General features: G+C 59.6%; 8 protein-coding genes and 1 long non-coding RNA gene across 20 annotated transcripts in view; 4 read left to right on the forward strand and 5 right to left on the reverse strand.

Annotated features, from left to right (window-relative positions):
• SRRM2 (serine/arginine repetitive matrix 2) overlaps positions 1–10175 on the reverse strand; it is a 14268-nt gene extending 4093 nt beyond the window's left edge. Inside the window, 12 exon segments of the mRNA XM_074998369.1 lie at positions 1–3292; positions 3294–3931; positions 4187–4358; positions 4832–4921; positions 5285–5335; positions 5782–5814; positions 5970–6032; positions 7158–7235; positions 7515–7685; positions 8259–8369; positions 8837–9112; positions 10104–10175. The exon segment at positions 1–3292 is cut by the window's left edge and continues 1790 nt beyond it. Of these exon segments, the coding sequence (XP_074854470.1) occupies positions 1–3292; positions 3294–3931; positions 4187–4358; positions 4832–4921; positions 5285–5335; positions 5782–5814; positions 5970–6032; positions 7158–7235; positions 7515–7685; positions 8259–8369; positions 8837–9075 (4938 nt within the window). The 5' untranslated portion in view covers positions 9076–9112; positions 10104–10175.
• Positions 10176–31236: 21061 nt separating this feature from the next.
• On the reverse strand, positions 31237–33324 carry LOC142015070 (uncharacterized). The gene is made up of 5 exons (XR_012646090.1): positions 33061–33324; positions 32467–32575; positions 32208–32368; positions 31759–31819; positions 31237–31336 (listed from the first exon to the last, which is right to left on the reverse strand). It is a non-coding gene; the product is annotated as an uncharacterized LOC142015070 (long non-coding RNA).
• A 1838-nt stretch (positions 33325–35162) lies between these two features.
• Positions 35163–37665, forward strand: LOC142015057 (claudin-6-like). Its single transcript, XM_074998451.1, has 2 exons — positions 35163–35234; positions 36494–37665. Exon 2 carries the CDS (start codon positions 36512–36514, stop codon positions 37151–37153), a length of 642 nt encoding a protein of 213 aa, XP_074854552.1. The 5' UTR covers positions 35163–35234; positions 36494–36511; the 3' UTR covers positions 37154–37665.
• Positions 35212–60803, forward strand: GREP1 (glycine rich extracellular protein 1). Of its 9 annotated transcripts, none has more exons than XM_074998429.1 (16): positions 41048–41165; positions 43277–44024; positions 54008–54067; positions 54352–54405; positions 54523–54625; positions 55214–55243; positions 56266–56304; positions 56549–56578; positions 57834–57893; positions 57973–58025; positions 58457–58540; positions 59047–59103; positions 59229–59291; positions 59413–59478; positions 59657–59710; positions 60097–60803. In XM_074998429.1, the coding sequence occupies exons 2-16, from the start codon at positions 43871–43873 to the stop codon at positions 60120–60122; spliced, it is 933 nt and encodes a 310-aa protein (XP_074854530.1). In that variant the 5' UTR covers positions 41048–41165; positions 43277–43870; the 3' UTR covers positions 60123–60803. The 9 variants fall into 9 exon arrangements, 6 of the variants coding, with proteins under 6 accessions (XP_074854534.1, XP_074854530.1, XP_074854528.1 ...); XM_074998427.1 differs by lacking the exon at positions 57973–58025 and adding an exon at positions 54887–54943 and having other exon boundaries at positions 54523–54624; XM_074998433.1 differs by lacking the exons at positions 41048–41165; positions 43277–44024; positions 57973–58025 and adding exons at positions 35212–35238; positions 54887–54943.
• On the reverse strand, positions 39148–41098 carry LOC142015055 (claudin-9-like). Its single transcript, XM_074998449.1, has one exon. It carries the CDS (start codon positions 40491–40493, stop codon positions 39843–39845), a length of 651 nt encoding a protein of 216 aa, XP_074854550.1. The 5' UTR covers positions 40494–41098; the 3' UTR covers positions 39148–39842.
• An 883-nt stretch (positions 60804–61686) lies between the features above and the next one.
• PKMYT1 (protein kinase, membrane associated tyrosine/threonine 1) lies at positions 61687–67955 on the forward strand. Its single transcript, XM_074998401.1, has 8 exons — positions 61687–61779; positions 62224–62622; positions 62875–63365; positions 63766–63872; positions 65593–65765; positions 65889–66142; positions 66763–66861; positions 67159–67955. Exons 2-8 carry the CDS (start codon positions 62248–62250, stop codon positions 67379–67381), a joined length of 1722 nt encoding a protein of 573 aa, XP_074854502.1. The 5' UTR covers positions 61687–61779; positions 62224–62247; the 3' UTR covers positions 67382–67955.
• A 1237-nt stretch (positions 67956–69192) lies between these two features.
• PAQR4 (progestin and adipoQ receptor family member 4) lies at positions 69193–78562 on the reverse strand. Of its 2 annotated transcripts, XM_074998437.1 has the most exons (4): positions 77795–78562; positions 75836–75925; positions 72814–73032; positions 69193–72535 (listed from the first exon to the last, which is right to left on the reverse strand). In XM_074998437.1, the coding sequence occupies exons 1-4, from the start codon at positions 77958–77960 to the stop codon at positions 72102–72104; spliced, it is 909 nt and encodes a 302-aa protein (XP_074854538.1). In that variant the 5' UTR covers positions 77961–78562; the 3' UTR covers positions 69193–72101. The 2 variants fall into 2 exon arrangements, with proteins under 2 accessions (XP_074854538.1, XP_074854539.1); XM_074998438.1 differs by lacking the exon at positions 75836–75925 and having other exon boundaries at positions 77795–78560.
• Positions 78563–87134: 8572 nt separating this feature from the next.
• KREMEN2 (kringle containing transmembrane protein 2) lies at positions 87135–102532 on the reverse strand. The gene is made up of 8 exons (XM_074998408.1): positions 101958–102532; positions 98209–98475; positions 97998–98122; positions 97722–97875; positions 97014–97346; positions 94788–94925; positions 88525–88597; positions 87135–88214 (listed from the first exon to the last, which is right to left on the reverse strand). The coding sequence occupies exons 1-8, from the start codon at positions 102019–102021 to the stop codon at positions 87935–87937; spliced, it is 1434 nt and encodes a 477-aa protein (XP_074854509.1). The 5' UTR covers positions 102022–102532; the 3' UTR covers positions 87135–87934.
• Positions 102533–114313: 11781 nt separating this feature from the next.
• Positions 114314–120567, forward strand: LOC142015027 (uncharacterized). 3 transcript variants are annotated; one of them, XM_074998384.1, is made up of 4 exons: positions 114314–114379; positions 115982–117880; positions 118529–118700; positions 119106–120567. In XM_074998384.1, the coding sequence occupies exons 2-4, from the start codon at positions 116189–116191 to the stop codon at positions 119720–119722; spliced, it is 2481 nt and encodes an 826-aa protein (XP_074854485.1). In that variant the 5' UTR covers positions 114314–114379; positions 115982–116188; the 3' UTR covers positions 119723–120567. The 3 variants fall into 3 exon arrangements, with proteins under 3 accessions (XP_074854485.1, XP_074854486.1, XP_074854487.1); XM_074998385.1 differs by having other exon boundaries at positions 119109–120567; XM_074998386.1 differs by lacking the exon at positions 118529–118700 and having other exon boundaries at positions 119109–120567.
• The last annotated feature ends 8900 nt before the right edge of the window (positions 120568–129467 follow it).

The following is a 129467-nucleotide window of genomic DNA, read 5'->3' on the forward strand; positions in this document are numbered from 1 at the left end:
AGATTTGTCTTTTGCTTCAGGAGAGATCGGTTTGGCCTGCGGTGCTGAAACCCTCACTGGCTCTTTAGCTTCTGGGGAAGCTCCAGGCCTGCTGTGTTTTGAAACTGCTCCAAGTTTGCTTCCCGACCCTGGAGATGACCCCGATCGTCTGCGTCTTTGGGGGGAACTGGGTTTGCCTTTCAGCATCATCGCTGGCACAGATCCGCTCAGCAAGGGAGGGGATGCAGATTTTGCCTGCTCTGCAGAGGGACTGCTCATGGGTGGTGATGGGGATTTCTTTGTCACTTCTGGAAAAGATCCAGATCGGCTCTGCCGTGGCTGGGGAGATCTGGATTTTTCTTTCATTCCTGGAGAAGCAGCAGGCTTAGCACATCTCGGAGGTGATCTGGATTTCTTTTTTGGCTCTGAAGGGGATCCGGATTGGCTTTGTTGAGGGAACAGTGAACTAGATTTGTCATTTAGTTCTGAAGAGGATCCAGACCTGACCATCATGGTCGGAGATTGGGACTTCTTTGTTTTTTCTGGAGAGGATCCAGACCTGACCGTAGTGGGTGGAGACCTGGACTTCTTTGCCGTTTCTGGAGAGGATCCAGACCTGACCATCGTGGTCGGAGATTGGGACTTCTTTGTTTTTTCTGGAGAGGATCCAGACCTGACCATCGTGGGTGGAGACCTGGGTTTCTTTGCCGTTTCTGGAGAGGATCCAGACCTGACCGTTGTGGGTGGAGACCTGGACTTCTTTGCCATTTCTGGAGAGGATCCAGACCTGACCGTTGTGGGTGGAGACCCGGACTTCTTTGCCGTTTCTGGAGAGGATCCAGACCTGACCATCGTGGGTGGAGACCCGGACTTCTTTGCCGTTTCTGGAGAGGATCCAGACCTGACCGTCGTGGGTGGAGACCTGGACTTCTTGCTCTTTTCTGGAGAAGATCCAGATCTGGTCATCGTAGGTGGAGATCTAGATTTCTTCATTGGTTCTGGAGAGGATTCAGACTGGCTGCATTTCAGCAGCAAACTTGATTTCTCTTCCACCACTGGAAAAGGCCCAGCACCACTGAGTCTCGGGGATGTCTTAGACAAGTTCTTCAGTTCTGGAAAAGTTTCAGATCTGTTTCTTCCTGGAGAAGATCTAGATTTTTCTTCCACTGCTGGTGAAATTCCAGACCTACCTTGCCTTGCAGGAGAACTGGATTTTTTTTTCAGTTCAGGAGATGATGTTGATTTCTTTTTCAGTTCAGGAGAGAAAACAGACCTGCCTCTGGCAGGAGGAGATACTGATTTCTTTTTCAGTTCAGGAGAGGAACTAGACCCACCTCTGGCAGGAGGAGATACCGATTTATTTTTCAAAAGTTTTGGAGAGGATCGAGATCTGCTTCGTCTTGGGGGTGATTTAGATTTCTCTCTCACTGCTGGAGATAATCCAGATCTGCTTCGTTTTGGGGGCGATCTAGATTTTGCTCTCACTGATAGAGATGATCCAGATCTACTTCGTCTTGGGGGGGACCTCGATTTCACTCTCTCTGCTGGAGATGAACCAGATCTACTTCGTCTTGGGGGTGACCTAGATTTCTCTCTCATTGCTGGAGATAATCCAGATTTACTTCGTCTTCGGGGTGATATAGATTTTTCTCTCACCACTGGAAATAATCCAGACTTACTTCGTCTTGGGGGTGATCTAGATTTCTCTCTCACCGCTGGAGATAATCCAGACCTACTTCGTCTTGGGGGTGATCTAGATTTTGCTCTCACCGCTGGAGATGATCCAGATCTACGTCGTCTTGGGGGTGATTTAGATTTCCCTCTCACCACTGGAGACAATCCTGATCTACTTCGTCTTGGGGGTGATCTAGATTTCTCTCTCACCACAGATGACGATCCAGATCTGCTTCGCCTCACTGGTGACCTAGATTTCTCTTTCACCACTGGAGATGATCCAGATCGGCTTCGTCTCAGGGGTGACACAGATTTCTCTCTTGCTGCTGTAGAATATCCAGATTGACCTCTCATGGGTGGTGATCTGGATTTCTTCTTCACCACTATAGAGGACCTAGACCTGCTTCGTCTCAGAGGCGATCTAGTTTTCTTTTTCACCACTGTAGAAGACCTAGACCTGCTGCGTCTCAGAGGCGATCTAGTTTTCTTTTTCACCACTGTAGAGGACCTCGACCTGCTGCGTCTCAGAGACGATCTGGATTTTTTCTTCAAAGCTGGTGAAGATCCAGACCTGCTTCGTCTCAGGGGTGATCTAGATTTCTTCTTCAATGTTTGCAAGGACCGAGACCTGCTTCGTCTCCGTGGTGATCTGGATTTTTTTCTCACCAGCGGAGAAGATCCAGATCTTCTTCGTCTTGGTGGTGATCTGGATTTCTTCTTCACTTCTGGAGATGATCCAGACTGGCTTCTTCTAGTCAGTGATCTAGATTTCTTTTTGGAGGCTGGAGACAGTCCAGATCTCCTCCTCCTCCTCCGGGGTGGTGATCTGGATTTCTTTTTTAGCACTGGTGATGACCCTGATCGGCTCCTCCGAGCAGATGATCTGGATTTCCTTTTTGGACGAGGGGATGAACCAGAGCGGCTCCTCCTGGGTGACGATCTGGATTTCTTCTGTGCCCGCGGGGATGATGTGGAGCGGCTGCGTCTCGACACTTTCCTGGATTTCTGCTTCACTTCTGGGGATGAGTCTGATCGGCTCCTCCTCAAGAGCAACCTGGATTTCCTCCTTTGCTCAACAGATGACCCAGAACGGCTTCTCCTGGCTGAGATCAGAGATTTTTCCCGCCTGGGAGAGGACCCTGACCTGCCTCGCCGAGGTGGGGTTCTGGACCGGGATCTGCCTCGCCGGGGCGGGGTTCTGGACCGGGATCTGCCTCGCCGGGGCGGGGTTCTGGACCGGGACCTGCCTCGCCGGGGCGGGGTTCTGGACCGGGACCTGCCTCGCCGGGGCGGGGTTCTGGACCGGGACCTGCCTCGCCGGGGCGGGGTTCTGGACCGGGACCTGCCTCGCCGGGGCGGGGTTCTAGATCGACCCCTCCTTGTGTTCCTGCTCCTAGACCAGGCAGGCCTTTGGGGCGTCCTAGAGCGGGACCACCCTCTTCGCTGAGGGCTGCGTGACCTCCCTCTCCTCTGAGGCGTGCGGGATTTACCCCACCTCGGTGGAGTACGGGACCGGGACCGTCCCCATCTCTGGGGGCTTCGTGACCTGCCTCTCCATTGTGGGCTGCGGGATCGAGACCGGCCCCGTCTCTGAGGTGTGCGTGAGCGGGCCCCTCGGCGAGGCGGGGTGCGGGAGCGCCCTCCCCGGCGGGGTGGGGGTGCGGGAGCGCTCCCTGCGAGAAGGGGGTGTCCGGGAGCGTGACTTGGCATCTCTTTTGGAGAGGGAACGGGTTTTGGTACTCTTGGCCGGGGTGCTGGATCGTTCACGCCGGGATGAGGGCTTTGCAGCAGCCTTGGCAGGGTGGGATGACTCTGGGGAAGAACTGGAGCGGTTCCGGCGATGGGAGGCTCTTGATTTCTCCTGCCTGCTTGGGGCCGGCTTATCGCGCTCAGGAGATGAGGAGGAAGAGTCTTCATCGCTCTCAGAGGCTGAGCGGGACAGCCGAGAGGAGGGGACTTTCCGGGATGTTCCCAGAGCAGAAGAGGCAGCCACTAGGGACGGGCTCTTGGTGCGATCAGATGCTGTTTTCTTGGAAGGCGGGGAGGAGGAATGAGGGGATTTGGTCTCCTTGGAGGGTGGCCGCTTGTGGCCGGATGAGGTCCTCTCTCGAGCTGGCTCAGGGGATGGGGAGCGGCGTTGGGGGCGGGGCTCACGCTCCAAGGTGGGACTGGATTTGCGCTCTGCGTGCCGGGAGCGATCCTTGTCCTTCTGCTTCCCCTCAGAGACAGGAGATGGGGAAGAGGAACGCTGGCGGGGGGAGCGCCGAGATGACGGTTTCTACAGGAGGGGGAGAGAGCTGCTATTGCTTGGACTCCAACCGCCACTCCACACCAACCCCCTTCTCTTCCTTGCCCCAAGCAGAGACAGAACCAGGAGTCCTGGCTCCCACTGCCCCCACTTCAACTCCCTGAGCTAGAGATATAACACGGGAGTCCTGGCTCCCAGTGCCCCCACTCTAACCCACCAGACCCCCCTCTCCTCCCTAGTTGGGACAGAACACAGAGGTCCTGACTCCTAGCTGCCACCGCTCACCTCTCGCTTATCTCGACTCTCCCGGGGGCTGCGGTTGAGCTCAGGGGAAGCTGAACGATCTCTCTTGGGGGCCTCCTTCGGGGCGCCCTCGGGCTCAGCCCTGCTTCGCGGCAAAGCTGCGGGGGTCACACTGCGCCGCGATGTCCGTTTCTGGGCAGCAATACTCCGGGACCTGGGATGCAGCACAAGAGGAAAATCAAAGATGAGAACTAGCACCACCACCCTCTGCTCCAGGGCTCCCACCCTATATACCCCTTTCCAGTTGTCTTTTGTCTTGTCTAGCCCCGGTTTCCACCTCCCTTACAAACGACTGGCTTACCAAATCCAACCTACCGCCACAGGTATCCCCGCCAGCATCCCCAGCGGCCAATCCTCTCATCTGAGCCACGCAATCGCACAGTAATACCACAAAAATATAAACATTGCGCGTTTATCTCAACACAACACCCACAGTTGTACAAGCCCCTCAGGATCTGTACAAACGGGCTTGGCTGGTGGTTTTCCCATCACCCCCGTTTCAGTTAGTTATCTAGCAGAGCTGACGTACCCATGGGGACACCCCGCATGCCCCCAGAGGTTCACTTCCCCCCTGCCATTTGAGAACCGCTGCTCGAGATGTTACGCCCCACGCCGGTCACAGCATACCTGCTCCGCGAGCTGTCTGAGGAGGAAGAAGAGTCCGGAGAGGAGGAGCGACCTCTGCGGCCCTTGTGAGATGCCGATTCACTGGTGGACCTGACAGTAGGCAGTTGGTTAAAGGCAATACCACTGCACTAGGGGATGTGCAAGATGGGACACACAGGCAACGGAGTGGGCCAGAAGTGGGGATCAGAGGGACCGTGACTGGTGCAGGCAGCAGAGCCGCATAGAGCACTGCCCGGGGAACATCAGGAAGGAATCCCAGCAGCGCAGATGAGCCTAAGGGGAGAAGAGGGGCCTCCCCAGTGTGGGCTGGGGGGCACAGGTTGCGGGGGACTGGCCCCAGAGGCACAGGGAAGGGGACTGGCAGGGGCTGGGATAGCAGGAAGGAGGGGGCTGGCCGTGGTGCGCTCAGGTTGGCATGCAGGCCTCACTGTAAGCCGCACGCTGGACTCTCACCTTTTCCGTTTCTTCTCCTTGGCTTTGTGTTTGCTCTTGGGACTGGGAGACCTGACGTGAGTAACAGGAACCGTTGGGCAACGAGACACACCCACAGCCAGTACCCCCGCTTCCCTCCCCTGAGGGCAGGCCAGGGCTGGCATAGCTGGGAAACCCCCGCCTCTGCAGTGGTCCCCCACGGGGAGAGGCTGGGGCTGGAGGAGCTGGGAGCAGCCCCGCCCCCCGATGTACCCCCCGCTGGGATTTGCCAGGGCTAGAGTAGCTGAGCCAGGAGAGGCTGCGAGTCCCGCCCCGCCCCGCCCCCACCCCCCCACACCTCCCTCCCTCACAGAGACAGTGTGGGGCTAGAGTAGCTGGGAGTCGGTCTCCCCAGCCCAGCAGCATCCCCTGCTGGCACAGGCTGGGGCAGGAGTAACTGCCCCCCGCCCTCCCTGCACAGCAGCTAAGACAAGACGGGGCTGCCAGTTTCTATAAGAAAAGCCAATGCAGATGCTCACCTGTGTTTCCTCTTTTTAGAGTCTGATTCTGACCTGGGCAAAGAACACAGAATCGGGGATCACCACAGCCCTTGGGCACCACTCGCTCCCAGCTAACAGACCCAGGGGGCTGTGCCCCCACCCAGCAGGATTGCAGCTAGCACCCCAGAGAGAAAAGCCCCATCTCCCGCAGCCAGTCCATCGCGCACCTGTGCTTTTTCTTCTTGGAGCTCTTCTTCCTCTCCCGTCGAGAGGGGGATCTGCTCTCTGACCTGCAGGGGAGCACAGCTGGAGTCCAACCCAGTTGGAAACCCCGAAAGATGTCCAGAAGTCCTGGCTCCCCACTTACTCCCACTGCCCTCCCCGAGCCAAGCAGAGCACCCAGGAGTCCTGGCTCCCAAGCCGCGCTCCTGCTCTAACCACTAGAGCGCTTACACAGACACAGCATCTCCGCAGAGGCATCACACGTTGCCTGAGTGCCAGCAGGAGTCACACAATTCACACTGCGCGTGGCCCATGTGTGGTGGAGGGGCTCGAGGGACTCAGGGTATGGGCGGAGGACACACAGCTGGGGTAGAGGTTTGGATGCAGAGCAGGTGAGGGCTCCAGTTGACAGAGTGGGCTTTGGGGTAGAGCTGAGGTTAGCAGTGCTCAGGGCTGGGGCAGGGAGGGTTGAGACAGGGGGAGGAGGCTGCACTGGGGACTGGGTGCCTGTCCCCCGCCACAGCAGGTCTGAGCGGAACCAGGATGCCACAGCCAGGTCAGGGGAGGGTCACAATGACAGGTCTGAGTCAGGTCTGCGCAGGCACCTGCACAGCACTCAATAGGCAGCTGGGCAGTTGCAGAGCTCAGCAAGAATGGAGTGCCAGCCCCCCGCTGCCCTCCTGGAGCCAGGCAGAGTATCCCAGAGTCCTGGCTCCAGCCCACCCCACCCCCCCGGCTCGAACCACCAGCCCCCGCTGCCCTCCCTGAGCTGGGCAGAGAACCCAGGAGTCCTGGCTCCAGCCCCTGCCCCCGCCCCTAACCGCCAGCCCCCGCTGCCCTCCCAGAGCCAGGCAGAGAACCCCGGGGTCCTGGCTCCAGCCCCACCCGGCTCTAACCACCAGCCCCTGCTGCCCTCCTGGAGCCAGGCAGAGTATCCCGGAGTCCTGGCTCCAGCCCACGCCCCCCCGGCCCCAGCTCTAACCACCAGCCCCGCTGCTCTCCCGGAGCAAGGCAGAGAACCCCAGAGTCCTGGCTCCAGCCCCCCGCCCCTGGCTCTAACTGCCAGCCCCCACTGCCCTCCAGGAGCCAGGCAGAGAACCCCGGAGTCCTTGCTCCAGCCCCCCTAGCTCTAACCACCAGCCCCCATTGCCCTCCAGGAGCCAGGCAGAGAACCCAAGAGTCCTGGTATTTACCTGCCTCTGTCTTTCTTCTTTTTCTTTTTTTTCTGCTTGGGGGATGGAGAGCGGGAACTACTGGATTCCCGGAGCAGGCTGGGAACACACAGCACACACGTGAAAGGGGCCGTCTTGCCAGGTCCTGTCCCCTCCACTCCCCCAAGTCCTGGGGCCACCAACAGAGAACAGGGCCACAGACCAGGCCAGACAGAAGAGCATCCACCCTCCCTCCAGCAAGGAGCAGTGTTGCACCTACACACAGCATCCCTCCACCTCCAGCGAGGGGAGGCCCCCCTCCACACACACACACAGCCCACCCCCAGCGAGGGGGCACCTCCCTCTCAAACCCCCCCACCCCCCGCACAGAGGCAGCACCTGTACTGCTTCTGCTCCTGCTGCTTGGCAGCCGCGGCCGCAGCCTCCTTCGCCCTGCGGTTGGGGTCGAACGAGCTCCCATCTACGTAATTCTCGCTGATGCCGAAAGCCGCCCGCAGCCGCTCGTTCTTCTTCTCGTTGGCCTCGGCCAGCTGGTGTGTCTCTGTGACGCTGGGCAGTGGAAGGGGGGCAGTGAGGGTGAGCACGACCTGGCACCCAGGGTGAACTAGCAGGGGCTGTGGGTTGGGGGCAACACAGGCCTGTGGCACAGGGACAAAATCGGGGGCCGGTCAGGACACCCCTCAGGCCCGTGGCACAGGAAGGGCCAGGATTGGGGGGCGGGGGGGCAGTCAGGACACCCCTCAGGCCCGTGGCACAGGAAGGGCCAGGATTGGGGGGGCAGTCAGGACACCCCTCAGGCCTGTGGCACAGGAAGGGCCGGGATTTGGGGGCGGGAGCAGTCAGGAGAACCCTCAGGCCCGTGGCACAGGAAGGGCCAGGATTGGGGCCAGAGGCAGTCAGGACACCCCTCAGGCCCATGGCACAGGAAGGGCTGAGATCGGGGGGCCGGTCAGGACACCCCTCAGGCCCGTGGCACAGGAAGGGCCAGGATCGGGGGGCCGGTCAGGACACCCCTCAGGCCCGTGGCACAGGAAGGGCCAGGATCGGGGGGCCAGTCTGGCTGGCTGTGCCAGTGGAGGCAGATGGGGGCATCCTCCCACAGGGCATTCATAGGGAACTTACGCTGGCTTCTGCTCCGCCTGCTGCTCCCCCTCCTTTCCCAGCGCCACGTCCTTCTCCAGCAGCATAAGCCGGAAGGTGGCCACCTTTTCCTGGATCTCGCCCTCGGCGTAGCTGGAGAGAGCAGCAGCTGAGTCGGGGCGCTGGGGGCACTTGGGCTAGGCTGGCCGGTGCCAGCTCTCCCGTTCTCCAGTCGCTCCCCGGAAACCAGGGCTGCAGCATTCCCCACCAGCCCCGTGCCTCCGAGGGAGGGAAAGGGCCCTGGCAGCCTCCCCACTGCCACTGCCTCACCACCCCAGCCCAGGGGTGGACCCGTAGCCAGGGCCAGGCAACACCCTTCCTCCAGCCCCCTGTAGGCCCCCAACTAGTCCTGCCTCCCATCCCAGCCCCAATGTGTGCCCCCAAAGATCCTGCTTCCCCTCCCCATGCCCAATGTGCCCCACAACTCCCATGACACCCCCACCCTGCAGTATGCCCCCATACAACCACCTTCCTTCCCCACCTCCTTGCATCCCATCACACCCCACCCCACCCCTACGCCGCCAGCCCGAGGCGTCACACAAGCACCCCCAGACACATACCCCTGTTCCTCCATGAGCTCGGCCAGCTCTAGGCATTTCAGCTCCACCTTGCGCTTCCGCTCATGGTCCAGGATCTCCTGGTTGGGCTTCTTGACCAGAGACGACTCCAGTTTCCTGAGCTCCTCCTCCGACTTGTAGTCGGTTCGCTCCTTCTTGTGCCGCACGGCTGAGAGGTTGCGCTGCACGTAGCCGTTGGTGCCGCTGCCCCGGGGAGTGGGAAGCCCTATCCCATTGTACATGGCGCCGCCAGGCTAGCACCGCCGGTGCCTCCGAGCCCTGTGGGGAGAAAGGAGATGTCAGAAGACTAGAAGCAAGGCTGTGATTTGCCCCACACATTACACTCAAGACTGGGCACTGCTCCCCTTTCAGAGAGTCCAGATGTCCTACGCTCCAGGGCCCAAGCAAGGTACCTGCGGGCACCAAACAAAAACCCTGGCTACTAATGCTCTTACTTTCAAGAGAACGAGATACAGCTAGAACCAAGTTAGCAAAGAGACGAGAGTGGGGCTCTGAGGAACTGGGGCAGTCAGTGTTGGGGAGGTGCAGAGAGGAAGTGAGGCTAACAAAGACAGGAATGTTGGGAAAAAATGTGGCCTAAGGATCCGCTACGGTGAGGGGCTTACAGAACTCAACACAACGTTTCAGGGCAACAACCCCAGGAAAAGGATCTGTGCCTCAGCGTCACCTCCACATTGGAGGCTGGAGTTTCTGCGCTGCCCCCGTGTCAGACCCACACCTCCTTCTGCACCGCACCCACCAGCCCCCACCTCCACCCCCCAAGCTCTTCCTCCCCTGCTCTGACCCCAGCCCCTCTTCTGCCCCACCCCGCCCCGCCCCACCCCCTCCTATGCCCCTCCCCCTCCTCCAACCCACACCTCTACCCCCCACCCGAGCCCCTCCTACATCCTGCACCGGCCCCACACTTCCAACCTGCCAGACCCCGCCCCATCGCCCTCCCACCCCCATCGCCAGCCCCCGCCCCATCCCCCCACTTTGCCCCCCCCACCTCGCCAGCCCGCGCCCCATCCCCCCACCTTGCCGCCCCCTCACCCCATCCCCCTCCCGCCTCATCCCTCCACCCAGCAGGCCCCGCCGACCCCCCTCCCGCCCCACACCTCCACCTCGCCAGCCCCCTCCCCACACCTGCCTCCCCGTTCTCCTACCCTGCCCCCACGATCCCCCGCCTGCCCCCACCCCTCCCCCACGCACCCCGCCTCAGCCCCCCCGGCCCCTCCCCCCCGGCCGCGCGCGGCGCTGCGCCACTCACGGAGCCAGGCCGCTCGCTCGCGCCGCGCCGCCGCCTCGGCCTGGGCCTGACTCCGAGCCAGAAGCGCCCCCGCCCCCGCCAGCACCGCCCGCCGCGGGGCACCACGGGAAACGCAGTCCACAGGGCCGCCCTGCGCTGCGCAAGGCCACGGGAGCGCCGGCCCGGGGGACTACGACGCCCAGCATGCACAGCGCGCGCCACGTCACCAGCCGCCATTTTATAAGCCAGGCCGTTAGGCCGCGAGGCACGATGGGAGTAGTAGTCCTGATAGGCGGATAGGCCGCAACAACCACGTCGGCTACGGGACGGACGGAACAACAACGCCCATGGGGCACCGCGGCAAGCGCACGGCGGGCTGGGACTTGCAATACGCATTACAGGGCAAAGGGCGCGAGGGCCTAGCGGGACTATGGTTCCCATGAGGCGCAGCGGCAGACGCATAGCCCTCTGGGATAGGAAGGGGGGAAAAAAGGAGGGAGCACCACGACCCGCTTGCCCCGCGCCCACAGAACGCCGCCATTTTGTACACTCGACGGCAGGGGGCTCCGCGCATACTGGGCGATGTAGTCCGGCCAGCCACGACCGGGGCTGCCGAGACGGCCGCTCCCATGAGCCCACGCGGGGGCGCAAGGCCTGCTGGGACACCCCGCGCCCCGAGCAACAGAGAGCTCACGGTGCGGTGAAGACTACAATTCCCGGCGCGCACTGCGCCGCCGCCGACGCCATTTTGAAGGCGGAGGGGGCGGGACTTCGACCCGCAGGGCTTGCCGGGAAATGAAGAGTGGGGAGGGGGGCCGAGCCGCGGGGACTACAACTCCCATGAAGCACCGGGGCTGCAGCTCCCTTAGGCTGAGGCCGCAGGCTGTTCTGCCCTGGGCTCGGTTATTGTAGGGTCGCCTATAACGCCTGTGATGGCAGGGCGGGTGTTGTTCTGTTAGGGTGTCTCTCTCTCTCTCTCTCACACACACACACACACACACACACAATATTTCCTTCCAGCTGTCCCTGCCCGGTGCAGCGGCTCCGTTCCCGCAGACGAGCTCCGCACCAATCTACTACGTCTTCCGCCCAGTCGCTGGGGGCTCGGCCTCTCCTCTTCCACCCGTCCGTTGTGCCCAACACCAGGGTCTTGATTTTTCGTTCGTCGGCCATTCTGCAAATATGCCCAAAGAGTTGTAGCTTCCGTTGTATAACCTTCCGCAGCAGGTTCTCTTCCGGCTGGGTCTTCCTGTAGAATTCCTCACTGGTGACCTTCTGCCTCCATCCTGTTCTCAGGATCTTTCCATAACAACTCCTTTCAAACGCCAATATTCATCTCTTCGAATCTTTCCTTACCACCCATGTGTCACATCCCGACAACATGCTCCTGAAGACGAAGTTTTCAAGACACTCAGCTTGGTTCTTCAGCTAATTGCTTTGATTTTCCAGATCTTACCCATCGCCTTCAAACTCGCTCTTGCTTTCACTATTCTAGTCGCTATTTCATTCTTACAGTCTAGATCATAGGTTATGTTGCTCCCCAGATATGTGAACTTCTCTACGGTTTCTAGTTCGATACCATCCACACTGATCTTCCTTCCTACTTCCTTATCTCCAGAGATCATTGTTTGTGTTTTGTCGATGTTCATAATCAGCCCGTACCGCTTCCCTTCTTCGTTTAACACCTGCACCGTTTTCGCAGCTTCTCCTCATCTTCCTCAATGATAACTGGATCATCCGCGAACCTCAAGTTGTTCATTTTTTTCCCGTGCACAGATACCCCTTTTACCTCTTCCTTGATCTTGTCCATCGCTCTCTCCAGATGTGCAATGAAGATACTTGGTGATATTGGAGCACCTTGTCTCCTACCTTTACTTGTTTTAAACCAACTTCCCAACTCCCCGCATGTTCGCACCGTTGCCTCCACATTGTCACTGATATCCTTCAACAACTGTATCAGTCTGTTATCTACTCCATATGACTCCAACACTGCCCAAGTCACTTTCTGAGCTACACTGTCAAATGCCTTTTGAAAATCAGTGAAGCAAGTGTGTACGTTCTTGTTCTTTTGTCAGGCTTTTTCCACCATCAGTCTTAGTGCCAATATCTGCTGTATGGTACTTCTACCTTTTCTGAACCCCACTTGCTCGTCTGCTATATGTTCTTCTATCTGCAATCTTAGTCTCTCCGTCAGTATCAGCAGCAGCACCTTGTCTAGATGACTCGTTAGGGCAATCGTTCTGTAGTTCTTGCGCTCCAGTGTATTTCCTTTCTTGGGTATTGTCACTAGCACAGATCTTGTCCATTCCTTAGGCACCTTTCCTTCTTTCCATGCTATATTACATAGTCGGTGTATTTCCTGAATCCTGCTTTCTCCGCTATATTTGATCATCTCTCCCGTGATCTTATCATTTCCAGGGCTCTTGTTGTTGTTTGTTATCATAGGGTCTGACACACACACACCGCTCCATTATCGCAGGGCTGTCGGCGGGCGTTATCATCGTAGGTCTGACGCACGCACACACACCTCCGTTATCGCAGGGCTGTCGGCGGGCGTTATCATCGTAGGGTCTGACGCGCACACACACACGGCTCCGTTATCGCAGGGCTGTCGGCGGGCATTGTTATCGTAGGTCTGACGCACACACACACGGCTCCGTTATCGCAGGGCTGTCGGCAGGCATTGTTATCGTAGGTCTGTCACACACACACACGGCTCCGTTATCGCAGGGCTGTCGGCGGGCGTTGTTATCGTAGGTCTGACGCACACAGCTCCATTATCACAGGGCTGTCGGCGGGCGTTGTTATCGTAGGTCTGACGCACACACACATGGCTCCATTATCACAGGGCTGTCGGCGGGCGTTGTTACCGTAGGTCTGACACACGCACATGGCTCCGTTATCACAGGGCTGTTGGTGGGCGTCGTTATCGTAGGGTCTGTCATACACACACACGACTCCGTTATCACAGGGCTGTCGGCGGGCGTTGTTATCGTAGGTCTGACGCATGCACACACGGCTCCGTTATCACAGGGCTGTCGGTGGGCGTTGTTATCGTAGGGTCTGTCACACACACACACGGCTCCGTTATTGCAGGGGTGTCGGCGGGCGTTATCGTAGGTCTGATGCACGCACACGGCTAAGTTATCACAGGGCTGTCGGCGGGCGTTGTTATCGTAGGTCTGACGTGCGCACACACGGCTCCGTTATCACAGGGCTGTCGGCGGGCGTTGTTATCGTAGGTCTGACGCACACAGCTCCATTATCGTAGGGCTGTCGGCGGGCGTTGTTATCGTAGGTCTGATGCACACACACACGGCTCCGTTATCACAGGGCTGTCGGTGGGCGTTGTTATCGTAGGGTCTGTCACACACACACACGGCTCCGTTATCGCAGGGCTGTCGGCGGGCGTTATCGTAGGTCTGATGCACGCACACGGCTCTGTTATCACAGGGCTGTCGGCGGGCGTTGTTATCGTAGGTCTGACGTGCGCACACACGGCTCCGTTATCACAGGGCTGTCGGCGGGCGTTGTTATCGTCGGTCTGACGCACTCAGCTCCGTTATCGTAGGGCTGTCGGCGGGCGTTGTTATCGTAGGTCTGATGCACACACACACGGCTCCGTTATCACAAGGCTGTCGGCGGGCGTTGTTATTGTAGGTCTGTCACACATGCACACGGCTCCATTATCACAGGGCTGTCGGCGGGCGTTGTTATCATAGGTCTGACACGCGCACACACGGCTCCGTTATCGTAGGGCTGTCGGCGGGCGTTGTTATCGTAGGTCTGTCGCACACACACACAGCTCCGTTATCACAGGGCTGTCGGCGGGCGTTGTTATCGTAGGGTCTGTCACACATGCACACGGCTCCGTTATCACAGGGCTGTGGGCGGGTGTCATTATCGTAGGGTCTGTCACACACCGCTCCCATGTTTTAGGGCTGTCAGCGCAGCATTGTTGTCGTAGGGTCTCGCAGGCACTTGCTGCTGTCATAGTTCCTCACGTGCTGTTCTGTTACGATGTGGTTATGTGCCCTGTATTGTTACGGTCGGGTCACTTCTGCTGAATCTGGCCTTTCCTGGTTGCTGGCTGTTCAAACTACCTCCCAGGCCTGGGTGTCTCAGCATTCCCTTGAAAGGCTTTCCCGCCTGCCCTCAGGTAGGCCCCCTTGCAGAGGAGTGGTGGGGGCTGTAGCTCACGCACCCCCGGCACCCTTTGGAAATAAATCATTGCATTAGGGGAACTACATTTCCCAGTGTGCCCTGGGCCAGAACATGCTGTGTTGTGGGAGTTGTGATTGTTGTGGCACCTGAGTTGTCGTCTCTGGAGCTGGAAGCCACGTAAGCTAGTTCCTCACCCCCAGGTTCACCATTTCCATAACCTGAGAGAGGTCAGCCCAAGGTGGCTGATGGGGGTTAGGTTACCAGTGGAAGGGAACCCCTGGTGCACGCATGCAGAAACCACACGGTTCTCTTTTGGCCTTAGCTATGTTCATCAACCAGCCAGGCCCCCGACTCACACTGCAGCCTGAGCTTGTGGGAACAATACAGGTGCACTAGGGTTTTTCCCATGAGGAGAAAACCAAAATGTCAGCATCCTCTCCCTTGTCCGCCTCACTCTCCGTCCTTGCCTGTGACCCTCATCCTGGTGCCCTCCCAGGCATGGAGGCTGGGACTCCATTTATCAGGTGTTATGCGGCTGTGTGCTACGATTCTAGCATATTGAGGAATGTTTGCACCCTGGTGGCTTCTCAACATCCAGCCGCCCACAACTTGAGGGTCGCCTGGTTTGCTAGAGGCAAACTTCTTGGTTCCCCTTAACACATGAACGCTGACCTTGCCTTGCCAGCAGAGGAACTGGCAGTTACCCAGCCTGACATTTCACTCCAGCTACCAGCTGTTGTCATATGGGGTCCCCTTGGGTCTCATAGACGTTATCATCCAAAGTCAGCTGTTCTTCTCACACCCTCAGCCGACCCTGCAGACAGACACAAGCTCAGCAGGTTTATTATATCATTACAGCCATGCTAACCTAGCTTTAGATTCTAGCAAGGGTTAGCAAACGTTTTGCCTGTCACCCCATTTGGAGACTTATTGTGACCCCAAACAGCAACAAAGCAATTTAGCGACCAGGGAATACACATAACAAACATTATTTAATGCACTTTAAGGTGACACATGGGCTCGTGTGTTCTAACATTTGCTTCTCAAAGTCTTACTCTGATGTGACATCCACGGTGGATCGACACACAAAACATGAAACCAGCTTCAGACAAACACCTGGGCATGTATGGCCCAATCGTTTTCAAGGCAGTTGTTTTGAGAGCATGAGGTTCGTTCTTGAGTGTGAACCACACCTCCAGGACAGAAAGCTGAGCACATGCTCTTTGCAAGAATCAACTGCAGGAAGTTTCAATTAGCTGTTTGATTTCAGCTGCCAGCAAACCCAGGGGATAAGGCTTGCTCTGAAGGGAATTCCTCAAGGAATCTATTTTCAAGCACTTGGAAGAAGGGAACGTGATCAAGAGTAGTCAACATAGGTTCACCAAGGGCAAGTCCTGGCTGTCCCATCTGATTAGCTTCTCTGATGAGGTAACTGGCTCTGTGAACAGGGGAAAGTCAATGGATGTGATATACCTTGACTTTAGCGAAGCTTTTGATACTGTCTCCCACAATATTCTTACACATAAGTTAAGGCAGTATGGATTGGATACATGGACTGTAAAATGGATAGAAAGCTGGCTAGGTGGTTGGGCCCAATGAGTAGTGATCAATGGCTCAACGTCTGATTGGTGGTTGATTTCTAGTGAAGTGCCCCAAGGCTCAGTTCTAGGGCCAGTATTGTTCAACATCTTTATTAATGACCTGGATGAGGGGGTAGATTGTACCCTCAGCACATTTGCGGATACCGCTAAACTGGGGGTCAGGTAGATACATTGCAGGGTCAGGACAGGGTCCAGAGAGACTTAGACATGTTGGAGGATTGGGCCAAAAGAAATCTGATGAGGTTCCACAAGGAAATGCAGAGTCCTGCACTTGGGACAGAAGAATCCCAAGTTCTGTTAGGGGCTGGGACTGACGGGCAGAGTAGAAGTACAGCAGAAAAGGATCTGGGGATTATAGTGGATAAGAGGCTGGATATGAGTCAACAGTGAGCTCTTGTAGCCAAGAAGGCTAACAGCATATTGGGTGCATTAAGAGAAGCATTTCTGGGCCCCCCAGTTTAGAAAGGAAGTGGACACATTGGAGATGGTCCTGTGGAGGGCAAGAAGATGATTAGAAGGCTGAAGCACGTGACCTATGAGGAGAGGCTGAGGGATCTGGGGTTATTTAATTTGTGGATGAGAAGAGTGAGGGGAGATAAATAAATATAACTATGACATCGTTGGCATCACAGAAACTTGGTGGGATAATACACATGATTGGAATGTTGGTATGGAAGGGTACAGCCTGGTTAGGAAGGATAGACAGGGAAGAAAGCGGGGAGGTGTTGCCTTATATATTAAAAAATGTACACACTTGGACTGAGATGGAAATGGACATAGGAGATGGACGTGTTGAGAGTCTCTGGGTTAGACTAAGAGGGGTAAAAAACAAAGGTGAAGTCCTGATAGGCATCTACTACAGGCCGCCTAGCCAGGTGGAAGAGGTGGATGAGACTTTTTTTAAACAGCTAACAAAGTCAAGCAGGGCCCCAGATTTGGTGGTGATGGGGGACTTCAACTATCCAGATATATGTTGGGAAACTAATACAGCAGGGCACAGACTACCCAGTAAGTTCTTGGATTGTATTGGAGACAATATTTTATTCCAAAAGGTTGAAAAAGCTACCGGGGGGAAGCTGTTTTAGATTTGATTTTAACAAATAGGGAGGAATTGGTAGAGAACTTGAAGGTGAAAGGCAGCTTGGGTGAAAGTGATCACAAAATCGCAGAGTTCACAATCCTAAGGAAGGGTACAACAGAAAACAGCAAAATAGAGATAGTGGATTTCAGGAGGGCAGATTTGGGTAAACTCAGAGAGCTGGTAGGTAAGGTCCCATGGGAAGCAAAGCTGAGGGGAAAAACAGCTGAGGAGAGTTGGCAGTTTTTCAAAGGGACATTATTAAGGGCCCAAAAGCAAGCTATCCTGCTGTGTAGGAAAGATAGAAAACATGGAAAAAGACCGCCTTGGCTTAACCAGGAGATCTTGAACAATCTCAAAATAAAAAAGGAATTGTATAAAAAATGGAAACAAGGAAAAATTACAAAGGATGAATATAGGCAAACAACACAAGAATGCAGGAGAAAGATTAGAAAGGCTAAGGCACAAAATGAGCTCAAACTAGCTACAGGCATAAAGGGAAACACGAAGGCTTTTAATAAATATATTAGAAACAAGAGGAAGACCAGGGACAGGGTAGGGCCATTGCTCAGTGAGGAGGGAGAAACGGTAACAGGGAACTTGGAAATGGCAGAGATGCTTAATGACTTCTTTGTTTCGGTCTTCACTGAGAAGTCTGACGAAGGAATGCCCAACATAGTGAATGCTGGTGGGAAAGGGGTAGGGTTAGAAGTTGAAATAAAAAAAGAACAAGTTAAAAATCACTTAGGAAAATTAGATGTCTGCAAGTCACCAGGGCCTGATGAAATGCACCCGAGAATACTCAAGGAGCTGATACAGGAGGTATCTGAGCCTTTATCTATCATCTTTGGAAAATCATGGGAGACATGATTTCCAGAAGACTGGAAAAGGGCAAATATAGTGCCCATCTATAAAAAAGGGAATAAGAATAACCCAGGAAACTACAGGCCAGTCAGCTGAACTTCAGTGCCAGGAAAGATAATGGAGCAGGTAATTAAAGAAATCATCTGCAAGCACTTGGAAGGTGGTAAGGTGATAGGAAACAGCCAGCATGGGTTTGTAAAGAATAAATCTTGTCAAACTAATCTGATAGCTATCTTTGATAGGATAACGAGCCTTGTGGATGGGGAGAAGCAGTAGATGTGGTCTACCTAGACTTTAGTGAAGCATTTGGTATGGTCTCTCATGATATTCTTATCAAAAAACTAGGCAAATACCATTTAGATAAGGCTACTATAAGGTGGGTGCATAACTGGTTGGATAACCGTACCCAGAGAGTAGTTCTTAATGGTTCTCAATCCTGCTGGAAAAGTGTAACAAGTGGGGTTCCGCAGGGGTCTGTGTTGGGACTGGTTCTGTTCAATGTCTTCATCAATTATTTAGATATTGGCATAGACAGTACGCTTATTAAGTTTGCAGATGATACCAAGTTGGGAGGGGTTGTGACTACTTTGGAGGATAGGGTTATAATTTAAAATGATCTGGATAAATTGGAGAAATGGTCTGAGGTAAACAGGATGAAGTTTAATAAGGACAAATGCAAACTGCTCCACTTAGGAAGGAACAATCAGCTTCACACATACAGAATGGGGAGAGACTGTCTAGGGATGACTACAGCAGAAAGGGATCTCGGGATTACAGTGGACCACAAGCTAAATATGAGTCAACAGTGTGATGCTGTTGCAAAAAAAAGAAAACATGATTCTGGGATGCATTAACAGGTGTGTTGTGAACAAGACATGAGAAGTCATTCTTCCGCTCTACTCTGCACTGGTTAGGCCTCAGCTGGAGTATTGTGTCCAGTTCTGGGCACCGCAGTTCAAAAAAGATGTGGAGAAACTAGAGAGGGTCCAGAGAAGAGCGACAGGAATGATTAAAGGTCTAGAGAATGTGACCTATGAAAAAAGGTTGAAAGAATTGGGCTTGTTTAGTTTGGAAAAGAGAAGATTGAGGGAAGACATGATAGCGGTTTTCAGGTATCTAAAAGGGAGTCATAAGGAGGAAGGAGAAAACTTGTTCTTCTTGGCCTCTGAGGATAGAACAAGAGGCAACGGGCTTAAACTGCAGCAAGGGAGGTTTAGGTTGGACATTAGGAAAAAGTTCCTAACTGTCAGGGTGGTCAAACAGTGGAATAAATTGCCAGGGGAGGTTGTGGAATCTCCATCGCTGGAGATATTTAAGAATGGGTTAGATAGATGTCAGTCAGGGATGGTTTAGATAGGACTTGGTCCTGCCATTGGGGCAGGGGGCTGGACTCGATGGCCTCTCGAGGTCCCTTCCAGTCCTAGTGTTCTTTGATTCTATGATTTGATAGCAGCCTTTAGCTTCCTGAAAGGAGGCTCCAAAGAGGATGTAGAGAGGCTGCTCTCAGTGGTATCAGATGGTAGAGAAAGGAGCAATGGTCTGAAGTTACTGAGGAAGAGGTCTAGGTTGGATATTAGGAAAAACTCCTTCCCCAGGAGGGTGGTGAAGCACTGGAATGCGTTACCGAGATTGGTGGTGGATTCTCCATCCCTAGAGGTTTTTAAGTCCTGGCTGGGATGACTTAGTGGGGGTTGATCCTGCCTGAAGCAGGGGGCCGGACTCAATGACCTCCTGAGGTCCCTTCCAGCCCTGGGATTCTGGGATTCTGTGATTCTAAGGGGGTTTCGCACCCACTCATGCTTTGTCTTAAAATTGTTAGTCTTTAAGGTGCTCCAGGGCTGCTTGCTAGATGCCAGTCCAGTACTCAGAGTGGCAAAGAAGAAGAGGTGGGCCCTGCTTTAAGGAGCTGCAGATTCCTTTCTCTCCAAAGGCCAGCACAGGCTCCTGCTGGCTGCCGTAAAGAAGGTCTGTTGAGCACAACGCTGCATACAGATAAGGATCTTCAGGAGTCGCCTCCCTCCACCAGGTGTTCGAAAAGCCGGATGGTGCCAATGGCCAAACAAGTGTCTGCACAGCCAGTGCCATGCAGCCAGCGTGTCTGGACCTGCTCCGCGGAGTGCGGGACTCCACACAGCGTGACCACACACACGCCAGACTGGAGGAGTGGTTGTGGAACAGGTCTGGGCATGTTCAGGAGCAGACGGGCTTGTCCCCGCTGGTGGAGCTGGCCCGTTGGATACAAAACGCTGTCTGCTGATGGTTCCCACCGCGTTGGAGTCACGTCCTGTGGGCAAGGAGCTGCTATCCAGAGGTCTGAGTTGGCTGAGTTAAATATCTTACAGGCTCAGGCCTGCAAGCCCCATGTTACAACATGAATTATTACTTCAATTTCTTGACTATGGCCTAAGGAGACCCGATGGATTTTGTCCTTGGCTACGGTCTGCACCGCACGAATTTCCAGCCCGTCCATGGGGGAGCGCGGGCTGGGGCTACGTTTCCCAGCACGGGTGGGGTGGGATCCTGTTGCACTGTGGGAGTTGTAGTGGTGTGTTAAACCGTTACACCATTCAGACGCTAGGTGGGGCTTGTGTAAAAGTGCCTTGTGCAAGCATCCTCCAAGTGCTGAAGGATCTGCTGAGGAACAGGTGGTGGGTTGGGTGCAAGTAGAATCCTGTGTGGATATAAAGCAGAGCTGCAGGGCCTTAATGGCAGCAAGACAGACCAACGGGGCCACAGCCAGTGACCACGACAGGATCCACGTCGGCCAACACAGCTGGATGCCAGGCCACCACCAGGAGAACCAGCCCAGCGGGGCAGCTCCAGGCTCGGCAGTCGCCGTCCATGGATGGGATTCGTGCCTAGGAGAGTGCACGCTGTTTGTGCACACACAGCCGTGACCAGAGAGAGCTGCTGGTGAGCCCGGTGCCCGCGTACGTCCCCAGACATTCCCCCGCGCGGATGTAAATCGTGTATTGGCAGGGCTGTACGTACGAGGAACCTCGGCGGCTAGTCCGGATCAGCTGCAGAACGTGCCGCGGGGTCAGGCGGAAACAGGGACAGAGCGCCAAAGATGACAGGATCTTCTCACCACGCCACTCCTCAGTGCACCGGAGAACTTCAGCTCTGGCAGGCCGGCATGGCAGACAGCCAGGGAAGGCCAGAAAGAAACGGGAAATCTCCAGGGCTCGCCTGCAAGCCGTGCTGCAGGGAAGCGGGACAAGCAGCCAGTCACAAAGAAGTCTCTGGCGGGGCCCTGCCGGTGCCTGACGCACACTTCAGCCTCAGAGAAGTGCGCTTCCACCAGAGAATTCGAGAACCGGGGAAATGTTCTGTACGGGCTTTGCCAGCATTGGCTAAAAACCGGGATTTCAGGAATGCAGCCCATGACGGTCTCCGAGACAGGCTGGTGATTAGGGAAACAGACAAAAGCCTTCCACGGCAGCGACAACAGGAGAGAGATTTATCCCTAGTCAGATAGCCAAAGCTTGCTGGCTAACGCACGCGGGGCAAGAAGGACACTGGCGATACATGTGTTTTAAACATCCCAGGGTACCTGTTAAGCATGAGCAGACCAGCTGTATGGACCAGATGGCCTGCCCCTTTTCCCTATTCCTGACCACTTATGCTAAGTATCCCATAACACCTTGCATCAGCTGAAGGAAACCTTGACTTGAACGGGGAGGGAACCACCAGTATCAGCCCAGAGGATTATTTCTTAAGAACCTAAGAATGGCCAGACTGAGTCAGACCAAGGTCCATCTAGCCTGACAGCAGCCAATGCCAGATGCCCCAGAGGGAGTGAACAGAATGGGGAATCATCAAGTGATCCCTCCTGTTGTCGTTTCCAGCTACTGACAAAGAGAGCAACGAAGGGCCCTGTGGCACCTTATAGACTAACAGAAAAGTTTCGAGCGTGAGCTCTCGTGAGCACAGACTCACTTCATCAGATGCTCACGGAAGCTCACGCTCGAAACTTTTCTGTTAGTCTATAAGGTGCCACAGGGCCCTTCGTTGCTGTTACAGATCCAGACTAACACGGCCACCCCTCCGATGCTTGACAAAGAGAGGCGAGGGACACCCGCCCCGCCCGGCTAATGGCCGGGGATAGAACAGAGACTCGTACACCACTAGGACTGGAAGGGATCTCGAAAGGCCCTCGAGTCCCATCCCCCACCCTCTCGGGAGGACCAAGCACCGTCTAGAGCAGCAGCCCCCAACCTGTTCCAGACGGGGACCCAGTCTGACAAGGCAGGAAGACTCGGTGACCACCCGGCAATTCGCACGTGGGGTGGGGGTGGGGGGAGCAGAGCTGTAACCAGCTACTTCTGCACCTGAGGCAAGACTATAACATTGTGCCCCCTCGTGTTTGTAGATTCATCATAGTTAGTTCGTGGAAAAGGGGAACTATATTAATAAAATAATAACGCTGCATTCACTGCGGTCAGTCACAGCTGTGGCGGGGGAAAGACACTCATCCACAAACTCTCCCACGCCTTAAGCTCCACAATGAGGGGCTAGGAGTCACTTGAGCTGCAGGGGCCGGGGAGTCAGACTCAGGGGCTAGGAGTCACTCACAGGCTGGAGGGAGCTAGGGGAGGCTGGGCTGTGGAGCTCCCACCGGCAGCACCGGCCACAGGAATCCCAACCAGTATCGGGGGGAGCCCCCTTCCCTGCAGCTGAAAGCCAGCTGGGGCACAGCCCTGGCTGACGGAGCCAGCCGCAGGAACCCCAGCCAGGGCTGGGGGGCACCACCGACCCCTGCAGCTGGAAGCCGGCCTGCGAGAACCCTGCTGGGGTCCGAGGGGACCTCATCTCCTGCAGAGGCTGGAAGCCTGGGAGCTGGTCAGCTCTGCCCTCCTTCCCAGCCTCGGCCTCAGGCCCCCACCTTACCTGAGCTGGGCGCTGCTGCTGAGGTGCGCACTTCTCTGCTGGCAGCTGAAATGGTTCCAATGTCACTGGTTGGCTTAATTGCCTGACGGCTGTTAATCCAATTGAGAAGTTGAGAACCACTTCAGCAGTCCTGTGACACCTCATAGACTCACAGATATTTTGGAGCATGAGCTTTCGTGGGCAAAGACCCGCTTCAAAGCTACAGACTAACACGGCCACCTCTCTGATACTTGTCACTTCGGGAGTGTGAATGGCTTCTTAATAGTCACCTACACCCTATCATTCCGGGTATTGGCACCTTTACCGCTGGACTATCCAGTTACATGGATTCCTTCCTCAAACCCTACGCCACCAACACTCCCAGCTACCTCCGAGATACCACCGACTTCCTGAGGAAATTACAAAACACCAGAAAAGTTCCTGATAACGCCATCCTTGCCACCATGGATGTAGAGGCTCTGCACACTGATATTCCACATGAAGACGGATTACGAGCGATCAGGAACACCATCTCTGATGCCACCACAGCCAATCTGGTGTCTGACCTCTGTTACTTTGTTCTCACCCACAATCATTTCCGATTTGGGGACAATTTATACCTCCAGATTAGTGGAACTGCTATGGGCACCCGCATGGCCCCACAATATGCTAATATATTTATGGCTGACCTGGAACAACAATTCCTCAGCTCTCGTCTGCTATTACCACTCCTCTACTTAGGATACATTGATGACATCTTTATGATTTGGACCCATGGTAAAGAGACTCTCGAAGAATTCCACAGAGACTTTAACAATCTGCACCCCACCGTCAACTTATGCCTCAACTACTCCATGCAAGAGATACATTTCCTGGACACTACAGTACAAATCAAGGATGGCCTAATCGGTACCACACTGTACCGGAAACCCACTGATCCCTATACTTACCTACACACTTCTAGCTTCCATCCTGCACACATTGTTTACGGTCAAGCCCTTAGGCACAATCGCATTTGCTCTGATCCTACTGACAGAGACCAAAAACTACAAGAACTTTACCAAATATTCATAAACCTGAACTACCCACCGGGAGAGAGAAAAAAACAAATTGACAGGGCCAGACGAATACCCAGAGACCAGCTACTCCAAAATAGACCCAAAAAAGCCAAGAACAGAACACCACTGGTCATCACCTACAGCCCCCAACTCAGACCACTGCAACACATTATTAAAGACCTACAACCTATCCTTAACCAGGATGCCACACTCCAGAAGGCCCTAGGTGACAGGCCTGTTCTCTCCTACAGACACCTCCCAACCTCACGAGGATTCTCACCAACAGCCACAGTCTATACCGCAGGAACACCAGTCCTGGAACTTTTCCTTGCAACAAAGCCCGCTGCCAGCTCTGTCCACATATCTATTCTGGAGATACCATCACTGGACCTAACTGGGTTAGTCACAGAATCATGGGCACATTCTCATGTTCCTCGGGTAACATCATATATGTCATCATGTGCCAACAATGCCCAGATGCTTTGTATATTGGACAGACTTCAAACTCTCTCAGACAAAGAGTTAATGGGCACAAAACAGACATAAAAACACTCCTGATCCACAAACGGGTCAGCCGACATTTTAATGGAGTGGGCCATTCTGTAAATGGCTTAAGAGTTTGTGTGTTACTGAAGAAAAATTTTCACACCACGCTTGAAAGAGAGGCAGCCGAGCTGTCTTTTATATTCAAATTCAGCACATTAACACGTGGTTTGAACTGGGATGGGAATTTTCTGAGTCACTATAGGGGCTCGTTTGCATATGTGGCTTAATCTAATTCTTGACCTTCCACCCCGCTTCCACCCCTCCACTCTCTGATTTGCTCACCTTGATCATATTTTTCTGATTTGTCAACTTTGATTACTGTTTTTGGTTCTCTGTGGCTTAAATATTGAGTCTGTTCCGGTCTGGCTCTGGGCTGAAGAAGTGGGTCTGTCCCAGGAAAGCTCATCACCTAATACATTATTTTGTTAGTTTTTAAAGTGCTACTGGATGGCTTTTTTGTTTTAATAGTTGCCTGTGGAGCTGCCCAGCCCAGCAGGTGACCCTTTTGAAATGGTTGGGAAACCCTTATCTAGGTCATTCATGAATTTATCTAGGTCTTTTTTGAACGCTGTTAAAGTCCTGGTCTTCACAAAATCCTCTGGCGAGACGTTAATGGTGCACTGGGTGAAGAAAAACTTCCTTTTGTTAGTTGTAAACCTGCTGCCCATAAATATCATAGAGTGACTTCCAGTTCTTATGTTAGGGGAACACGTAAATAACTTCCTTAGTCACGTTTACCACACCAGTCATGATTTTCTTCATACCACCAGCAAAGGTGATGCCCACGCAGGCAGGAGACACCTACACCCAAAGAGATGTTTTTGCCCCCCTTAGTACCAGGAATGTATACCCTCCAGACAAGGACGAGGGTAGGTGGAGGCCTGGAATGCGTAAACAAGGCAAAACGCTACCTAAATGACGTATTCCCAATGTTTTGCTGGTGAGCAGGTAGGGCCTGAAAGGACGACTTTGGGGCATAGCCTGGGGAACAAAACTTCTGCGCGGGTGTAACATCTCAGCAAGGGACGGGTGTTCCCTAGGAACAAATCTAACTGACCCTGGCTGGTGGGTCCCTGAAGAGTATTTCATACTGAACTGGAGTGGGGTCAGGCAATTAGCTCTCCAAGGTACCCACCAGGTAGAGCAATCTGACAAACCTGAAAAACCTGAAACTAACTTAGAAATGAGGAACAGCCACTTGCCTGCTGAAAGTCAGTCTCATCACCCCGAGGGTGGGGAGCCACCGCCCCGCCAAGAGGGACAAATTCCAGCCCACATGCACAAGGTGTGAAAGGCGTCACATCCCAGGAGGTGAGACAGGTCCAGCCAGCGGCCCACTGTGCGATACATCACAAGAGTGGGACGTTTTGCAGCCGTTTGCTGCACCCCAGATGTCAGCAGCTGACTCACAGCAGGCAGTTAATGCCCTTCTCCCTGCGGGCCGGCTGGGACAGCACAGTCTGCAGGGAGAATGAAACTGAACCTTGTGGCTGTTGACATTACAGTTGACTCAGGAGCTGCCAAGTGTCTGGTCCCTGTCACCTGAGAAGGACTCACCTTCCCTTTCAGCCCTTCCCAGAGGTGATGTCAGCACCCGAGAGTGCTCTGACTCACCCAGGCGCATGGGAGCTCCCTGGGGCACTCAGCACAGAAGCAGCCTGCGCGGACGCGATGTGCCTAGCGGGCCCCGGCGTGAGTCCCGCACTGTCCAGCTGACTGGCAGACACCCCCGGCCGGCAGCGTGTGGTGCACGTCCAACCACGCCTCGGTGCGCGCAACAATATTTATTCTGCCCGTGGATGGGGGAGAATGACGGGAGCCGCCCCTGCAGGGTTCCTCTCCCGTTCCCTCCCCATGCAGAACCCGCGGGAAAGGGGCTGGGACGGACCGGCAGATGCAGCCGGTGAGGGGAGCCACATGCCCCTCCCGGCCCGGGGAAGGGCCAGAACAAGCCCCCAGGCCACGTTCCTGCCTTGCCCTTGCTCTGCCCCCACCGCACCCCTAACCTCAGCTGAGGCAGAGTGCGGGGGGCAGCGCCAGCAGCCAGGGTCCCTGCCCCCACCACACTGGCAGCGGGGGAGGGGTGTGCAGAAAGTGGCCCCCACTTGCACTGCTGCCGGGAGGGCTATTGAGGCCAGAGGGCTGGTGCCAGCGGCAAGAGTCTGCACCGCCTCCGCCAGGCGGCCCAGCAGCACCTTCCCCACCACTGGGCGCAGGGGAGGGGCAGCATGGGCCCAGGCTGCCTTGCTAGAGCCCTGCCGGCTGCTGGCCAGCCCCCCTGCTCTGGGGTGCACTGCCCCCCAGTCGCCCCTGCGGCCTGGCGTCACGGAGAGGACGTCTGCGCCAGCCCTACGACTGGCGCCAGGTGTAAAGCCCAGCAGGCGCCTGCGTGGCTCCCAGGAGAGCGAAGGTGCCACAGGGAGAGACGAACGTGACCGCCCGCCACGGAAGGCCCCCAGCGCGAGAGCCAAGTGGGCTGTGTCACTGCGCCAGCGGCGAGAATCTGCTCTCCGCCGGGACCCTGGGCTCGCCGGCGTGCTGCCTGTGCCGGGGAGGGGGCTGCCCTGGGCACAGCCGCCCAGGAGCTGGAGGTCGCTTGGACGCCTTTGCGACGTTGGGGCCCGTCGAGGGAGGAGTGCAGCCGAACCCCTGCAACGCGCTCGCCCAGGGCAGGTCAGGCCGCCCACCCTGAGGCGAAGGGGGTCTCCCACAGCCCCAGAGGCAGCTTCTGAGGACGCGGTTGGCTCACGCCTGGCGCAGAGGCAGCAAAAGCAACTGCAGAGCTGGGTTCCCCCAGGCAGACGCACGCTGGGGAAGGGGAAACACCTCAGCGAGACCCAGAGGAGTTCACAGCTGGGGAGGAAGCACAGACCTGCGCTAGGGAGGCCAGCTCCGGAAATCCCCTTCAGCACCATCGAAGGAAAGATCTCGGTGCTCCCGATTGCCAAGCACCACGCTGCGCACAACCCCTGTCCCCGTCCCCATCCCCATCCCCACCCCCGTCCCCCGGTCAGTGCGGGTGTGGGGGCTGGGCCCTAGGCGGGGTCCCCCAGGTCAGTGTGGGTATCGGGGGCTGGGCCCAAGGCGGGGTCCCCCCGGTCAGTGCAGGTGTGGGGGCTGGGCCCAAGGCGGGGTCCCCCAGGTCAGTGAGGGTATCGGGGGCTGGGGCCTAGGCGGGGTCCCCCCGGTCAGTGCGGGTGTTGGGGGCTGGGCCCTAGGCGGTCGCCCCCGGTCAGTGCGGGTATTGGGGGCTGGGCCCTAGGCGGGGTCCCCCCGGTCAGTGCGGGTTTCGGGGGCTGGGCCCAAGGTGGGGTCCCCCCAGTCAGTGCGGGTATCGGGGGCTGGGCCCAAGGCGGGGTCCCCCCCGGTCAGTGTGGGTGTCGGGGGCTGGGCCCAAGGTGGGGTCCCCCCGGTCAGTGCAGGTGTAGGGGGCTGGGCCCTAGGTGGGGTCCCCTGGTCAGTGCGGTTGTTGGGGGCTGGGCCCTAGGCGGGGTCCCCCCCAGTCAGTGTGGGTATCGGGGGCTGGGGTCTAGGCAGGGGTCCCCCCGGTCAGTGCGGGTGTCGGGGGCTGGGCCCAAGGCGGGGTCCCCCTGTCAGTGCGGGTGTCGGGGGCTGGGCCCAAGGTGGGGTCCCCCCAGTCAGTGCAGGTGTAGGGGGCTGGGCCCTAGGTGGGGTCCCCCGGTCAGTGCAGGTGTAGGGGGCTGGGGCCTAGGCGGGGTCCCCCCAGTCAGTGCAGGTGTCGGGGCTGGGCCCCAGACCCCTCCCCCAGTAACAATACGGTAAAAGGCTGGTTCCCGCTGCCCTGTGAGTGACTCCGCCGTGGTGGTACCCAGCTCCTGGAGCCAGCGTGACGGGAGAGGACAGCGGGTTTGCGGAGCGTCCCCAAAGGATGCGCGGGGGGCACTGCTCCTGCCCTCTGACAGCGCCCCCAGTCATGTGGGTGGGTGGGCATGGGGAGGGCACAAGGAGAACCAGAGTCTGGGTCTCTGGTTCCTGCCCAGGCCTGTGGCCCAGCCTCCCCTCCCACAGCAATGAACCCTTGCGCAGGGTTCAACCACTGCCCAGCAGACCAGCTCCGCTCCATCCGCCCCCTCCCCATCACCAGACCAGCTTTGGCAAAGCCCTTGCAGCACCCAGGCCAGCTCAGGTCAAACCCAGCTGAAGCTGCTCCCGCGGGCCTGGGTCTTGTTGCATCAACCCAGCTCAGAGTGCAACCCAGCTCGGAGTGCAACCCAGTGGCGGTCGCTCTTGCAGAGTCTCAGCAGCTGGAAAGCCCCATGCACAGATGGGGAAGTGCCTGGCAAGGAGCTGGTCGCATGCAACCGTCTACAGACAGCTGGGTGGGCCAGACGTGTTTATGTCAATAACAGACCACAAACCACTTGGAACCTGCCTGGGCAGATAAGCTCTAGCGCTGCCCAGGTGCCAGCGTCCACTGCTGAGCTTCATGGGATCTCGCCCAATTCCCAAGCACGTTCCTCCAGAAAACCCTGCAGTAACCGAGCGCAGCGGAGCCCAGCCTCACACTCGGCCACCGGGAGCTCAGCGATGACCTGAAGGCGCATGTCAGCAAGGAGACGACGCCCGCTGTGAAACGCCCCCTCTGCTAGCATGGCACTGCGGGAAGCTCTCAGTTACCGGAGGGGCGGCTGGCCCAGCTCTGCCAGAGACTCTCTGGTGGCACATGGCTAACTGAGTCACACGACCCACGGCCAAAGGTGTTGGCTTCATAATTCCAAACAACTTGGGGGGAGAATTCCAAAACCCCATCCGTGAAGGACGTCCAGGATTAACTAAAGGCCTTGACCAAGCCAAGCCGTCAGCCTGCGTGTGAGCTCTGCAGAACTAACACACCAGCACAACACAACAAACCTACAACAGCCCCGGTGCTTCCTGCGCCCAGGCGAGGAGCCGCGCGGTGTGCCCAGAGCACTGAAAGCCAAGCAGTCCTGAAGCACCGGTGCGTGACTTCAAAGGCTCTCAACGCTCCTGCGGCAAGATGGAGGAAGTTCCACTTTCTGCACCCCAGGTGCTCCAGAAGTGGCTGTCTCACCTCAGGCAAAGGCTGCCCCATGCCCACAGTCGCTGCAAGGGGAAACCTCAGGCAACCGACCTGAGAATTACGCACAAAACCCAGAACAGCTCTCGGAGAAGCGTGTCAGCAGCCATCCAGCGCCAGGGACCCCGCAGCTCGCACAACACCCCCACCCCAGGGCACCACAACGTCACCGCGTGATCGAGATGCCCCACCTGAAGCTCAGTTATTGGCACTCTCGAAAAAGGGAGTGAAGTTCTGCCCTGCCCCAGCACCTGACGCCATGCTGCCACGAGGAGCATCCTTCCAGCAACGCCACCTCCAGGAGCTCTTTCACCACCACGGCAGCACAGCCCACAGTAACCACGTCCCCACCAATGGGCATCAGCAAGAAGTAGGATCTGACTGGACACACAGGCACAGTCTTGACCATTATGTTGATTGCTTTCAGAAGACTATTGACTGCGATATCCTTAATAAACAGCACATCCAGCACAATCCCTCCACTGCCAAAAGGGCAGTGATGCAGCGTCTGAAATCCAACCACCACAGCAACAAAACACCGTCGCAAGTCCTCAGTTGTGAGGAGTCCGTCATCAAGGCCAAAGAAGATGTGTCCAGTATTGCTCAAGGAATTCCCCGGGCACAGTTCACCCAGGAATTTAAAGATATTATCAAAACATCCCTGCAAGGGCTCCCAAGAAAAACGGTACAGCCTCATCTAACGCCAGCCCACCCCAGGGACGGCCCTAGATATAACGTACAAACAAGGGAACCCAGGTGGACCCACCATGTCTGGCCACAGCCTTCTTACAAAAGGAATATTGTGAGTCATAGAAACCATCATCAAACTACTCACCATGCAGGGGGTCAGCTTCTTCCCGGACATGACGGACTTCCTCCAGAAACTCCGCAACACTAACAGCATCCCTCCAAATACCGTACTTACCACCACAGATGTGGCTTCTTTGTACACCATCACTCATAATGATGTTATCGCGGCCTGCCTTGAATATCTATACGACCGGGGCCGGCCCTCACACACCCGCCCCAACCACATCACCACCGAACTCATCCACTTCATCCTCACCCCCAACAACTTTACAATCAGCAACAAGCATTTTCTCCAAGCCAGGGGTAAGAGGGGGGCTCCTCACTGGCCACCTTGCAAAAGATTTTGTGCACCACAAAGCCTGAGACACATCAATTACATTATCACACTCCAGACAGAATCAAAGCTCCCCCACCGATTTCCACCGCAACCTGAACAGCCCCCTCCAATTTGCCATCGCAAGTTCTTGCACCAGCATTAACATTGCGGATGCAACCATCAGCTTCAGCAGCGCAAGTCGACAGACGATTATATATAAGAAGCCCACGGATCACACGCCCACGCACCCTTCATAGGTCTGGTGACCATGCCAATGGCACCTAGGCAGCGGCCTGTGCTGAGAAGAACCTCCAGGGCTCACACTCAGAAGTGCCTTTGCTGAAAAAGGAGTCCCCACCAGAAGAGCCGATTGCGTCATGGAGCAGGGCACCCGGCATGGGAGCTGCATAGTGCAAGCAAAGTAAGGCCGTAGACCATGAGTATCAGAGGGGTAGGCGACTTAGTCTGTATCTTCAAAGACAAGAAGAAGTCCTGGGGCACCTTAGAAACTAATGGATATTCTTTGCCCACCAAAGCTCATGCCTCAAAATATCTGTTAGCCTCTAAGGTGCCCCAGGACTTCTCGTTCTCGTAGGACATGAGAACAGCCACACTGGGTCGCACGAGGGCTCCGTCTATGCAGGAGCCTTATTTCAAAGTAAGCTCTTCCAGGAGACGTATTCTGGGGAGCCTGTTCTGAAGTCAGGCTTCCCCTCACCACGCGCATTTCAGACCAGCTGAATGCTCGAGCAGCTCGAAATCCAGGGCCTACCCCCGGGCTCGGCAACCTGCGGCTCTGGAGCGGCATGCAGCTCTTTCAGGAGTCGCAGCTGCCCCAGACCTGGCGTCCTGGGCGGCTCTTGCCCTGCCGTCCTGGGCGGCTCTTGCCCTGCCGCGTGGAGACAACAGAACCGAATTCAGCGAATGCAGGTTGGCGGCGGCCGGGTAAGGCAGGTGGATCCGGGCGCTGAGAGCAGGGGAGGGCAGAATGGGCGCAGGGGGGGCCGAGGGGGAAATGGCGCTGCTGGGTCTGTCACAGGGCACTCCTGTGCAGCTGGCGCTGGCCCCCTGCCTGCCTCTGCCATGGGTGACAAGCGCCCCCCAGGCAAGGCCCAGCTGCAGAGCTTGCAGGAGCATATGGTGGCCTGGGCGTGGCGGGAGCGTGTATGTGAATCGATTGCCTCCAGGTCCTCTCAATGCCTGAGCGCCAACCCGCAGAGCACAGCGAAATTTGGCAGCTGGCCCTTGCAGCTGGGCGGCGCCCACCCTCCCCTCCGTTCCTACCCGTCCCGGCCAACAGCTGTGCTCCACCTGTTCATCGGTCGAAGTCCTGGCCCTTGCAACGCCCCCGGCGAGGGCTTCCATGGGCCGCCTGTGCTGCGTGAAGAAACATTTCCTCCTGCATGTGGCAAACCTGCCACCTGCTCACCTCCCCTGGTGGGCCCCCGTTACCGCGCCCGGGAGCAAGTAGACAACCCCACACCCCTCACTTTCTCAACACCAGCCACAGACCTCCATCATCTCCCCCTTAGTCGCCTCATCTCCCCGCTGAAAAGTCCCCGTCCTCCCTCTCCCTCCTCCTACAGCTGCCGTTCTGAACCCCCAGTCACTTCCGTTGCCCCATCCGAGCCCTTTCCAATGCCAGGGCCTGCCCCGAGACGAGGTGACCGCATCGGCCTGCAGCGCTCAAGTTGCAGGGGCACCTTGGAGCCACACAGTGGTAATGCAATATTCTCTGGCCCTCTCGTAACGAGACTTACGGTTCTGTTCATGTTGGTGGCTGCTGCCGCCGCCCATGGAGGGGATGCCTCCCAGAACTGGCCACGATGACTCCAAGATCTCGCTCCTCGGCAGCAGCAGCTAGTCAGCCCCATCGCCATGAGTCTATTGTCGGGTGATGTTTTCCAGTCTGCTTTACTCTCTGTTTATCAACGTTCGAATTCAGCCGCCCGGCTGCTGCCCAGTCACCCAACATTGCGAGACCCTTTTGAAGCTCTTCACAATTTGCCTTGAACTTACCTATCTCAAGCAGGTTTGTATCATCTGCAAACGTTGCCGCCACCTGGCCCTTTACCCCTTTCTCCAGGTCATTGAGGAGTACGTTGGATAGGACAGGGGAGTACGGACCCTGCACCAAATGGGGAGGAGAAAGAGGGTGAACAACTCCAGCTGTTGTAAAGAAAGATCTTTCAGCGTCCAGCTCCTGGTGACGGAGACCTGCAGACTTAACGGGTTTCCAAGCTGCCCGTAGCCAGGGGCAATAGGAAGCCAGAAGACCCAGGTGTTTGCCCCTGGGACATGGAATTAGCAAACCAGTGTGTTGAGAGACACTGAGCAGGCTACAGAGACTGTGATGGGGTAACCATCATGAATGGGAGGAATGCAGAGAGAAAGGAATGTTAAACCATTGCACAGGTAATGCAGGCAAGGAACCTCCTCCCCCCGGCCTCTCGCATGCCTGGGGAACAACACAGCTACACAACTCTGCACACAGCTGTGTATTTTGCTGGGCAGTTGCTCAGGGTGTGTATAAATGAATCTCAGCCATGGCTGAGCACGCCAAGATCTGCCCCAGAACACAGCTGGGATGTGTAAGTGACTCCTGCGTCTCACCTGCAGGAGCAGGACAGTCGTGGTGGTGCACCTGGCCCGTGAGCTAAGCAGAGAGTCCTGGCGCAGGCGGAGGCGGCTCGTGAGGGAAGAACGTCTCCCTACGTGCTGCACTGTGGGAGCTGTGTTGCCGGAGCCCCTGTGGCTGCACTGCTTGCCTTCTGCAGCCAGGAGCAGCTGTCCCCCAGCCCTGGCAGCCTAGGGACATGAATCCCAGTTGCTGCTGGATTCTTTCTGCTTCTCCCATTTCTGGCAACTCCCATTGGACTCAGGTGCACAGAGAACAGCTGGGAGGAAAACACTCTGGGTGAAAAACTAGACTCTCACCCACCCATCACTCCCTGCCTCCAATCCATATCTCTCCATTCACTGCTCCCCCCGCCCCACACACCCCAAATTTTCTCATGCCGCTGGCTGTGGTGCAGACTGTGCCTTAGGGGCTGAGTTTCCCAGCCAGAGACCTAACTGGGCACTGCACGGTTAGCCGGAAACAGGAAGAGATTACACCAGAGCGCTTGTAATGATCTATCCTATGCGCTGAGGTCTCCGTTGCAGAGGTATTTAGTAACCCTTAAATACCTCTGAGGAACAGGGTGGGAGAGATCACCAAGCTACCAAGAGCCGGAAGACTCAGAGAGGCTTTGCTAGGAGTTTTGAAATAGGAGGAACACAGTTGTTTCTGGTTGGACCCTACATGAAAAATGTTGGTGGATCAAAAAGTCAAAAAAGATTCCTTTGGGGCGAGATGACATGTTTCCTGCTGAGTCTGGGCATTGCAAAACGATTTGAGGTTTTTCCCCAAATACAACAAAAGGAAATCCTGAACCGAAAAGTCCAGCTGGATAAAAAAGTAGAATTAAAAAAAAAAATCCAAATATTTCTTTTTGCTTTCCAACCTCTTAGCTGTGTTCCCGAAGAAACTGGGTCTGGAATAAAACGACAGGGAACTTTGGAAAGTGGGTGCAATAAAAAAAATCCAGTTTCCTCTGCCTTGGGATTCTGCATGTTTCTGAATTGCTTTTGGTAACATGAATTTCCACACGAAAAATGGCTGCAAACATAGCCCAGGGTCTGGTGAGACTGAGGGTCTGAAAATGGGGTTCAATGTTTCTAAAGAAAAGGAGGAAATTGTGACCCAGAAACTCAGTGGGACTCAGACCCTAACGCGCTTCGTTTTGATTCCTGGTGTTTTACCCCCAACCCCACACACACACTCCCAGCTCTCTACCCGTTGGGCTGGTTTTAAGCAAAGCCACAGCTGCAGTGAGACAGAGTTCGGCACCCAAATAACCTGGGGAGTGAGGACGTGCCCCAGACCGGTGTGCGGGACCTGAAGGCAGCAGGACAGCACCTGTGTTAACTCCTTCCTGAACTGGAGCAGGGCGTGCAGGAAAGCAGCCCCCCGGCCCAGGTGTTCAAGGGGGGCAGTGATGCACCCCACACAGCCCTTGGCATCACACAGCAGGCTGGGGAGCTACGGCTGCTGTGTGATGCCCCACGGGAACTCTCCTTCCATTCCCCCTCTGGCCACAGAGGATGCTCGTGCCCTGAGTCTGCCCCAGAACACAGGTGGCTGGTACATCAATGGCCATGGGGTGCAAGGAGGCCCTGGGAGTTCTCTGCCTAGCTGGGGGTGGGGCGGCCTGCAGAGTCAGAGCAGGGGGAGTGAGGAGCCAGGACTCCTGGGTTCTCTGCCCAGCTCTGGGAGGGGAGTGGGGAGTGGGGTCCAGTGGTTAGAAAGGGGGAGGGAAGGAGCCAGGACTCTTGGGCTCTCTGCCCAGTTCGCGGGGTGAGGGGGCGCTGGGGGCGCTGAGAGCCAGAACTCCGGGTTCCCCTCCCGAGGGGCGCCCCGCTCCCACAGCCTCTTCCCCGAGCGCCGGGCGCCTCCGGGCTACGGGAATGCACCTGAAACCGGCCCGGCCGTGACTCAGTGCGGAGAAGGGGAAGTGGCGCCCTCCCGCACTCTCCCTGGAACCCAGGCGTCCGGCTCCCCGCCCCGGGGCTGCAGCCGGTCGGAGCCAGCTGCAGAGGGCAGGGAGGGGCGGGCGCAGCAGGGCTGAGTTTCACCTGGGGTGATGTCACGGGGAGGGGGCGGCGGGGCGGTATTTAACCCCCACGGACGGGCGCCTGTCTACGAGCGCGGTTCGGCGGCGGCCGGGAGGTAGAGCGAGAGACAGGTAGGTGCGTGATGCCCGGACTCCTGGGTTCTCTACCCCGCTCTACGGGGCGTGGGGGCCCGGATTCCTGGGTTCTCTGCTCTGCGCGTTGGCTCAGACCCCGGGCTCCTGGGTTCTCTGCCTCGCTCTGGCGGGGGTGGGGCTGGTGGGTTAGAAGGGGGCTGGGACCCCGGACTCCTGGGTTCTCTGCCTCGCTCTGGCGGGGGTGGGGGCTGGTGGGTTAGAAGGGGGCTGGGACCCCGGACTCCTGGGTTCTCTGCCTCGCTCTGGCAGGGGTGGGGGCCCAGGCCGCTGACCTGTTGCCGACCCATGACAGGAGAAGGGTGCCTGGACTCCCACGTTCTACTCTGACTTGTGTGCCCCTCAAGTACCTGCCCCGTGCCTCAGTTTCCCCTAGCGGCGAGGAGGCCAAATCCCCTCGCGGGCTGGAGCGGCAGGCGGGGGGCCCGGGGACTGGAGCGGCAGTACCCCCCCCCCCCACGTGGGCTGTGGGACAAAGGGCCGATCTGGGCTGGCGCTGTCCCCTCCCCCCTCCTCCGTTTCATCTGAAACCGCCTGCGCGGCGGGGGGGGCGTTCCGCAGCCACCTGCGGACAATGGGCCGGGGGAGGCGGGGGGAGGCCTTTGTCCTGGGGCCGGCGTGGCCAGCACCTGATTGGCTTTTCCCACCTGGCTCAGGGCTGCTCCCTCCCTTCCTCGCCCGGCGGCGCAGTGGGCTGGGGAGACCCCGCCTTGCCCTGGGCGAGAACCTCCCAGCGCCCGCCAGCTCTGCGCCCCAGGGGGGCGGCTCCCGGCTCTGCCCTGCTGGGCGGGGGGGACCCAGGGGGAACTCAAGGGGCCCGGCTCTGCCCAGCTAGCGCCTCACCGAGGCGACGGCCATGGAGAACGGCTGGCGATCCTGGACGAGCGGTAGTGGCAGAGAGATTGCTCAGCCCCGCTGCCACCAGCTCAGCCCCACGCCCTCGGCTGGGCGTCCCTTCCTGGCAGCCGTGTGGGGGGGAACCCCACAAGCAGGATCTGAGCTGTGACGGGAGGGACGTGAGCCCCCCAGGGGGGACGTGGGGAGGGCACCAGAGGAAATCGGCACTTGAGTCTGGTGCTGTTCCTCACTGGTCCCATCGAAGTTCCTTCGCTAACTGCTTCAAGAAGCCTCTGGCCAGCGGCCACCAGCAGTGGGTCTGGCCCCAGCTGCTGGTGGGTGGGGTGGGGGCTTCTGATGGGGCGTCCTTACCATCGCTGCTCCTCCTCCTCTCTCCGCAGGCAGCATCCTAACCACTCATGGCCTCAGCAGGTCTCCAGATCTTGGGCGTGGCACTCTCCGTGGTGGGCTGGCTGGGAGCCATCATCTCCTGCGCCCTGCCCATGTGGAAGGTCACGGCCTTCATCGGCAACAACATTGTGGTGGCGCAGGTCGTGTGGGAGGGGCTGTGGATGAACTGCATTGTGCAGAGCACGGGGCAGATGCAGTGCAAGGTCTATGACTCCATGCTGGCCCTGCCTCAGGACCTCCAGGCTGCCCGGGCCCTCATGGTCATCTCGGTGCTGCTGGCTGTCCTGGCCCTGCTGGTGAGCATCATAGGTGCCAAGTGTACCAACTGCGTGGAGGATGAAGGCGCCAAGGCTCGCATCATGATCGTCTCCGGAGCCGTCTTCGTGGTGTCGGGCATCCTCTGCCTCATCCCAGTCTGCTGGTCGGCGAATACCATCATCCGGGATTTCTACAACCCGCTGGTGTCCGAAGCCCAGAAGCGGGAGCTGGGGGCTTCACTCTACCTAGGCTGGGCTGCTGCAGCCCTGCTGGTCCTGGGCGGGGGCCTCCTCTGCTGTACCTGCCCTGAGAAAAGCACCAATTACAGTGCCCGTTACGCAGCTGCGGTCTCCCAGCCCCGCAGCGACTATCCCAACAAAAACTATGTCTGAGGGGCGGGTGGCCCAGGGGGTCTGGAGTGGCCCCACCTCCCTGCAAGACTTCCTGTTGCAGGGTGCAGTGATAGGACCACTCTTGCGGCATGGCAGGTCTACAGAACTTAAGCTGCTAGACTCGGGCCGCCATTTGCGGCGGCTTCCTCTTAGCTTCTGGGCCCTGCCATGCTGCAAAGCCATTCCCCACAGGGGCTGGAGATCGTCCTGTCCTGGGGAGGAACCACATCCCCACCTCCTGCCTGTTGCCTCAGGGGTGGTCTGTGGCCAAGCCCGGCTCTTCTAGCCCCATCCACCCCACTCTAGGCCACGGGGGAGACTGCACCGATGGCTGAAAGCTAGCGGGCTCTCTTTGGGAGTGTGGACAACCCCCAGTCTAGCATCTGCCAAGAGGGGAGTGGAACTTCGTTCACCTCATTCTAACTTTTGTATGTGTCCGATGTCTCTCATGGACTCCGCTTGTTTTTTATCTGACAAATAAAATGTCTTGGAAGTTTTTATACATAAGGGCCCCTGTGCTCCTTGGGGAGGGACCTCTCTCCATCCTGCTGCCGCAGGCTCCCCAGATGTGCTCCACCCACTTCTGCTTAAGCTTTCATCTTGCTGGGACTGCTCCTTGCCAGCCTGCCCTTGCAGTTGCAGCTGTTACCAGCCTGGCCTGGCCTTGAGCGCCCTGAGAGGGTTGGTGTGTAATGAGGGCAGCCCTGGAAACCGGCACAGACTCTGTAGCCCTCAGGCCATGCCCAGGGCTCATGCTAGTGTGTGCGCAGAGCTGGAGGGTGGGGGGGAATGAAGAATGCCCAGAGCTCCAGGTGGAACATAGGAATTCTGCTTTCCCTGACCTACCCAAACCTAATCCAAGTGGTTGGAGGGGACCAAGAGGCCTGGCTCCCTGCTCTGACCCAACTGGTGGTGGGAGGGGACTGCAGAACAGAACCCAGGAGTTGCAACTCTCCCATCTCCTGCTGGAACGCGGACACCAGGATAATGGTGTGGGCACATGTGCTGGGGCCTGAGGCACAGCATAAGCCTGCCCTAAGGAGGGCAGGGGCTTGGCTGGCTCTGAGCTGGCCAAAGGTGCCTGGGGCTGGGTGGATGGCTGGGGGACGGGAGGGCAGAAGGACTCCCCTAGTGCCATGCTGCTCCCTGTGTGGGGTAGGCATTTGAGTAGGGATGCATGTGCCATGCAGTCCCTGCTGAGGGGCTGCCTCTCCAGAGCAGAGAGCTGAGCAATGGAGTGGGGGGGCTTGGGGAGCTGTTTCCCTGCAAGGCACTCTCCCCACAGCCCAGGCACCCACAACCTGTCTCCCCCAGACTTGGGAACAAGGGGCTTGGTGAACAAGGAGTTTCCAAGGAACGAGGAGGGATTCCTGGGGTGCAGGGCCCCCTCCCTGCCTGTGGTGGAGGGGGCTGTGATTCAGTGCCTGGTGCCAGCCGCCCCTAGCTTGAGGGAAGGTTCAGCTGGCACAGGAATGTGCTGGTGCCCATCCAGCTTGTGGGAGAGAAGCCTAGTGGGCTGGGAGCCAGCAGAGGAGGAGTTCTGCAAACACAAGTGCTGCCCTGCAGGGGTCTGTGCCCCTGGGGGGGGCTGGGCTCCTGTCTCTCTTCCCCCAGCTAGCCCCCTCGCACCCTGCTACTCAAGGAGGCAGTAGAGGGAGGTGAGGGGAACTGGGAATGTGCCAAGCTGTCTGAGGCTCCCTTGTTAAGAGAGGGGAGCCCATATTCGCTGAGAGGTGCTGGGAACAGAGGTGATGCATCCAGGATAGTCTGGGATAGGGGCACATGGCACCTCCCCCAAACCAGACCCTGCACCTGCTCACTCCTGCTGCTTGGAGGGGATGCGGGGGGGGGGGGGAGCTTACTGCAAGCATTTGCTTCCTTCCACTACGCTTGCCTCAGTTTACCCCCTCAACCTTTCCCGTTTGTGGGCGTAAGCCACACCCCCCGTCTCAGGTTCCCCCCTGCCCCCCGAAATGAAAAGCAGGATGCGAAGGTAGTGTGACAGACTGGTTCTTTTATCTCCATAATGTCCCCAAAACATGCTGTGCCCCTGGATTGGGGGGTCCTCCCAGTCCCACTCAGAGAGGACCTGAGAATCTTGGGTGCTGCTGGATCTTTCCTCGGAGGGGGGACCCCGGATTTGGACACACACCCTTAGGCTGGGAGTTCCAGGTGGTGGTTTGGCAGGTCTCAGTCTGTGGAGCTTGGACAATTATTAACCTTTGAGTAAACAAAGCTGGAGTGAGGTCCAGCCTGGCCCTTGGGGTCATGGCTACCTGGCCAAGTCCCTCAATCTGTCCTCCCTTCTCTCAGCTCCACCCCGCTGGGGATCTGCTGCTTCTCCCATCTTTCCTTGGCCTAGGCTGTCTCTCCCGTGCCTCCTTTGTTCACGTCTTCACTGGCTCTGCCTTTCGCAGGGGGCTCCTCTAGGCCTTTGGTGAGGTCCCCGTTCGTTTGCTCTTCCCCATTTATTCAATTCCTTTTTCTCCTTTGCCCCTACCCTCCCTCCTCCCTTTCCTAGATTTCCATTCACTCATCCATCCTCTGCTCCCCATCCAGTCACTCGTCCGCACACTTGTTCATCTGTTTGCATCCTCAGCCACTCCTTCACTCACACATCCACTCTGCCATTGACTCCCTCATTCATTCCCTCACACTGTCCATTCATCCGCCCCCTCCTGCGCTCCCCTCACACGTAGTCCCTCTTGTCCAACCCGCTGCTGACCCCAGACCTCCCAGCTGCCATGTACCCGACCCGGGGCGGGTATCTCTCGGAGCGGGGTGGGCAGGAGCAGCAAAGCAGAGCCCCGCCGAGGAGCAGGAGGGCCGCAGCTGCCCACCCCACATACAGCGCTGGCCCCAGCTCCCGCTTGAGGGGTTCGGACACCAGCGGGTTGTAGAAATCCCGGATGATGGTATTCGCCGACCAGCAGACGGGGATGAGGCAGAGGATGCCCGACACCACGAAGACGGCTCCAGAGACGATCATGATGCGAGCCTTGGCGCCTTCATCCTCCACGCAGTTGGTGCACTTGGCACCTACAATGCTCACCAGCAGGGCCAGCACAGCCAGCAGCACCGAGATGACCATGAGGGCCCGGGCAGCCTGGAGGTCCTGAGGCAGGGCCAGCATGGAGTCATAGACCTTGCACTGCATCTGCCCCGTGCTCTGCACAATGCAGTTCATCCACAGCCCCTCCCAGATGATCTGCGCCACCACAATGCTGTTGCCGATGAAGGCTGTGACCTTCCACATGGGCAGGGTGCAGGAGATGATGGCTCCCAGCCACCCGAAAATACATAGCCCCATGCCCAAAATCTCCAGCCCTGCAGAAGCCATGGCTGGAGGCAGAGGAAGCCAATGGAAGCAAAGCAGGGATCTCAGTGGAGATATGAGGCTGTCTTGGCAGAGGGAGCAGCTCAGGCAGTAATTCTGTGCAGGGATCTGAGGACACACCACGGAAAGGGAGGCTGTAGTGCAGACAGGAGGCCAGAAGATTGTAGGATCAGCTGGGAATGCAAGTTCTGAAAACAGATCCCTATGGGAGCTATAGCCCTTTGAAGGGTATGGCTCTGGGAGAGGGAGCCTGACGGAACCAGCCTGGGAGACGTCTGGAGAGGGATCCTGATGGAACCAGAGAAACGCGTCTGAGAGGCGGATCCCGATGGAACCTCTTGGGAGACGTGTCCAGGAGTTGCACCCCTATGGAACCGGACAGAAAGACATGTCTGAGACACAGATCCAAAAGGAACCAGCTGGGGAGACGCGTCCAGGGGACAGACTCTGGTGGAACCAGCTGGGGAGATGCGTCCAGGGGGACAGACTCTGGTGGAACCAGCTGGGGAGACGCGTCCAGGAGGATTCTGCTGGGATAGGTCCAGCAGCGCCGGCGTCTCTCTCCGCAGCCTCTCCAAGCTGAGAGGTTCTTGTTTATCACCAGGGCTGGCTCTCTCGCTGGACTGATCCTGCAAGCTGGGCCGTTGGGGGCGGGGGTATATGAGGCCTCCACAGGTGAGTGGGCGGGACGGGGGCGGTGTGGGAGGGCAAGAGGCTCTCCATGGCAACCAAGGCAGAGAGGTGCTGGTGAAAGAACAATTATTTCGTTAGCTTGTGCCTTGATGCTGCCTGCTCCCACGCTGGGTGGGGAGGCCTTCAGAAGGGGACAAATCACTGGCCTCTCATTCCTCCAAGCCATGGGAAAGGGAGGTTAGAATAAACACATGCCTGGCTGCAGCAGACTGCCATCCAGAGGCTGCTGCAGAGGGCTGGCGGAGACGGGGCTGGCTCTGGGGTGGGACAGCTGGGGAACAACTGCACAGCACCTCCTAGCCCCACTCTGGGGCCCTGGGGTCAGAGGGAAGGCCAGCTAACGGGATTCCTGTCTCCCTTTAGCAACCGGTCAGGTCCATGCACTGATAAGGGGGAGCTGAGCACACACAGCTCAGACCTGCTGATAAGAAATTAACTATGGCGCAAACAGCCTGACTCCACTCAGGGGCCCCACAGGGAGACTGTCTGGCTCAGAGGGATGGGAAATGGGACACAGGGCCCATCCCCTCAAGTAGGCACCAGCAATCCAGCCTCAGGGCAGGGGGCTGGCTGGCTTGAGGTGGGGAATGGTATATGGGGCCCTTCCCCTCTAGCAGGTGCTGGCTCCACTCCAGCTCTAGGATGGGGACTGGCTGGCTCAGGGGGTAACTTGAAACTGCCATACCCAGGCCTAGGTGGGAAAGGGAAACTGCCAAGGGTGGTTGCTTTTCTAGGTCGTTGCTATGTGTGACCATGGCTCAGGCCGATTCAGTTGGGAGATAGGACCCTGTTGCCAAGGGAACTGTTGGCTGGGAAACCGGGGGCACCTGGGAACAGGGCAGTCACTGAGACGAATCTGGAGCTCTGGGCTCTCACCTGGTATCAGGTGTCCAGCCAGCAGGGATCAGTGGAGCCCAGGGCTGGGCTGGGAGACAGGGAGAACAGAGGTGGCCAACGTGGGGAACTGCATCCAGTGGGGCTCTCAGATATCCTGGCCAGCCTCACTCCACAGCTTGCCCTTGCCTCTCACTGCTAAAAAATAGCTCAGTTCTATCGGGGGCCTGGGACGCCCCAGCCCTGCCAGTGCCCCTCACTCCCGACCCACAGCCCCTGACAGCCCAGCCCTGGGCCCCACCCAGCCCTGCCAGTGCCCCTCACTCCCGACCCACAGCCCCTGACAGCCCAGCCCTGGGCCCCACCCAGCCCTGCCAGTGCCCCTCACTCCCGACCCACAGCCCCTGACAGCCCAGCCCTGGGCCCCACCCAGCCCTGCCAGTGCCCCTCACTCCCGACCCACAGCCCCTGACAGCCCAGCCCTGGGCCCCACCCAGCCCTGCCAGTGCCCCTCACTCCCGACCCACAGCCCCTGACAGCCCAGCCCTGGGCCCCACCCAGCCCTGCCATTGCCCCTCACTCCCGACCCACAGCCCCTGACAGCCCAGCGCTGGGCCCCACCCAGCCCTGCCAGTGCCCCTCACTCCCGACCCACAGCCCCTGACAGCCCAGCCCTGGGCCCCACCCAGCCCTGCCAGTGCCCCTCACTCCCGACCCACAGCCCCTGACAGCCCAGCCCTGGGCCCCACCCAGCCCTGCCAGTGCCCCTCACTCCCGACCCACAGCCCCTGACAGCCCAGCCCTGGGCCCCACCCAGCCCTGCCAGTGCCCCTCACTCCCGACCCACAGCCCCTGACAGCCCAGCCCTGGGCCCCACCCAGCCCTGCCAGTGCCCCTCACTCCCGACCCACAGCCCCTGACAGCCCAGCGCTGGGCCCCACCCAGCCCTGCCAGTGCCCCTCACTCCCGACCCACAGCCCCTGACAGCCCAGCGCTGGGCGCCCCCTGGCATGCCCAGGTCTCTGTGGATTACTGGCACTGTCATATCTCCGATGTTACACCGCAATCCTGAGGCATCCCACCTGCCCAGGAGCAGGGTGGCTGGAGCCACCTGCTAATAGGCCCAAACCTCTCAGAAGGATGGGAGCTGTTGGTTAGGACTGAGGGACATGGGAAGAACACGGGGAGGGGGAGCCCTGGTCTGGGCTTTGTTGGCAGGGGCTGCAGTGCAGGAACAAAGTTCTCTGTGTACCACGCAGTGGTTGTTCCAGTGCTACCGTACGCATGTGAAACCTGGATAACACACAAGCGTCAGTTGAAGACACTTGAACAACATCATCAACGCTGCCTCAGGAGAGCCCTAACTACGCCTTGGGAGGACAGGCACATGAACGCGAGCGTCCTGGGAGAGTCGAACATGACCAGCACTGAAGCCATTACCATTCACCACTGACATCGCTGGCCTGGTCCCGTGGTTCTGACGTCTGAGCAGCGCCTCCCACATCAGATTCTGCTTCCGAGTTGGAGGAAGGACAGAGGAGCATTGGGGGCCAGCGGACGTGATATAAGGATGTGCTGGAGGCACACATGGAAAAGTGCAGCATCGGTGTCAATGCCTGGGAGAACTTTGCCCAAGACCGTCCCCAGTGGAGAGAGTCAGTCCGAGCTGTGGTGGTGCAATTCGAGAGGTCCCCCAGCAGCGCAGACGACAAGAGGCAGAGAAGGAGACAAGAGCAGCAAAACCTGCCCTGTGCCCTCCGACCGCTACCAACCCCTGCCCCTTCTGTGAGAAGATCTGCGGCTCCAGAATTGGGCTGGTCAGCCACCAACGGACTCACAAATAGGAGGGTGACATGAGGACGCCCTACTCGTTATCGAGAGAGAGAGAAAAGTTCAGGAAGAAGGGGCGGGGGCAGAGCTCTTGTTCATTTGGTGTCTGGTGCCCTCTCCTGACCATTGCCAGGCAGCGTGCAGACTTTCTGAGCCCAGAGAAAGGGTGGAGAGAAGGTATTGTATGGCTGGGGGAGTCTCCTGGGCTGTTAGCAGTGCAGTAGCTATGACACACAGTAGGAAGCATGCAACCCCCCACAACAAACAGATCACTGGGACAGAGAAATGCATGGGGTGCACCTAATGTGGGGCAGCACCAATGCTGGAGTCCCCACATGGGTCAAGAGCAGCGAGGGGTGGCTGGAGTTAAGGGGGACCACTGTATGACAGGGGATTAAACAATCCTGACCCACAGCCCCTGCCAGCCCAGCCCGGGGCTACCCCCAACCCTGCTGGTGCCTTTCACTCCTGACCCACAACCCCTGCCAGCCCAGCCCTGGGCTACCCCCAACCCTGCTGGTGCCTTTCACTCCTGACCCACAGCCCCTGCCAGCCCAGCCCTGGGACTCTTACTCCCAAACCGCAGCCCCTGATAGCCCTGCCCTTCCCCACATCTCTGTTAGCGCCCCTCGCTCTCGACTCACGGCCCCTTGCTAGCTCAGCCCTCCCCGAAGCCCTACCGGTGCCCCTCAATGCCTAGCCCTGCCCCCCACCCCGTGAATAGGGGCTACACTGGCCCTGGGCGGAACAGTTATGGTGCCTGGACTGGGAGAGCACTAGAAAGATGGGACAGTGGGGGGAAACCTAAGAGCCAGCAGAAGTTGGCTGGCTCCTGTTTGGCTTGGGATGGGCAGGGACCCAGGACTACTGGGTTCTATCCCTAGCTCTGAGCGGGGAAAAAGGCCTAGTGGCTGCAGGTGTCAGGATCTCTTGGTTCTCTCCCTGGCTCGGGGGGGAGTGTGGGACCTACTAGGTTAGAGCAAGTGGTTGTGGCTGTCTCTTTCCTCCACCCCATTTGTACCCCCTTGATATCTCTAGCCGTCCCCCCTGCACCTGTCTACCCAGGGATCAGGATTAGTTGCTGGGATTAGCTGGGTTCTCACGAGTGTGGCTGAGCCAGCCCAGATGACTAGGCCCCCACTTGCGCCAGGAGGCAGGACCCATACCCAAATGCCTGCACAGCGCCCCCCCGCACACGTAGTAAATCCCAAACCCCACCTGTAGTCTAGCCTGGACCTCCCTTCTCTCCCTCTCTTCCTGCCCTGAAGACATGCAAGACTCCAGCAGGAGAACAAAGGAGCGCCTAGCTGGTTCCACCCCCTCCATACCTCCTTCCAACATGTGCCTCCCACTCTCAAGCAAATAGTCCAGTGCAGCTGTGTCCCCAGGAGACAGGGAAATTCACTGCATCAAGCCAAGAAACCACCAAAGTCAGTATCATACAGCTGGGTCCAGAGCTGGGATCAACAGGAAGATCTTAACAGTTAACCCATTGGGGGCTGCAGGGCACCAGCAGAGTTGGGAGATATGGGGAGTCCACAGTGGGTGTAACAAGGGGCTGTAGGTCAGGAGTGAGGAGCATTGGCAGAGCTGAGTGGGGAACCTAAGGCTGGGATATCAGGGGCCTGAAGGTTGGGACTAAGGGGCAAAGGGGGAAGCCCAGGCTGGGCTGGCAGAGGTTGTGGGTTGGAAATGAGGTGCACTGGATTCCAGGTCTGGGCTGGCAGGGGCTGCAGTTTGGGATTGGGGTGCCAGCAGGGCTGGGGGGATCCCAGGTCTGGGCTGGCAGGGGTTGTGGGTTGGGTTGGGAGTGAAGTACACTAGTAGGGCTGGGGGGACCCCAGGGCTGAGCTGGTGGGGTTGTGGGTTGGGTTTGGTGTGAAGTACGCCAGTAGGGCTGGGGGAAGCCCAGGCTGGGCTGGCAGGGATTGTGGGTTGGAAATGAGGAGCACTGGATCCCAGGTCTGGGCTGGCAGGGGCTGCAGTTTGGGATTGGGGTGCCAGCAGGGCTGGGGGGATCCCAGGTCTGGGCTGGCAGGGGTTGTGGGTTGGAAATGAGGTGCACTGGATTCCAGGTCTGGGCTGGCAGGGGCTGCAGTTTGGGATTGGGGTGCCAGCAGGGCTGGGGGGATCCCAGGTCTGGGCTGGCAGGGGTTGTGGGTTGGGTTGGGAGTGAAGTACACTAGTAGGGCTGGGGGGACCCCAGGGCTGAGCTGGTGGGGTTGTGGGTTGGGTTTGGTGTGAAGTACGCCAGTAGGGCTGGGGGAAGCCCAGGCTGGGCTGGCAGGGATTGTGGGTTGGAAATGAGGAGCACTGGATCCCAGGTCTGGGCTGGCAGGGGCTGCGGGTTGGGGTCAGGGGTGCCAGCAGGGCTGGGGGGACCCCAGGTCTGGGCTGGCAGGGGTTGTGGGTTGGGTTGGGAGTGAGGTATGCCAGAGCTGGGCTAATAGGGGCAGCAGGTTGTGAGTGAGCATCACTGGCAGACGTGGCAGGAGGGAGCAGGGCTGAGCTGGCGGGGGATGCGGGTTAGGAGTGAGGTGCACCAACAGAGCATGTGGGAGCAGGGCTGAGCTGGCGGGGGCTGCAGGTGGGGAGTAAAGAGCACTGGCAGAGCTGGGGGGCTGCCCAGCCCTTGGCAGGACAGGCAGCTGGCACGAGGGATGGCCAGAGCTCTGTTGTCAGACAGGGCGTGGTGGCGGAGCCTTCGGCCAAGGGATACATCCTTTCCCTTTAGCATACTGAGGCCCCCGCTGAAGGTTCCTGAATTCCGGCCAGGCCCGATCCAGGAATCTGAGTGCTCAGTCTGGCCCTCCAGACAGCAGAGACATGGGAACAGGAGGGAGAGAGATCCGCAGACCAAACTTCATGGGCCCGGGAGTGGGGTCCAGTGGGTTAGAGTTGGGGGGTGGACGCTAAGAGCCAGGGTTCCTGGGTTTTTGCCAGCTGCCACTCCCCATATCCTTATGGTGTAAAATATTGCAGGGCAGTGTTTAAAAGGAGTCCTGTGAGTTATGGGGTAGAGGGTCACCTTGGGTCACCTGGGCTCTAGAGTTCCGCCCTCACAGACAGCTGGAGAGGCTGATGGGAAAGGCAAACAGTCGGTGGGTGGGGAGAATCTGGCAGGGGGCTGTGATGTCTGGGGCTGGGAGTCAGTTGGGGGGCTGGAAGGAGGTCAGGGGCAGTAGGGAGGAATGTGTCAGCAGCAGAAAAACAAGAGAGTGGTGTGGGCAGGGCTGGGGGCCAGGGCTCATGGGTCCTCACTCACAGTCTTCCCCTAATGTCCAACTCCGGGGGTCAGGGCATTTCTCTGTCGTATGCTGGGACGAAAGTGGAGATGTGCCCCCCGCAATGGCAGGAGAGCACCCCTGGGTTCTGCAGTGTTGGGTGCTCAGCCAGGGCTGGGGAGAGTGGGGGACAATGGGGCCTGTGGGGGTGGGGCATTTATCCCCTTGCCCAGGGAGGAAGCTGCTGCTTTATTTGTCCCACCCTGACCCCATCTGATGCTTGCAGACAGCGTTGCATCTGACCCAGCCCTGGTCCCTCACCCCCTAGCTAGGGATTGGATCTTGTATCCCAAATGTACTGGCACTGTGCCTCCAAGGGTCCCTCCCCCGCATCCTGGCTGGGCACTAGGGGGCCCAGTGCCCCCAGGAGTCTCTACCCCATAACTTAGCCAGGTGCTAGGGGTCCCAGTGCCCCCAGGGGTCCCTGCCCCATAGCCTCACCTGATGCTAGGGGGCCCTGTGACCCCAGAGGTCCCTGCCCCATATCCTCACCTGGTGCTAGGGGGCCCAGTGATCCCAAGGGCCCCTGCCCCATAAGCTATCAAGGTGCTAGTGGGTGCTGTGCTCCATATGGTCCCTCCAGCTGGGGGCAGTGCAGCTTACAGACACAGCAATTCTCTCCTGGCACAGTCCATCTTCCCCACCCCGCTCCTGTAGGGGGTCCCCTCTGACGACCATCCCAACAGAGGTCCATCTCCCAGAGGGCAGGTCTGGGGGTCATTCCCCCACACCCTCCAACATATTATCCCCCACTTAGCTCTGTCCCCAGTGTCCAGACACTTCAGACACAACAGGGTTGGACTCATTGCTGAGCTGGCTGGAGGGTGTTTGCTGACCACAGGGATCAATGTTTTACCGGCCGGGCCAGGGGCCCAGCGTTTACCTTGGACAGTAACAACAGACAGAGCAAATTACCCTGCGGCTTCATGGCTTACTCAGTGGAGTGTGCACTGCAGCTAGCTTCCAGCACACAGCCAGCTGCCAGGGCACTGCTGGGAGAAGCGCACAGCACCTCAGGCCCTTCACAATCCTCTTGAGCAAGAAGCTAAAGCTAGTCCAGCCTTGGGCTCCCCCAGCCCTACCGGCGCCCCTCTCTCCCCACCCGCAGCCCCTGCCAGCCCCCTCCTGGGCTCCCCCAGCCCTACCGGCGCCCCTCTCTCCCCACCCGCAGCCCCTGCCAGCCCCCTCCTGGGCTCCCTGCAGCCCTATCGGCGCCCCTCTCTCCCCACCCGCAGCCCCTGCCAGCCCCCTCCTGGGCTCCCCCAGCCCTACCGGCGCCCCTCTCTCCCCACCCGCAGCCCCTGCCAGCCCCCTCCTGGGCTCCTCGCAGCCGTACCAGCGCCCCTCACTCCCCACCCGCAGCCCCTGCCAGCCCCCTCCTGGGCTCCCTGCAGTCCTACCGGCGCCCCTCACTCCCCACCCGCAGCCCCTGCCAGCCCCCTCCTGGGCTCCTCGCAGCCGTACCAGCGCCTCACTCCCCACCCGCAGCCCCTGCCAGCCCCCTCCTGGGCTCCCTGCAGTCCTACCGGCGCCCCTCTCTCCCCACCCGCAGCCCCTGCCAGCCCCCTCCTGGGCTCCCTGCAGCCCTATCGGCGCCCCTCTCTCCCCACCCGCAGCCCCTGCCAGCCCCCTCCTGGGCTCCTCGCAGCCGTACCAGTGCCCCTCGCTCCCCACCCGCAGCCCCTGCCAGCCCCCTCCTGGGCTCCCTGCAGCCCTACCAGCGCCCCTCACACCCCACCCGCAGCCCCTGCCAGCCCCCTCCTGGGCTCCCTGCAGCCCTACCAGTGCCCCTCACACCCCACCCGCAGCCCCTGCCAGCCCCCTCCTGGGCTCCCTGCAGCCCTACTAGCGCCCCTCTCTCCCCACCCGCAGCCCCTGCCAGCCCCCTCCTGGGCTCCCTGCAGCCCTACCGGCGCCCCTCGCTCCCCACCCGCAGCCCCTGCCAGCCCCCTCCTGGGCTCCCTGCAGCCGTACCAGCGCCCCTCACTCCCCACCCGCAGCCCCTGCCAGCCCCCTCCTGGGCTCCCTGCAGCCGTACCAGCGCCCCTCACTCCCCACCCGCAGCCCCTGCCAGCCCCCTCCTGGGCTCCCTGCAGCCCTATCGGCGCCCCTCTCTCCCCACCCGCAGCCCCTGCCAGCCCCCTCCTGGGCTCCCTGCAGCCGTACCAGCGCCCCTCACTCCCCACCCGCAGCCCCTGCCAGCCCCCTCCTGGGCTCCTCGCAGCCGTACCAGCGCCCCTCTCTCCCCACCCGCAGCCCCTGCCAGCCCCCTCCTGGGCTCCCTGCAGCCCTACCAGCGCCCCTCACTCCCCACCCGCAGCCCCTGCCAGCCCCCTCCTGGGCTCCTCGCAGCCCTACCAGCGCCCCTCGCTCCCCACCCGCAGCCCCTGCCAGCCCCCTCCTGGGCTCCCTGCAGCCGTACCAGTGCCCCTCACTCCCCACCCGCAGTCCCTGCCAGCCCCCTCCTGGGCTCCCTGCAGCCGTACCAGTGCCCCTCACTCCCCACCCGCAGCCCCTGCCAGCCCCCTCCTGGGCTCCTCGCAGCCCTACCAGCGCCCCTCGCTCCCCACCCGCAGCCCCTGCCAGCCCCCTCCTGGGCTCCCTGCAGCCGTACCAGTGCCCCTCACTCCCCACCCGCAGCCCCTGCCAGCCCCCTCCTGGGCTCCCCCAGCCCTACCGGCGCCCCTCTCTCCCCACCCGCAGCCCCTGCCAGCCCCCTCCTGGGCTCCCCCAGCCCTACCGGCGCCCCTCTCTCCCCACCCGCAGCCCCTGCCAGCCCCCTCCTGGGCTCCCCCAGCCCTACCAGCGCCCCTCTCTCCCCACCTGCAGCCCCTGCCAGCCCCCTCCTGGGCTCCCTGCAGTCCTACCGGCGCCCCTCTCTCCCCACCTGCAGCCCCTGCCAGCCCCCTCCTGGGCTCCTCGCAGCCATACCAGCGCCCCTCTCTCCCCACCCGCAGCCCCTGCCAGCCCCCTCCTGGGCTCCTCGCAGCCATACCAGCGCCCCTCTCTCCCCACCCGCAGCCCCTGCCAGCCCCCTCCTGGGCTCCTCGCAGCCGTACCAGCGCCCCTCACTCCCCACCCGCAGCCCCTGCCAGCCCCCTCCTGGGCTCCCTGCAGTCCTACCGGCGCCCCTCTCTCCCCACCCGCAGCCCCTGCCAGCCCCCTCCTGGGCTCCTCGCAGCCGTACCAGCGCCCCTCACTCCCCACCCGCAGCCCCTGCCAGCCCCCTCCTGGGCTCCCTGCAGTCCTACCGGCGCCCCTCTCTCCCCACCCGCAGCCCCTGCCAGCCCCCTCCTGGGCTCCCTGCAGCCCTACTGGCGCCCCTCTCTCCCCACCCGCAGCCCCTGCCAGCCCCCTCCTGGGCTCCCTGCAGTCCTACCAGTGCCCCTCTCTCCCCACCCGCAGCCCCTGCCAGCCCCCTCCTGGGCTCCTCGCAGCCGTACCAGCGCCTCACTCCCCACCCGCAGCCCCTGCCAGCCCCCTCCTGGGCTCCCTGCAGCCCTACCAGTGCCCCTCACACCCCACCCGCAGCCCCTGCCAGCCCCCTCCTGGGCTCCTCGCAGCCGTACCAGCGCCTCACTCCCCACCCGCAGCCCCTGCCAGCCCCCTCCTGGGCTCCCTGCAGCCCTACCAGTGCCCCTCACACCCCACCCGCAGCCCCTGCCAGCCCCCTCCTGGGCTCCCTGCAGCCCTACTGGCGCCCCTCTCTCCCCACCCGCAGCCCCTGCCAGCCCCCTCCTGGGCTCCCTGCAGCCCTACCGGCGCCCCTCACTCCCCACCCGCAGCCCCTGCCAGCCCCCTCCTGGGCTCCCTGCAGCCCTACTGGCGCCCCTCTCTCCCCACCCGCAGCCCCTGCCAGCCCCCTCCTGGGCTCCCTGCAGCCCTACCGGCGCCCCTCACTCCCCACCCGCAGCCCCTGCCAGCCCCCTCCTGGGCTCCCTGCAGCCCTACCAGTGCCCCTCACACCCCACCCGCAGCCCCTGCCAGCCCCCTCCTGGGCTCCCTGCAGCCCTACTGGCGCCCCTCTCTCCCCACCCGCAGCCCCTGCCAGCCCCCTCCTGGGCTCCCTGCAGCCCTACCGGCGCCCCTCTCTCCCCACCCGCAGCCCCTGCCAGCCCCCTCCTGGGCTCCCTGCAGCCCTACCAGCGCCCCTCACTCCCCACCCGCAGCCCCTGCCAGCCCCCTCCTGGGCTCCCTGCAGCCCTACCGGCGCCCCTCACTCCCCACCCGCAGCCCCTGCCAGCCCCCTCCTGGGCTCCCTGCAGCCCTATCGGCGCCCCTCTCTCCCCACCCGCAGCCCCTGCCAGCCCCCTCCTGGGCTCCCTGCAGCCCTACCGGCGCCCCTCACTCCCCACCCGCAGCCCCTGCCAGCCCCCTCCTGGGCTCCCTGCAGCCATACCAGCGCCCCTCACTCCCCACCCGCAGCCCCTGCCAGCCCCCTCCTGGGCTCCCTGCAGCCCTATCGGCGCCCCTCTCTCCCCACCCGCAGCCCCTGCCAGCCCCCTCCTGGGCTCCCTGCAGCCGTACCAGCGCCCCTCACTCCCCACCCGCAGCCCCTGCCAGCCCCCTCCTGGGCTCCTCGCAGCCGTGCCAGCGCCCCTCTCTCTCCACCTGCAGCCCCTGCCAGCCCCCTCCTGGGCTCCCTGCAGCCCTACCAGCGCCCCTCACTCCCCACCCGCAGCCCCTGCCAGCCCCCTCCTGGGCTCCTCGCAGCCCTACCAGCGCCCCTCACTCCCCACCCGCAGCCCCTGCCAGCCCCCTCCTGGGCTCCTCGCAGCCCTACCAGCGCCCCTCGCTCCCCACCCGCAGCCCCTGCCAGCCCCCTCCTGGGCTCCCTGCAGCCGTACCAGTGCCCCTCACTCCCCACCCGCAGTCCCTGCCAGCCCCCTCCTGGGCTCCCTGCAGTCCTACCGGCGCCCCTCACTCCCCACCCGCAGCCCCTGCCAGCCCCCTCCTGGGCTCCCTGCAGCCCTATCGGCGCCCCTCACTCCCCACCCGCAGCCCCTGCCAGCCCCCTCCTGGGCTCCCTGCAGCCGTACCAGCGCCCCTCTCTCCCCACCCGCAGCCCCTGCCAGCCCCCTCCTGGGCTCCCTGCAGCCGTACCAGCGCCCCTCTCTCCCCACCCGCAGCCCCTGCCAGCCCCCTCCTGGGCTCCTCGCAGCCGTACCAGTGCCCCTCTCTCCCCACCCGCAGCCCCTGCCAGCCCCCTCCTGGGCTCCCTGCAGCCCTACCAGCGCCCCTCACTCCCCACCCGCAGCCCCTGCCAGCCCCCTCCTGGGCTCCCTGCAGCCGTACCAGCGCCTCACTCCCCACCCGCAGCCCCTGCCAGCCCCCTCCTGGGCTCCCTGCAGTCCTACCGGCGCCCCTCTCTCCCCACCCGCAGCCCCTGCCAGCCCCCTCCTGGGCTCCCTGCAGCCCTACCAGTGCCCCTCACTCCCCACCCGCAGCCCCTGTCAGCCCAGTCCTGAACTCCCCCAAGCTTGGTCAGTGCCCTTCACTGCTGAAACACAGCCCCCTGCCACCTCCACCTAAGGCTCCCCGCAGCTCTGCCAGCGTCCTTCACTCCTAATCCAGAGCCCCACCTTGGGCTCCCCCCTCCTCTACCTGCTCCTCTCCTGACCTCAGCCCATTTTCCACACTGCAGAGTCAGAAGTGAGACAGGATTACACATTTGTACACCCCATGTTTGACAAGCAGCACTTAATAAGGTTTGTGTGTCAGGGAGTGGCCCCTGCCACCTCCTGTTTGAAGGACTGATCTGCCCCGCTTCTGTGTGCATGTATCGTATGTGTATGGAATGGGGTGGGGAGGTGCATCAGTCGGTGTGTCTCATAGGTGTGGATCTGGGGGTGGATCAGTCAGTATGCAGACCAGGGAGTGTGGGGATATGCACCAATGCATGTGTGGATCAGTGTGTTTCAACGTGTGGGTAGTGTGTCTAGCTGTACACGTGTGGGTATCCCAGTGGGTGCATATCAATGTGTGTTTTATTGGGAATGTATTGCTGTTTGTGTGTGTCTGTGTGTCATTGCAACCCTATCGTAGTGGGCGGACATTGGTGCATTTCCCAGTGGTGGGTCAGTGGGGGTGTGGCCAGGGACTGAGCCATGCCCTGAGGAGGCAGAGCCAGAGGTATATAGAGGGTCCAGAGTTTGACAGGGAGCTCACATCGCCATGGGGCTGGGGACCCTGCATGCTGGGCTGCTTTTGCTGCTGCTGCTGCTGCTGCTGTGCCTAGTCAGGGGCAGCCTGCAAGGGGGTGAGCAGGGCAGGGGGGATCCTGAGTGGATGGGACTGGGCTGAGACAGGATAACAGCGGGGGCTGGTGCTGCCCTTGTGGAGCACTGCCGGTCACGGAGGACAGAGGAGACACTTGGGAGCAGCTCCAGGGGAGAGGGGCCAGCCCCTTGCAGAGGAGAGAAACTGAGACAGTGGCTCAATTAGGGATGAGATTGGACTAATTCTTCTCCCAGAGCTGGGTTAGAATTCAGGTGCCCTGGGTCCCAGCACCCCACCACGCCCTAACCCACCAGCCCCCACTCCCTTCCCAAAGCCATGGGTAGAACCCAGGAGTCCTGGACCCTTCTTATTTGCCAAGGGTGCACTGTATGCCAGGCCAGGATAGGAACAGCACCAGAGGAATGTGGCACCCATGGGGCTGGGAGCCAGGATACCAGGGTCCCTTCCCCAAAGCACTCCCATCCTCAGTGCCCTCCTCTGCCAGGGACCCTCAACCAACAGCCCCTCACATCTCCCAGGAGTCCCAGCCTCTTGGTGTCCCCTGATCACCCCGGACGCCAGCCCTCCACGTTCTTCTCTAGGAATTCCCCATCTCTGGCAGCTCCCCTATAACTCCCTCTCTGTATCCCACATCAGGAGCAAAACTGCAAGCAAATGGAGCCCTAGGGCATCTCTACCTCCTGTCGCTGATCCAGGGTAAGCACCCTCCAGCTGGGCACTGTGGGGGAAGGTGTTTCTGAGTGGGCAGTCTGTCATGTCAGGGGGCAGACAGGGCGCACAGGGCATAGATATGTGTACAAGGCTGGATGGAGGATGCAGAGCGGAGCTGGAGGAAAGGAGCTGGGCTGCCCAGGGGGTCCCTGGCCAGCTGGGTGACTGAACTGGACACAGCTTTCTTGGGGGAGTGGGGATGGTCTCCCAGTAGGACACTGAGAGGGCTCCAGGGAGCTGGCTCACCCGATGTGCTACCTTGGTTGTAGGTGCAAGTGGAGTTCACACAGGAGCCATCCTGAGACTATCTGGAGCCAAGGCAGGTGGGTGACACCCAGCCTCTCCCCCAGACCCTAAGCCTCTTCCAGAGTGGGGTAGAGTTCAGGAGTTCTGGCTCCCAGCACTGACCCCCTAACCAACTAGATCCAACTCCCCTGTAGCAAACGGCAATGGTGTGTTGGCTGCATTCTTCAGTCCTCATCTGGTCCTTCCTTCCAGCACTACACCTTGGCTATGGACCCCAAGGACTGCAGCCAGAACCAGGTGAGCCCTGGACATGGGTCTGGGTGAGGGAGAGGCTAGGGTGATTCAGGCTAGCTAGGAGTAGGGACAGTTGGGTCAGGGGTGGTGGGATTCTGGAAGATGTGCCTCCATCCATCAGACCCTAGACCCCACAGCACACATACCTGGCCAGCTTCAGCCGAGAGGGTCTGTTCCCCCAGCACAGATGGAGATGCCTCATCAGGGCCCATCTCATCCGCTGCCCTTCTTCTGACTAATGCCTCATCTCCCTGTTCCCTGCAGGAGCTCAGAACGGGTTTCGATTGGCACCAGCAGTGGGGGTGAAGCTGGGTAAAGCAGGTGAGTGGGGATCATCTGCTCCACTGAGGGCAAAGGCTCTTTTCTCTGCCCACTTTGGCAGGGATGAATCCCTGAACTGCTGGGCATAGAAACACTGGAGTCCTCTCAGGAGAGTGTAGCATTAAAGGAGAACCCCTGCTAGCTCAGAGCACTATAGGACACCTGACACACACACACACAGCCCAGATCCTGTCCAGCAGGGGGCAGCCTTGTGCCCTCTGACACGCACACATATTTGGCTCTAACACCTCTCTTCTTCCTTCTGCACAGGCTATGGGATCCGTGGTGGTTATGCTGCAGGTAGGAGCACTCTTCCCCCCTTCTCCATACCAATGTGGGGAGGAACCCCCTTTGCAGTCCTCACTGTCCTGGGGTCCCAGATTTCATGCATATGAGAGGCCTCACAGCTCTTTCCCACCAACTGGGTCTGAATCCAAAACATAGTGGTTTGGCGCAGGCTGGACCCAGAGACCACGGTTTTCCCTGCAGAGCTGGAGCAGCCTGCTGTCTTGTGTGAGCGCACAACTAGAGACATGGCAGGGCTCTGCAGACAGGGGGGAATCCAGCAGCCCCCCAGCCTGACCCCATCTGGCTGTTGGCAAGGGGACACCCATAGGTGCCTTGAGGATGGAGGGAGGAAACTGAGGCACAGCACCGATCTACAGCCCCTCTCTGCAGACCCCTGTACACAGACAGCTCCACAGTGCACTGCACAACAGTGACAGGGTTGTGTCAAGACTCAGCCTCTTACTGACCCTCCCCACTTGCCCTGCCTCACCCAGGCTGGGGACTGCCTCCTGGGCCCTGGCATGCAATGCCACCCTCCTGAGTGGCTCGGACACCCCCATGCCCATGTGCAGACCTTCCAGGGTGGACTCTACTTACAACATCCACCGCCCAGGTGTATCAAGTACAGCCACACCTTGTTCAAAATAGCACGTGGTGCACTGCCGTCTACCCGAGCTAGCTGCGGACTACAACTCCCAGAACGCCCCACGGGCTAGAGCCATTTGTCACTGCTGCAGGAAGGGGAGGGCAGAGCTGGACTTGGAGCCCGAGGGCTGTGTGACAGGCGTGCAGCCCCGGTGGGTACCCTTGCATGAGTACAATATCTGTGCCTGCAGCCCAGCCACAAGCTGCAAACATGGGCCGTGGGTATCCTGGCACCACCCTTCTGCTGTGCCCACCAAACCTCATTGTCCTCAGGGAGCAAGGACAAGAATACAGGAGTGCACGCTTCCAGCCTCACTTGCTCTAACCACTTGACCCCACGCCACTCTCCTCCCAGAGTCCTCATAGATTCTCATTATCTTTTTTTCCAGGATTAGATGGGTATGCCTGGGGTGCAAAAAAAAACCCAGGTGAGTGTAAAATAAGTACTTGCAGATCAGCACTGAGCTCTGGGAGGCAGGACTGGGATGGCAGGGAGCTGCAGGTCAGGACTGAGGGGCACCAGCAGGCCCAGGCCGGGGTCAAGGCAGGGCTGGAAGGTGCTGTGGGTCAGCACTGAGGGGCACCAGCAGAGCTGTGGGGTCAGGGCTGGCATAGCAGGGGGCTGTGGGGCAGCACTGAGGGGCCTCTCTGTGCCCTGTGTGTCTATTCCAGGGTACGTCCATACCACACTTCCCCTGGGAGGTGAGTCTGAACCTATTCCCTTCATATTCCCATACACCACTACCCCTCCCCAGCCACTTCACTATCCCCCTCTGCGTTCCTTCCCAACAGGCATTGGGGTGGGTGGCAAAGGCCCCAAAGCAGGTAATACAGGTTGTACCTCCCTGATCTGGCATCCTTGGGACCTGAGTGGTTCTGACCAAGGGAAGTCAGCCCTCCAAACTCACTGGGGGGGTGCTCTGCCCGGGCTGCCAGTGGATTCCTAGCCCCCAGCTCAGCTCCCCACCACCACAGGGCTGCCAGTGTGGATTCCCAGCTTGGCTCCCTGCCAGACTCCCCCATGGGGCTGCCAGCAGGGATCCCTGCACCTGCCTGGCTCCCTGCCAGCATGGAGTTGACAGTGGAGATCCCCAGCCCTGGCCAGGCTCCGCATCAGACTCCCCATCCCTCATCCCCAGGTTGGTTCCCCCTGTGGGGTCGCCAGCCAGGCCTTCCTGACCCTACCCAGCTCCCCACCACCATGGGGCTGGCAACAGGGGTCCCTGGCCAGAGTTACCTGACCCTGGCTGAGCTCCCCATAGAAGGGCTGTCAGCAGGGCTGTCAGCAGGGCAGGGCTCCCCAGCTGGGCTCCCACCAGCCAGGCTCCCTGCCCCAGCTGAGCTTCCCACAGTGAGGGCCTCTGGTCCAGCAACATCCGTGGTCTTGTTGCACCATGGATGGTGCCGGACAAGAGAGTTTCAGCTGTACTCTCATGCACTTCCCATCTCTTTCCCCTGCCCCAGCTTCTCCATCCTTATTCATGTCTCACCCGGCCTGTGTCCTCTTCCCCATCCCCTGCCAGCTTGTTCTTCTTTCTGGAGATCCCACTCCAAACACCAATGATACCTGGAGGAGAGCCCAGCTGGCCATGCTCCCCAACCCCCCACAGCTCCATGGGGGCGGAGAGGGCTCACTGGAGGGTGGGGCTTAAGGGCTTGAAAGGGATTTATCTGTCCCCACCCAAAGCCCCAACCCCCTGGTAGTCCTCCCCAATCATTGGGGCAGGACCCAGATCTGGCACCTACCCCGCAGCTCAATAAGGTAAGGGCCATAAGCTAAGCACAGCAGCGGCTTCTGGGAGAGACCAGGGCCGCAATAGAAAGGAGCTTCCCTTCCACCTGCCCCCAGCAGCCAGCACTTCCCGATTGCTCCCAACAGCACCCCCTGCTGGGAGAGGCTGGGGCTGGAGCAGGGCACCCCAATCTGTCTCTGATCTGGATTCTCCTCACTCTGTAGGATATCCTGGAGTAGGCAGTGGGTACCTAGCCAGCAGAGCACAGCCAGGTTATGGGAATGGTAAGGGGACCACCGATTACACTCACTTCCCCCAACATAGCCAGGCTGAACCTGTCTGATCTCTTCTCTCTCTTCTAAGCTATGGTGCAGGAGGGAACAGTCATCCTGGGGCTGGACTCCAGTCAGGATATGGTAACGGTGTGTCCAATGACAGAGGGATGGGTATGAGGGGCACAGGCAGAACTGGTGGGTGGGGGACCCAGGGCAGGGTTAGCAGGGTTTACAGGTCAGCAGTGAGGGGCTCTGGCAGACATGGGGAGAGCCCAGGGCTGGAATATCAGGCACTGTGGGTTGGGATAGAGAAGCACTAGCCAAGCCAACTGCCTTCTTCTATCCCATCCCCAGGTGCCCAGGCTTCATAGTTAGGACATTTTGCCAGCCCTGGCACAGACCTTTTAGCTGTTAAATATAGTGAGTCCTTCTGACCCCAGGGCTGGGAACTGCTCGGCTCTGGGGGATAGGAAATGGGACATAGGGCCTTATGCCTCAATCCAGCCCCAGTGCCAGAGAATGGCTGGCGAAGGGGAGTTACTCCCCATCCTGACATGCTGTCTATGTTGCAGGCCTGGGCCAGCTCCTATACAATGGGCAGACCCAACAGGCCACGCCCACCGGTGTTGGGGGAGACGATGGTGCTGGGGAATACGGTAGGTGTGGGTAGGGCTCTGGGCTCTGGGCTCATAAGGTGGGTGGCACTTGTCCACATACTTGTTATAGAGGGGTTGTAGAGGGCAGACATTTTTCCAGAAGGTCTATTTGGGGCACGTGGATCTATGCTAGGCTGCCCAATATCTTAGCCCCTATGCCCCGACCCTGCACAGGGCTGTGCGGCAACGGGCCAGGATGCCCTTTGTCGACCCTGCTTTGCCTGACCTAATCCTTGCCCCTTGCCCAGACGACCCCAGGTTATTTTCCCTGTGGCCTTCAGTGCCCCTGCTGGGGGCAGACAGGAAGCTGTATGGGTGCTGCAGCCTCACTGGGAAGTACCCTACAGTTCCTGCCCTCAGTGGATGGAGACCACCCAGATGCCAGGGTCCCAGCTCCAGTGTAGTTGCATCTCTTGGCTCCTAGGGCCCTTCCTCCCTGCCCTTAGTGGGATCTCCCACTCCCCTGTTGATCTCCCCAACCAACCCCTCTGTGCTTCCTCCTCCAGGTGGTGCAGGGGCGCTGATGTACAGGGTACAACAGTCTGGATCCAGAGCCCTAAATGGTAAGAAATGTGGAGGGGCTGCCAGGACATTGGGTCCCCCCTCACCTCTGGAAACACAAGCACCCACCCCCAGAGGATCAAAACCCATTCCCTGAGCTAATTTCCTCTCCCTCACACCCCCATAGGCAATGGGAATGGACTGGGATATGCAAATGGAGGAGACCTGCAGGCTAACGGACTGGCTCGTGGTAAGATCCCCATACCATAGCATCTGCTCCTGGGGTGGGTGTAGCCAGGATCAGCCCCCACAGACTGTGCTCCTGTCCCGCTCCTCTCAGTGACCCCTGCTAACTCTTCTCTGTGTTACAGGGGGATATGGGCGACGCACAGCAAGGCAAGGTCCCAGGGGCTATAGACTAACCCCAGCAGCATACGGTATGTGTGTATGGGGGAAATGTCACATGGTATCCCATTGTCTTGTGATGCAACCAAAATTGCTCTTGCATGTGTGTCCTGTGCCCTGTATCGCTGTCCATGGAGAGTGATTCTCCTTTGAGTAGCAGAGGTGGGGATAGCCCGTGACCGGTTTTCATCTGTTCTCACCCATCTATAGGAAGCAAGGAGGCCAAGTATGGCCTGAACGGCTTTCTGGGGAATGGATACAGAGGTAAGATTAGGGAACAGTCTGTGTATTGGTGGGGTGTGAATCCTGGAGACAGGGGCACGGTATGAATCTTTGTGAGGTTTATCTGTGGGGAGGGCAGAAGGTAAAGGAGCCAAATCTCCATAGTTTGGCTAAGGGTTTGATGCAGAAAGTCGTTTGCAGCAGCATGATCTTCAGGGGGATTATGTAGGTAAGGAGGAATGCAGCAGGTAAGATATATGATGGTATGTCCCATAGAGAATCAGTGCCCTGTTGTCTACTGAATGGGGAGGCAGGGGCTCTGGGAAGGAATGGGTGTCTCACCAGGTATGTGGGTAGACACTGGATTCCACTCCTTGTAGCTGGGCTGCTCTCCTGAAGCTTTTATCCCAGGCTTCTCTTTGTTGCAGGTCACTGCACTCCCAGGAAATGCTGAGTCCTGAACTTTCACCCAGGGAACTCCACACCACAGGACTGCCTGCTCCTGCCACTTCTGGTGCTAAAAACACAAAGAATTTCTCCTGGGCTAACTTATCATCTTTTGCTTTCTCATCTTCATTTTTAATTGCTAGAAATATCTGTCTTTTTAACAGAAAAAACAACTGATGACTGTAAATTTAACTTGTGTTAAGAAAGTGAGGCTGCAATTTTGTGGTGACCCCTGACCTCCCTTCCTCTTTGATCCTGGCCAGTGAGGCCAGAGGGTTTTTAAAGGTAGGTCAATGCAGGAATAAAGGGAAGCTCAGAGGGATGTGGCTCAGTTGTTAACTCCCCTCACTGGCTAGGCAGAATAGTAACAAAGAGGAAGCCGTGGTAGTCTATACACTATCAAAACAAAAAGCAGTCAAGTAGCACGTCTTTAAAGTGCTACTTGACTGCTTTTTGTTTTGGCTAGGCAGAGAATATCTGTATGTAGAGTGGGTTTAAAGAGTGGAAAGTGGAGTGTTTGTAATAAACATCCAGCACAAAGCTGAAGTCTCAAGACCTTTGTATACCTGCCTACTGTACTGGTTATACTGGGAACAGTTCATGCCTCTCCTAGCAATCGTCTCAGGCTCTCTGCAGGCTCAGGCAGATGTTGGTTCTCTTCTAGTCAAAGTTTTGAAGCTTTTCTTCACTGTCATATCCACTAAAGATGTACTTAAAAAAAAATTGAAGCTGAGTCTCTGAACAATGGGGGTGGGGCGTGTCCGGGTAACCATGGCTAGTCCCATCTGCTCCAGATACGGAGAGTCCAGATACGGAGAGATGTTGGGTTATTTTCTCTCAGGTATTTAACATATTGCAGGGATCCTCAACCCCAAACTAAACCTTGATTTTCACCGCCCTGCCCCCCACATGCAAACCACCCAAGTGGCTTGTCTCCTCACTCTGCTGGCTTGCCCAGTGGAGGTGGGGGTTGCGTGGGAGGATAGATATGGGGCACCTTGAGGTCATGCTCTGGGGAGGTTCAGGATCTTCTTCAACAGTGTGGACTAGGATGGTTATTGATGCTGCCCCCATACATATGGGGGGCTGCTTGAGGGGAGGAGGGGAACCACTATCCCTGCAGAGGGTGGGTTGCCCCCGTGGCAGGAGCAGGGATTTTAGGGGGGGGGGGCTATCTTTCTGAAGTGATTGGATGGCAGTGTGGGAGGCTGCTTCTTGTGAGTGGGCTGCCTCAGAAGGGGGTGGGATGGCGGGGGGGCTGCCCCTGAGGGGATGAGGCAGTGGGGGGCTATCATGAGGGGGCTGTCTGAGGGAATCAGGTGAGGAGCTGCCATGGGGGGCTGTCCCTGGGAGGGTAGTGGGGGGCGGGGTGGGGTGATGGGCTGCCATAGGGGGCTACCCCTGACAGGGTGGGGGGCCGCCTTGGCCACACTGTGGCTGCCGCAGTGCATTGTGGGCAGCAGCGCCTCTTGGACGCGCTCCCCTGACCCCGACGAGGCGGGCGCGAGCGAGCGGGGAGGGGCGGGGCCAGGCGCGCCGCCGCCGCTGATTGGCTGTCGCGGGGCGGGCGGTTGGCGGCTCGCGCCGGGCCGGGCGGTTTTGGCGCCAAGCGGAGCGGCGGTTGGGCCGGCTCAGGGCGCGCGCGGGGAGCCCGCCACATCCGGGTACTGCGGGCAGCGAGCGCGGCGCCCCCCCCCCCCCCCCCGCGGGGACCGGGGAGGAGGTGAGGCAAGGCGAGGCCAGCGCCCCCCCTCCGGCTGCCGGCCCCGCCCCCAGCCCCGCCCCCGGCAAGTGGGGCTGGGGGGGCTGAGCGGGAGCGAGCCCACCCGCCCCCCTCCCCCTCTCTCCCGCCCCTCCCCCAACGCCCCCCCCCCGCCGAGCGGCCCCTTCACTGAGGCCCCCCCGCAGAGTGCTGCCCCTCACCCCACCGGGCACCTGGCCCCGCCCCGGACCCCCCACCCAGGCAGGGGGTGCCCCCCTTCACCCCAGGGCCTGGCCTGGCCTGGAGCCCCCCGTCCGCCCCCTCCCCGTGCCAGGGGGTGCTGCTGGCTTGGACACCCCCGTGGCATCCCCCGCACCAGCCAGGCTGCTGCCTTCTCTCCCTGCAGCGCCTCCCCCTGGCAGAGCCGGCCATGCCGCTGCCCCCGGACCACGCCGGAGCTGAGTCGCAGCTGAGCCGCACGCCTTTGCCAGTGCCCGTGCCAGCCTTCTTCCGGGAGGCCGAGCGCAGCTTCTCGGTGAAGAGGCCAGGGCGGCCGCTCAGCTACACCCTCCCGCCTCGGCCGCGCCACAAGGGCACCCTGACGGTCAGCCGGGTCTTCACCAGTCGCCAGCCCCAGCCCTGGAGCCAGCCCCGGCCACGCAGCGTCTCCTTCCGCGCCTCCCAGGACCAGGCACTGGCCCCCCGCAGCCACCTCTACAACCCTGCCTGCAGGGAGCCCTTCTTCAGCCAGTGCTTCCAGCTGCTGGGCCGTCTCGGGCGTGGCTCCTTTGGGGAGGTGTATAAAGTAAGGGGTGGGTACCTGGGGTGGGAGACCCCAGATGGGGAAGGACTGTGGGGGCTGGGGATGTCTGGTGTGGAGATTAAGGGGATCCTAGCTGGGGGTCAGCATGGCTCTCACCATGAGCCTGTCCCCAGTGGTGGCTGATCAGTCACCTCCAGGCGTGAAGCAAGGAGGATGAGCATGAGGCAGAAGTGTGGGGAAAGGAGGGAGTCTTTTGGGGATGCTGGGTCCCCATGACTGACCCTTCCTTCACAGGTGCGCAGCAAGGAAGATGGGCGGCTTTATGCAGTGAAGCGCTCTGTGGAGCCGTTCCGGGGCCCTGGTGACCGACAGCGCAAGCTGGCTGAGGTGCGGAAGCATGAACGAGTGGGGCGCCACCCCAACTGTGTGAGCTTCGTGCGGGCCTGGGAGGAACGGGGCCAGCTGTACATCCAGACGGAGCTGTGCCCAGCCAGCCTGCTGCAGTATTGTGAGGGACATGGACGGCTGCCTGAGGGTCAGGTGCGGGCCTGCCTCTGGGACCTGCTTCAGGCACTGCGCCACCTGCATGCCTGCGGGCTGCTGCACATGGACATCAAACCAGCCAACATCTTCCTCACTGAGCGCCATGTCTGCAAGCTTGGTGACTTTGGCCTGGTGCTGGAGTTGGACCGTGGAGACCTGAGCGATGCCCAGGAGGGTGACCCACGTTACATGGCACCTGAGTTGCTGCGGGGGGAGTACAGTGAAGCGGCTGATGTCTTCAGGTGGGCCCACTAGAGCCAGGGACAGAACCAGGAGTCTTGCCTGACTCCCAGCCCAATCCTTGTATCCACTAGATCCCTGGTTTCCAGCACACTGGCCATATGTGGCTCTTTGACTGGTTGAGTTTGGCTAGTTGGCTTGAACAGTAAATTATATTTTCAGAATAATGTGAGTTTGCTATAGCTGTAGCTGTTATAGTAGCTCCTTTTTCAGAACTGGTTGGATGCCTCAGCACTAGACCATCTTCTGGCTTCCACTCCACACACCCATTCCTTGATCAGTGCTCCCTCGCCACCCCATGTGCTCCAAATCCAGGCACTTTGGCAGGTGCTGGGGAGCAGAGAATTGTAGGAGGCCAGCTTCCAGCTGGGTGGGTCACCAGTGTGTGCATCTCTCTTCCAGCCTTGGCATGACCATCCTGGAAATTGCCTGCAATATGGAGTTGCCAAATGGAGGGGAGGGCTGGCAGCAGCTCCGCCAGGGCTACTTGCCCCCTGAATTCACTGCTGGTAAGTGTGCCTCTCCTGGCACAGAATGTGCTGGAATTTGCTTCCAGTCTGGTGGGTGTAGGTGGGGAAGCAGGCGTGGGTTTCTGTCCCTGCCTCTGGGAGGTGAGTCGCGTGGGGCCTGGTCAATTAGGACAGAAGGACAGGCAGCCCATGCCAAAAGAGTTGTATCTATGTGCAGTGCTACTCAGACTGGGCCCACAAGCTGCTAGTGGCTCTGTCATGTGCCTTATGAAGGTCTCTGCAGCACAAGCACACTGAAACACTGGTTAATAATTAAACCAATCAGGGTGTTTTGACAGTGTTATCAACTGATAATTGATGATAAAATAATTTGTAGTCAATCATTTTGCTGTGAGAATAAAGAGTTGAACCTCAGAGTTACAAACTGACCTGTAAATTGCACACCTTGACCATTTCAACACATGCCACTTTCGCTAATAAATGGCCCAATATATGCTAATGAGTAGTAGTAGGCATTCTTCAGTCTGCACAGACTATGGATCGTGCCCTTTAAAGTTTCACATATGCAAATTCTCCACACCTCATTAGCATAATGTCACATGGTTTGGAGTCCAGAAGACATTCTTCTGGACTCCAAAACATCGTTTAGGAGCGTGGCCCCAGGGGGTCTTCCAAAAATTTTCAGGAAGAAGGGGCCTCCGGAAGAAGGACTTCCTTCTGGAAGATCCCCTGGGGGCCGCACTTCTAAACGGTATTTTGGAGTCTGGAAGAACGTCTTCTGGACTCCAAACCATGTGACCTTATGCTAATGAGTTATGGGGAATTTGCATCTGTGCCTCATTAGCATATTTCGGGTCCAAAAGTGGCATGTGTAGAAACAGCCCTTGTCTGTAACCAAAAGTGCACTGGCAGCAGCAGAGACATAAAAATAGCAAATGCAGAACAGTACTGTTAAATAGAAGCCCCTTAAAAAAGGGAAAGCAGACTTTTTTTTTTCCCCTGCATAGTGATGATTCAAACTGTATTAAGTCAACATTCAGTTTTAAAGCTTTGAAAGAACAACCATAACATTTTGTTCAGAGTTATGAACAACCTTCATTCTGGAGGAGTTTGTGACTCTGAGGTTTGAGTGTGGTTGTACACACAAAAGGTCATCCTCTTTAATTATTATTGTATAGTGTGATAGTGAATGAAACCATGAATTCACACTACTGTGGATCTTTTGTGTAATGTTTATTTGCTAATTTGGCTCCTGAACCAAGAGGTCTGAGAATTGCTGATCTAAGCAGTGGTGCTCAACCTTTCCAGACTACATACTCCTTTAGGAGTTTGATTTGTCAAATATACTCCCAAGTTTCACCTCACTTAAAAGTGACTTTAAAACGCAGAAGTGTCACAGCACATCACACCTGAAACATTGCTGAAATTCCAATTTTTACCATACAATTCTAAAATCAGCTGGAATATAAATATTGCACCTAAGTTGCAGTTCATAGTATGTAGGGCAGTATAAACTAGTCGACTATCTGAGCTGCTAGTTTGTACTAACTTCACTAGTGTTTTTTATGTAGTCTGTGGTAAAATTGGGTGAATCTCTAGCTGGGTTGATGTACCCCGGGAGACTTCTGCATACCCTTAGGGGTATTGTGTAGTGGTTACGCAAGACAGAGCTGTAAGTAAAGTGCACTGGGGGAACTGTGCTGCAGATATAGGGGTGGGGCTCAGTAGGGGATGCTGCTGATGTCTCTACCTGGCTTAGGTCTCTCCTCCGAACTGCGGACCCTGCTGGGTGCCATGCTGGAGCCTGATCCTAAGCTCCGCCCCTCAGTGGAGGCACTACTCAACTCCAGTATCATGCGCAAGACAGAGAAGTGGCGCAAGCTGACTCTGCTGGTGCAGGACGGACTACTGAGAGCTGCCTCATTGTGCCAGGTAAAACCTAGGGGCATGGGAAGCACTTCAGTTCTGCTCTGCTGTTGCTACTCAGTCCCAACCCACAGCTGTGCCAGTGCGCCTCAGTCCTCTTGAACTTTCTCTTCTCTCTCCTCCACTCAGGGGGTTAGGAGTTTTGTACGCTGGCTGTGGGCTGCCCTGTGCCTGCCGGCCCGCTGGCTCTCCAGCTGGCGTCGCAGTGTGCCAGTCACCCCGCCCTGCTCCCCACTGCTTGCTACCCTGCTGGATAGCAGCTTCTCCAGTGACTGGGACGAAGAGGAGGAGGATGGGAGCCCTGGGGAGGATGTGTTTGAGGTATCAGGAGTCTGTGGCCGGCATAACAGGACCTGCCCTGGGGAGCTGCCATCACAAGACAAGTGAGTGTGGGGTGGGGTGGGGGGGAATGCACCCATATCTAACCATGGGCCTCCGTCCCTTCCATTTGGGAACAGTACTGCTCCCCCTCTCTCACAGCACTGATCTTCTCCAGCAGCACTACCCGTGCCTGCTCTCATACACAGGGCAGGAAGGAACTTCTGGGGGGCAGAAAGGATATGGGGTGAACTTAGAAATGGAGGGGTAGGAACATGGGGGACAGCGTGTGAAGGGGGGAACAAAATAGCAGATGTGGAGGAGTTGAAGGGGTGGTGGCTGGGCTGGTAGGTATGCAGGAGCAGCTGTGGTGGGGCACCTGGAGGGTAGGAATGTGGGGTAATCCACATGAGTGGGGCAAGTGAACATAAGGCTGCGGTATGTGGCTCTCCCTTTGGGTTGTAACAGGGATGGGGCATGGGAGAGTACTCAAGCTTACCTGAGCAAGCAGGTGCCTCAAAAGGGTGGGGGAGCCCCCGAGGTGCAATATACAGGGTGGCTCTTTAGAAGTGTAAGGCGGGGGCATGGTGGTTAGAAAGTGGACTCGCACTTTCTCTGATAGATATATGGGAATGCTGATTCCCAGGACCAGCCCCTTCCTCTCACACCTCTGCTTCCCTGGCAGGCCCCCATACTCTCCACCACTGAACCTGCATCCCTCTGTGGGCAGCACGTCCACCCCACGCCACCTCTCACCACCAGAGACTGGCAGCAGGAAGAAAAGGTGAGATGCTGGCTCTCCGGCAGGGCTGCAGGCCTCTTCCCTTGCTCCTGCACGCTTGAGAACCCAGGAGACTTGGCTTCCAGGCACCACTCCTCTGTCCCTCCCAGACCTGGGGAGAGGACCGAGATGTCTTGGCTCCCAGCCCCCCTGCTTCCCTCCCAGAGCTGAATGGGGCATCTCTACTGTGGGACAGGCTGTCAAGGACAATCCTGCCCTGGGGGGACTGGGTTAGATGGAACCCCCTGAGGAGTTTCCATCTCCCATTCACCTAATCACATACTGGTGCCCCCTTCCTAGGTCCTCAGCTCTTCAAGACAGCCCCAACCTGAGCCGCATCAGCCTGGATTCCCCCACCAGCAGCCCAGGCTCCCCCAGTGGGGGTAGCCTCCGCTGCACCCTGGCTTTTGAGGAGGAAGACACAGGGGAGGAGAACGCCCCCCAGTGTACAGACCAGCAGTGCTCCTTTGAACCCAGGAACCTCCTGAGCATGTTTGAGGATGCCCTGGCTGAAGCGAAGTGACAGGGCTAAAAGATTAGCTGTCCTCTGGTTGATTGTTCCTGGGGCAGGGAGGGTGAGTGCACTCCACTGGGGTAATTACCTCACAGGCTCCCTTTACCACCCCCTCCCCCCCAACAAGTTCTCCACACTACTGGAGTGTGGGGAGAGGGGGCCCCCTTCCCTGAGGCTGCCTCTGTGCCTGTTGCTGGCCGCAGGGAGCTGCTGGGGATGTGGTTAAGGGTCGAATCACCAATGTACATTCTTTTTAAGCTTTTAACCTCTTCATGAAATGGTGGGAGGGACACAGGTGCTGCCATCCTCTCCCTACAGGGCTCACAGTGGCTCTGCCTCAGGCCCGGACCCGCTGGAGCTGATTTTTGCTTTATTTTTAAGGGAAGATGGCAGCTGTGGCAAGTGTTAATAAAAAGTACTTTGAAATGATTGTCAGGCTAATGCACAGCTGGGGTGGGGGAATCCATAATGCATCTCAGTCTTGTCTCTAAGGCCTGGGCAGCACTGCTCCTAGCTGGAGAGCCCTGGGTCCTCTAGGTATGTTGAATTATCTGCTCCAGTCTACCCCCATTTTGACCACTAGCACAACTAACTCACTCTTTGCCCAGCAGGGGTGACTGACTGGGATCCTGGCCCTCTGCAAAACTTGATTCTGTAACACTGCAGGGGTTGTGCAAGGGCTGCTCACCAGCCAGCAACCCACAAGCCACGTCATGCCACACAAGAATTGAGGAGAAGTGATGGTATTTTTTCCGCTCTCCCTGGGTTTCTCTCAGGCAGGGGTTGGCTGCTCTGTTGATTGACCTACTCTGACCACAGACTGAGCCACTGAGAAGAGAATTAGTTGTGCTCCAACTGCACAGTTCATTTAGGGTAGAATGCAGGAGTCCCAGCTCCCCAGCTTTAACTCCCTGGACCTCATTCTCTTTCCAGAGTGGGGGGCATGGACCTGCTCTTCATTCTCAGTACAGTGCTTGGTTCAGTGAGCTCAGGCTCAATAACTAAGCCTCCACAGGGCTAGTGTCACATAGATTATAATAGGCCCCTCTTTGGATTCAAAGCCTAATTTTAACCAGTCTGATTTTTACACTAGATCTAGTTAAACCCATGTAGACACTCTTAATACAAATTAAATTGGGGTCAAAGAATCTGCTTAAGACAAAGAGCTAGCGCCTAGGTTTCAGTTTCAACTAAGATGGTCTGCACTGGTGTGTGTGTGTGTCACTAATGTACTTATCTTCCTCCCATTTTTCTACCGTCAGATCACCTCATGCACCCCTGCAAGTATTGAAAATGACTTAATTTTATAAAGGGGGAAACTGAGGTATCAACTAACTGCACAAGCTTAGCAATTCAGGGAGTTTGTTAGAGTAGGAACACAGACCCAGGTCTTTCACGTACTCTGAAAGAGTTTCTATAACTAGAGTAATTTTACATATAAATTGTCATGTTTAGAGGATTGGGAGGTCAGCAGGGGAAGTAATGTATTCTTTTAGTGATCTGAGCTTGAGGAGGGGGAGGGGGAGGGAGTGGAAGGCTGGAGGAATACAGAATAATCCAATTCCCACCTGGTGCCAACTGAGAAGGGAGGGCAGAGGTGGGAGACAAAGAAGATCCTTGGCCAACTGGGTTGCAAGAACATTGAAGATCCTCCTTTACTGGACCTGGGACAACACTGCAGAAGACCCATGCCTGTGAGGGGCAGAGGAAGGTTGGAGGTCCATACCCAACTGGTTCTGCAGATCCCAGGGTGGAAAAACAGCAGCACCCTCTTTTCCTGTTCCTCAAGCAGTTTTCCACCTGCTCTACCATCTCTGTGGCAGATTCCTAGCCTTTGACAGAGCAAGGCAACTCTTCTGCCAGTGGAAACAGGCTGTTCTGGAGCCAGCTATTGGTGGGGGACCAAGAACCACACACACACAAGTGCTCTCTTTGCTTTATTGAAGCCTAGAGCTGCCATCCAACAGGACTCTTGTGGAGGCTGTGGCCTGTAAGAACCTCCATCCTCCTGCTTTCCCCACCCTGGCACAATGTAGCTTTTAGCCCATTACTTTTCAGTTTTACATTTTTAATTTAAAAAGATATGTTGCTTCAGCATGAAGCTGCGAACACTAACTGTGTTCATGTGCCCTGAGATAACGGAGACAAGACTGGATTTTGGTGGGAGGGGAGAGCAGAACCTACCCAACAGCACCCCCCAGAGGCAGGCTAGAGCCACGTATCCATCTCTTCAATGGGGGAGAACAGTTCACAGCCTACAACCTCCTCAGGCTTCTTTTGGCCTCGTTTACAGCACAGGATGACGGGCACAGGAAGTCTGGTCTCTTCCTCACCCCTCCCATTAGACCCCATGCCCTTCTTAATGCAAGGTCAGACTGAGGGGTCCTAACTTGTAGGCTCTCCCCACTAACAGCATTCTAGCACTCATCTGTCCCTGCTGTGTGACTGGCTACCTACCCTTGGGTGCTTGATGCCTTGTGTTGGAGAACTGCTAGGTCAGTTGCCCGTTCTGACCCCCCTTGGTCCTGGTCTGCCCTTTGCATTGCTTCCTTAAAGGTTTGTCTACATGGCAATTTAAAGCGAGTTTCTAATACTGAACTGGTTTCTACATAATGTGGCTGCCCATGAGGAATGAAGTTGGGAGGTCCCCATTAATACTGAGCAGAACAAGATGGAATTTAAAAACTGCTTATGTACATTGGCTTCCATGTTGAGAACCAGTTTGGCCCCATATATGTTTCCTGGCAAAACCACATTAAAAACTGTTTTAAAAATCAGTTTGGCTATACCGACACATGGAAGCCTGCCTGAGAACCAGTTTAGTGATAGTCACACCTGCAGCCTCATGGCTGGAATCAGGACTGAATGGCTCTGTCTACACTAGCATTGCTCTTTTGAAAGAGGCCTGCAGATGAGGTGCAGATTTACATGTCACCATTTACATATTCTTTTGAAAGAAAAAAAAGCAAGGGAGATGCTACTCTTTTTGAAAGTAAAACCTATTTCTGAAAGCCCTCTTCCCAATTTTTTTTAAAGGAAGAAAAAAGAAAAAATGCTTTTGAACATGGGGTTTACTTTCCAAAGAGCAGCAGCTACATGGTTTTTTTCTTTTGAAGTATGCAAATGAAGGGCAGATATGTAACTATACACCTCATTTGCATTTTTAGTTTCCTCATTTGCATGCCTCTTTCAAAAGTACTGTGCTGGTATAGACACAGCCAGCCAGTTTGGTTATGTTTACACATGGACAATTGGAATCCAAATTAAGAACCAGTTAACTTCATATACACCTGACCAGTTGGACTCCAAATTAAGGACACCTTAGCTACATTCACAGCTGGCCCCTGGGCAGGACTCTAAAAGAGAGTTTTGCTATGAATGCATGTGGCCAATTGGAGTCCATATCAAGAACCAGTTTAGCTACTTTCACACCTGTAGCTTCTGAACCCAGATTGGTTCCATTCACACCCCTCGCTCTTGATCAGAATCCACATTAATGATCCAGGGCTGCCTCTGTGTTTAGGGCCCTCAGTTACCTAAGGAAAAGGGGAACAGTAGGTACACCCCAGTGCCAGCAGAGGGTGGAAAGGGAGTCCTGGGGCTTCCAGTGAGCACCATGGGGTTAGCAGCAGATGAGACATAATATAAAAACAGGCTGACAGGGACACAGTCCCCCGCTAGCTGTTACTGAACCAGGAGCCATGAATGCTGCAGGAAGTGGAATACCTGTCCCTCCCTCCGCAGGGGGATGTGGAGAGCAGGGCTCAGGAACAGCAAACCTCTCCCTCCCTTGCTCTCAGAGCAGGGAGCAGCAGGAAACTGAGGCACATGCAGCAGAGGCTGCTTGGCCCTGCAGTGGTGGCAGCAACAGAACAGAACCCAGCAGTCCTGCTTCACAGGCCCTCCCTGCCCCACAACCCAGCTTTGACTCACTTGTTCCCTCTTCCCTCCCCAGGGCAGAACCCAGGAGTCCTGCCGGAGTAACTAGATTCCACTGCCTTCCATTCCACAGAGGCCAGCTCGTTAGTGCTGGAAGGCAACTCAGACCCTGATACTTAACTCTTATCCCCACCTCCCCACCAGCCTCTGCTCAGTGCAGACCCTGGCACCCAGGCACCTCGTCAGCCCTTTAAAAATTAGAAGGTATTGCATGGTGTCTGAAAGTCTGCAGGATGCCTGGATAAATGGTCTAGAAGGGTAGAGGGGCTGTTCCACCCCCACCAGTCTCTCCAAAACTGCACCCCCAACCCTGCCCCCAGCCCCTAGGGGTGAGCATTGCTGGTGATCCAGAAGGATCCAATGGATCGCAGCTAATAGAATCCATCCCCGATGGTCCAGAATGACACTCAGCCCATAAGAACCCTGCTGTGGTGATCCAGAAGACCCTTTAGCCAATGGAAGCTGATCCAGAGCCACCAAAAGTCCATTGTGGGCCATGCAGAAGACCCCTTAGCCAAAAGGAGTGTCGATAGGAATCCCTCATTGGCGAACAGGAGTGGATCTAAAGGGTGACTTGGCCAATACAAACCCATTGCTGGCCCACAGCAGGAGCAGATCGAGAAGACACCTCGGCCAATGAGACTATCACTAGACCCCCAGCTGACACCTCAGCAAATGGAAATCTATTGCTGACCATCCTGAAGACCTCTTGGCCAATGGGAATCAATCACGAGGTGACCTGGAGGGCTGCAGCTCCACAGCCATCCCACTCCCAGGCTGGTGGGCCCCATCAGTCCTGGGGGCAGGCGTAGCTGGTGACCCATAGCAGGTCGGCCACCACCCCCCAGTGGAGGTAGAGGATGCTGACCACCACCAGCACGTGCATGATCTGGTGGCTGTTGAACCAGTAGTCGAAGCGGCCAGGCTGCCAGCGTTCAGGCACGCGGGAAATGTTGATGACTCCCCCTAGCAGCGCCAGGCCGTCCATGATGAGGTACGAGCGCAGCGATGAGGGGTGGCCAGTGCCCAGGCCTGCCCAGCGCAGGTAGAAGAAGAAGAAGCGGAAGAGGGCCTGCCAGGCGAAGGAGCGCAGGCGCCGAACGTTGGAGTGAGCCGTCACCGCGCAGAAGATGGCGTAGCTGGAGAGGGCCGTGTAGGCCAGCAAGGCGGCACTGCGGGGAAGCGGGGAACAGGCAAGGGTGCAGTAGATAATAGGAAGGGCACCTGCAGTGGGCAGGCAGAGGGGTTAGCGGTGGAGTAATTACCCCCTGCTCGGCCCCACTGAGCCCCATGCCCCTCCCATCTGTTCCCTGCAATCCCACGAAACCCCTGCGCCCGCCTGGGATCCTCTACCCCCAGTTCAGCCTGTCTGATCCCCTAGCTCTGCCCCCAGCCAGCATCGCCCTCCTGGGTGCCCTAACCAGCCCCCGTGCTCCCCCTCCCTGTCCCAAACCAGTCCCTCACTCCCCAGAGCTCTGCCCCAGCCCCACCCCTCCACTCACCCAGCGTGTTGACCATGCAGACCCCACACATGTCAAGGGTCAGCAGGGTGTGGTAGACGGCTGGGCCCCCCTCATGGTTCATGAAGAGATGGTAGAGCACGCTGCCCAGCTGGGGAACCACGCAGGCCAGATAGTGCACCACAGCCAGCCAGCCCACGGAGATCCGGGCCCATGGGATGGACAGCGGCAGCAGGAAGAGGAAACCCAACAGGGGGATGCCTGAGACCAAGACAGAGAAGGCTCAGCAATGGAGATTGGCCAGGGGGCAGCCCAATCCAGGCAGCACCTCCCTCCCTCCCCCCGTCATCCCAGAACCAGACACTGCACCCAATTCCTATGCTGCATCTTAGGGTCCCCCAAGTCAACACCAATTGTCTTAGTTTCCCTGGCTTCTGGCCCCGTTGTCAGAGGGAATGGGGGGGGAGGGGCTGGAAGCCAGGACTCCTGGGTTCTATCGCAGTTCTCCAACAGGCAGAGATGGGAAGAGCTGCAGGCAGCACCTCCCAATTCCCAAAGTCCTTGGAGGTGGTAGCTGTCGTCCCTTTACCAGCTCTTTGTTCTGGGGGTGGATTGGAGGGAGAGCCCCAAGGGCAGTGAGGTGATCTGATCCACATGCTCTTGCTGTCCCAGCCCAGAGCTCCCTGCTACCGCCAGCTCTGACAATGCCCCTCAGTCCTAGCTCCCAGCCCCACTCCCTGAGCTGGGGCCAGAACACAGAGTCAGCTCCCCTTCACGCCCCCCCTGCCCTAACCCACTGGACCCACTCCCCTGCTTGGCATGGCAGGACAGTGAGGATCGATAAGCTCTTCACAGCTAACTCGTTTATTAACACAGTGCTACGCTGGTGCAGAGCCCTCCTGAGAATTCCCAGTAGTTCTACTCCCTCCCCCACACCCCCTGCTTTAGGCCTCACCTGGGATGTTGTGTGGGTGAGGGCATCTCCATCTCCAGCCTCCAGGCCAGGCCCAGATGTCTAGAGGTGACCAGGCCCTCCCCCTTCATCCCCAGCGCCAAGGGCACTGGGAGCAGAATCAGCAAAGAAAGCACATGCTAAGCTGTTCTGCTGACAACTGAGAGCCCAGAGCCCATGACACTGGCTGCAGCGGGAACATGAACCAGCAAAGATGCAGCCAGCTCTGGGGCAGGGCAGCCAGAGAACATTCATACCTAATGCTGCAGGGATGGCTTGCCTGGGGCTTAGAGGCAGCCAGTTCTGGGGCCCTGAGGGCATTGAGGAATCCCCACAGCTCAGGTAACGACCTCAGCATGTGAGGCCAAGTAATGCACCTCATGTCAATGTAAATGAATATGTGGAGATACACATCTCCTAGAGCTGGGGCCTCAGGAGGTCATTGAGTCCAGTCCCCTGTCCTCTTGGCAGGACCAAGCTCCATCCCTCACAGATTGGTTTTTAACCTATTTGCCCCAGATCCCCCACTGGCCCCTCAAGGACTGAACTCACAACCCTGGGTTTAGCAGGCCCATGCTCAAACCCCTGACCCATCCCTTCCCCCAAACCTTAGGCTGCACTCCCCTCCAGCCAGAACCCAGGACTCCTGGGTCCCCGCCCCCTCCTGCTCCAGCCACCAGGCCCACTCCCTTCCCTGAGCCAGGGCAGAACCCAGGAGTCCTGAATCCCTGCCCTGCCCTGCTCTAAGCACTAGACCTCATCCCCTCCTAGAGTCAAGACAGAACCCATGAGCCCTGGAGGTCTCTTGAGCCTTGGTGTTTGCCTAGTGGCTGTGCGGAGAACTATACAATTTGTGTCAGCCATGGGGCACGCAGGAAGGGCACCTGTAGGGCAGGAAATAGGGCCAGGCCCCCAGGTCTAAGCCACTTAGGCAGGGAGCTAAGTGGGGGAGGTGGGCATTGGCCCCTGACGTCAGGGCCTGAGCCCTTAATGAGATCATGGTTAGCAGGGAGCTGAAAGCAGAGAGGATCTCTCCGGGGCACTGTGCTGCAGAGAATGCCCCACCCCAGAGGGGTCCCATCTCAGCACTGGGCGAAGGGTCCCTGTACAACCAGCCCTTGGCCCCACATCAGTGCCCGGTGTGTGGTCCCTGTACTGGCCATATCTCAGGGCTGGGTGAGGGGTCCTTGTATCCCACCCCAAGAGGGCTGCATCACAGCGCTAGGGAAGGGGAGGCAAGTTCCCCTTTTGGGATACGCCCCCAGGGCTCCGTCTGGGCCTCCTGCCCTCAGAGTCATCAGGGACAAAAGGGATGGGCTCAGCTCACACATTAACCCCCCACCCCCAGGTTCCCTCGGCTGGGCACTCCCGACCTACAGGCAAGACCCCATTCCCCCCCAAACCATCCCTGCTCGGGGGCACAGCCCCCACCAACCCCCTCCCCACCCCACAACCCACTCGTATAATCGCAGCCCTCACCTTCTTCTGCCCCCCCACCTCCCAACAACCCCAGCACGCCAAAACCTGGCCCTCCCCCGCACATCTCTCCAAACCCACCTCTGCCCCCCACAGTCCAACCCCCAGCCCAGACACAGCGTCGCTACTGACACCTGCTCCAGCACCAAGATCAACCCAACCCTCCCCTCCTACCCCCTCTTTCAGCATTGGGGGCACCTTCCCTGCTTTCCCCGCCCCCTGCACAGCAGGAAGCACTGATTCCCAGCCCAGCCTGGCAGAGAACAATACCCAGGGCTGGCACCTACAGCCAGCTACTCCTTCACTGAAGGGATCCGGGAACCAGAGGTGCAGCTACCTCTGGAGCAGGGCACCTGGGGGAAGCCACACGCAACTCTGCAGCATATGGGACAGGAAGCAAAGATGAAGGGACACAGACCAGAGCTGGGCTGTGGCCTGGAGGCTGGGGTCCATGCCCTGACTCTGGAGGAGATGGGATATGAACACAGCCGGGAACTAACCAGAGGGTCAACTGACAATGGCTCGCCTAATGATTCAGGCCCAGGGACTGCTACATGCTCCAGTCTCCTGCTCTAACTCACTAGCCCCCCTTCTCCTCCCAGAACTGCGTATGAAACCCAGGAGTCCTGTGCTGACCTCTAAGCCATCCGGCTGCCTCTGCCTCTTCAGGTGAGTCTGCCCCCTGAGCTGAGCTGATCCCAGCTAATCCAGTGGGGCACCAGGATTCTGAGAAGGCAGAAAAGGTCACGGATCAGCAGGGATTCACTGTCACTCCTGCCCCCAGCCAGGTTCCCCTGGTCCCCATGGGCTGCCAGACCAAGGCCCCTTAAAGGCAGGGGCACAGGGGAGATGTGGTCAGGGCACGTAGAGCAGAGGGACCCTGCTAAGGAGAAAACCCAGGAGTCCTGGCTCACAGCCCGGCTGCTCTAACCCACGAGCTCGCACTCCCCTCCCAGAGCACAGATGAACCAGGAGTCCTCTGCCACCCACCACGCCGTGCTGTTGGGGGGTAACAGCATGGGGATGCTCCATTCACACCCCCAGCAGTGCGGGGAGTCAGGCCCCCTGGATCCCATGGCACCTTGCGGGTGGGTTTGTGCTCAGCTCAGCAGAGGGAGGGGAACTGGCATCAGCTGCGCTCCCAGGGGAAGCCTCTCCCTGAGCCAGGTGCCCCTCCTCGCCTCACCAGCTGGATGGGTGGAGACCCAGGAAGTGGCTCTGCTCATGAACTTGGGACTCACACGGCATGACTGTAATCCAAGGTCCTGCCCACCCCCACTTCCCTCTCAGAGCAGGGACAGAACCCAGGAGTCCTGGCTCCCAGCCGCACCTCCCCGGGTCAGAATCCCCCCGCTCTCCAAAGCCCCCAGCCGGAAGTGAGGCCTGGCTGCTGGGGCATGGAGGATGCAGAGGGTCTCCTAGCAAGCCCAGCAGAGGGGCCCGGGTGCATAGGTGGGAAATTGGCAGGCCGGGAACTGGAGTAGGGAGTCCTGGTGCTTTGCACTGTAGGAGCTGGTGAATTGGGGGGCTGGGTTGTGTCCACGAGTCTCAGAGCCTGGAGCAGACAGCACTGTGGCATGCTCAGCAGGTGGGCATGGAGTCCGTGCAAGGGGATGGGAGGAGCAGGAGGCCAGTGCATAGGGGTGAGCCTGCAGAACTGGTGTGGAGGGACCAAGGTGCAGGAGAGCCAGGGTGCAGGGGTGGGGTGGGGGGATACCACCGTGCAGCAGACTGGTGCTTGTGAGGAGAGCACCGCAGGAACTTCAGGGACCAGTGTGCAAGCAGGACAGCGTGCAGGGAGCCTGTCAGGCTGTGGCATGCACTGCCTGGTGCAAGAGTGGGAAAGGGCCAGGGGATGGGGGTAGGCACTGCGCTAGGGGCCCTGCCCGGCACATGGGGACAGTCAGCTAGGCAGCTCTGCCCGGTGCCTGGGGACAGTCAGCCGGGGGGCCCTGCCCGGCGCCTGGGTGGGGGATGATCAAGCTGGGCAGAGCACTGCCCAGTGCAGGGAGGGGCAGACTGGCTGGAGGGGCACTGCTCACTGCATGGGGGAATGATTGGCCTGGGGTGCAGGGGACAGCGGTCCTGGGGGAGGGGATCAGGGTGCAGGGGATCAGGCCCACGGGAGGTACCTGGGTGCTGGGCGCCCTGGGTGGGCTAATCATGTGTGCAGGGGTATTGGGCCCAGTGGGAACTGGAGGCAGGGGAGGACCAGGATGCAGGGGGGCACTGCCCAGTGCATGGAGGGGATGGGGCCCCAGGGACCAAGGTTCTGGGGAAGCTCAAGCCCAGGGTAGAGGGATCCAGTGCTGGGTGTCCCAGGTGGGTTCACCACACATGAAGGGGGATTGACACTGGGGCAGCAATCAAGACGCCAGTGGGATCGGGCCTGGGGGGGACTGTGGCAAAGGGGGGGGATCTGGCCATGGGTGAGGTGAGGGGGACGGGGCACAGCGGGAGGGGAGAGGGGGAATCAGGGGGCAGGGGCTCAGGGGGAGGGAGAATGGGGGCACGGGGGTACCGGGGCGTGGGGGGAGGGGAAATGGGGGGGGCGGGGTCCCGGGCCCCGGGCCCCGGCCCCCGGCCGCCGCTCACCGTGCGTGTAGATGTTGCCCAGCTCGTTGTGCAGGTAGAAGAGGCTGCGCAGGCAGCCCGAGCCCGAGCTGGCCGGCCGGTAGCCCGTCAGCACGAAGCGGTTGAACTGCAGGTGCGGCGGGGAGCTGGCCCAGTCCAGCAGCCGGGGCCCCCCCACGCAGGCCATGGCCCGGGGCCCCCCCCGCGGTCAGCTGCGCCGCATCCCGGGGCCGCCGCTGCCTGCACCCGTCCGCCCGCCCGCCCGCCGGCCGGCGGCAACCGCGCCCCGCCCCCGCCCGCTATGCGCTCACGCGGCCACGCCCACTGCCTTATTAGCATGCGTCGGCCCGCCCCTGTCCGTTAGCTGGTCACGCGGCCACGCCCGCGGCCACGCCCACCGCCCCGCCCCTGTCCGTTAAATGGTCACGCGGTCACGCCCACCGTCTCATTAGTATGCCGCGCCGCGCCCCTGTCCGTTGATGTCACGCGGTCACGCCCACGGCCTCATTAGCATGCCGCGCCCCGCCCCTGTCCGGCCTGGGAAACGCTCTCCTTCCTCTGGCGGGGGCGAGCCCGTCATGACACGCCCGCTCCCTGCGAGCGCGCGAGGAGTAGGATCCCTGTAATTTGCATAAAGCTGCCCCCAAGCTCTGCCTACGGCCTGCCCTGCCCCTTCACTTGTATATGATTTGCATGGACACCTTTCCCCGCCGGTCCAGCAGCAGCGCAACGGGGCGCAAGGACTCCCGGGAGCCCCAGGCCCCACCTTCCGGAGTAACCCGCGGCGGCCTTATTTGCTATTAGCATACTGTAACAGCGCGCGTCCTCATTAGCATACAGCCCGACGCACGCTGCCTATTGGACAGCAGCGGCGCCGTCTTTTCTATAGCACTGCCAGGCGGACGGTGGCGGCAGCAGCAGGCATTCCATAATTTGCATGAAATGTGGAGATCACGCCCATGAAATCAATAGATTAGCATAATCTATGCCCGGCCGCACCGCTGTTCGGTTGTTTGCATGTCCCATGCAGGGAATGTCTACAAGTTCAGCCAAAAGCCTTCCTATTTGCTGGCTATTGGGCAATGCAGAGTGGCTCGGAAGTTTGCTTATTTGCATAATGTGTATAGGCCACGCCCCAAAGGACAGCCCCGAACCTTCCTGCAACAAGGCTTGCCGAATTAGCATGAGATATCCAAATATATTAAAAAACAACAAGAAGTCCTGTGGCACCTTATAGACTAACGGATTTTTGGAGCACAAACGTTGGTGTGCAAAGACCCCGCTCGGTCAGATGCATTGCAGCGGGGATTCCAGAAGCAGCTCTTAATTGTCCACGCTCATGGAAATGAGGGAGTCCCAGACAAGGGGAAGACCAGAGATGAGGAGGTCAATTCAGTCAGGGAGGCTGTGGCCCACTTCCAGCAGCTGATGCCGAGGTGTGAACGCCAAGAGGGGAGAAACTGCTTTTGCAGCTGGCCAGCCACTCCCAGTCGGTGTTCAGGCTGCCCTAACCCACCCAACCCTACTGCCTTCCTAGAACCTGGAGAGAACCCAGGAGACTGGGCTCCCAGCCCCACCTGCTCTAACCTGCTCAACCCTACTGCTTATCTGTAGTACCTCACACTGGGGTACCACTGTGTTTGGACACATCCTCAGGGTGGCAGATTGAGGAATCTCGCTGTGGAGTGATCTTGAGGGTTGCCCCAAATAATATGGGATAAGATGCTGTGGACCAACAGTACCTGGGAGAGGGGAAACTGATTCCAAACAAGGGCAGACTGAGCTCCCAAAGCCTCTTTAGGTACATCCACCTAGGAGAAGGAAACTCTGATCTCAAACCTGCTCTCTCCCTCCAGTGCATGTGTCACAGTTCTTGTGCCTGTACGCGATGGCTGGTGTGAGCAGAGTGGGCTGGAACTCAGAAGCCAGCCTCGCATAAATCCGTTCACGTGGGAAGGTCTCTCTTGCCATTGAAGATTTACCTTTTGAATAAAGTCCTACGGCGATGGGCAAGTGACGTCGGAGGCAGGTGGAGGATACCACTGGGAGCACTTGCTCGCAAACCTACACTTAGGCAGCCCAGGTGGGATGGTCGCCAGTCTGCTGAACTGGAACAACAGCTCCCGTACCCTGCCTAGGTGTCAACACAGCCCAATTCAGGGACAGCGCTGCCTTCCTGGAACGCAGGGAGCGGGAGAAAACAATCTCCAAACACAGCTGGTTCCAGCTGCTCCCTGGCGGTGAACCACCACCGACCGAATAACCCAGTTTTGGAGTCAAAAGAGCAAATCAGCAACTAAGCAGATGCCCCCCTTTGCACCCTGGAATGTGCACGCTCTTCCTGATTGCGACGCTCACCCGCCATGGACACAGGACGACGAGCATGGGGCGGGAACTTGCACGTTAGAACTCTGATGTTGCAGCTTTAAGCGAAACACGTGTTGCTGGTACCAGCCACTTCCCAGAGGCGGGAGCAGGGTATTCGTCTCACTGCATGGGTTACTCTGAGGGTCAGCCAAGGCAGCCAGGAGCGGGCTTTGCCACCAGCACACCACTAGCCCCCCTCTTGAATCCCAGCCACATGCCTCCAGTCCTCCCCTTATGACTGCGAAGCTTAGCCTGAGGCAGGGCTAACGCCTTGTGCTTGTTGGTACATGTGCTTAGCCTGCTGCCGGTGATGGAAAGCGGCTTTCTGCACTAGCCCGAATTCAGTGATCTGTCCAGGACCTTTTAAATACAACCTATCTCGACTCGGCAATTTTAACGCTAGAGATGGTCGGGGTTACACCATCTGGTGGCCAAAGATGCTTGGACAGTGTAATGGGGTTTGGGATCCCTGAGCTCTGCCCCTGTCCGCAGGCAGGAGTGACTCTCACTGGCAGGAGAACAGCGGGTTTGTTAGCCGACAGGACACAGCGTCGTACAGAGGAGTCAGTGCAGCTGGCAGAGACAGCCAGTCCAATCCATGCTGGGGAGAGGAGGCCCTGAGGGGCCCTGGAGCTGGGGCCTGGCCCCCTCCTTTGTCTCTCTCTCTCCCAGCCCAGACTCACTGCTTCCAACTCCCAGTTCCAATTCACACCCCTCAGGCTCCACCTCCCCCTTTGTCTGCAGCCCAGAGGTGTCACCTGGGTGCCAGGTTACCCCCAGCAGGAGCCCCTCACCCCCTGTGAGCCCCACATGTACACACACATATCCCCCACGACATCACAGGAACTATCGAATAGTAAGAGAGAGAAAGCCAGCTAGACTATATACTATCAAAACAAAAGAGCAGCCCCGTACCACTTTAAAGACTAACCAGAGGTGTCACCTGGTTGCCAGGTTACCCTCAGCAGGAGCCCCCCACCCTCTGTGAGCCCCATACGTACACACATGTATCCCCCACAACAGCACAGACACCATGGCACTGGAAGTGAGACTCAAACGGCACTCTCCTTCTTCACACTTGTGTATAGCAGGAGCTTCATACTGCACCAGGCAAACAAACACAAAGTGACCGGGATGTCCCCTCGGTCTAAGCATTGGCATACGACTGACGACTTCCTCACAAAACAAAGAGATCTCCCTGATGTCAAGTGGACTCGTGCACTGCAAGGGCCTGGCTCGGGGTCTGACCACGACTTGGTACGCAGAGTTGTCTCCTTGAGCCTTTGTCCACCAAAACGTCATCGTTCTGCTGTATGCCAAAACAAGCTGGATTCAGGTAACTTGAAATAAACCAAGACAAGAGCAGTGTTTCAATGCAGCCTTGACTCTTCCCTAGTGGTCAGCGATGAAGGTTAGACTGATGCTATGGGAAAGGCATTTATAAATCATTTATATGCATGTTTAAAGAGTTTGTTCTCTTAGCTTAGCACTAGTAGCTAAAGTAGCTGAAGCCTTAGGCCCAGGTCAAGTTGACCTGAGAAAAATACTAAAAACAACAGCTGCAGAACCAGTGAAAACTGCCCAATAGCCTGCTAATTGGAAGTTCATAAATGGAGATAAAAGAAGGATGTAAGGAGCTGAGATAACTGCCTCCTGAAGAAGATCAAACACCCAGCAACAGACTGTCCTCTCAGCAAAGGAACCATCCAATGGGGAAGAGTAAAGACCCCTACTCAAATTAGGGGATTGGACTTTGGACAGGGGTATGGGCAGTGTTATGAACTGTAAAGAGTATACTTGCCAGTGATTTCTGGGGGGTGGGGTCCCTCTCCGGAGGCACCCAGCTCGAGCTGTAATTCTGTACCTCAATAAAGGATACTTGTGGATTGGACACTGAACTTGGAATTCTGTGGGATCCTAGAGTCGAACCCAGCACCACATCTGCGTGGGTGAGAGAGAGTGAAATCTTTCCATAACAACTGATCACCCACTACTGAGGATGCCTGGATTAACATCAAAGAAACAACCTATGGAACTGCCATCAAGATCCTCGATTTCCAAAAACACAGGCACACGGACTGGCTTGATAACAAGGACAGAGATGCCCAAGCTCTTTTTGATAAGATGCATAGTAACAGAGAGGAAGCCGGGCTAGTCTATACACTATCAAAACAAAAAGCAGTCAAGTAGCACTTTAAAGACTAGCAAAATAGTTTATTAGGTGATGAGCTTTCGTGGGACAGACCCACTTCTTCAGACCATAGCCAGTCTGAATATGGTCTGAAGAAGTGGGTCTGTCCCATGAAAGCTCACCTAATAAACCATTTTGCTAGTCTTTACAGTGCTACTTGACTGCTTTTTGTTTTGATAAGATGCATGTGACGCACCTGGCTTGGATCAATAATAACGTCTCCAAGAAATCGGCATATATCTGAGCCAAGCAGGAGGCACAAGCCAAACTACCTCAAATGAAAGAGGACCGGTGGAAATATCAAGTCGTTGAACTCCAAGAAGCAGCTGGCAGACACAAGCTTGAGGCATTCTGTGACAGGCTGAAGGCAGTGTATGGGCCACGAGTTGCCAGCTGAACACCAGTGCCCTCTGCTGATGGTCTCACTTCAGTCACAGACAGTGCTAAAATCCTCGACTGCTGGGCTGAACATTTTCACAAAGTATTGAACCAGACCTCAACTTTTGACAGCAGCGTTCTTGAAGCGATTTCCTCAGCGGGCTAATGACTTACAGCTGGTCATACCACCAGCTCTTGATGAGGTACAGAAAGCTGTTAACCGGATGAAATCAGTAACAGAGAGGTGACCGTGTTAGTCAGCTCTCCAACAAAACAAAGCGGCAGAAATGTAGCACTTTAAGGACAAACAAAATGATATATTCGGTGAGGAGCTTTCGTGGGACAGACCCACTTCGTCAGATCAAATGAAATCAGATGAAATCTGGAAAGGCACTGCCAGTGATGCATTTCCACCAGAAATTTATAAAGCTGCTGGTGGCCAGTTGACGTACCATCTTACCCATTTATTTAGTGCCATTTGGGAGAAGGAGCCAGCCCCCCAGCACTTCAAAGAAGCCCTGGTTGTACACATATACAAGGGTACAGGTGACCGTGCAGGTTGTGATGGCCATCGGGGCATCTCTCTGCTCTCTATACAGCTGGTAAGATCCTGGTCCGCATCCTTTACAACCAGCTTTTGCTACACATGTTCAGAAACGGCCTCATTCCTGAAAGCCAGTGTGGACTTCATGCTGGTCGAGGCACTGCTGATATGATATTTACAGCCAGACAGACACAAGAGAAATGTAGAGAGCAACATCAGGGCCTCTATGGGATCTTCATTAACTTAACCAAGGCATTCAACACGGTCAACAGAAATGGGCTCTGGAAAATACTCGGGTGAACTGGCCACCCTGAAAAATTTATCAACATTGTTTGGTCTTTTCAGGATGGCAGGGTTGGTTTGTTCTTAACAATGGAGAGACGACAGCGCCTTTTGAAATATCAGATGGTACAAAGCAAGGATGTGGCCTTGCTCCTCTCCTGTTCAGCATCTGCCTTTCAAGCACGCTGTTCGGATGGCAGTATTCTCAATCTCCGGAGACGCCAGGTTCACACTCAACTGGTTACTACAACTCTCCGTGACCGCCTGTTTGCTGATGACTGTGCGCTGTCGGCGCATTCAGTGAAGGGTGTCTAGGAGCTTTTTGATCACTTCGTTACTTCTGCTCACTGCTTGGGACTTGCAGGGAGCCTCACGAAGACAGAAGTGATGTCTCAGCCTGCTTGGAAAGAGCCCAGCACTCGTGTGATCACTGTCCTTAAGGCTGTGGACAAATTCTGCTACCTCGGAAGTGTACTGTCCTCTGATATAACTGTGGGTCATGGGTTTATCTGCTCAGTTAGCCAAAGCCAGTGGTGCCTTTGGAAAATGGACCAAACCCCTGTGGAATGACCACGGTATTAAGCTCCACACCAAGGTAGCAGTTTATCAGGCAGTTGTCCTGAATACCTTGCTGTGCGGCTCGGTGTCATGGACAAAATATCACCGCCGTGTTTTGAAACTCAATCAGTTCCATATGTGCTGTCTGGAAGATTGTGAATTGGTGGGGCAAAACTCCTAACGCCGACATTCTTAAGCTGTGTGGTGTCATGGGCATGGACAGTATTTATGAACAGACACTGTCACTGGATTGGTCATGTTATGAGGATGGATGATACACAGATACCAAAGATGGTCATAGAATCATAGAACACTAGGACTGGAAAGGACCTCGAGAGGCCATCGAGTCCAGCCCCCTGCCCCAATGGCAGGACCAAGTACTGTCTAAACCATCCCTGACAGACATCTATCTAACCTCTATCCATCTATCTCGTCCCCTATTACCACTCCTCTACTTAAGATACATTGATGACATCTTTATGATTTGGACCCATGGTACAGAGGCTCTAGAAGAATTCCACAGAGACTTTAACAATCTATACCCCACCATCAACTTATGCCTCGATTACAACATGCAAGAGATACATTTCCTGGACACTACAGTACTAATCAAGGATGGTCTGATCAGTACCACACTGTACCGAAAACCTACTGATCGCTATACTTATCTACATCCTTCTAGTTTCCATCCTGCACACGTGACTAGATCCATTGTTTACAGTCAAGCTCTTAGGTACAATCGCATTTGCTCTGATCCAACTGACAGAGACCAAAAACTATAAGAACTTTACCAAATATTCATAAACCTGAATTACCCACCAGGAGAAGTAAAAAAACAAATCGACAGGGCCAGACAAATACCCAGAGACCAGCTACTCCAAGATCGGCCCAAAAAAGCCAAGAACAGAACGCCACTGGTCATCACCTACAGCCCCCAGCTCAGACCACTGCAACGAATTATTAAAGACCTACAACCTATTCTTAATCAGGATGCTACACTCCAGAAGGCCCTGGGTGACATGCCTGTTCTCTCCTACAGACAACCTCCCAACCTCATGAGGATCTTCACTAACAGCCGCAGTCTGTACTGCAGGAATACCAGTCCTGGAACCTTTCCCTGCAACAAAGTCCACTGCCAGCTTTGTCCACATATCTTCTCTGGAAATACCATCACTGGACCTAACCAGGTTACTCACAGAATCATGGGCACTTTCTCATGCTCCTCTACTAACATCATATACGCCATCATGTGCCAACAATGCCCAGATGATTTGTATATTGGACAGACTTCTAACTCCCTTAGACAAAGGGTCAATGGGCACAAAACAGACATCAAAACACTCCAGATCCACAAACCAGTTAGTCAACATTTTAATGGAATGGGGCATTCTGTCAATAACCTCAAGGTATGAGTGTTACTGAAGAGAAATTATCGCACTGTTCTGGAAAGAGAAGCAGCCGAGCTGGCTTTTATATTCAAATTCGGCACATTAACACATGGTTTAAATCATGATGGGAACTTTTTGAGTCACTATAGGGGCTCGTCTGCATACTTGACTCAATCCTATTCTTGACCTTCCCCCCCGACCCCTCCACTCTCTGATTTGCTCACCTTGATTATCTTTTTCTGATTTGTCCTCCTTGCTCACTGTTTTTGGTTCTCTGTGTCTTAAATATTGAGTCTGTTCTGGTCTGGCTCTGGTCTGAAGAAGTGGGTCTGTCCCACGAAAGCTCACCTAATAAACTATTTTGCTAGTCTTTAAAGTGCTACTTGACTGCTTTTTGTTTTGATAATCTATCTAACCTGTTCTTAAATATCTCCAGAGATGGAGATTCCACAACCTCCCCTGGCAATTTATTCCACTGTTTGACCACCCTGACAGTTAGGAACTTTTTCCTAATGTCCAACCTAAACCTCCCTTGCTGCAGTTTAAGCCCGTTGCCTCTTGTTCTATCCTCAGAGGCCAAGAAGAACAAGTTTTCTCCCTCCTTCTTATGACACCCTTTTAGATACCTGAAAACCACAATCATACCTCCCCTCAATCTTCTCTTTTCTAAACTAAACAAGCCCAATTCTTTCAGCCTTTCTTCATAGGTCACATTCTCTAGACCTTTAATCGTTCTTGTCGCTCTTTTCTGGACCCTCTCTAATTTCTCCACATCTGTCTTGAACTGCGGCGCCCAGGACCGGACACAACTGGTTTTCTGTGGCCAGCTTGCTCAGGGAAAGTGCCTATCGGCGGTCGGTATAAGTGCTACAAAGACACCTTAAAGGTCAATGTGAAGTCATCCAGCATCTCTCTCAGTGAGCTGGGAACTCTAGCTCAGGCAGATTGTCCTGACAGCAAACCACCGAACGGGCTCTGAATTGCTTTGAGAGTCAGCGTGTTCAGGCTCTGCAGGAAAAGCGGAGGTGGGTTAGGGCAGGTGGCGCTGGGTGATCACACAGAACACCAGAAAGAACACACAATGCTTGCAGCTGGCGGCTTTTTATGTGACATCTGCATTTGGCTTTGCCAATCAAGGACTGATTTAAACACTCACCAGTGGCGCCACAGAAGATGAGATCCATCAATCAATGGCTCAGTCAAGGCTGCCTACCTAGAACCCAGAGAGAACCCAGGTATCCAGGCTCCCAGCCCCACATGCCCTAACCCACCCAACCCTACAGCCTACCTAGAGCCCGGAGAGAACCCAGGCATCCAGGCTCCCAGCCCCACATGCCCTAATCCACCCAACCCTACAGCCTACCTAGAACCCGGAGAGAACCCAGGTGTCCAGGCTCCCAGCCCCACATGCCCTAACCCACCCAACCCTACTGCCTACCTAGAACCCGGAGAGAACCCCGGTGTCCAGGCTCCCAGCCCCACCTGCCCTAACCCACCCAACCCTACAGCCTACATAGAGCCCGGAGAGAACCCAGGCGTCCGGGCTCCCAGCCCCACCTGCCCTAACCCACCCAACCCTACTGCCTACCTAGAACCTGGAGAGAACCCAGGCATCCGGACTCCCGGTGACCCCCGTGCCCCCAACACTAATGACAAGCCAGCCCCATATGGAAAATAATTTAATTGAGATCATCCTTACATCATCTTCCTGGCTGGGGGCATGTGGCCGGGGTTCATGGGGGTGCACCCCTTGTGGGACCCAGCACCCATGCAGGGAGGAGGGTGACACCACACTGCCCACCAATCTCTTGTGGCTGTGCTAGCCAGTTCTTCCCACCGCTCCCCATGGTGTTCGTATGTGCCCCATGGCACTGAGCCGTACTCCTCCATCAGCTGGCGGGTGAGGCCCTGTGTCCCATCCCCTGCCCCAAAGCACAGTCTCCTGCCCTGGCACCCCCCGGGAGGCTCCTCCCATGGCAGGCCCCCTTGCCCTGGGGCCAACCAAAGCTGCATCTCCCAGTGGGTCAAACGAGCATCATCCTCAAGGGGCAGTCACAGCCTCAGGCAGTGGGGCACAACCCCCACTTTGGGGACATCCATGGGAGTTGCTCCTCCCATGGCAGGTGACCTCTCTGCTGGGCTGGCCAGGCTGCAGAGTCCCTGGGAGCCAGAAGCCCCATTTTGGGGGAGCCCCTCTGTGGGGCAGTGTAGGTCCTGGACAGCAGGAGACACTGGTGCCTGTGATCCCCATTGCCAGGCCTTCTGTGGGGCTCGGGGACTGTGGGCAGGCAGCAGAGCGTGGGGCGCATCATGAGCCCCCTCTCCGGGCTCTCTCTGTGCAGCTGCAGGCTGCTGGGGTAGCAGACTTTTGGGGCACGAATGCACACGTCCGGGTCCCCCCAGCTCGGCTCCGGCGCAGTCTCTCTAGGGCTGCCCCCTCTGCAGAGGGGAGCTCAGCTGGTGGAGAGCAGAGACTTGAGGGAGGACTGGCTGCTCGGGGTCAGGTTCTCAAAGCTGTGACACAGGCAGGCACAGTCAGAAGCAGCCTCGTCGTCGGAGCCGGGGTGCAGAGCAGGGCGCCGGGAGCTGTGGCCAGTGCAGATCAGCACGTCTGTGTGCCGATAGGCCACAGCCCAGGCCTCCCCGGCCAGGCACTGGCACCGGCACCGGGGACCCAGGGCGGAGAAGGAGCTGGGCAGCCCCCGGCTCTTCTTCTGCACAAACAGGCAGGTCCTGCGCAGAGAGACCCAGAGCTGGTGGGATGGGGCACCGCAGCGCTACCCTCCGCCACCTCAGAGCAGCTCATTAAATGCTGCCTCCCATCCCCTCCCAGAGCCAGGGACAGAACCCAGGAGTCCCGGTTCCCAGCCCCACCCCCCTCTATCCCCCAGACCCCACTGCCCTCCCACGGCTGGGGAGAGAACCCAGGAGTCCTGGCTCCCAGCCCTACCACCCTAACCCACGAGCCCCAGTGCCCTCCCAGAGCCAGGGAGTGAACCCAGGAGTCCTGGTTCCCAGCGCCATGCCCATCCCAGGATCTCACCTCTTTCGCAGGTGGTATGAGAGGATGAGGAGCATGAGGAGAAAGGCCCCTGAAGCTGTGTACATCATCCAGCCTGGGAGAGAAGGAAGAAGTAGACATTATATAGGACCTACAAAAATGGCTGACAAAACACAGTGATGTGAGTAAGGGCAGTTGAAAGCGAGCGGGTGGCAAGGTACAGACGTACACCCACCCCAGCACCCCGAAGTCAGCCAGTCCCCAGCCCTGGGCCGGAAGGGAGCCAACCAGCCTTCCCTGTAAGCTGAGCCCTTGGCTGGCTGCTCGGATTCAAATCCCGCCCGGTTGATTAGCAGCGCCCTCAGCCCACAGCCTGTGTTTCTGCTGGGGGTGCACATTCGCACAGGCCTCGGTGCATGTGTGATGGGGTTCAGGGGTCCCCCAGCACTGCCCCTCAGCCACAGGCAGGAGTGACTCTCACTCAGCAGGTAGAACAGGGGGTTTCTGAGGCGACAGACACAGCGCAGTGCAGAGGGGTCAGTCCAGCCGGCAGAGACAGTCCGTCCAGCCCATCCTGGGGAGGGGAGCTCAAGGGCAGCCCCATCTGTGGTCTGGCCTCCCCGCTCTCCAGGCTGGCTGCCTTCCAACTCCCCCCAGCTTCCAACTGCCGCCTCGATTCAAACCCAGCTCAGCTCCTCCCTGCTCTGTGTTCAGGTCAGAGGTGTTACCTGCCAGCCTAGGGTACAGCCCAGGGGTCACCCTTAACCGCTGGGAGCTGCTCTGCCTGTCACACACACCCAGCCAGTCTCACATGCACCCCCCCCCCGACTCCATCAGCTCTCTCCCTCCTTCCAGACCCAACTGAGTGGGGTTATTTAGCCAGTCATGGGGGCAGTTCGGGGCCCTCCCTGCGTGACAGGGCATCGGCTGTGGTGTTGTTGTTCCCCTTGACGTGGACCACCTCCATGGCGTAGTCCTGCAGGAGCAGACTCCACCGCAGGAGCTTGGCGTTGGCCCCTTTCATGTGATGCAGCCAGGTCAGGGGTGAGTGATCGGTGTACACGGTGAAACGCCGTCCAAACAGGTACGGCTGCAGCTTCCCCAGCGCCCACCCCATGGCCAGACATTCCTTCTCTATGGCCGCGTAGTTCTGCTCCCGGGGCAGCAGCTTCTTACTCAGGTACACGATGGGGTGTTTCTCCCCTTTGTCATTCACCTGCATTAGCACCGCCCCCAGCCCCACGTCTGAGGCATCGGTGAACACCAGGAAGGGCTTGTTGAAGTCTGGGTTTGCCAGCACTGGGGCCCTGACCAGAGCCTCCTTCAGCGCGCAGAGGGCCTCTTGGCACTGCTCTGTCCAGACCACCTTGTCTGGGTTCCTCTTCTTACCCAGCTCTGTGAGGGGGGCTGCGATGGAGCTAAAGTGGGGCACAAACCTCCGGTAGTTCCCCGCCATCCCAATGAAGGCCTGGACCTGTTTCTTAGTCTGCGGTGTCGGCCAATCTCTGACAGCCTCCACTTTAGCTGGCTCTGGCTTTAGCCAGCTGCTGCCCACCTTGTGGCCCAGGTAGGTCACCTCAGCCATTCCCACCTTGCAGTTCCCTGCCTTGATAGTCAGCCCGGCCTTCTGGAGTCAGTCCAGCACCTGCTTGACCTGGGACACATGGTCCTCCCACGTCTGGCTGAAGATGCAAATGTCGTCCACGTAAGCCAGGGCAAAGCTCTCCATCCCTTTCAGTAGCTGGTCCACCAGACGCTGGAAGGTAGCGGGTGCCCCCTTGAGGCCAAAGGGCAGGACCAGGAACTCGTAGAGCCCCACAGGAGTGATGAAAGCCGACTTGAGCCAGGCATCTTCGTCTAATGGCACTTGCCAGTACCCCTGGGTGAGGTCTATGGTGGTGAGGTAATGGGCACCCCTGAGCTTGTCCAGGAGGACCTCAGGCCTGAGCATGGGGTAGGCATCTGGCACAGTGATGGCACTGAGCTTGTGATAGTCCACGCAAAACCGAACAGACCCATCCTTTTTGGGGACCAGCTCCGTAGGAGAGGCCCAGGGGATGGAGGATGGTTGGATCACCCCCAGAGCCAACACATCTTGGATCTCCTGTCCTGGGTCATCTTCCCTGTGGCTCTGAACGGCACACACGTGATAGGAGTGTGGGCGCCTGTCTCTATTCGGTTGACAGCCAGGTCAGTGAGTCTGGGCCACATGTAGAACAGCCATTGATGTGAATGCAGCACCTCCCTGATCTTTGTCTGCTGGGCAGGGGTCAGCTGGTCAGAGAGGGGAATAGATTCCAGCCAGGAGCCAGGTGAGGGAACTGGGCAGCCTCAGCCCGAACCTACCACTGGGGGAGGGCTGCAGGGAGAGATTCCTGTGGGAGAAGGGATTCCTGTACCCTCAGTTCCCTGTGAGCCGATCCACCTAGGGATCAGCCCCCTGCCCCTCCCAGTGCCTGCACACGGCCAGCACCAAGGTCTCCTTGTCCCAGTATGATTTCATCCTGTTCACATGATACACCCGGTGGCTGCGAGCCCAGTTCAACAATTCCTCCGCATAGTTCACCTCATTTAGCTGTTTGATGACCTTGAAGGGCCCATCCCAGGCAGCTTGCAGCTTGTTCCGCCACACGGGTACGAGAACTATCACTTGGTCCCCGGTGGCATAGGCTCAGTCCAGGGCGTTGTGGTCATACCAGACCTTTTGCTTCCTTTGGGCCATGGAGAGGTTCTCCCTGGCCAGGCCCATGAGCTCGGTGAGTTTTTCCCGGAAGGTCAGTACATACTGTACCACCGACTCCCCTTCAGGAGAGGCCGTCCCCTCCCACTCTTCTCTGAGCAAGTCCAGGGGTCCCCGTACCCTCCTTCCGTACAGCAGCTCAAACGGGGAGAACCCCGTGGATTCCTGGGGCACCTCCCTGTACGCAAACAGCAGGTGGGGTAAGTACTTGTCCCAGTCATGGAGGTATTGATTTATGAAGGTTCTCAGCATCTGCTGCAGGGTCCCATTGAACCTCTCCACCAGCCCATTGGTCTGCGGGTGGTCGGCTGTGGCCCAGGTGTGCCGGACCCCACACTTGTCCCACAAGCTTTGCAGCAGGGCCGACATGAAGTTGGACCCCCGATCCGTGAGGACCTCCTTGGGGAACCCCACTCTGTGGAAGATGGACAGCAGTGCATCCGCCACGGTGTCAGCGTCGACAGAGGTCAAGGCCACAGCTTCTGGGTATCACGTGGCAAAATCTACCACCACCAGGAGATATTTCTTCCCAGAACGGGTCATCTTAGTGTGGGATCCCACTGTGTCCACAGCCACTTTCTGGAAAGGCTCCTCTGTGAAGGGCAGTGGCCTCAGGGCAGCTTTCCCCTTGTCCCAGGTCTTCCCCACCCTGTGGCAGGGGTCGCAGGACAGGCAATACCAATGGACATCTGCAAAGACCCCTGGCCAGAAAAAGTTCTGTAGCAGCCTCTTCCTGGTGCATTGGATCCCCTGGTGTCCTGCAAGTGGGACATTGTGGGCCAGGTACAGCAGCCTGTGGCGATTATTTGGGGGAACCACCAGCGGCCTCCAGACTCCCCACAGCTCCACTTTGCATGTGGGAACCCGTTCCCGGTACAGGAATCCCTTCTCTCACGGGAATCTCTCCCTGCAGCCCTCCCCAGTGGTGGGTTTGGGCTGAGGCTGGCCAGTTCCCTCAGCTTCTGCCAGGAGGGATCTCTCTGCAGCTCTGCCTGGAACTCCCTGGCTGGGGAAGGGGTGAGAGCCGGTTCCCCATCCCTGCCTGGCTCCAGGACAGCCGGCCTGGGAAACCCAGCTCCTGGGGGGCCCCTGACTCCCACGGTCGGCCTCCGTGGCTCCAGCTGAGTATCCTCTTCCAGGCCGGGCAGAGCGCCCCTCATCTCTTCTGGCTGAGGATCAACACCAGGGCACAAGGAGGTTCTCCTGGCCAGTGCTCCAGGTCACCCCCCATCAGTACATCCGCCAGCAAATGGCTGTGCACACCCACCTCCTTGGGGCCTTCCTTGTCCCCCCATTTCAGGTGCACCCTCGCCATGGGCACCTTGAAAGGGGTCCCCTCAATTCCTGTTATCGTCAGGTGGGAATTGGGTATCATGAGGCCCGGTGCCACCACTCCAGGCCAGGCCAGCGTCACGTCAGCGCCTGTGTCCCAGAACCCTGTGACCTTTCTCCCACCCACCTCGAGGGGTGTGAGACACTCGCTCTGCAGAGGCAGTGCCGCCCCCACTCTGTAAACCGAGCCCTGTGCCTCTGGGCCCCCTGAGGAGCTGGTCTGTGGGGCCGGCTCGGCCCAAGCTGAGGACACACTGTCAGCACCAGCTGCCTGGGCCGCCAGCCCCTCCAGCTGCTGGGACTCCACCCAGTTGACCCCATGAGCCCCCAGCCTGCTCGATCTGTCCGGGAACTTGGGACACTGGCCTGTCTATGCCCCTTCTATCCACAGCGATAACAGACCAGGTCTCGCTGTTTCCCTCAGGCTGGCTGCTCCACCCAGGCCCTGGCTGGCCCCCTGGGAGGCAAAGGACTGGCTGGTGCTTCCTGGGCTTGCCCCATGGGTGATCCCCTCTGTTGTACAGCTGGGAACTGGTCTCTCTGGGGTTCCTTGTGTCTCCAGGATTCCCTTTCACACCTGGCCCAGCTGTTTGTGAACTCATCAGCCCGCTTTCCCGCACCGTGTGGGTCCTCCGGCTTCCCGTCCTCGAGCCACAGCCTCAGGTCAGCCAGACACACTCTGTAGAACCATCCCAGGACCATCAACTTAACCAGGTCATCTATGACTTGGGCTCCCATCCCGAACACCCACTTGCGGTTGTATTGCACAGGCGGGAGGCCAGGTGTGCACAGGTATCCCCCAGCCTCTTCTGCACCTCCTGGAACTGATACCTGTGCATCCCAGAGGTCAGCCCGAACTTCTGCAGCAGGGCCTGTCTGACCTGTTCGTAGTCCCTGGGCTGCAGCCCCTCCAGCTGGCTGAGCACCGCTGTGGCCTTCTGGTCCAGCCAGGGGGTGAGCTGCCGGAGCCATTCAGCTGGGGGGACCTGGTGCACCTCACAGACTCGCTGGAAGGAGGTGAGAAACCGTCCAGGTCCCCCACGTCCTTACATGGGGCCCAGTGACTGCCAGTGACTGCTGGTCCCAGGTCTCCTGGCCCTCTCCCCGCTCACCGCAGTCCGCGTCTCATCTCTGCCATGGTCCCTCGTGCCGCTCACGCTCCTGCTGCCTCTCTTGGTCTTCCAGTTCCTTTAATCGCACCTCAGTCTCCAGCCGTCGCAGCTCTGTTGGGGGGACTCTGCCTGGGACGGAGCACTGCTAGTGGGGTGCGGCCTGGTGGGCACCACGTCTGTCTGGTGGAGTCCAGCCCCCGCTCCTGCCTGAGAGTGCGAAACGCTCCCAGGAGGTGACCGGCTGCTTCCTGCTGGGACGGGATCTGGCCCCCTGGATGGGTCATTCTCTTCCAGCCGGGCAATCAGCTGGGCCTTGGTCGCCTTCCCCACGGTCAGACCCCTCTGCACGGCCCCACGAGGTCTGCCTTCGGGAGTCAGGTGTGATCCATCTCCCCGCCGCTCCCCGGGTGCCGACTCACTGGCCGAAGCTGCAGCGCCCCACGACTCCCAGGAACTGCTTTGTTCTGCCTCCAGCACCTCTGGCTCTTGTGGTCTCCTTCCTTCTGCTGTGTCCAGTCAGTCGCTGCCAGAAATCCCTCCGCCAGTGCTCTGCATCCCACCGCTGCCACCAGCTGTCATGGGGTTCAGGGGTCCCCAAGCTCTGCCCCCCGGCCGCAGGCAGGAGTGACTCACTCAGCAGGTAGAACAGGGAGTTTATGAGGCGACAGACACAGCTCAGCACAGAGGTGTCAGTACAGCCGGCAGAGACAGTCAGTCCAACCCATCCTGGGGAGAGGGGCCCAAGGGGTGCCCCTCTGGGGTCTACCCTCCCCTCAGCACAGCCTGGCTGCCTTCCAACTCCCCCCAGCTTCCAACTGCCGCCTCGATTCAAACCCAGCTCAGCTCCTCCCTGCTCTGTGTTCAGGTCAGAGGTGTTACCTGCCAGCCTAGGGTACAGCCCAGGGGTCACCCTTAACCGCTGGGAGCTGCTCTGCCTGTCACACACACATCCAGCCTGAGTCTCTCTCTCTGTTTCTCACACACACACACACGCGTGCGTCTCCATCACATCATTTACCAAACTTCATTCCACCCTGGAGTGAACCAGTGAAAGGGAACCTGGAAGAGAGGTGCCCCGTGTCCGTCCCCATCCCCGTCCCTGTCCCTGTCCCTTTCCCCACCTCCTGCCCCGACGGCCACGTCCTGCACGCCGCGCGTCCGGCTGGAGTTGAATCGCTCTGTGGAAGTTGGAGGCACCAGAGCACTGGGCAATGTCTGGGAATCAACCTCCGAGGTCTTGGACATGGGGCCCTTCACCCCTGGAAAGAAAGAGTCGACCGTGAGCCCCCAGCGCTGCCCTGGGGCACTGGGGCCAGCAGTCCAGCAGTCACGGCTGCTGGGCCCTGCCCCACCCGCAGCAGAGCGCCCCCTGCTGGGCCCTGCCCCACCCACAGCAGAGCGCCCCCTGCTGGGCCCTGCCCCCTCCCTGCAGCAGAGCGCCCCCTGCTGGGCCCTGCCCCCTCCCTGCAGCACAGCACCCCCTGCTGGGCCCCGCCCCACCCACAGCACAGCGCCCCCTGCTGGGCCCTGCCACCTCCCTGCAGCACAGCGCCCACTGCTGGGCCCCGCCCCACCCACAGCACAGCGCCCCCTGCTGGGCCCTGCCACCTCCCTGCAGCACAGCACCCCCTGCTGGGCCCTGCCCCACCCACAGCACAGCACCCCCTGCTGGGCCCCGCCCCCTCCCTGCAGCACAGCGCCCCCTGCTGGGCCCCGCCCCCTCCCTGCAGCACAGCGCCCCCTGCTGGGCCCTGCCCCCACCCACAGCACAGCGCCCCCTGCTGGGCCCTGCCCCCTCCCTGCAGCACAGCACCCCCTGCTGGGCCCTGCCCCACCCACAGCACAGCACCCCCTGCTGGGCCCCGCCCCCTCCCTGCAGCACAGCGCCCCCTGCTGGGCCCTGCCACCTCCCTGCAGCACAGCGCCCCCTGCTGGGCCCTGCCCCACCCACAGCACAGCGCCCCCTGCTGGGCCCTGCCACCTCCCTGCAGCACAGCACCCCCTGCTGGGCCCTGCCCCACCCACAGCACAGCGCCCCCTGCTGGGCCCTGCCCCCTCCCTGCAGCACAGCGCCCCCTGCTGGGCCCTGCCCCACCCACAGCACAGCGCCCCCTGCTGGGCCCTGCCCCCTCCCTGCAGCACAGCGCCCACTGCTGGGCCCTGCCCCACCCACAGCACAGCGCCCCCTGCTGGGCCCTGCCCCCCTCCCTGCAGCAAAGCGCCCACTGCTGGGCCCTGCCCCCTCCCTGCAGCACAGCACCCCCTGCTGGGCCCTGCCCCACCCACAGCACAGCGCCCCCTGCTGGGCCCTGCCCCCTCCCTGCAGCACAGCACCCCCTGCTGGGCCCCGCCCCACCCACAGCACAGCGCCCCCTGCTGGGCCCTGCCACCTCCCTGCAGCACAGCACCCCCTGCTGGGCCCTGCCCCACCCACAGCACAGCGCCCCCTGCTGGGCCCCGCCCCCTCCCTGCAGCACAGCGCCCCCTGCTGGGCCCCGCCCCCTCCCTGCAGCACAGCGCCCCCTGCTGGGCCCTGCCCCACTCCCTGCAGCACAGCGCCCCCTGCTGGGCCCTGCCCCCCCCCACCCACAGCACAGCGCCCCCTGCTGGGCCCTGCCCCACTCCCCGCAGCACAGCGCCCCCTGCTGGGCCCTGCCCCCCCCCACCCACAGCACAGCGCCCACTGCTGGGCCCTGCCCCCCCCCACCCACAGCACAGCGCCCCCTGCTGGGCCCTGCCCCACTCCCCGCAGCACAGCGCCCCCTGCTGGGCCCTGCCCCCCCCCACCCACAGCACAGCGCCCCCTGCTGGGCCCTGCCCCCCCCCACCCACAGCACAGCGCCCACTGCTGGGCCCTGCCCCCCCCCGCAGCACAGCGCCCCCTGCTGGGCCCTGCCCCCCTCCCTACATCACAGTGCCCCCTAGCGCCAGCAGTCACTTGCAGGGCCTGCTCTGGCTGTCTGAGGGAGGACTAGACGGGAGGGGGTTCCCTGCAGGGAATTTTCCCAGCTCTGCCGCATACCTGCCGCCAGGGAGTGACGCGCCTGCCCCAGCCCCCCTCCGCATGCAGGTGTTCAAGCGCCTAATTACAGACCCTGGCTCCAGCCTCCAGGGTGTCATTAGCAGCACCTGGGATGAGGCAGATCGGAGTTCAAAGGCAAAGGCAGCTGTGCCCATAACCACCCACACAGCCTCCGCTTGCCACTGCCTCTGTATCCCAAGGTCGAGGTGACTGCAGCTTAGAAGCCCTCTGTGAGCCGCCCCACCCAGAGGGGCCGGCGCTCAGCTCTGGGCAAGGGGTCTCCCTCGAAACCACACCACCCCCCAGATTCAGCTGCATCTCTCACCCCGGTAGGCCACGGCGAAGCCCTGGGCGTGCAGGAGCTGGTCAGAGCGGAAGCTGAGGATGAGGTTGTTGGTGGGGAGGAGGAGGGCAGGGCTGGGGCGATGGTGCCCGTCAAACCGTGCCAGGAGGTGGCGGCTGTGCCCATCCCACAGCTCCAGCTGGTCGTTAGGGTCCCGGATCTCGAAGATGTGGAAGCGGAGCTCGACGGCGCTGGCCGCGGGGGGGTGCAGGAGCCAGGAGCAATTGCTGTCGGGGCCGTAGTCGTCCGGGAAGTCCGGGGAGTAGACGACCCCTGAGGGGGCGCTGAAGTTCCCCTGGCAGGCGCCCACAGAGACTGGAGGGGGTGGGCAAGAGCAGGAGAGAGCAGTGGAGGGGGGGCCAACAGGGCTGGTGCCTTTAAAGAGTTAATGATCTGGGACTACGATGATCTGCAGCACAGCGCCCCCTGCTGGGTCCCGCCCCTCCCTGCAGCACAGCGCCCCCTGCTGGGTCCCGCCCCTCCCTGCAGCACAGCGCCCCCTGCTGGGCTCTGCCCCCCACAGCACAGCGCCCCCTGCTGGGTCCCGCCCCTCCCTGCAGCACAGCGCCCCCTGCTGGGCTCTGCCCCCCCCAGCACAGCGCCCCCTGCTGGGCCCTGTCTCTCCCCGCAGCACAGCGCCCTTCCCCATGCTCCCCACACCTTCTCCCTCCCCCCACAGCTCCCACTCACCGTCGTAGACCCCGATGCGGCCGTCCCCGCCGCACAGCTCGCTGGCCTTGCCAAAGCAGACCTGGTCGCACTCCACGGCCCCCACAGGCTGGGCCCCCTGCAGGTCCCCCTCACTGCCGCAGAAGCAGGCGCATCCGGCCTCCACGCCAGCGAACTGTGGGGAAGCCGGGTTCAGTCCTCCTGCCCCGGTGTGCCGGGGGAGCAAGGGAGCCGGGGCCTATGCCCCCCAGGGGCTAGCTCAGATGGCAGGCTGGCTGCGTGGGCGGGGCGGGTTACCTTGTACCCTCTCTTCCGGCAGAACTGGAGGCAGACTTGGATGGTGAGTTTGCTGGAGGTGCCGCTGCTGCCGCTCAGGGTTGGGGGGTTGCCCGAGTCCAAGAAGCAGCCAATGTAGCCAGGCACTGGGGGGAGAGAGGGAGTTAGGGGGTAGCCAGCCCTGCCCCACCTGCCTGCCCACGCCAGGCCCCCTCCCGCCGGCTGTGCTCACTGTGACAGGTGGGGATGTCGCAGTACTTCCAGTAGATGCCCTCCTCCGTCTCGAGGACGTAACACCAGGGCTGCACGTCCCCGTCGGGGTTCCGGCAGGCGTTGTGGCTGCCCAGGCCCCACTCCCCATTGGGGTACTTGGCCGTGTTGTAGGCGTGCTTCTGGGTCTGGTTCCAGTAGAGGCAGGGCTGGCCCCCGCCGTCAGGGGCAGTGTGGTTCTGGGGCCCCCGGTAATCCGCACCATTCACCGTGAAGCACTCAGAGGGCTCTGGATGGGGACAGTGGGGTAAGCGAACCCAGGAGTCCTGGATCCCAGAGCCCCCCTCCTCTAGCTCACCAGACCCCACTCCTCTCCCAGAGCCAGGGGAAGAACCCAGGAGTCCTGCCATCTCAAAGCCCACCTAGTTTACAACAGCTGAGCATTGCAGGACTCCTGGGTTCTTTCACGGGAAGCCTTGTAACGTGACATGGCAGTAGGTGGCTTGGTGCAGTGGGGAAGATGCTGGAGGAATATTTGGCAGTGGAGCTGCAAGCAAGGACCAAGCATTGTCTCCTAGCCCAGACAACTCCGGCTGGAGCAGAAAGCCAGGGGTCAATCAGTGGATGGCGTCAACCAGTGATGTCTCCTTCCCAGGCCCCAGGCGAGGAGACGACCACTCTTGGAACAAGCTTTGAGGAACCACCTGCAACTGCAAGGTTGTCCTACACCCACGTGGGATCCAGCAAATGCAGGTGGACTTGAGGGAAGACCTCAGTTGCAAAAGCACCCGAGGAGATGAGGGACCAGGAAAACAGCCATACTGGGTCAGACTGGAGGTCCGTCACGAACCATCAGCGAAGACACCCATGGCAAGATAGCATGAGAGCCAGGGACGTAGCAGCAGGGCAGTGCCGTGGGGGACCTGGGAGCTGACTTTACAGCAGTGGTGAGCAAATCACTGGGTGAAAATCCAGGCTGTTAAAGAGCTCTTTGGGTCGAGTGGGTGAGGGCTGAACAAGAACCAACACCCCGAAGCCCGAGGAATTCAGACCCAAAAGAAGGCGCTCGATTTTTACAGTGTGAGGGATGCTCCATCGGGGCTGGCTCTACAGGGAAGGGGTCAGTTCTCCATGGCATGGTGGCCTCACAGCAAAACTGGAGGTCCCCCTGGAAGACGCTGCAGGCCAGGCTCTGTACAGGGATTGCTGGGCGAAAGCCTCCTGCCTGGGCCCCCTGGGAGCTCTGAGGAGGTGGTGCAAAGAGGTAGAATCCCCTGGAAGGGGAGGGTTTGTGAGGAGGGCGTGATGGGGGGCTGGGATGGGGATGAAGATGCGGAGAAGGGGCAGGGCTGGAAGGGAGGCCGGGATCTGAGAAGACAGGGTGGGAGAAGGAAGCATGGAAGATGTTTGAAGACAGGTGTGAAGGGTACAACCACACTGGCCTCCTCCTGGTGTGGGCTCTGGCGCCTCCCCAGGCAGGTTGTCCTTAGGGCTGGGGAGCGAAGCTGCTGCCAAGCCAGCGGAGCCTGGCGCAGAGCTCTGCTTCGCCCCGATGATGACTCAGAAGACGCTTCTCGCCCCAGGGCCGGGAGGGGTGGAGGAGTTAGGTGTGACGGGCCGGATTACAGAGCTGCTTGTCAGAGGATCCTGCCTCAGGTGGGAGCGGGCGCGGTGGGCCCCTGTGGGGCGGCTGGAGGAGCAGGCAGGGGGGCGATCCCGTCCCGAGAGCGGGGAGGTAGCTCAGCATGTGACCAGCAGGTGGCTACCAGGTCTGGCTAGAGCGGGAGCCAGGACCCCTGGGTTCCATCTCGGGCTCTGGGAGGGCAGTGGGGGCTAGTGGCCCACGCGGGGCAGGTGTCCCCTGACGGCAGAGCTGGGCAGGGTGGAGCAGGAGCCAGGCCCATTTCATGGCCTGCCACATCTGGAAGGGCTGCGACAGCTGTGGCTGGAACAGCTGGACTGTCTCCTCTCCCGGGAGATGCTGGGAGGCAGGCTGCCCTGCCACACACCACTGGGAACAGGATGTGAGGGCACCACAGCCCCCACCACACGCCCCTCCCAGGGCTGGGAGAGAACCCAGGAGTCCTGGCTCCCAGCCTCCCCCCACTCTACCCACTACACCCCAATCCCCTCCCAGGGCTGGGGAGAGAACCCAGGAGTCCTGGCTCCCAGCCTCCCCCCACTCTACCCACTACACCCCAATCCCCTCCCAGGGCTGGGGAGAGAACCCAGGAGTCCTGGCTCCCAGCCTCCCCCCAGCTCTACCCACTACACCCCAATCCCCTCCCAGGGCTGGGGAGAGAACCCAGGAGTCCTGGCTCCCAGCCTCCCCCCAGCTCTACCCACTACACCCCAATCCCCTCCCAGGGCTGGGGAGAGAACCCAGGAGTCCTGGCTCCCAGCCTCCCCCCAGCTCTACCCATTAGACCCCACTCCCTTCCCAGGTCTGGGAGTTCTGTCCTCAGCTACCCATTCCCCCCACTTCTGGGGCAGGGTCACCTCCCCCTGCCCCCCAGCAGCCCTGTAATCAGACCCTCCCCCACACCTCCTCATTTCAGAGCCCCCGCAGCAGACGCAGGGCTCTGGGGACCAGCCCCACCTGTTGTCATGCATGAAAATAGCCGGTGTTATGAAGGACAGGTGGCGGGGGCGGGCGGGGGGGTGGCGCCGTGGGGGGCTCTGATCCCTCACAGGGGCTTTGTGGGGCGGGCACGGAGCCTGTCGCAAGGGCGGTAGGTTTTCTGGCGCCTGGCAGCTGGTCCAAGCAGCTGTCTGCAGCCTTAGCTCCCAGCAGGACGCATGGGGTGCACAGGGGAGGGGAACGATAGGAAATGGGGTTCCCCCTGGGGGGAGGAGGGGCGGCCGGGACTCCTGGGTTCTCGGCCCCGCTCCAGGGGGCAGGGGGGAGCAGCAGCCAGCTCTGGGCCGAGCAGATTCCCCACACTGGGCATTTTCCAGCCCTGGGTTCTGGGTTATAAGCGGTGGCACCTCCCAGGCAGTTGGCTGCCCTCTGCCCAGGGCCAGTGGGGTCTGCGTTTCCTGCCTGCCTGGGGAGTATGCTGGGGGGCTCCCCATACGCTGCCTGGGGGATGGAGGCAGGCCAGAGCTGCCCCCCCCTTCCCTGCTCCCTGCAGCCTGGCACCCCCAGCCCCTGCCCACAGCTCGGTGTATTTCCCCATGGGGCAGCCAAGCTCTGACCCCACCCAGCCCTGCTCAGCCTGTTTCCTTCCCTGCACGGCATCTCGGCCCCGGGCTAAGCCCTGTCCAGAGCCCTGGCTTGGCTGGACCTGGGCAGCCCCAGGGCAGGGCCTGGCTGGGGCCAGGGGCCCAGCACCTGCGTGGGGAGGGGTCAAACTGGCTGGGGGCAGGTTGCAGATTCTCCTTCCCCAGCTGCCAGCCCTGCACACCTCCTCCGGGGGGGGGGGGGGCTCAGGGGTCCCAGCCCTCCCCCCTCTGCAGGGGCTAATGCCACCCCCCTGCCCTTCACAAGGTCCCTGGTCAAGTCCTGCATGGGGAACAGACAGCGCCGGGGCAGAGCCCAGGAGTCCTGGTGCCAGCTCTGACCACTAGTCCTCACCACCCTCCCCCAGCGGCAGCAAGAACCCAGCCTCCCGCGGCTGCAACCACTACCCCTCACTGCCCTCCCCGGGCAGGGGAAGGAACCCAGGCGTCCGGCAGCCCAGCCTCCCGCGGCTGCAACCACTACCCCTCACTGCCCTCCCCGGGCAGGGGAAGGAACCCAGGCGTCCTGGCTGACAGGCAGGGACTCACCTTGTGCCCGCAGACGGGCCGAGCTCTGCAGGGCCAGCAGCAGGATGCCCCGAACCCAGACCATCTCGGCTCCAGCGGCCGGCGCCGACCGCGGGGCTCTGGCCGGGTCTCCCCGGGGCCGTCGCGTCCCGCTCCCTTCCCCGCGCTGGGCTCCGGCGGCTGGAGCCCAGGACAGTCCCGCTCCCGGCGGCTGCTGACCCCGCCCGGGGGGGCCGGACCCAGGGAAGGGGGAGGCCCGGGGGGGGCCGGACTCAGGGGAGGGGGGGCTGGACCCAGGGAAGGGGGGTCCCGGGGGGCCGGACCCAGGGAAGGGGGGGCTGGACCCAGGGATGGGAGTCCCGGGGGGGGCGAGGATCTGGACCCCAGGGGATGGGGGTCCCGGGGGGCTGCACCCTGGGAATGGGACTCCCGGGGGACCGGACCCGCTCTGCTCTCACTGCCGGGGCGCGGCTCCCAGCCCCGGGGACTCCCCGCTGCTCTTGCCCCACAGCCGCGGCCGCTCCGCCGCCCAGCGCCGGGCTAGGGGGGTGGCAGGCTCCGCTCCCCGCCGGGCTCTGCCCGCTCCATTCGCCCCGGTCCTGGGACAAGCTTCTCCCCGCCCCCCCGGGACGGCCCAGCTCCCAGCCGCCTCCTCGGGGAGGGCCCACGCCGCTCCGCAGCTCCGGCAGCCCTTGAAATCCGAGCCTTGCCTGGGAGCGCGGCCAGCGCCGCCCGGCCCCCGAGCCGGGGAGAGAACCCAGGCGTCCGGGTCCCCGCCAGCTCCAGCCACTGCGCCCCGCTCCCAGAGCTACGGAGAGAACCCTGATTCCTGGCTCCCAGGCCCCCCCCTTTCCCTTACCACTACACCCCACTGCCCTCCCAGAGTCAGGAGAGAACCCAGGAGTCCTGGCTCCCAGACTGCACCCCCTTCTCTAACCACTGCACCCCACTGCCCTCCCAGAGTCAGGAGAGAACCCAGGAGTCCTGGCTCCCAGACTGCACCCCCTTCTCTAACCACTGCACCCCACTGCCCTCCCAGAGTCAGGAGAGAACCCAGGAGTCCTGGCTCCCAGACTGCACCCCCCTTCTCTAACCACGGCACCCCACTGCCCTCCCAGAGTCAGGAGAGAACCCAGGAGTCCTGGCTCCCAGACTGCACCCCCCTTCTCTAACCACTGCACCCCACTGCCCTCCCAGAGTCAGGAGAAAACCCAGGAGTCCTGGCTCCCAGCCCCTGCTCTAGCCCGGGTGCTGGCAGGGGCTGTGTGCTGGGGTGAAGGGGTGCTGGCAGATCAGGGCGGGGGCTGGGCCTGTCTGAGACATCCCGACCCAGGGTTTCTGTGCAGGGCAAACAAGTGGCTGGGAGGCCGGGCCTGTGGGGACCTGCTCTGGGAACGGAGGCCTCGAAACCCCCTTGGGGGTGGGGGGTGGAGGCTGCAGCTGGGAGGGGGATGAAGGGAGACACTCAAACCCTGGAGAGAGCACCCAGGCATCCTGGTTCTCCCCCGCCCGCCCTGCTCTAACCACTAGGCACTATTCCCTTCCAGCTCGCACTCAGTGCCACCTCCGTGCCCACGGTAGACCCGCCCAGCCTGGCCGTCACACCACAGCAGCCCTGCCGACCCCCCGAGATCTCCGATCTGCCGCCAGCCCCCCCAGGCTTGGCTGCACCCGGAACACTCCAGCAGCACCGCACCAGCTCCGGCATCCATGGAGACATGGGGCTGGGCCAGGGGTCAGAGCTCCCCCACCCCCCGGCTGACACGGGTGCAGGTGCGTCTCAGGCGGGGGTGGGGGTTCACCCACTGAGCCCCGCAGACCAGCGGGTTCCATTTTCTATCACAGCAGGCCTCGGATCCCGCCACCTGGGCCCCAGGGACATGCAGGGACCTGCACCCCAGCAAGGCAACTCCAGCAGAGAGGTGAGCGCCCCATGAATGAGCCCCAAATCCCCCCGGTTCACAATGGAAATACCCCCAGCGCAACCCCCGGCTCTCACCTACCACCCACCTCTGCCCCACAGATTGCCCACTCTGCTTCCCACACCCCAGCTCCCTGAGGCCTTAGGGGGTCTCTGGTGGTTAGAGCAGGGTGGCAGCTGGCAGCCTGGACTCCTGGGTTCTCTGCCTGGCTCTGGGAGGGCAGTGGGGGCTGGTGGTTAGAGCAGGGTGGCAGCTGGCAGCCTGGACTCCTGGGTTCTCTGCCTGGCTCTGGGAGGGCAGTGGGGGCTGGTGGTTAGAGCAGGATGGCAGCTGGCAGCCTGGACTCCTGGGTTCTCTGCCTGGCTCTGGGAGGGCAGTGGGGGCTGGTGGGACAGAGTGGGGCGGTTGGGACCTGCTGCGTTCACATGAGGCCTTGAGGAGCAGTGACACCAATGTCTGGGCCGAGGCCTGCAGAGACAGTACCAGCTGGGCCCTTTACCCAGTTGTTCTGGGAGCCGACGGGTTCCCCCTGCACCAGGCTGCACTGTGGGGAGGGAGTAGTGTGGGGCTGCTGCAACTGAATCTCACCCCACGGCTGTGTAGAGTAACTGCTGGGAAATAGCCAGGCTCCAAGGGGGGCGCTGGCTGTCCTAGCCCATGACGAAGGGTGGCCAGGCGCCATGACCAGCTCCATCTCCCTGGGCTTGGGGAGTTTGGGCAATGGGCCATGCCTGTGACGGCTGCCAAAGGTCTCCAGGAGCATGTCTCCCCTGAGCTAATGCCTGTGGCACCCAGCCCAGGGCACCAAGTCTCAGCTCCAGAATTTCTTTGTGGCTGTCAGGGCTGGGGCAGGAACCTGAGCCCCGGAGGCCCCGTCTACACGGTACTTCTGGAGCCTGGGCCCCGGAGATCCCGCCTGCATGGCACTTCTGGACATCTCTGCACCCAGAAGAGATCCAGGAGCCGCTCAGCTGATTAGCAGGCGCCGGCAGCCGGCAGGGTGTGTCTGCGAGTGGGACCCATGCGGCAGTGCACATAATAACAGTGCATTCCGCCCAGGGATGGAACAAACGAGGGGGACGCTGGCCGTGGGTCGCAGCTGGGCAGGTGGACGTGCCCGGTAAGCTCTCAGCATGGTGCGGCGTTCTTGGTCTGGGGATGGCAGCAGCCTGCTCTGCCTCCTGGTGGAACTGTCCATGTTTGCTGGGGGTCAGCTGCCTCCAGCCTGGCGGGTACCCGCTGAGTACCCAGCCGGGGGCAGACCTGGCCTTGCACCCCCATCGCTGAGCTACGGAACGTGCTAATCCTTCAGGTACAGGGGCTGGGAGCTTTCCTCCCGGCTGGGGGATCCAGGGCAGAGAGCACAGGGGGGTCAGAAGTGGGGGGTGCTTGCCCCTCACCGTCAGTGCTGGGAGCCAGGACGCCTGGGATATCCCCCCAGCTCTGGGAGGGCAGTGGGGGCTGGTGGTTAGAGCAGGGGCTGGGAGCCAAGACTCCTGGGTTCTCCCCTCGGCTCTGGGAGGGCAGCGGGGGCTGGTGGTTAGAGCAGGGGGCTGGGAGCCAGGACTCCTGGGTTCCCGCTGTGCCTCTGGGAGTGAGAGGGGAGCTGGAATTGGGTGTGGGGGTAGGGCAGAGAGCCGGGTGCCTGGGGGGAAGAGGTTGTGGGGGGGCTGGAATGATCCCACCCTCACCCCGCCGGCACCAGGAACCGGTTGGGCAACTCCGACCTGTCAGGCTGGCACCAGAGAGACAGCCTGTAATGAGGGAGTGTGAACGGAAAGGCCTTGGGGCAGGCGGGGCTGGGAGTCGGGACTCCTGGGTTCTGTTCCTGCCCCTGGCAAGGGAGCGGTGTCTAGTGGTTAGATCAGAGCAGGGGCGCCTGGGAGCCAGGACTCCTGGGTTTTCCTGTCTGTGGGGTAGGAGTGGCGACTAGCAGTTAGACAAGAGGAGTTTGGGAGCCAGGACTCCTGGGTTCTGTTCCAGCTCCCAGCGGCTGGAGGGGCGAGTAGGGGACGGAGGCCAAAAGCTTTGGACTGGGGAGCCGGGGTGGAGCTGGCTCATTCTGATGTGTCCCACTCACAGCTCCTTCACCCTCTAATGTCTCCGGCAGCGTCCGCCAGGTCCTGCTCCAGGGAGTCACCACAGCTCCCCGGGCCGCGACATTGCCAACAACATGCCAAGACAGCGGCTGTTGTGGGGCTGGCGGGGCGCTGCTGGGGGCAAGCCCAGCCTGAGCAGACGTCCCCGCACCGAGGAGAAGGTTCTGCAGGCCCAGCCTGAGGCGGGAGACGGGGAGTCGGCCAGGAGGAACACTGAGTCCCATCTGGCTCGTGCCTCTCATCGCCGGGACAGGTGCTGCATGCAGCTCACGCCAAGGCTGGAGACAGCGAGGATCATGGGCAGGGGAAGGCGGCCATGTTGGACGAGGGCAAGGCAGTCCTCTTGGGGGCAAGAGCTGCGGCCATTCAGCAGCACTGCGGGGGATGGCAGCCTGGAGATGACTGGGGCCGTGGGGTGATGAAGGCGGCCATGATGGGCACAGACAAGGCGGCCACATTACGAGCGGGCAAGGAAGCCATCTTGGGAGAGCAGGTGATGTGATTCACACCAATCTTCGGCGGTGAGTCCGTCTTCCTCTGGCTGGGGGGATGGGGTGGGAGGCAGAGAGCCGCTGGCGCGTTCCCACGGGGCTCCCCCCGCCCCCGCCGCGCACATGGTGCCTAAAACCGGCCCTGGCGTGCTGCCGTTCGGCGGGAACAAGCCGACTTTGCTCATTCCCCTCCCAAAGAGCTGGGGACCCTTCCCACGCCGCAGTTATTTTCTCTTCCACTTGGAGGGATGGGGGGGGCGGTTTCTTTCCAACCATTTCCAGGAGGAAGGGCTTGGATGTTCTTCCTGTTTCTTTCTAACAAGTTTTTCAGGGCAGACGCCGGTTTCTGCGGCTGGTTCCTATTTGGGGGTGGGGGGGCAAATGTCTCCGTTTGTTCATTCTCTACGCAAAAGAGGGAGAACTATCCCCCCTTTGGCTTTTCTTTTTCAGTGCCGCAGGAGACGAATGGAATGGGCTCATTTCGCTCTAATCTGGTGTGTGTGCGCATGTGAGTTTGTGTGTGTAACCTCCTAGTTCTTGTCATTTTGTTCCAAACGTTTGTTTCTGGGGCCCCCCTCTCTTTTGACACTTTCACAGCAAACACTGAGTTCGTGGGACCAGCCCTGCCAGCCGCGCCTCCTTCGGCCCCTGTTCCCACAATGGATAGCTGACATCCCAAATGACTTGCTTGCTTTCCAGTCGCCTCTGACGCTCTTGGGCTAAAAACCCCAGGGCCAGGTATGCCAGCATCCCGTTTCCCCCCTGAATTACACCCCCGGGCCCATCTGGCCCGGCGTCTGGGATCTCACAGTAGTTAGGCCCAGCTGATGCAGAAGGCACCCCCTAGCGGGCAGCTCTGGCGTAATGTGCTCCTGGGCACCCTCGGCTGGCAATCACACCACCTGCCATGCCCGACGAGCTCTAAGCCTCGACAGTTTCTGTGGTTCTGCAGGTTAACTCTCACGCATGGCAACCCGAGTCACCTGGCTTTCGGAAAATTGGCTTGTTTTGCAAGTTGCTTTCATTCCAAACCTTTAACCAATAATATTAAAACAATTATTATAATGTTAAATAATATTAAAAATCATTCCTTTCAAAGCTGTTTTGAGAACAATTCATCTTAGGTCACCTGAACGAGTTTCATTTTGGTAAAATCATTTGGTTTTAATTAGCATTATTTAAAATTGCGCGTGATAATTCCCTCACAAAAATACCAGTAAGCTCCAAAAGCAAAGGAAAACCAAAATGGTCCATGTGTTGGATTTGCATGGGTGAACGTTGGTTGATGTCATTGTCACTCTACCTGCACAGAGTGCTGGAAAGGGGAATTTCCAGCAGTGAGAATCGAATGTGCAGCTGGGCCAAGGACGGGGAAAGCTGGCTTAGGACTTCTTAGAGTTTAATTTGAAGATGTTATTTTGCACATGGTGAGCTATGATGTTGACAGTTTGGTTTGATGCTTTATAAAGCTTTAAAGCTTTCAGTGAACCACCCGCTGGCACTGAAGAATTGTCATTTCCCCTATAATTCCCTGCAACCATGAAAATTTAAAGAGATAAAAATGTGGAGGGAACCCTGTGAACCCCTAATTATGCACAATGGTGGAAATTTAAGTGGGAAGGATCAGAAACAAAACAAACATTGATATTTTCTGACATACAAATAAGCATTGAGTTCCAACAAGCTGGTTTCCAGAGGCGGTTGGTGTGATTATCTCCATTGTACAGATGGGAAAACTGAGGCAGCCAACAGGCCTTGCCTGAGGTCTTGCATGGAATCTGTGGCTGAGCCATGGGTACGACCTAGGCATTCTGAGACCCAGTCCGTGATCATTACCCATCCTTCTCACTCAGAGGACTGATACAAAGTGAGCGCAGTGGGGTGGAAGGGGCTGGGAACGGGGCTGGCAAACACGAACAGATAAATGGAGCAGAAAGCCAGGGTGGATCAGCGTGGCTGGTGGGATGAGGTCACAGAGCTCTTTGGGTGAGCTGCAGGAAGGAGGTTGCCTGACTAGCCAGCAGGGTTCCTGCTGATATTTTCCATCTGTGGGCGGAATAAATTTTGTTATGTGCACTGCGGCATGTGCCGACGGGCACCACCACCAGACACACACACTGCCGGATGTGGGCGTCTGCTAATCAGCTGGGCAGCACCTGAGTCGCTCCTGTGTGGCCACCCATATGCTCAGCTCATGGGGAACACGGCTAGCCGGCCCTCGTGACCCAGAGAGAGGAGCTGGGCAGGAGGGGGTCACACATGGGCCTGTCAGGATGTTCCCCATTTGTAATATTCTGTCTAGGTTGTGTCTGTCTGTCTGTCTGTGCTGTGTGTGTCCATTTATCTGCGTTGTGACTCGGTGTCCATCTGTCTGTCTGCCTGTCCATTTATCTGTGTTGTGACTCCCTAGTGTAACACAACGAGGGCTCCTGTGCCACCTTAAGGACCAAAAGATTTATCTGGGCCTAATATCTGGGCAAATAATAATATTACGCCCAAACAAATCCCTTGGTGCTCGAGGTGCCCCAGGACTCCTCCCTTGTTGCCTTTGCAGACACCTGCTACCAGGGGGACCCTCCAAGAGTTGTCTCTCCCAGGCGTCTCTTTAGGCCATGGCTTTTAACCCTTCTCTGTCCATCCATCCGTCTAGGGCCACGGCTGAAGGTGTGGCTGGGTTGCTTCTCTCTGCTGGGTGTCTGTCCCTCCCCTCTCAACGCGTAGGCGGGATCTGTTTGTCCACATTGTCTCTGTCCACCTGTCCCTGGGGGTCTTTATTCTGTTTGTCTGCCTGGATGGACCACTGGGCGTTACTGTCTCTGGCTTGATTTCACCCGGTGGCTGTTTTACCTGTCGCTAGCGCGGGCCAGGCTACGCGGCCCACACGCCTCCCTGTGTGATGTCCGTCTGCCGCTGCTCTGTCCACCTGGGTGCGGCCCTCCTTCCAGTCCGGGCTCCTGCCTGGTCCGTCTGTCCGTCCCGGGTCTGGCCGTCTCTGCGTCTGTCTGGGCTCCTGCCTGGTCCGCCTGTCCGTCTGTCCATCCCGGGTCTGGCCATCTCTGCGTCTGTCTGAACTCCTGCCTGGTCCGCCTGTCCGTCTGTCCATCCCACGTCTGGCCACCTCTGCGTCTGTCTGAACTCCTGCCTGGTCCTTCTGTCCGTCTGTCCATCCCACGTCTGGCCACCTCTGCGTCTGTCTGAACTCCTGCCTGGTCCGCCTGTCCGTCTGTCCATCCCACGTCTGGCCATCTCTGCGTCTGTCTGGACTCCTGCCTGGTCCGCCTGTCCGTCTGTCCATCCCACGTCTGGCCATCTCTGCGTCCGTCTGAATTCCTGCCTGGTCCGTCTGTCCGTCCCGGGTCTGGCCGTCTCTGCGTCTGTCTGAACTCCTGCCTGGTCCGCCTGTCCGTCTGTCCGTCCCGGGTCTGGCCGTCTCTGCGTCTGTCTGAACTCCTGCCTGGTCCTTCTGTCCGTCTGTCCATCCCGGGTCTGGCCACCTCTGCGTCTGTCTGAACTCCTACCTGGTCCGTCTGTCCGTCTGTCCATCCCGGGTCTGGCCACCTCTGCGTCTGTCTGAACTCCTACCTGGTCCGTCTGTCCGTCTGTCCATCCCGGGTCTGGCCACCTCTGCGTCTGTCTGGACTCCTGCCTGGTCCGTCTGTCCGTCTGTCCATCCCGGGTCTGGCCGTCTCTGCATCTGTCTGGACTCCTGCCTGGTCCGCCTGTCCGTCTGTCCATCCCGGGTCTGGCCATCTCTGCGTCTGTCTGAACTCCTGCCTGCTCCTTCTGTCCGTCTGTCCATCCCACGTCTGGCCACCTCTGCGTCTGTCTGAACTCCTGCCTGGTCCTTCTGTCCGTCTGTCCATCCCGGGTCTGGCCATCTCTGCGTCTGTCTGAACTCCTACCTGGTCCGCCTGTCCGTCTGTCCGTCCCACGTCTGGCCATCTCTGCGTCTGTCTGAACTCCTGCCTGGTCCTTCTGTCCGTCTGTCCATCCCACGTCTGGCCATCTCTGCGTCTGTCTGAACTCCTGCCTTGTCCGTCTGTCCGTCTGTCCATCCCACGTCTGGCCACCTCTGCGTCTGTCTGAACTCCTGCCTGGTCCGCCTGTCCGTCTGTCCATCCCAGGTCTGGCCATCTCTGTGTCTGTCTGAACTCCTGCCTTGTCCTTCTGTCTGTCTGTCCATCCCACGTCTGGCCACCTCTGCGTCTGTCTGAACTCCTGCCTGGTCCGTCTGTCCGTCTGTCCATCCCATGTCTGGCCACCTCTGCGTCTGTCTGAACTCCTGCCTGGTCCGTCTGTCCGTTTGTCCATCCCGGGTCTGGCCATCTCTGCGTCTGTCTGGACTCCTGCCTGGTCCTTCTGTCTGTCTGTCCATCCCGGGTCTGGCCATCTCTGCGTCTGTCTGAACTCCTGCCTGGTCCTTCTGTCCGTCTGTCCGTCCCACGTCTGGCCATCTCTGCGTCTGTCTGAACTCCTGCCTTGTCCTTCTGTCCGTCTGTCCATCCCACGTCTGGCCATCTCTGCGTCTGTCTGAACTCCTGCCTTGTCCTTCTGTCCGTCTGTCCATCCCACGTCTGGCCATCTCTGCGTCTGTCTGAACTCCTGCCTTGTCCTTCTGTCCGTCTGTCCATCCCACGTCTGGCCATCTCTGCGTCTGTCTGAACTCCTGCCTTGTCCTTCTGTCCGTCTGTCCATCCCACGTCTGGCCATCTCTGCGTCTGTCTGAACTCCTACCTGGTCCGCCTGTCTGTCTGTCCATCCCGGGTCTGGCCACCTCTGCGTCTGTCTGAACTCCTGCCTTGTCCTTCTGTCCGTCTGTCCATCCCACGTCTGGCCATCTCTGCGTCTGTCTGAACTCCTGCCTTGTCCTTCTGTCTGTCTGTCCATCCCGTGTCTGGCCATCTCTGCGTCTGTCTGAACTCCTGCCTTGTCCTTCTGTCCGTCTGTCCATCCCGTGTCTGGCCATCTCTGCGTCTGTGTGGACTTCTGCCTTGTCAGTCTGTCCATCCCGTGTCTGGCCATCTCTGCGTCTGTGTGGACTCCTGCCTTGTCCTTCTGTCCATCTGTCTGTCCCGGGTCTGGCCATCTCTGCGTCTGTCTGAACTCCTGCCTTGTCCGTCTGTCCATCCCGTGTCTGGCCATCTCTGCGTCTGTGTGGACTTCTGCCTTGTCAGTCTGTCCATCCCGTGTCTGGCCATCTCTGCATTTGTGTGGACACCTGCCTTGTCCGTCTGTCCATCCCGTGTCTGGCCACCTCTGCATCTGTCTGAACTCCTGCCTTGTCCTTCTGTCCGTCTGTCCATCCCACGTCTGGCCATCTCTGCGTCTGTCTGAACTCCTACCTGGTCCGTCTGTCCGTCTGTCCATCCCGGGTCTGGCCATCTCTGCGTCTGTCTGAACTCCTGCCTGGTCCGTCTGTCTGTTTGTCCATCCCGGGTCTGGCCATCTCTGAGTCTGTCTGGACTCCTGCCTTGTCCTTCTGTCCGTCTGTCCATCCCACGTCTGGCCATCTCTGCGTCTGTCTGAACTCCTGCCTTGTCCTTCTGTCCGTCTGTCCATCCCGTGTCTGGCCATCTCTGCATCTGTCTGGACTCCTGCCTTGTCCTTCTGTCCGTCTGTCCATCCCCTGTCTGGCCATCTCTGCGTCTGTCCGAACTCCTGCCTTGTCCATCTGTCCATCCCGGGTCTGGCCATCTCTGCGTCTGTCCGGACTCCTGCCTTGTCCGTCTGTCCATCCCGGGTCTGGCCATCTCTGCGTCTGTCCGGACTCCTACCTTGTCCGTCTGTCCATCTCAGGTCTGGCCATCTCTGCGTCTGTGTGGACTCCTGCCTTGTCTGTCTGTCCATCCCGTGTCTGGCCATCTCTGCGTCTGTCTGAACTCCTGCCTTGTCCATCTGTCCATCCCGGGTCTGGCCATCTCTGCGTCTGTCCGGACTCCTACCTTGTCCGTCTGTCCATCCCAGGTCTGGCCATCTCTGCGTCTGTCTGGACTCCTGCCTTGTCTGTCTGTCCATCCCGTGTCTGGCCATCTCTGCGTCTGTCCGGACTCCTACCTTGTCCGTCTGTCCATCTCAGGTCTGGCCATCTCTGCGTCTGTGTGGACTCCTGCCTTGTCTGTCTGTCCATCCCGTGTCTGGCCATCTCTGCGTCTGTCTGAACTCCTGCCTTGTCCATCTGTCCATCCCGGGTCTGGCCATCTCTGCGTCTGTCCGGACTCCTACCTTGTCCGTCTGTCCATCCCAGGTCTGGCCATCTCTGCGTCTGTCTGGACTCCTGCCTTGTCTGTCTGTCCATCCCGTGTCTGGCCATCTCTGCGTCTGTCTGAACTCCTGCCTTGTCCATCTGTCCATCCCGGGTCTGGCCATCTCTGCGTCTGTCCGGACTCCTACCTTGTCCGTCTGTCCATCCCAGGTCTGTCCATCTCTGCGTCTGTCTGGACTCCTGCCTTGTCTGTCTGTCCATCCCGGGTCTGGCCATCTCTGCGTCTGTCTCGACTCCTGCCTTGTCCTTCTGTCTGTCTGTCCATCCCGGGTCTGGCCATCTCTGCTTCTGTCTGAACTCCTGCCTTGTCCGTCTGTCCATCCCGTGTCTGGCCATCTCTGCGTCTGTCTGAACTCCTACCTTGTCCGTCTGTCCATCCCAGGTCTGGCCATCTCTGCGTCTGTGTGGACTCCTGCCTTGTCTGTCTGTCCATCCCGTGTCTGACCATCTCTGCGTCTGTCTGAACTCCTACCTTGTCCGTCTGTCCATCTCAGGTCTGGCCATCTCTGCGTCTGTGTGGACTCCTGCCTTGTCTGTCTGTCCATCCCCTGTCTGTCCATCTCTGCTTCTGTCTGAACTCCTGCCTTGTCTGTCTGTCCATCCCGGGTCTGGCCATCTCTGCGTCTGTCCGGACTCCTACCTTGTCCGTCTGTCCATCCCAGGTCTGGCCATCTCTGCGTCTGTCTGGACTCCTGCCTTGTCTGTCTGTCCATCCCGGGTCTGGCCATCTCTGCGTCTGTCTCGACTCCTGCCTTGTCCTTCTGTCTGTCTGTCCATCCCGGGTCTGGCCATCTCTGCTTCTGTCTGAACTCCTGCCTTGTCCGTCTGTCCATCCCGTGTCTGGCCATCTCTGCGTCTGTCTGAACTCCTACCTTGTCCGTCTGTCCATCCCAGGTCTGGCCATCTCTGCGTCTGCCTGGACTCCTGCCTTGTCTGTCTGTCCATCCCGGGTCTGGCCATCTCTGCGTCTGTCTGGACTCCTACCTTGTCCGTCTGTCCATCCCAGGTCTGGCCATCTCTGCGTCTGTCTGGACTCCTGCCTTGTCCGTCTGTCCATCCCGGGTCTGGCCATCTCTGCGTCTGTCCGGACTCCTGCCTTGTCCGTCTGTCCATCCCGGGTCTGGCCATCTCTGCGTCTGTCCGGACTCCTGCCTTGTCCGTCTGTCCATCCCGGGTCTGGCCATCTCTGCGTCTGTCCGGACTCCTGCCTTGTCTGTCTGTCCATCCCGTGTCTGGCCATCTCTGCGTCTGTCCGGACTCCTGCCTTGTCCGTCTGTCCATCCCGGGTCTGGCCATCTCTGCGTCTGTGTGGACTCCTGCCTTGTCCGTCCGTCTGTCAGTCCCAGCTCTGCCGCGGTCCGTCTCCGTTTCCCCCGCGCTGCGGGTCGGGCGGCCGGCGCCTGCCCACCCCCGAGGCCAGCCGGGGCGCGCGGGGACCCAGGCGTCCCGGCTCCCTCCCCCGCCCCGCGGCGGCCGCGGCAGAGCCCTGCCCCCGCCAGCCGAGCCGTGGGGAGGGGATACAGGTATCCCAGCCTCCCTTCCCGTTCCTCGGCCCTGACTGACAGCCACCCCAGCCACTCACACCGGCACAGCCGAGGGGAAGGGCCCCAGCTCCCCCGGCCCGGGAAGCCCCCGGCGGCCTCCGCTGCTCCATCACCCCGCGGCGCAGGTACCGCGCCCCCGGCTCGGCCCGCGCGCCCGGGTTCCCTCCTGCCCCGGGGGGGGCTGGGGGCCAGGACTCCCGGGTTCTCTCCTGCCCCGGGGGAGGGGCTGGGGGCCAGGACTCCTGGGTTCCCTCCTGCCCTGGGGGGCCAGGACTCCCGGGTTCTCTCCTGCCCCGGGGGGGGCTGGGGGCCAGGACTCCCGGGTTCCCTCCTGCCCCGGGGGGGGCTGGGGGCCAGGACTCCCGGGTTCTCTCCTGCCCCGGGGGGGGCTGGGGGCCAGGACTCCCGGGTTCCCTCCTGCCCCGGGGGCCCGGACTCCTGGGTTCCCTCCTGCCCTGGGGGGGGCTGGGGGCCAGGACTCCTGGGTTCCCTCCTGCCCCGGGGGCCCGGACTCCTGGGTTCCCTCCTGCCCTGGGGGGGGCTGGGGGCCAGGACTCCCGGGTTCCCTCCTGCCCTGGGGGGCCCGGACTCCCGGGTTCTCTCCTGCCCCGGGGGGGGCTGGGGGCCAGGACTCCCGGGTTCCCTCCTGTCCCGGGGGAGGGGCTGGGGGCCAGGACTCCTGGGTTCCCTCCTGCCCTGGGGGGCCAGGACTCCCGGGTTCTCTCCTGCTGTGCGGGGCTGGGGGTCAGGACTCCTGGGTTCTCTCCGGCCCTGGTTGGGGGGTCAGGACTCCTGGGTTCTTTCCTGACCCCGGGGGAGGGGCTGGGGGCCAGGACTCCTGGGTTCCCTCCTGCTCTGGGGGAGGCTGGGGGTCAGAGCAGAGGGGCTGGCAGCCTGGGCTCCTGGCTTTTTCTGTCTGCCCTGGGAGCAGAGAGGGCGCTAGTGGTTGGAGTTGGGGGGGCAGGGCTGGTGGCCAGAATTCCTGGGTTCTTTCCCCAGAGAAAGAGGCCTGAGAGCCAGGACTTCTGAGTTCTCGCCATGCACTGGGGAGGGGAGTGGGAACTGCGGGGTTGGGTGCCAGGACTCCTGGGTTCTTGTCCTAGCTCTGGGAGGGGAGTGGGGAGGAGGGGCTGGGAAGCCAGAATGACTGGGTTCTGTCTCCGCTCGGTGACATGTGCGGCCTAGTGGTTGGAGCGGGGGAGTCTGGGGTTCAGGACTCCTGGGTTCTCTCGCTGGGTGGAGCAGGGTCTAAGGTGATCAGGCGGGGGTAGGAGTCAGGCGCAGCTTTCCTTGTGTGTACAGCAGACGCTGTCCGAGACCCGCACAAGAGAACACCCAGTCCTGCTGCCCCCTTTGCACCAGATCCTCATCTCATCCCCACAGCGCCATGGGGCAGGCTCCGAAGCCAGGATGTGATTTAACTAATCAACCAGAGGGGCTTTGTTTTGGCCATGTGGGGCTCCTGGCTTATTTTCAGCCTCTTCTCTCCTTTTCCAAGTGCTAGAAACTTGGTGATATTAATCGTGAATGGAGCTGAGAGTCTCTCCCAGTCACAGGAATCCAGGAGCTGGGGATTGACGACAAGCTTTTGGCAGAGCTGAGGAAGAACAGTGCCCTCTGGGCGAGCAGTCCCAGCTGCCCTCTGCCCCCCATGATGCCGGTCCCCTTTCTCCTGTCTGTCTCTCTCTGTTAGTCTCATTACGCTTTGTTCCTCCTTTGCAATGCAGGAAGGAGCTGGCGTGTTCCTCCTACAGCCCCAGATCACCTTCTCTGGGCCAGTTGGTGTGAGCGGTGGGATCATCAGGTCTACAGCTAGGGGCCTTCGCACTGGGTCTGCGTGGCTTGGAGGTTCCCAAGAGGCTACCAAGCAGTCATCACTGGGGTCAAGAGTCGGAGAGGAGAGCCAACCACCACCGGCTGTTTGGGCTAACAAAATGGCTGCCACTCAAGAGGTGCCTCCCCCAGCCCTGGGCCTCCATTTCCTGTATCCGCTGGAGGAGACTGTGGCTCCACGGGTGAAAATGGAGGAGCCTGAACCCCTAGGCCCCGAGCCAGGCTGGGAGTGGGAAGCAGCCAGCAAGGCCCCATGGCTGGTGCAGGCCGGGACCATTGGGGAGCTCCTGAGGTGGGCGGCTCCTCAACAGGCCCGGCCCGAGGAGACACCCCAGTGCTGGTGGGGGCAGCGGTCGCCCTTGGAGGTCCTGCCTCCCTGGGAGAGCCCGACACTGCCGGACAATGGCGCCCTCTTTGGGCAAGCAACCGACACCTGCCCATGGCCCCGCGGGGAGCGCGTGGCAGGACTCACGCCAACCCTTGGCGGCGAAGTGTTCAGCAACCCGCGGACCGGGGATGCCAAGGATTATGGGAAGATGAAGGCGGCCATCTTGGGAGCAGAGAGGGCAGCCATCTTGGGAGAGCCATTAACGCGACTCACACCAACCCTCAGCAGCGAGGCCTATCGCATCCTAGAGGCTGGAGACGCCAAGGATTATGGGAAGGCTGCTGTCTTGGGGGTGGATAGGACAGCCATTTTGGGAGTGGACAAGGGAGCCATCTTGGGAGATCCATTAACACGACTTACGCCAACCCTCAGCAGCGAGGCCTATCGCAGCCTAGAGGCTGGAGACGCCAAGGACTACGGGAAGGCGGCCATTTTGGGGGTGGACAGGGCAGCCATTTTGGGAATGGACAAAGCAGGCATCTTGGGAGAACAGTTGATGCGACTGACGCCAACCCTCAGCAGCGAGGCCTATCGCAGCCTAGAGGCTGGAGACGCCAAGGACTACGGGAAGGCGGCCATTTTGGGGGTGGACAGAGCTGCCATCTTAGGCATGGACAAGGTGGCTGTGTTGGGAGAGCAGTTGGCACGACTGACGCCAACCCTCAGCAGCGAGGCCTATCGCAGCCTGGGGACAGGAGAGGCCAAGGACTATGGGAAAGCTGCCGTTCTGGGGGCAGATAGAGCAGCCATCTTGGGGGTGGACAAGGCGGCCATCTTAGGCGAGCAAGTGAGACATCTCATGCCAGCCCTCAGTGGAGAGGTCTACCGGAGCCTGGAGGCCGGCGATGCCAAGGGTTACCAGAAGGCAGCCTCCATGGGAGAGCAGTTGACGCAATTTATACCAGCCCTCAGCAGCGAGGCCTGCCGGAGCCTAGAGGCTGGCGATGCCAAGGATTATGGGAAAGCTGCCATTGTGGGGGCAGACAAGGCGGCCATCTTGGAACAGCAACAGACGCCAGTCATACCACCCTTCAGTGGCGATGCCCTCCGTGGCCTAGAGGCTGGAGACACCAAAGATTATGGCAAGGCCGCCATCGTGGGCGTGGGCAAGGCTACGGCGGAGAGATGGCGTCAGTGCTTCCGAGGGTTCAGCTACCAGGAGGCCGGGGGCCCCCGGGAGGCCTGGGCCCGGCTCCGGGAGCTCTCCCGCCGCTGGCTGGAGCCCCAGCGCCACACCAAGGAGCAGATCCTGGAGCTGCTGGTCCTGGAGCAGTTCCTGAGCATCCTGCCGGGGGAGATGCAGAGCTGGGTCTGGGAACGAGGCCCTGAGACCTGTGCGGAGGCCGTGGCCCTGGCCGAGGGTTTCCAGCGGGGCCGGCCCGAGGCCGGGCTGTGGGAGCAGCAGGTGTGGGGGGCATTCAGCCTGTGAGAGCCGGGGGACGGAGGGACATTTAGCCTGCGGCGCTGGCTGACCAGAGTGAGCCGGGGGGCTGGCACCGACAGCTGCCTGCCTGCTCCCTGAGGTGCCCTGCCAGGCCTCAGGGGCACCGTGCCCCAGACACACTGACCCGCTGGGCATCCGCAGCGCCTGGGGCCAGGGCATTCTGGGTAGGCAGAGCAGGATGGGGGCAGGCCCGGTGCCTCCCCAGGGGGCTGTGGGTAGGCAGAGCTGGGGCTGGGGGGCAAACCCGGTGCCTCCCCAGGGGGCTGTGGGTAGGCAGAGCTGGGGCTGGGGGCAGGCCCATTGCCTCCCCAGGGGGCTGTGGGTAGGCAGAGCTGGGGCTGGGGGGCAAGCCCGGTGCCTCCCCAGGGGGCTGTGGGTAGGCAGAGCTGGGGCTGGGGGACAGGCCCGGTGCCTCCCTCAGTTAAATGCAGTGGCAGAGCCGAGGCGTTTTCTGGGACTCCCATGAGCTGTGGCAGGAAAAGGGTGAGGGTCTGTGCTCCCTGGGGCGTGTAACTGTGGGGTGCAGGTGTTTGCCTTGTCAACCCCTGCCCTGGTATGGGTCACCTCCTGCCCACGCTGCCTCTGCCGTAACACCTCCCTCCCTCCCAGGTGACGGTGCGCGTGAAGGTGGAGAAAGCCAGCATGGAGGAGGTACCATGTGCAGGAGCATCATGGGAAACTCCCGCACCGCCGCTGGCCTGTCCCCAGGATGGGGTGACACTCAGCCAGCCCCCTGCTCAGCTGCCCTGCATCCCCAAGGATGAACCACAGCTGCCCCCGGGTAGGGCAGGGACCAGGGCAGGGGAGACCTGGGGCAAATCCCCGGGGGAGAGGAGGACTTGGGGGGCAGCAGCGCACTGTGAGCAGGCAGCACGTGGGGGGAGACATGGGGGTCTCTGTGCTGGGGAGGGCTGGCTCAGGGCAACAGATGCATGAAGGGGGTTAGCGCCTGCCCCAGAGGATTGTGGGTGAGGGGGGGCGGGTGTCTCGGGGCGGGGGATTGTGGGTGAGGGGGGTGGGTGTCTCGGGGCGGGGGATTGTGGGTGAGGGGGGCGGGTGTCTGGGGGCGGGGGATTGTGGGTGAGGGGGCGGGTGTCTCGGGGCAGGGGATTGTGGCTCTGGCGAGGAGGTACCTCGTCAGCGTCTTGTGCGCCCTCACCCTTGGTCTCTGTTCCTTATCCCTCAGCAGGAGCCGGGCTGGAGGAGGCGATCCTGCAGCAGAGAGGTCCAAAGGAGGCCAAAGTGCCCAGCATCTGCCCCCCAAAATCTGCCGGGGGCCAGACCCCTGGGAATCGGGGCCCGGCCGACGTCCCCCAGCCGCAGAGGGAACTCACCCAGCGTGTCAGGGACCCAGATGCAGTGTCTGTCTCACACCCAGGACAGGGGCCCCACCTGTGTCCCCAGTGTGGGCGGAGCTTCCGCCAGAGCTCTGCCCTCTTGGCTCACCAGCGGACCCACACTGGGGAGAAACCCCACCAGTGTCCGCAGTGCGGGAAGAGCTTCTCCCGGGGCTCCCAGCTTACCCGTCACCTGCGCATCCATGGGGCGGAGAGATCCCACCGCTGCCACCAGTGCAGCCGGAGTTTCTACCACAGCTCAGAGCTGGCCCGGCACCGGGCCTCCCACAGCAAGGACCGGCCCTACGGCTGCAACCAGTGTGGGAAGAAGTTCCGCTGGCGCTCCGACCTGGTGCGCCATCAGATCACCCACACCGGCGAGCGCCCCTACGGCTGCCCGGAGTGTGGCAAGAACTTTGGGCAGAGCTCCCACCTGGTGAGGCACCGCAGAACCCACACTGCCTGAAGGAGGTTGTTACGGAGGCCCACCACGCCTGGCCTCAGGGACCACATGGCCTGGATGCCTCCACACACGACTCCCCCACCTAGCCCATGTTTGGTGGCACAGGCAGAGCGCCTCTCTGAGAGGTCTGGTTTTAGGCTGGATCAGAACCCAGGACCATTGAGCCTAGTTGCCTCTTGCCTACGCTGGCCAGAGCCGAAGGGGACCCGGGGCTGCCTGACATTTCTCAGCAACAACAGCCAGAACCACAACCCTGATCGGAACGTCCATGACCCGGGCACCAGAAACAGGAGCACGCGAAGGAAATGTGCTGAGGCCACAAACGTTGAGCGGGGCGGGGAGAGAGGAGTGCTAGAAATAGGATGAACTCACGTAGCTGAGCACCAAGTCATAGCTTTAGGGACTGATACCCAGCAGGCTGCTGTGAACCGGGGGGTGAGGCTCTGCCGTTGGACGTGACACGGGGGAGGAAGACGGGGGTGTGTTGGCTGATGGCAGGACAACAAGGAGGCACCTGTGGGCCTGGCAGAGAGGCCTCAGCAACTCTAGGATGGGGGAGGCGAGATATTTTCATCTGAGATCGGGAAACGTTGATGCTCCCCATCCGGAATCCAGTCCCCCGGGGGGTCCCTGTGTTGGTGAAGGAGAAGCCGGGTGTGGAGGACGACAGCTCTGAGGGTCGGGGCCTGGAGAGCCAGGAACTTGTCTTGTTTAGCCTAAAACGTGGCCAGAGAGAGAGACTTCGAGCCCATCGCAGGGCAGGGGAGGGAACCAGGCAGGAAGTGAAACAAACAAACTTTGAAACAAAAGCTGGGGTCATGACCTTCGCAAAATAAAATGTTTCCAGTTTGCAATTTGACTTGTTTCTTTCAAGCTCTCCTCCCTTTGCTTCCAGAAGCAGCGGGACGTGCTCCCCGGCCAAGGGAAACGGGGCTCCCACGCCACCTGGGTTCCATCTCCCAGCCTGGAACTGCTTTTCCCAATCTCCCTTCCCGATCTCTTTTAAAACCACCCAGTGCCGAGAAGGGGCCAGGGCTCCTTTTGCAGCCCTGGGGCAACTTCTCATCTTGATGTTTTGTTCCCCCGCCAGCGTTCAGTTTGACCCCAAACCATTTGGGCGCTTTTTCAGAACGGCCGACGAGTGAGGAGAATTCGGCCTTTCTCCTGTGCCGGGGGTGAGTATGGGCTTTCCCAGCCAGGCTCAGGACCGAGGTCCAGCTAAGCTCCCAAGCTAAATTCAGCAGCTTCAGAGGAAGGTGTAGGATCCCCACAGTTCTGGGAAAAGTCACCTTCCACCTTGCCTTCACCAGGGGGAGCTTGGTGGGGATAGCTCCCAGGAGGCAGCTTGATGGATGAATATTCAGTGGTCCAGTTTCCCTGGGGTTTACGGCTGGCCAGGCAGGGGGAGACCCAGCAGGGAGAAAGATGCTAGGAGATGGGGCCAGCTCCTTCAGCGCCACCTCCCTGCAGGACCCAGGTCACCAGTGAGTTGTGGCTGAGCCGTGTGGTGGGCTCCCTGCCCAATGGATGGCACAGCAGCCCCCCAGGCCTCAGTTTACCCAGAAGGGAACTAGGGAGCCTGCTTCTGGCAGGATGCTCTTCAGGGCAGGGTCTGCACTGCACGTGCGGTTTGGTGGAGGGATCCTGGCAGACACCAGCTCAGGTGTGAGCCCCAGTTTAATGCCAAAAACACCAATCAAATGACAAATACTCTCTTTCCATTGTGTTTGCCAGAAATGTGCTGCTGCCTCCACCGTCCCTCTCCTGCTCCAGGCAGCCAGGGTCGCTGTGTGCGCGGGAACCAAAGGGTCCAGCTGTGTAAACCTGCAGCAACACCCCGCCCCCCGCTCCGACCACCAGCCCCCACTGCCTTCCCAGACCCTGGGAGTGAACCCAGGAATCCGGGCTCCCAGCCCCCTTCCCCCACTCTAGCCCATCAGACCCTACACCCTTCCCCGAACTGGGGAGAGAACGCGCCCCACTCCCGCTCTAACCACTGGACCCCAATCCCCCCGCCAAGGCCGGGGAGGGAACCCAGGCGTCCGGGCGCACCGGATGGTTTCTCTCCGGACACAAAGGGGTTAAAACCATAGAGCTCAGCGGAGAAGCTCTTGACGGGGGCTGTGACGTCACAATGCGGGGCCCGGGAGCCGGGCGATTCCCCCCTCCTGCCGCGGGCTCTCTTAAACGGCCCGCGCCGCCTTCCGAGCCGGGACGGGCAGCTGCCTCCGCGTCAGTCCTGAGTCAGCCCTGACTGGGGCTCTGCTCTCATGGTCACTCCGGAGTCACTCCTGATTGCAGTGGGAACAGGGCTGGGCTGTGCTTTCAGCTTCCCAGGGATTACTCCGGAGTCACTCCTGATTGCAGTGGGAACAGGGCTGGGCTGTGCTTTCAGCTCCCCAGGGGTCACTCCGGAGTCACTCCTGATTGCAGTGGGAACAGGGCTGGGCTGTGCTTTCAGCTCCCCAGGGGTCACTCCGGAGTCACTCCTGATTGCAGTGGGAACAGGGCTGGGCTGCGATCCCGGCTGCCCAGGGGTCACTCCGGAGTCACTCCTGATTGCAGTGGGAACAGGGCTGGGCTGTGCTTTCAGCTCCCCAGGGCTACGTCTGCACGTGCACGCTACATTGTAGCTTATTTCAATGCAGTGACATCGAAATAGTCTATTTCGATGAATAACGTCTACACGTCCTCGGCTACGTCTACACATGCACCCAACTTCGAAATAGCTTATTTCGATGTTGCGACATCGAAATAGGCTATTTCGATGAATAACGTCTACACGTCCTCCAGGGCTGTCAACGTCGACGTTCAACTTCGACGTTGCGCAGCACCACATCGAAATAGGCGCTGCGAGGGAACGTCTACACGGCAAAGTAGCACACATCGAAATAAGGGAGCCAGGCACAGCTGCAGACAGGGTCACAGGGCGGACTCAACAGCAAGCCGCTCCCTTAAAGGGCCCCTCCCAGACACAGTTGCACTAAACAACACAAGATCCACAGAGCCAACAACTGGTTGCAGACCCTGTGCATGCAGCATGGATCCCCAGCTGCGGCAGCAGCAGCCAGAAGCCCTGGGCTAAGGGCTACTGCAGACGGTGACCATAGAGCCCCGCAGGGGCTGGAGAGAGAGCATCTCTCAACCCCTCAGCTGATGGCCGCCGCAGCGGACCCCTCAATTTCGAAGTTGCGGGACGTGGATCGTCTACATGGCCCCTACTTCGTCGTTCAACTTCGAAGTAGGGCGCTATTCCCATCCCCTCATGGGGTTAGCGACTTCAACATCTCGCCACCTAACTTCGATTTCAACTTCGAAATAGCGCCCAACACATGTAGCCGTGACGGGCGCTATTTCGAAGTTGGCACCGCTACTTCGAAGTAGCGTGCACGTGTAGACACGGCCCAGGGGTCACTCCGGAGTCACTCCTGATTGCAGTGGGAACAGGGCTGGGCTGTGCTGTGCTTTCAGCTCCCCGGGGTCACTCTGGAGTCACTCCTGATTGCAGTGGGAACAGGGCTGGGCTGTGCTTTCAGCTCCCCAGGGGTCACTCCGGAGTCACTCCTGATTGCAGTGGGAACAGGGCTGTGCTTTCAGCTCCCCAGGGATTACTCCGGAGTCACTCCTGATTGCAGTGGGAACAGGGCTGTGCTCTCAGCTGCCCAGGGGTCACTCCAGAGTCACTCCTGATTGCACTGGGAACAGGGCTGGGTTGTGCTCTCAGCTCCCTGGGAATCACTCTGGAGTCACTCCAGATTGCAGTGAGAACATGCAGGGTTATGCTCTTGGTTCTTTGGGGTTCACTCTTGAGTCACTCTTGATTGCAGTGGGAAGAGGGCTTGGCTGTGCTCTCAGTTCCCTGGGGGGAGGGGGTCACTCCAGAGTCACTCCTGATTGCAATGGGAACAGTGCTGGGTTCTGCTCTCAGTTCCTCATGGGTCACTCCAGAGTTATTCCTGATGCAGTGGGAACAGGGCTGGGCTGTGCTCTCAGCATCCTTGGGGTCACTCCACAATCACTCCAAATTGCAGCGGGAACAGGGGTGTCCTGTGATCTCAGCCCCCTGGGGCTCACTCCAGAGCCTCTCTGACTTGCAGTGGGAACAGGGCTGGCTCATGCTCTCAGCACCGGGTGGTCACTCTGTATTGCAGTGGGGGCAGGGCTGGATTCTGACTTCATGTCTCTCTAGGCACCACCTCAGAGCACGTCTGAGTAATTATTTAATTAGTGCCACTTAGTAGCTGCGCGTGCGCGTGCGCACACACACACACGCGCGCACACCACTGACCGTGGCTGGGGTTGCTGGCGGAGCCCCGCTGCTCAGACAGGTGTTGGTGCAGGACTGGCAGAGGAGGGAGGCACCGGGGGGGGCCATGGAGCAGGGTTACAGCTGTTGTGCCAGGCTCTTCCCATCACTAGCCCCACGTTCAGCCCTGGCTCGGGCTGTCAATGGGACTCCCTCCTCCTCTGCCCCACTGACTCCCGTGGGGATCAGGCCTCATGGACCCAGCTGGGGGTCTGGCCCCACTGACTTCATCTTTTTCCCCAGGCTCCCCTCTTCCAACCAATGTGCGGTGGATGGAGCACGTGAGGCATTGTGGGGCCCTGATCTTCCTTCCCCTCCAGGCTGGTGAGACTCACGCAGGTGGGGTGTCTGGGATCCCCAGCCCCAGGGGCCCTTCCTAACTGGGTCCCATGAAACTGCCTGTTATAAGCACCAGCATCCAGGTCCTGGGTCATTCCACTTCTGGCGTTTGCAGTGCGGGGTGGGGGCAGCCCCATCTGCCCGGCTTGCGTGACTATGGCTTGGGGTTGCCCACGGGCCAGGCAGGAGAGCAAAGCCAATGGGTCTTCCCCGGCAGTTTTTTGTGACGTCTGGTGACCTCCATTTGGCTTCCCCCACATTAAGGGTAGAGGCTCTGTCGCCCGGCCACAGCCCGGCCTCCAGTTGGATGTGGGGCACTTGGCTTCTTGGAAACTTCGATTGTGCTGTATATTACCGCCCAAAGCCCACATCGCAACAGGCGTGAGCCAGGTGGAATGCTTCACAGCATGGACCCGCTGTGGGCCATGGGGTGCTGCTCACAGGTGCCATTGTGAATGTAGGTTTTTAACAGCTGACATAACTTTGTGCTAAGTGATCATCATAAACACCAGGCAAAATTCTTGCTGTGCAGAACCAGGCGATTAAAATAGAAGTTGCATTATCGTTTTATACGGTGAGCCACCAGCTGTGGGAAATTTGGAATAAGGACGTTCCCGCCTATGGCAATGAAGGGTCTATTGCAAATCTCTGCATGTGCTTGGGGGGCCTCACAGCTCCTTTGGGCATCTCCTGACGTACCATAACGCTGCGGAATTCAGCCCACGTTTGGCACAACTGCACTCAGCCCCAAAGAACCGTTGCTAAATCTTAGCAAATGTTTGCCCGTGCTTCTCCAAAGCTGGAGCGAGAAACGTCATTGGTACAAGGCTGCTCGTTGGCAGCGCTCAAGTAAATCCCCAAACTGGAGTAATCTGTCCAGTTCTGGGCCCCACATTTTAGAAAAGAGGTGGAGAAACAGGAGAGGGTCCAGAAAAGAGCTACTAAAATGATTAAAGGTCTGGAGAATCTGACCTGTGAGAGAAGATTAAAGGAACTGGGGTTGTTTGGGTTGGAAAAAAGAAGGCTGAGAGGGGACGTGATAGCAGTTGTCAAGTACCTCAAAGAGGGTTACAAGGAGGTGGGAGAAAAATTGTTCTCCTTGGCCTGTGAGCACAGGACATGAAGCAATGGGCTGAAACTGCAGCCAGGGAGGTTTAAGTTGGACATCAGCGTTGTGTCCACACAGCAGCCTAAACCAGAATTGAGCAATTGTGCCGCTTATTTGCAGTATTGTTTGAAACACTGCTGCTCTTTGGAGGTGTCCCGTCCTCCTCCTGCGCCGAGGAGTGCAGGGATGCCCAAGGAGCATGCCCATAGTTTCCAAAACTATTTTGAATACTGGATATCAAAGGCCCGGAGTAGCTATTTCAGGCCACTGACACGGCTGTGCTGTGTAGACGTAGCCTAGGAAAAGCTTCCTACTTGCCGGGGAGTTTGACCCTGGAATAAATTGCCTGTGGAGGCTGTGGAAGCTCCGTCCCTGGGGATACTTAAGAGCAGGTTAGAATGAGCTCAAGCCCTAGCAGGGCTGGTGAGGGCAGCAGACTGGAACTGAAGACCTCGCGTGGGCCCTTCCAGGTCTAGGGCTTGCAAACGTTCCCCGCCCCCCCGGGAAGCTCTCAGCCGCGGAGGCCTCCGTTCCAGGCACAGCAGCTGGGGGCCAAGTCTGTGGGCTGTCCTGGGAGCAGGGCTCTCCCACGCGGACATGCTCTCCACTGGCTGGCCAGGCTCGTGCACCCCGCGTCGCCCCGGCTCCGGGCGTGCAAGACCACCCAGCGGATGCCACCCCTGGTGCTGAAGTGTCACTGGCCGGTCCGAGGCAACGCTGTGCGTTTTTCCTGCCAGTGGCACCCTGGATCCTGACCGCAGGGGCACCGGAAGGGGCACACGTCCTTCTGCCTGGCTGGAGAGGAATCCTGTCCCAAGCGACAGGGCTTCCTCCTGCTGCGGTGGCTGGCCCGGGAAGGACGCTGTGGGGTTAAGCCCCAGAGTAAGACCGAGCGGCCCTGCCGGCTCCGGGCTCCGTGCTGGGCTGGAGTGGAGGTTTGCTAGAGCCACAGGTGGCCCAGGTCCATGTGCTGCCCCTGCCAAGGCCTCGCCGAGGAACGCTGCCTGAGGGTCACAAACCAGAGCTCAGTGGTGGCCAGCCTGCCCCTCTCGGGCCGCAGGCAGCTCTTGGAGCCATTAAATGTGGCTCCTGCTCGGAGCCATGCGCCGATGGTGCCATCCATGGCTCTGTGCATGCGCCCCAGCACCAGGGGCGACACACAGAGTGGCTGCGGTGAGTCGCTGGAATCAAGTTACAGCCGGGGGCTGTGGGTGCCTGGCCCTGAGGGAGGGGAGGGGGATGAGGTTAGAGCGGGGGTGGGGGTGCCTGGCTTGCAGGGATGGCGTTAGAGCAGGGGTGGGGGTGCCTGGCTCAGGGGGAGTGGAGGGGGTTAGAGCCGGGGTGGGGGTGCCTGGCCCTGAGGGAGGGGAGGGGGATGGGGTTAGAGCAGGGGTGGGGGTGCCTGGCCCTGAGGAAGGGGAGGGGGATGAGGTTAGAGCGGGGGTGGGGGTGCCTGGCTTGCAGGGATGGCGTTAGAGCCGGGGTGGGGGTGCCTGGCCCTGAGGAAGGGGAGGGGGATGAGGTTAGAGTGGGGGTGGGGGTGCCTGGCTCGGGTGGGAAGGGGTTAGAGCGGGGGTGGGGGTGCCTGGCCCTGAGGAAGGGGAGGGGGATGAGGTTAGAGCGGGGGTGGGGGTGCCTGGCTCAGGGGGGAGGAGGTTAGAGCAGGGGTGAGGGTGCCTGGCTCGGGGGTGGGAAGGGGTTAGAGCGGGGGTGGGGGTGCCTGGCTCGGGGGTGGGAAGGGGTTAGAGCGGGGGTGGGGGTGCCTGGCCCTGAGGAAGGGGAGGGGGATGAGGTTAGAGCGGGGGTGGGGGTGCCTGGCTCGGGTGGGAAGGGGTTAGAGCGGGGGCTGTGGGTGCCTGGCCCTGAGGAAGGGGAGGGGGATGAGGTTAGAGCGGGGGTGGGGGTGCCTGGCTCGGGTGGGAAGGGGTTAGAGCGGGGGTGGGGGTGCCTGGCTCGGGTGGGAAGGGGTTAGAGCGGGGGTGGGGGAGCCTGGCCCTGAGGAAGGGGAGGGGGATGAGGTTAGAGAAGGGGTGGGGGTGCCTGGCTCGGGTGGGAAGGGGTTAGAGCGGGGGTGGGGGTGCCTGGCCCTGAGGAAGGGGAGGGGGATGAGGTTAGAGCAGGGGTGGGGGTGCCTGGCTCGGGTGGGAAGGGGTTAGAGCGGGGCTGGGGGTGCCTGGCTCGGGGGGGATGAGGTTAGAGCGGGGGTGGGGGTGCCTGGCTCGGGGGGGAGGAGGTTAGAGCAGGGGTGGGGGTGCCTGGCCCTGAGGAAGGGGAGGGGGATGAGGTTAGAGCGGGGGTGGGGGTGCCTGGCTCAGGGGGGAGGAGGTTAGAGCGGGGGTGGGGGTGCCTGGCTCGGGGGGGAGGAGGTTAGAGCGGGGGTGGGGGTGCCTGGCTCAGTGGGGAGGAGGTTAGAGCGGGGGTGGGGGTGCCTGGCCCTGAGGAAGGGGAGGGGGATGGGGTTAGAGCGGGGGTGGGGGTGCCTGGCTTGCGGGGGAGGGGGTTAGAGCCCTATATTATATATTGATTGTCTCTATCCCCACGGCGCCCTAGCAATACAGACCTCTCTGGCGGCTGTTTGCCCCCTGTCCATGGCTCCCAGTCCCCACCCAGCCAAACTGACATAGCAGCTTCAATTGCCCCTCAGCGGCCCTGGGGCAATATTCCAGGGGCTCGTTACCTGCCACAGCTGCCCTGTGCCTGGGAAGTGCTTTGCCGGTGCCCGGCCTGGGGACCTCTCACCCACGGCGACCGAGTCGCTCTGTCGAAGGGCCGGGCCCGGAGGGATGGATAAGGGCCACAGGGTGGGGATGGGTACAGCTACCCGCACAGCCGCCCTGCCAGGCCCAGAGCCTGTGGTTCACTCCAGGTGTGGGGATCTGGGTCTCGCTCGGGGCCGTGTGGGGATCTGGGTCTCGCTCGGGGCCGTGTGGGGAACTGGGTCCCGCTCGGGGCCGTGTGGGGATCTGGGTCTCGCTCGGGGGCCGTGTGGGGCTCTGGGTCTCGCTCGGGGCCGTGTGGGGATCTGGGTCTCGCTCGGGGCCGTGTGGGGAACTGGGTCCCGCTCGGGGCCGTGTGGGGATCTGGGTCTCGCTCGGGGGCCGTGTGGGGCTCTGGGTCTCGCTCGGGGCCGCGTGGGGATCTGGGTGTCGCTCGGGGGCCGTGTGGGGATCTGGGTGTCGCTCGGGGGCCGTGTGGGGAACTGGGTCTCGCTCGGGGGCCGTGTGGGGAACTGGGTCCCGCTCGGGGCCGTGTGGGGATCTGGGTCTCGCTCGGGGCCGTGTGGGGATCTGGGTCTCGCTCGGGGGCCGTGTGGGGAACTGGGTCTCGCTCGGGGCCGTGTGGGGATCTGGGTCTCGCTCGGGGGCCGTGTGGGGAACTGGGTCTCGCTCGGGGCCGTGTGGGGATCTGGGTCTCGCTCGGGGGCCGTGTGGGGCTCTGGGTCTCGCTCGGGGCTGTGTGGGGATCTGGATCCCGCTCGGGGCCGTGTGGGGAACTGGGTCCTGCTCAGGAACGTGTGGGGATCTGGGTCTCGCTCGGGGGGGCCGCGTGGGGATCTGGGTCCCGCTCGGGGCCGTGTGGGGAACTGGGCCGCGTGCATTTGGGGCTACGTCTGAGGGTCAGAGCTGAGCAGTACTGTGACAAATGCGGGGGTGGGGACATGCGACCGTGTGGGCAGCTGGGGGCTGGGGCTCATTTGCGGCTCATGCGTCACACTGCCGGGCTCAGCTGGACACCCTCAAATCCGGTGTGGCCGTGTCCGGGCCGTACTGGTGCGCAGCTCCTGGTGACGGCACACCCAGGCTGTCAGGAACGGCTGGAGCCCTGGGGCCGATGCTCCCTGCTGGGGCACGCCAGTTCCTGGCCAGGCTGACCCTTGGTTTGGTCGGGGCAGCCACCTTCTTGAGATGCTCGTGGGTGGTGAGCACGTGGCCAGCTTCCCTCCAGACGTGGGGCCTGGGGTGGTGTCCTGCCACACCCAGTCGTGTTCGTCGGCT

The sequence above is a fragment of the Carettochelys insculpta genome, chromosome 6 (assembly GCF_033958435.1).
Source record: "Carettochelys insculpta isolate YL-2023 chromosome 6, ASM3395843v1, whole genome shotgun sequence".
Taxonomy (NCBI): Eukaryota; Metazoa; Chordata; order Testudines; family Carettochelyidae; genus Carettochelys; species Carettochelys insculpta.

What these genes read in the sequence shown, in the direction of transcription:
- LOC142015055 (XM_074998449.1), bottom strand. Translation starts at nt 40,493, where the DNA reads ATGGCTTCTGCAGGGCTGGAGATTTTGGGCATGGGGCTATGTATTTTC.
- PKMYT1 (XM_074998401.1), top strand. Translation starts at nt 62,248, where the DNA reads ATGCCGCTGCCCCCGGACCACGCCGGAGCTGAGTCGCAGCTGAGCCGC. An exon ending in GAAGCGGCTGATGTCTTCAG is followed by an intron (nt 63,366 to 63,765) that starts GTGGGCCCACTA and finishes TCTCTCTTCCAG; the next exon opens with CCTTGGCATGACCATCCTGG. An exon ending in GAGCTGCCATCACAAGACAA is followed by an intron (nt 66,143 to 66,762) that starts GTGAGTGTGGGG and finishes CTTCCCTGGCAG; the next exon opens with GCCCCCATACTCTCCACCAC.
- LOC142015057 (XM_074998451.1), top strand. Translation starts at nt 36,512, where the DNA reads ATGGCCTCAGCAGGTCTCCAGATCTTGGGCGTGGCACTCTCCGTGGTG.
- GREP1 (XM_074998427.1), top strand. Translation starts at nt 43,871, where the DNA reads ATGAGGACGCCCTACTCGTTATCGAGAGAGAGAGAAAAGTTCAGGAAG. An exon ending in TACCACACTTCCCCTGGGAG is followed by an intron (nt 56,579 to 57,833) that starts GTGAGTCTGAAC and finishes CTCACTCTGTAG; the next exon opens with GATATCCTGGAGTAGGCAGT. An exon ending in TCTGGGGAATGGATACAGAG is followed by an intron (nt 59,711 to 60,096) that starts GTAAGATTAGGG and finishes TCTTTGTTGCAG; the next exon opens with GTCACTGCACTCCCAGGAAA.
- PAQR4 (XM_074998437.1), bottom strand. Translation starts at nt 77,960, where the DNA reads ATGGCCTGCGTGGGGGGGCCCCGGCTGCTGGACTGGGCCAGCTCCCCG. An exon ending in GGGCAACATCTACACGCACG is followed by an intron (nt 75,926 to 77,794) that starts GTGAGCGGCGGC and finishes CTGCCTTCTCAG; the next exon opens with AATCCTGGTGCCCCACTGGA. An exon ending in CTGCATGGTCAACACGCTGG is followed by an intron (nt 72,536 to 72,813) that starts GTGAGTGGAGGG and finishes TGCCCACTGCAG; the next exon opens with GTGCCCTTCCTATTATCTAC.
- LOC142015027 (XM_074998384.1), top strand. Translation starts at nt 116,189, where the DNA reads ATGGCTGCCACTCAAGAGGTGCCTCCCCCAGCCCTGGGCCTCCATTTC. An exon ending in CCGGGCTGTGGGAGCAGCAG is followed by an intron (nt 117,881 to 118,528) that starts GTGTGGGGGGCA and finishes CCTCCCTCCCAG; the next exon opens with GTGACGGTGCGCGTGAAGGT. An exon ending in TGAACCACAGCTGCCCCCGG is followed by an intron (nt 118,701 to 119,105) that starts GTAGGGCAGGGA and finishes CTTATCCCTCAG; the next exon opens with CAGGAGCCGGGCTGGAGGAG.
- KREMEN2 (XM_074998408.1), bottom strand. Translation starts at nt 102,021, where the DNA reads ATGGTCTGGGTTCGGGGCATCCTGCTGCTGGCCCTGCAGAGCTCGGCC. An exon ending in CTTCGCCGTGGCCTACCGGG is followed by an intron (nt 94,926 to 97,013) that starts GTGAGAGATGCA and finishes CTTTCTTTCCAG; the next exon opens with GGGTGAAGGGCCCCATGTCC. An exon ending in TCATACCACCTGCGAAAGAG is followed by an intron (nt 88,215 to 88,524) that starts GTGAGATCCTGG and finishes CTCTCTGCGCAG; the next exon opens with GACCTGCCTGTTTGTGCAGA.